Source organism: Tiliqua scincoides, chromosome 2, assembly GCF_035046505.1.
Source record: "Tiliqua scincoides isolate rTilSci1 chromosome 2, rTilSci1.hap2, whole genome shotgun sequence".
Lineage (NCBI taxonomy): Eukaryota > Metazoa > Chordata > Lepidosauria > Squamata > Scincidae > Tiliqua > Tiliqua scincoides.
Window position 1 is genome coordinate 58,659,056 of NC_089822.1, and position 144,179 is coordinate 58,803,234.

Genomic DNA, 144,179 nt, shown 5'->3' on the forward strand with positions numbered 1-144,179 from the left:
AGCCAAAGTACCGGTATGGGCAAAAGGCAGAGGGTAGAAACTAGAAGCATCCAGCTTGATATTAATTTAAAGAGATTACTGCAGCAGTAGTTTTTGCTGGATTCTGATCCATATATAGTAATGACGCCTGTCATTTGACCAAGCAGATGTTTGCTTCTTAGAAAACGTAGTCTTCGGTCCTGTACACTTTCCTGGGAGCAAGGCCCATTTAGCACAGTGGAACTTACTGTAGACATGTGTAGGATTTTGCTGTTATTTTTTCTAGTTCTTGTTACTGCGTCTCGAAAAGGATTTTGTAAAACTCAAAAGAGGTTGAAGAGGGTCACCATAATGGATAGGGAGCTGGAGTACCTTCCTTACATGAAAAGGCTCCAATAAAACATTTGCGGCTTCTTATTTTAGAAAAAAGACAGTCTTATAAAATAATGCACAGGGTGTAGAAAGACATGTTTTTCTCTTTCTTTCACAGCACTAGAATGTTTTTTGGGGGGGGGAGCCATCCAGTGGATCTGATTGGTCTCTGCAGACTGCATAATTAATTTTTGGAATTCATTGCTACAAGATGTGGAGATAGCTACTTGCTTTGTTGACTTTCAGAGGAGGTTAGACAAATAGAGTAGGTCTATTAATGGCTTTTTGTCATGGTGGTTATACACTATTTCCAGGTTCAGAAGCAGTGTGAATATGTGTTGCAGGGAAGCAATGTTGATGGAAGAGTGTTTGCCTTTAAGCATGTGGGCCTCCAGAAACATCTTGTTGGGCTCTTTGAGAAACAAGATGCTAGACTAGATGGACCTTTGGTCTGATCCAGCAGAGCTACTCTTATGTTATCGGTGTAGATGAAAATACAGGCGGGACCTTGTGTCTGCGGGTCCGGCACCTATGGTTTCAGTTATCTCCAGTTCCTGCAGATACTTGATACCCCCTTTAAAAACATTTAGAAAGTGAGAAAAAGCCCCAAATAGCTTTCCTATCATTGAACAGCAAAACCACTGCATTTTGAGGGCTCCAGGAAGTCTTCTGAGCTCCTTGCAGCCTCTTCCAGGTCACGCAAAGGCTCCCCTTCACCCAGGCTCACCCCAGAATGCATTGTGATTTCTAAACATTTTTAAAGTGGATCCCCAGGTATCCGCGGATTTGTGGTATCCACACGTCGGGGAGTCTGTAATGGAATCCCTGTGGATACACTTGTAACGTATCATTGAGAAAATTTCCTAGTATTGACAAAACTGCATGTTAACATTTCAGCTATCCCTGCTCCCTACAAGACTTGCTTCATCTTAAAAAATGAAAACTTCCAAAATCAATATGGTTCACTGCTACTAGACATGCTGCATTCCAGTCTTCCAGCTGATAAGATTTGTTATACACTTGTATACAAGAAACTTTGGCATAAACGTTTTCAATTGTAAGAGCAACTATTTTCACAAATCAGCAAGAAACAGCTTAGAGTGAATTAATTCAAATGGATGAAGTACTGACAGATATGAGGAAGCCACAAAGGGCTAATCTTTTCACCATGGTGACTGGTCATTTGAATGCTTTGACATGTCACAGCTGTATGGCAAGATTTCAGCCAACCACATAGTTGAAAATGTATGTCATCTAGGTTGAGCCAGGAGGTATAGTAATGCCTTCACCATATCAGTCATCACCTCTCTTTTCATTCCAATCCCTTGGTTTTAAAACTTTCCATGCTGACTTATCCATGGAGGAACTCCTAACTGTCTGGAACACGTGTGTGTTACTGTGAATCCTGAGGCACATTGTAGAGTATAGACACAGTTCAGTTCATGCAGGTTGGACACCCTCACTTTGCATGAATGCTTACAACATGTTGTCTTTTGCTGTTGCCGGTTTCAGAGGGAAGCTGTGTTTCAAGCTAGTTTATGAACCATGACTGATTTTCTGAATGATCAACATCAGTTAGTGTAGGGGGTTCCCAAACTTTGCAGCCCTGTGATCCACCTCATCCTTTGTGGTTGGTCGTGATGTTCCTGCTGGTGCTGGAGGCCTCTGTCAGCCCAGCAACCCATTCTGCAGGCCTCTGCAAGCCTAAGAAGCCTCCACTTCCAGTTTTTGGAAACAAATTGGAAGTGGCTTCTGAAAACCAGAAGTGGCTTAGATAGGGTTCTGAGGAACATTCTGAGGCCACAGAGGGATGTAGAGTGGGTTGATGGGCCAGGAGAGGTCTCCTCAGGTTCTGGTAAGTAATGGGGCTTCTCGAATGGCTTCTGTTTGGAGCCAAATCAGTGCAAGAGCAGGTGGAAGAGCCCAGATTGTGACCTATTGTGCTTGGGCTTGCAACCCACACTGTGGGTTGTGCTGAGTTATGGCACCCAGCAGCTGCTGGGAGATACTGCTCCAGGAGATACTGGAACTTTCTTTCCTTCCTGCTGTCTGCCATTATTACCTACTCTTGTGCTGGCCCATCGTTGTCGCGAAAATGCTGTAAGCATTTTTGCGCTAACATAAGGGAGATCGACCAACATGGGCCCTGGGCAGGGTGGGTTTGTGCTGGCTGTGTTTGGCTGGTGTGGGGGACTGAGGGGTGAAGGGAGGGTGAGGAGGAGGTGGGAGGGAGATGTTTTGGGGCAGGGGGGGAGGGCAGGCAGTGGGTGTTCCCAGGGCAGGCAGGGAGTGGGAGGCAGGGCCAGGATCCGGCAGTTATCCGGCAGTCTGGGCTGCTTGGATTTGCATCTATTTTGGTGGTGCAGATCCAAATAGACTCATTGGGTCTGCTGATTCTCTCTGGAGTTAGGGGGAAAGTTTCTCCTTGGCTCGGGTCAGGCCTCAGACAGTCCCAAACTTGCACTAGATACAGCACAAGCCCGCTGGCCTGCCTGTTCCAGTGCAAGATGGAATTGGGCTGCTATAGTATCATTTTTAAAATGGTCAACTGAAGGTTAAAATGTTGACTTAACCAAAGTTGCCAGCAGACTGAGCAGAAATTTATGCTTCTCATTTTTTCTTATGTCAAAAACCAAAGTTAAGGTGTTTGCTAGAGAACAAACAGTATAAGACCAGTGATACATATATTTAGGTATTTGAAGATTAGGAGTATATTAATTATTTAACTTGTGATGAGATGGCATAAATTTCTTAGGTACAGTGAAAAATCATCCTGTTCTGGCTGGAGTGTAATATGAAGTAGAATGTAATAAGCTGAAAGTTTTGTAAGTGAGATTCAATTTTATGGTCCTTTAATAAGGGGACTGGGGCATCACACACAAATCATAGTTTCATGTATATGTTTTGGTTCTTACATGGTACTTAAGCAGTACATGACTATAGAACTCTGATTTTCAACTTTTTTCATTTCACGGGACACTGACAAGGTACCGAAATTGTCAAGGCAAAGCATCGTTTTTTTGAAAATGACAAGGTACACCACGCTGTTGGTGGGGGGCTCACATGCCCCAATGGCCCTACCAATAATGGACCCTCCCCCAAACTCCAGCGGCACACTTGCAGCCCATTTGAGGCACACCAGTGTGCCATGGCACAGTGATTGAAAATGGCTGCCACAGAAGATGGTCCATGTGTGGTGCTTTGGTGTCATTGCTAAAGGACCATATAATACATCTTAGCCATTATGCTTAGAACTCATTGCATAATCACAGTCCAACCGGAGCAGCATTTTCTTTTACTTTTTCAATAAGTACTACTTTCCTATAATTTAAGTACTTTCCAGATGCCATGGATTTTTCCAGAGGAATTCTCTCTGCCACAATCAGTCTGTGACAGTCTGCTGTCTGAACATATGTCACAAGTTATTTCTGTAAGCAGCTTTGTGTTGGAACTACTGATAGGCTACACTGCCTGGAAGTATTCTATTAACTAGCACAGGTTGTCTCACTCTTCTGTTTTGGCTTTCACACACTGTCTCCTCTGAGAAATTCCCCTTACAACCTGGGAATAAAGATGGAAAGTAAAATACGATTATTCACTGCCCATCAGTACACAGGTTGACTCTAAAATGCAAGAAATGGAGTGGTAATTGCTGGCTTTCAGTACCCATTAGTTTCAAATTTAGATGAATTCTTCTTTTGGGATGGTTTCCCATGTAGTTTGGTTCAATGAAACCACTGTAGTTCATGATGGACAGGATGATTAATTTTTCAGCATTTTTGTCAAATGTACATAAATCCAAGGTGCCAAAAACACTTGATGGCATCTTGTGTCTCTCAGCTGTGGGCTGGAAAGTGGCTAGGAAACATGCAGTCATTGCTAAGCCCCCTTTTCTGCTGACTTCGAATCAGTTTGTGGTTTTGTAACAGCAGACTACCGGGAACCAAAAGAGATCTGTGCTCTCCTACCCACCCTTTCCCGAATTACGGACTGACTGGCGTGTGTGTTGTGGAAAGAAGGATCATACAACTACGACCACTGTTCTTTCAACCAGCCAGAGAGGGAAGCAGCACCAGAAGTCAAATTGTCCGATTGCATGAAATTGAAATTAGTTCCGTAGAGCAGTTTTATTGTCTCAAATCCTGATAGCAGCCAAGTGGGTTTGTTTGCAGGGATTGCTGTTTAGAAGTTGCATGTGACTAGATGTGAAAACTAACTAGGTCTGCTTTGGAAAAGGAATGCTGGGATATTTGCAACGACTTAGGCCAAAAGCACCTGTCATCAGCCTGGGCATTTCTTACCTAGTGAAGATTTATTAAAATAAAGTTTTGAGAAAATAGCCATTGCCGTTATTGAAGCAGAATACATTGATGAATGCGAGTCTTAGGTTTTCCTTCCTTCTTGTTTATAGTGCCATTTATTTTTTCAACATCTTTGGCTCAAGTATGCTCTGTGTCATTCTTCGTATCAGGGGTGCCCAAACCCCAGGCAGGGGGACAATTGCGGCCCTCAAGGACTCCCAATCCGACCCGTGATTAGCCCCCAGTTTCCAATGAGAATCTGGCTCTCTGGAGACTTACTGGAGCCGTTGCTGGCTCAATGCAACTGTTCTCAGTGTAAGGGTGACAGTTTGTCCTCTCGCATTAACTGTGAATGAGGGATCCCTCCACTGCTTGCTGTTTCATGACTGTGATGTTGCAACAGCAGTGAAGGAAAGGCTGGTCTTGCTTTGTGTAAGGACTTTTATAGGCATTGAGCTACTGCAAGACCTTCATTCATTCATATAAGTTCCATCTCTAATATATTCATTTATGTAAATTTATGTAAATTTATTCAAATTTGGAATGTAAATTAATTCTTTTTTATTCCTGGCCCCCGACACAGTGTCAGAGAGATGATGTGGCCCTCCTGCCAAAAAGTTTGGACACCCCTGCTTCAGATGAACAGTTAGGGTTCCCCTCCCCTTCCAGCAGATCTCTCCAACAATTTATGCCTTGACTTGTCATGCACTGACTCCTGTGAGGCCCCTTAAAGCTGGGCTATTCAGTGCTACTCAGGAAGCGCTGAGCATCTTTATGGTCCTGGCTTCTATGGTGGATGTGCTGGGAGGTCCACGAGAGGAATCATTCATGAATGACTTTTTCTTTCATACTTGTTCTCTAAGCATCCGGTGAAAATATTTCCTTCTCTTTGCTTCCAAGCCAGATCTCCACCTTCTGCCTGTGCATTTAAGGAGGCTTGACACACTGTACTATATAAGCCAGTTTACAAAGCTGAAATTAATGGCAATGTAAACAGTGAGCATAAAATACAAAAATGTGAACAGGAAGCTTTATTGTTAAGTTTGTGCGACTGACAGGGCGTGATTGCGAGTGATGGGGTAAAGCCACAGTTGCCTGAAACAGCCGCTGGCTCCTGCAGCACAATTGGAAAGCTTGCTTTAAACACAGTGTATTTGTGGTTCCCTTCTTAACCAGTGGCGCCAGGAATCAGTCCGAGGGTTTTAATTTTTTTTTCTTTAAAATGCTTCATATTTTATTATGTTATTAAGGTTTTTTGTAAGTGCTATTGTTCCATATTTGGGTCATTAAAGGCTTTGAGGTATGCCTTCACGCTTATAAGGGGTATGGATGTCATCAGGATCCCAAGCAGTGTATGTTTTCTGTATCTTTATTTTAATGTCGTTCTTGACTCTTTGCCCAGCTTTGGGTTATTAGGTTTTCCTCTCTGCTAGAACAGAAATTAATCTAGTTTTCCCTTTTGAGTGCACAAAGGAGCCTTCTCTCTAGTTATAGGGAATTAAAGTTTTACTGTAGGCAGTATAACTGTATATTATTGTTCATCTATATTTTTTTTTAAAGTAGGAACAGGCCATTTATTTTATGAATGTCTCAATTGTAAAAAGGTGCTGTGTCTAATTATGAATTATTAGGTTATATTCTGAATGGATTCCCCTCTACTCTTTCAGATCTTTCTGATGCATTAAGCTCCCCGCATATGACACTTTTCAAAATATGCAGTTCAGTTTGAAAAGTAAAGTTTAGATCATTTCTCTCTCTCTCTCTTTCTCTCAGAACATATCCCACCTTTCCCTAAGCGGAACATAGTGTAAATTGAGACCCTGACTTTTATGTAGTCAGATGTGTACATGATATTCAGTTCCTACAGAAATAGATAAAAATGAGGACGGCTGAAGCATATGGAAGAGGCAAACGTAGAGGGAAATCTAAGCACACAATGTAAGATTATGTGAAAAGCCTGATAACACCTTTCCAGTGATGGGGGGGGGGGGAAATATTAAGTTGTTCAGTAGTAAGGTTGATGCTGGTGTGATGCAATCTGCAGCTGGAAAAGGGACAGGCACCACAAGAATGCATTCTGATTTTTTTGTGCTTAAACCTTCCCATATTCTAAGAGCAAAACCCAGTACATTATAGGACTGTAATGAATCCTATGTTTGACTAATTGTGTATGTGTTGCTTGCTTTGTTGCATTCGTTTTGTTGCATTTGTTGCATCTGTTTGCTTTATTGCATTTCTCCTCAAAATTCTTCGTGAAGGCAAGTATGTGTAAATACATTCTTCACATACAAAACAAATCTGGAGAGACTCTCCAGTGGTTGGCATCTGGGAAGTCCCTCCCTTCTGAGCAGGCAGGGTCAGATGAACTTAGTCTTCCTAGGGGGGAAGGGCTCCTTGGTGGTCCCCAGACCAACCTGACCTCACAGACAGGCAACAGGGTCTGCTCTTTGCTCTGTGAAGAGCAAGTGTTCCACTTAAAGAAGTTTTGGAACTTAGCCTCTGTTCTTAACTACTAACAGCGGGAACTCAGTTCGGACTGCCAGGCAGCAACCAGCAGGAGCGGGCACAGGCGGAAACCTGCAGAACCACCCGTAGCCAATCCAGTGAATTTCTTTTGTGTGTGAGAAAAATATTTTGGTGTAATCACTGGCGTCGCTAGGGGGGTGCGGGCCGCACCAGGTGACACGCCGCGGGGTGACGAGCCCTGGGGGGAGGACGCACTAACATCGCGGGGTTAGGAGCTACCGCGTCATGCCATACACCGTTGGATGCGGAATGGCCGGAGAAGCACAGTGCAAAAAAAGAGAATTGAAATTGCTTCTTTCATTCAAAAGTTATGGCCAAAAAACCGGAAGGAAAATATGCATGGAGTCCTATGGAAAGTGAAAGTGAGCCGTACTATGCGCTTACTCGCGAATAGGCATACTTACCATAGTCCATCGGAAAGTGCAGGCTGAGTGGAATCCAATGACACCAGAATGCTCCCGATCCAACGAATGCAGCCCCCCAAAACACCCAAGAAGCTCCCCCCTCCCAGCTGCAAGTCTGAGCCCAAAACGAAGCCACGTGGCCATGTTTACTCGCGAGTAGGCGGACATGCCTTAGTTGAGGCAGGCTGAGAGGCTCCAAGGATGTCAGAATGGTCCTCATCCAATGAGTGCAGCCCCCAAAAACACCAGAGAAGGAGGTTCCTCCCTCCCAGTCTATGGAGTCCTATGGAAAGCAAAGCAGCCTCCCAGTTGCGTTTACTCGCAGGTAGGCAGACGTGCCTTGGCTGGTGGTCAGGCCAGGCAAAGGGGAATATGAGGACACCAGAAGGGTCCTGATCCGATAGAACTGGAGTGCAACAGAAGGCAGCCTGCCAACCCACTAAAAAGAACAAAACAGAGGCTTGAATGGTAAGGGGAAAGTTTTCTATTTTGCACTTGCAAAGCCAGGTGGGTCTTTATCTTGCTATGCCTGAAATAGAAGAACTTTAAACTGGACCCTGGGAGGACTGGAAATCTCACTGATTCTTTTTGGGGGGTTGTTATTGCAGGCAGACTAGAGAGTAAGCCCCATTGACCACTATTGGACTTACTTCAGAGTAGACATGCATAGGCTTGGGCTCACAGGCTGCAATCCTACCCACACTTTCCTGAGAGTAAGCCCCACTGACCACTCTTTCAGAGTAGACATGCATAGGCTTGGGCTCACATGCTGTAATCCTATGCATACTTTTCTGAGAGTAAGCCCCATTGACCACAATAGGACTTACTTCAGAGTAGACTCATTTGGTGGAACAGGACTGGCTCCCCCTTATTTAATTATTTATTTTAATTGCTTGATGATGTCACTTCTGGCCATGACATCACTTCCAATGGGTCCTGGACAGATTGTCATTCTAAAAAGTGGGTCCCAGTGCTAAAAGTTTGAGAACTGCTGCAGTAAGGTATTAGTAAGTGGACACGGGTGTGTGTGTGTGTGAGACTACAAGTTTTCAAAATCACTAAAATCAGAATTTGGAGGAATAAGACCATCATGTTATATATCAATCAATGCGTAATTTCATGCAGAATGCAATGAAACAAACCACATTGAAATATCTGTGTTCTAACAAAAGGGACAACCCAAAAACTGGTGGGGGCAGGGTGATGGTACATCACCTCGCCCACCTGGGGCGTTGCCCCGCCCACTACATGGGGTGACGCACAGGCCTCTCGCACCAGGTGACGCGAATCCTAGTGATGCCACTGGGTGTAATAATAATAATAATAATAATAAAACTTTATTTTTATCCCGCCCTTCTCCCTAACGGGACGTAATGCATACGTCTTCCAGACTTTGATCCAAACAGTGGGCATGAGCTTTTTTCTGGGAAATTTTATTAGCAGATACATTCTGTCTGATCAGAAGAAGATATAGGTTGTTCTGTGTGTGGGAAGTATATTTAAGAAGCAACTAGATGGAACTATAGCAGACATCTGTAAAATTCTTCTGATCAGTTTTCTCCCCCTATAATGAAGAGCATGTGCTGGTGAACTGCAAGTTTATTTAACTGATTATTTTTCCTCTCTAGCCATTTTTCTGCCTAATTTACCCTCCTTTGCTGCTTTTCTACCCTTAGAAAGAATATAGACCTATGTCTTTCCTTAGATCTCTACCTTTTTCCCTGTGAGTGAAAAATGGTTGGAAGGGAAAGGGTTAAGAACTCCCCTCATATGCCATGACTCTGCTCCTGTTCACAGCCTCCCATGGGTGCTGCAAGAAAAAAGAACAAGTCTGGAGATTCTTATACATGTCTGCTGTGTAGCATCTAGTTTGGCCCCAAGCTATCATACAGCTGGCCCATTATCCAGTTGAAACGAAATTTCCTGTGTTAGATCGTCCTTAAAGCCAAAAACACAATCCTGGTCTTAAGAGAATATACATATTTAGGAAGGATAAGGGGATGTATGCATCCCCTGCTGCTTATAATGAAGACCTTAATAATTATTCTCTTTCTTTGCCCTATATTTTCTTGACACTAGCAATATAGAAAAATCTTTCATCCCTGTGTTAAGGCCTTGGAGTCTTTCCAACCTGGAATTATATGAGAAAATGTAAATCAGCAATGCTGGGCAGTGAATGCTGTTAGGGCTCTCTTAGAGGAAGATGGATGAGTTCATTTGAAGGCTGGAAAGGCAAGGGAAGGGATTCTGCTTATAGCCAATGTGTATAGCCTTATATAGCCAATCAGGGTGGTAGCTTATAGTCAGTCTCTTAAGATTGAAAAGCATTCTGTCTAATGAAATGATCAGAAATGATATTGAAACTAAGTGATCAGTGCTGAAGGAGGCCCACATTTAGAATATCATATGGATCAGAGAGTTTAACATACAGTTGATAAATGTCAGTATTGTATTTCATATCCAAACACATGTAAAAGTATCCAATATTATCTGGTTTTGAAGGTAACCTTAAAATTATGATTATAAATTTAAACTGGCCAGGAGATAGTGGCTACCAGCAATTGCAAAATAGGGCATTAAATCTTTCTCCAATATCAAAAAGCAACAGAGAGAGCTTCCAGAAAACAGTTGGTGCAACTCTCCTTCTGAAGGAAACTGTTCAGGCACTAGAAGTGATGGTGCTCTTGAAACCTCTAGTAAGTTGAATAGGTTTACCATTTGTGTGTTGATGCTTTGTGGCTTTAGCTATTCATTTCCTGGCCTACAGGGCTACTTGATTTAGTTGTGGTTCCTGTGAGTGAAATCTGACCTTTTAGTACAGCAGGAGATTAAAATAGGAAAGGGGGGGGGGAAACAGTGTTTAGATGGTGTTTCTGGGAACAGATTGATGCATGAGTAGAGGGCAGCATGAAAATAATATTTCCCATGAAACATTAGTTGAGACACAGGTATTCCCACAAACTTGATATGATGGATGATACAAGGTTTATGTTCCATCCTTTCCAGATTGAGTTTGAGATAGTAAGCAAACAATGCCTTGGTGAGAGAAAAGCTGCCTTTGAAAATGCAACAGGCTGTTGAACTATAGGTTTTTGTTTTACAGAGGAAACCCAGATTGTAGGAATTACATTTTTGATTGGTAGCCATTTTAAAAAGTGTACGTATGCAGTAACAAAAAATGACTCTAGTTGCCAGAGATTAGCACATATGACATCAGTGAACGATGTGAAGGGGTGATTATCTTAATGGGGAGAAAGCCAATTTAAAAAGAGGAGAGATGAAAGTCATTGTAAAAATGGGCTGTCACTTACACAAGGACAGTGGTCTTCAACTTTTTTCATGCCACAACCCAAATAAATACATAAATTAAAGTTTTCATGGTGCACAACCTCAAATACATGAGAGAGGTGATTTATGATTTTTAAAAAATAATAATAATGCACAAGCAAAGAACATTGATCATACATTTTGCCCAGAAGTAAAATTACACTCTGCCCCTCATCTTAGGTGCAGTTGACTTGTGAATTCAAATATACGTGCTTGGTGAATCAAATAACACATGCATACAACAGTTAAGGCGATTCCACTTACTAAATATGTGCCCTGGAGTGAGTCTATGATCAAAGAATGAAGCTGCTACTGCCTCAGCAGCATCTCATAACTTTTAAAGAGACAGTACGTATTTTTCCAATGTAAGGGATTTTCAATGTATTTTTAAGTACAGTATACATGATTTTAACTTTCTGCACTGACCTGGGAACATAACCCTCACATAAGATATGGGGCAACTGTACTTTGATGCTTGAAACAATACTGCTGATGGAAGTGTGGTGCTGGAATGGGAAATGGGTACATTATCCAGCTGATTCATGTAATTGATAATATGCTATAACTATGACATAGAATCCAACTGCAGAGAAGCATTTTTTTTCAGTGACAGCTAAACTACGTTGGTGATGCATGAATTGGGCCTAAGTGTAAGATTTTGTGCACAAGAAGTATGTGTTTATTACTCATTAGAAACTTTAGTATAGGAAGCAGTCCTAAACCGAGTCCAATCATTGGTCCAGTATTGTCCAGGCAACCGCAGCAAGTTTCCAACAACAATGGTCTTTCCCAGCCCTACCAGGGATTGAATATGGGACATTCTGCATGCAAAGCATGTGTTCCACCACAGAGTATTATCATAGTATTTTGTTTGAGCATTGTATTTTCTGTCTGAGAAAATGGCAACTCCTCTCCTGCTCTTGCAGTCCAAAGAGTCCTGTCATTGCTGTTGTGTTTGGGCATCTACTGGCTATTGCTTATACTGCTATTTTGTGATGAGCAACAAACTTTATCTCCTACGTTTGACCATGGCCTGCATAATATTTTGAACACCTACTTTTTTGGCTTTGAAGTTGCCAGTTGAACATCTAGCTTGGGAAGGAGTATTATCTCCATCACTTCTCCACTTGTCTTTGTAGAAGACAAGTTCTGTGTTGGAAGCAGTAGCACCAGTGTGAAATTTAACAGTGTACTTCCTGCCCTCCCAACTACAGACATCTGCCTGACCAGGCGCAAGAACAATATTGCCGCTATACCCAAATATACTAACATGACATAATTCTCTAAAGAGTAGTTTTGGAACGCAGTGGCAGTTTATTCCAGGAAGTATTGATGATCACTACTTTTACCAGATGTTACTCCATGCATGCATGATTTAAATGGCATGTGCTATATTTGCTTTGCCATGGTATAAGATTTCTAGAAGATCTGAGGACACTGTTTTGTGAATACACCACCACTACTATTAATAGCTTTGCATTGGTCCAAACTTTTGCCCAATGGGATGGCCCTTTCTGGTGCCATGTGTTTCTTCCCTTCATCTAGACTTTTCCCCCTTCTTCTAAGCTTTGGGGAATGTTTCCCATCCAGGATAAGGTCAGCATTAACAGCTGCCTTGGTCATCACATGATGAGTAGGCCCCAGCACCTCACTGAAGAAAGCAGAATAATCTTTCAAGTGAACTTGAGAACCATGGCATCTAGAGAATTGAACTTTATTGGTGAAAAGGCTTGCAGAGTTGGATGAATGAGAAAAGGATGCAAAAAGTATAAGCTGACTGACTTATTCTTTTAATGCTCAGCCTTTTCTTAAGCAAAAACTTGTGTTTGGAGAGATTTCTTGGTCTCCAGGCTGGAAATATTATGGAAGGTCAGATCTGGGGCAAACTAGAACATGAGACAAGAATTATTGATGGTCCATTGCTAGTTACCCCCCCTTTCCCCCAGTATATCAAGTATATATACCCGGCAGCTCCACGGAGGGCTGCCGCAGGAGGCTCCTCGGGAGAAGGGGACATTTGTAAGGGAAATAAGCCCCGCAAGGAAATAAGGAAATAAGTAAGGGAAGCAGCCCCGCAATGGGGCTACTCACTTTAGCAGCAATCAAAAGGTCGGTGCTAAAGTAAAGGTGCTTGTATAGGGCGAGCAGCCCTGCATGAGCGCCTTGGATCCTGCGGAGCTCAGCTCCGTGGATCCGTCTCCCCCTCCTCGGAACGCTTCCCGCACGCCCCTGGCCACGCCCCCACCTCCCGTTCTGCATCCCAGTGGTCTGGGAGACAGCGGACCTGCAGAACCCGGGCAACTGCCGGGTGCTAGCCCAGCGCCATCTGGCGGGAGCCCGGCGGTGAGCCCCGCAAACGTGCCTTATGGCACGTTTGTGACTGAGGTCTGCAGCATGGAGCTGTGCCGCAGACCTCAGGATTGGGCTCTCAGTCAGGCAAGTTCTTTTAACACCAAATAAGCCATAATATTATTGCCTTAAAAATAGAGGACTTTTGTTTTTAAGGAAATCTTTTAGTGTTAATGAAGGGTCTGTTATCTTGATTTTTGATCTGGATATAACCATGCATTTTGCAACATATGGATGCCATTGCTGTGATAGCGAGATTGGGGAGTTGGCATATATTACTTCATGCGAGATTGGGGATACTGAGGAGTTGGCAGTGGGGAATTGTTAGGCCACTGTTGCATGGTTGGCAACCTTCAGCCTCGAAAGACTATGGTATAGGCCTACAGCACCCAGTATTCCCAGGAGGTCTCCCATCCAAGTACTAACAAGGGAGGAATGGGACTTGGCGTAGGTCTCCCTGAAATGGAGACCCTTAATGGAGACTCCTGAAATGGAGTGAAGCACTTCCTTAACCTAAAGGAAGCAATAACCTTCCTTATCTACTACTACTCAAGGTTCAGAGTTGGGAGAGAGGAAATGAAGAGGAAGATCTTTGTCGGGGAGCTGACAGTCAATGTTCCTCTTCTTTTCCCTTCTTCCAACTCTGGAGCTAGAGTATTAGAAGATAAGGAAGATTAATGAACTGCCAGGTACTGCACTGCAGTGAAGAATGGACTGGGTCCTCCTTTCATCTGGGAGGGGCAACTCCTGCTGAAGGGAAGACCCAGTGAAACTGATGAGAACATAGTGATTCTATATGCATGTTGCTTTGTATTCTTAAGGTCATCCTGGAATACTGAAAGGAAGTCATTTGCATTTTCTGTATTCTCAGTGCAAGATTCCATTTACCTCCCTGCATTGCTTGGCTTTTATAGCTTTTACCTGTCACCAACTCTGAAGGAGTGGTGCTGTAGAGGGGGCACGGAAAGGCTGGCATGTACCCTACTTTGCCTCTCATGTCTTAATCTCTTCATTGGGGTGGCTAGGGGTAGGGACCAAAAATGGACAGATGGTAGCAAACAGACCAGGAGAGAGATTCTCCATTCCTTGACACTCCCTGCTTTTGGTGTTTTGTGCTTGCTGCCTTTGTTGAAGGGAAGAAAGGGCATACCAGTATGTGTCAGTGAGTCAAGGATTCCTTCAGTTACTTTGGCACTCAAATTTTCCAAATCTGACTTACTTCTATAAGAGTAGATTTTTGAAGGACCATGTTGTGTGTTCCCATACATGGCTCAGCAAATAGTAGGGCCATTCATTGAAGCAGTGCTGCTGCACAGTATCTTTTTATTTGAAAGAAGTTTGTGTGGGTGCAGCAATGCCTGCTAATTTGGTCCTTAGAATATGCAGTTCCGGTTGAGGCTGAATAGTTAAAATTCCATTGCAGCTGTAATGCAAAGTTCAGGTGTTGCTCTCTGCTTTCTAAGTCTTGGCAACCTATGTAAACTAGGGAGATTGATGTTTTCTTACTAACAAGATTCTGCTTTTACCAAAGTAACTATCTCTGCATGTGACTGGAATTCAGGATCCTTCAGATTTCCTTAGTGAATGTTTTGTGAAGGTTTTCCTAAACTGTCCTATCCCTACACAACTCCTTTCACACGTTTGGGATTATCCAATCAGTTTTTTTACTGAATACTATGGGACATCATTTAGGATCATCTGTTCATAGGAATGCACATCATCTCTTACATTTGGGACCAGTTAAGTCAGGGGAGAAATATGACTGTTGAATTACTACAAAGGAAAGCTGTTACTTTTGGAGCAAGTGCTTAAGATATTTTTTTCTATAAGAGAAATCATACAACTGGGATCCACCTTTGTTCCATGCATATGGCTTTCTTTGTGTAAGCTTCACTTCTCAAGATGAATTTCTGCCCACTCCATTTGTAATTCATTCCCTAATGAGAAATTAATACAACATTCTTTTACAAACTATTCAAGTAACCTCTGTGCAGGTGCACAATCTGGCTTCTTCTGTCCCAGCTGCTGATTTCAGAGTGCCGTGTGCACCATACACCTATGAATTTGGTCTAAATAGTGCTGTTTTGGAATAATGTGTGCATGATGTTCTACATAGCTGTTTTGTGAGATGCTCAATAAGAAAAGGAGCCTGGTTGTCGGGTCGTTCCTTATTGGCTCTGTGACTCCTGTAGCCCCCATACAGCCCAATCCTATGCATCTCTACTCAGAAGTAAGTTCCATTCGTGTCAGTGGGGCTTACTCCCAGGAAAGTGTGGATAGGATTGGGCTGTCAGTTCTGCTTCATATGAGAAATTCCTGATGCATAATGACCTTTTACTTGAATACCGAAAACTGGACTTCTTGCTGCTGTGGCTCAGTGACTAGGGCAGAGAAATCAAAGAATTCTACTGATGGTGTTCTAAGTACAATCGGAGCCCAATCCTATTCTGGCTACTGCTGGTGGAATGGGCATGCACATGGAGAAAGGATGCAGTGGTAGGCTTTGCTGTCGTCTCTGTCCCCTTTCTGGGCCTGAGCTTCCCCCAGGCCACCCACCCCTACCCAAAACACCCTCTTCCTTTCCCCATTCTGCCCTCGCCTGCCTCCCCACTGCCTGGCGGTTTACTTACCTCAGTCAGTTGGCACTGCTCCAGCACCAGCACAGCCTCACCACCAATTGCACTGGCCTCCATTCACCCGCAATGTGCTTTATGGCACGTTTGCAACTATGTGCATGCCCGTTCCACCATCCTGAGAAGTGAAGCTAACACAGAGAAAGTCATATGTATTTTCTTTTTCTTTTTTTGTATCTCTACACTTCCTTCTTCAGAGTCTGTGGCCTCTTATCATGCTCTTGTGTATGTTTCTCTGGTTTTGACCAAATGCTGCTACCTTTGGTTTAAAAGAAGCATGCCCCCCCTCACGTGTTCACCAAACACAAACATATTTCAAAATTTTCCACAACTCTTGTCTTAAAGCGCAATCCTATGCATGTCTACTCACAAGTAAGTTCCATTTTGTTCAATGTGGCTTACTCCCAGGAAAGTGTTATAGGACTTCAGTCTGTGGTTTTTCCTATGCTGATTTCATCTCTCTCTCTCTCTCATTTTAGAAAAAAAACAAAACTGCAATGTCCTTGGGGTAGGAATTATCTTAATCCAAAATGTTGTAAAGCATCTTCTTACAGCAGTGTATTCATGTTGAAGGCTTAAAATATTCTTGTTTCATCATTCAACTGTAGCAAAAAGACACTTGTGCAATTATCATTTAAAGCACAATTTTATGTCCATGTGTCATTTTGAAGCTTTTATGAAAGGGTAACAAGTAATTAATAATTCAATCACCCATTACTATTCTTTTCAGTGTGCAATTAAACTATTAAGTGATTCTAACTTTTGACGCTCTGGAAGTGTTTGATGGTAACTGAATTGAAATCATTATTTAAACATCCAATTACAGAGAAATCTAAATTGGGACAATAATAATTAATTCCATTATTAAAAGTGTCTCCTGTATGTGACTTGTTTTGCACTTCATATAATTGCCTTTATGGTACTCTCTGAAAGACATTTCTGATACTGAAAAGTTTGGCACAATAGTGTCAAGTATGATTTTTTTTCAGAAACTATGTGGCTATTGGAAATTTTACAGCGAGTGTGGCAAACGTGATTGCTGTGCATTTACTGGTGTTTTCCAGAGCAAAGTGTAGGCAGCATAGATGGTTCTTTAAGCACTGATGTACAGGAACTCTGTTGTATATTGTTGACATCCTTCAGTCTTGGAAGACTATGGTATCGCACTCTGAATGGTGGTTCTGGAACAGAGTGTCCTCTCCAGTGCGCGTAGCCTGGGTAAGGTAGATATGGAGAATAGACTGTTACCCTTGCAGCAAATCCCCCCCTCTCCACGTCGCTGAAATGGTCCAGTGGAAAGGCAGAAACCAATACGGTTGGTTCCAGCGGCTGGTTCCAGCGGCGTCGCAGGAGTTGCCAGAACGTGACTGTGTTCAGCCATGAACTGCCTCAGGGACTCTGGCTCCGGATTTTGCCTCCAGGTTGACTCCTGAAGCCTTTTCCATAACTGGATGTAGCCACAAGGCAGTGGAGGTTTGGGATCAGAGTTTTCCTACTCTCAGATGAGCTGCCTTCCCAGGCTAAGGAATCCCATCCACCCGGTGGCTGTTTAGTCTTCTCTTAGGACAAGTACAGCCAAACTGAGGGCTTATCCCCAGCCCCCAGGGGATGTTTGCTGCATTAAGGTATGGAATGCTTTGAATGATCTGAGACAGATGGCATGAAGGTGCCTCAGTTCTGGCAAGGTAGCTGAAAGGGATGAGGCTGAGCCAGTATTGAAATGAAAGATGTACTGAAACAGGGAATTCACTGAATTGTGAATTGAAACTTCCTCAGTTTGAATCTCATCTCTGCCATGAACGTGCTAGGTGGCCTTAGGCATGTCACTCCCTCTCAGCCTTAGCCCCCTGTTTACAATATGTGGTTGGTAATATTTTTTCCATAAAACAGTGGTTCCCAAACGTTTTTGACTGGCAGCTCCCTTGAACTACTGGGCCATTTGCCGTGGCTGTCCATTTGGGCTACAGTCCTATACATTATATGGCAACAGGCTTTTCATAAGGATTCCACAGCTCCCCTGGCTGGTTTTCGCAGCTCCCCGGGGAACCACAGCTCACAGTTTGGGAATCGCTGCCACAAAGGATAATCCATAAAAGATTATCACAATGTGATTATCATGAAAAGCATTTTGTGCACTCAGAAAGCATTATACAGATGTTAATAACTTTTATTGTTCTTGGTTTTATCACTGCCATATTGCATGTGAATATGTAGTTTGTTCCTGTGTAGAGATAGCCCTTTGTCCCTCACTGTGGCAGTGAGGGACAGTCCCAACAGAATTGCATGAGGGACTAGCCTAGAGTCAAGGGCTTGACTTCGAATTGCTCTGCCAGGTGAGATCAAAACCCATAGGCAGGTCATGACTAAGCGGCATGGAAGGTATTTATGTGCCCTACTTCACTCCAAGGGGATGTTACTTTGGAATACCTACTAGAAAAAGTGTCCTAGATGTTTCTGCTTGCTGGACTGGTGTGAGGTCATGGCAGGTTAAAGAAATCAGAGTACAAAGAAAGTTGCTCTAAGGGTACAAAGCAGTCTTTTACAAGAAACATAAAAGTTTATAGCATCTTAGACAAGAGAGCACACAATGATTTTCAGGATTGTGTTTCAAGTTCCATTAATCATCTGGGCCTGCAGTTTTAGTGCTGCAAACTTTGTTATGATTTGAGCAGCAATATACTATGTGTGGCAGACATTGGGAGAAAGAAAAATAGTATTGGAAAATGGAGTAATATATTAAGTAGTTCTTCTCTCATGTATTAGTTGCCTCTAACAAGAGCAGCATGACATGGGCAGTAAAACTGAGGACCAAATCTTAATCCTGCCCCATTATCTGAGGCCTAGATGTTGCCTCCGAATCCTCCCTTCTTAGCCCACCCATAAACGGAGACATTTTTGCCAGCAGACATAAGGCAGAGCAACATTCTTAAGCTAAACTGGAAAAGCCAACAATTTCCTGGCAGAGAACACCCTTGGTCAAGTTATAAAGTGGTTTCACTTGAACAGAGCCCACGCTATCAACTTTTATTAGGGCACTGTTTATCTTGGGCCTTGTGGGAGTCAAAAGAAGTTGTTCAAATGGAACTTTTAGGTAAACTTTTGTGATACATCTAATGGGCCATGTCTTTATGAAATATAGGACCGAGAAACGTGTTTTATTTAACTCTCAAGTCAGTCTTTGGCTTTGAAAATTACTCTTTGGGGAAGTGTATTTATGTTAAAACAAGACTAAACAAGACCTTCTCTTGTGTGTGTGTGTTTCCAGAGTTTCACTACTTTGCCTGTTGATGGCACTCTGGTAAAATACTGTCTTCCTTTTAATTAAAACATAGGTGCTGACACTGTGATTACTGTTGCATAGGATAAAGGTGCATGAAATTGTTGAACTAATAATGTGTAATCTGTGAATTAGAACAAGTGTTGCTACTATAAAATATAGGCAGATGTTGTAATTCATCACTGAGGGCCCAATCCTATCCAATTTTCCAGTGCTGGTGCTGCCATGCCAGTGGGGCATGGACTGCATCTTGTGATGGGGCAGCATTCACAGAAATCCCCTTAAGGTATGGGAACATTTGTTCCCTTATCTTGGGGCTGCATTGTGGCTGCACCGGTGCTGGAAAATTGGATAGGATCGGGCCCTTAGTCACCTTGCATCACCAGCTCCAGTCATTGATTGAGTAATTGAAAGCTTATTTGACTAATCTCAGACATTTCAGCTGAAATGTCTGCGTGACTTCCTCTTTGCCGACGATGCAGCTGTCACTACCCACTCTGCCAAAGATCTCCAGCAGCTCATGGATCGTTTTAGCAAGGCCTGCCAAGATTTTGGACTGACAATCAGCCTGAAGAAAACACAGGTCATGGTTCAGGATATGGACTCACCTCCCTGCATTACAATCTCTGAGCATGAACTGGAGGTTGTCCATGACTTTGTGTACCTTGGCTCAACGATCTCCGACACTCATTCTCTCGATACCGAGCTAAACAAGCGCATCGGTAAAGCAGCTACCACGTTTTCCAGACTCACAAAGAGAGTCTGGTCCAACAAGAAGCTGACGGAACATACCAAGATCCAGGTCTACAGAGCTTGCGTCCTGAGTACACTTCTGTACTGCAGCGAGTCATGGACTCTTCGCTCACAACAGGAGAGGAAACTGAGCGCTTTCCACATGCGCTGCCTCCGACGCATCCTCGGCATCACCTGGCAGGACAAAGTTCCAAACAACACAGTCCTGGAACGTGCTGGAATCCCTAGCATGTATTCACTGCTGAAACAGAGACGCCTGCGTTGGCTTGGTCATGTCGTGAGAATGGATGATGGCCGGATCCCAAAGGATCTCCTCTATGGAGAACTCGTGCAAGGAAAGCGCCCTACAGGCAGACCACAGCTGCGATACAAGGACATCTGCAAGAGGGATCTGAAGGCCTTAGGGATGGACCTCAACAAGTGGGAAACCCTGGCCCCTGAGCGGCCCGCTTGGAGGCAGGCTGTGCAGCATGGCCTTTCCCAGTTTGAAGAGACACTTTGCCAACAGTCTGAGGCTAAGAGGCAAAGAAGGAAGGCCCATAGCCAGGGAGACAGACCAGGGACAGACTGCACTTGCTCCCGGTGTGGAAGGGATTGTCACTCCCGGATTGGCCTTTTCAGCCACACTAGACGCTGTGCCAGAACCACCTTTCAGAGCGCGATACCATAGTCTTTCGAGACTGAAGGTTGCCAATACAATTTGACTAATGATGAAAAGGAGAGATAGAACTGGATGTCACACACTTATTGGTGACATGCAGTCCCAAGTCCCTGGATGACCTCCTGTTGTGGCTTCAAGATGTTAAAAGAAATGGAACTCTTGTGGGACACCACAGGCCAACAGCAAGGCTGTAGACAAGATATGCCCAATATCATCATCTCAGGTAGGACATCACCATCCCCTTAGGACTGTAGCTATCACAAACTAGTGAACCAAAGTCCAATTCTGGAAAGGTAATCTAGGAAGATACCATGGTTGATGATATCAAAAGCTGCTGAGAGCTCCAAGAATTTACTCTTCCTGTGCATTTCCCAGTAAATCATCCACGAAAGCTGTCTCTATCTCAAAACCTGGCCTGAAAACCAGATTGAAAAGGAGCTAGGTAATTCACATTCTACAGAGATTCCTATAGTTTGGTCGCAACTACATGCTTGAGCACTTTGCCCTGGATTAACAAACTGACCAATAGTTACCAATTTGAGACTGACCAATAATTACCTAAGACAAAATAGTCATTGAAGGGTTTCTTAGCTATTGGCCAGACTACTGTCAGTTTGGGGCAGGTTGGATAGGTCCTCTCAACCAAAAAACAATTGATTACCCTCCCCATCCATCTGGACATTTCCCTCTTTTACAAGCCAGGTTGTGCAAAGATCCAAAATGCATGTGAAAAACTGCACACGTCCAAGGAAACTATCCGTTTCCTCGGAGTGAATAACCTGAAAAGAAACCAACCAACCTGAAAATCATTATAGGACAAACAGTTGTAGTGGGAACATCAGCTGCAACAATCAAATTATAATAAAATACTGTTAATAATAATCCAAATTGTGGTGGTGAGCAATTTATCCACAAATTGATTTGCCAGCTAGTCACAGCAGGCTTGTGAATGGTCCATCTCGTCCTCCTGAAGGCCCTGATATAATAGGTCTTGAACCACTTGAAAGAAGTATGTCAGCAAGTGTCAGCTAATGTGATATAGTTCATGTTCAGTTGGACCTCTCACATGTTTTTCATCACTGTTGTTCTAGTATTGCCCTGGGGGCTGGGGATAAGAATAGGCCCTCAGTTTGGCTGTACTTGTCGTAAGAGGCGACTAAACAGCCACCGGTAGATGGGGCTCGTCAGCCTGGGAAGGCAGCTCATCTGAGAGAAGGAAAACTCTGATCCCAAACCTCCACTGCCTTGTTGCTACATCCAATTATGGAAAAGACTTCAGGAGTCAACCTGGAGGCAAAATCCGGAGCCGGAGTCCCTGCAGCAGTTCATGGCTGAACACAGTCACGTTCTGGCAACTCCTGCGACGCCGCTGGAACCAACCGTATTGGCCTCTGCCTTTCCATTGGACCATTTCAGCGACGTGGAGAGGGGGGATTTGCTGCATGGGTAACAGCCTATCCTCCATACCTGCTTTACCCAGGCTTCGCGCACTGGAGAGGACACTCTGTTCCAGAACCACCATTCAGAGCGTGACACCATAGTCTTCCAAGACTGAAGGATGCCAAGTGTTCTAGTAGTAGGTAGTGGTCTGTCCATGAATGTGATCTTGTGCACTTTTACTTGGGAGAAAACCACACTGAACACAGGACTTACTTGCATAAGCATGCATAGAATTGGCATGTTAATATCCCAAACAGCCTACTTTTTTGTTTCCAACTGATCTGGTAATTAGCATCTTCCTTTAGCCCAGGGGTCTTTAAACTTTTCAGCTGAAGGGCTGCATCAAATATCTGGTACAGTGTCAAGAGCTAGGGAAAAAAATTAAATAATAAAATATAAACAAATACATTAGAGATGGAACTTAGATGAACGGGTTGAAATGTCCAGGATTTCTCCAAGCACCAACACAGCCTAAGAAATAAAGCACATGCTTAAATGGACCCCCATTCCCCCACCCCACAAGCACAACTCTGGTTCTGTTTGGTCAACTGGACCAGAGGCTCTCAGGGGATCAGAGGCTGGCCACGGGCCGGATAGAGGCTGGCTGTGGGCCGCATCTGGCCCCCAGGCCGGGGTTTGGAGACCCCTGCTTTAGCCCATAGTTCTGAAATCTTATCAGTCCCTCCCTACTGAGCAACAGCTTCACATAGCAAGAGACAGGAGTAAGTATATAGTTCTTTAAGAAGTGGAAAGAAGATCTACAGAGGGTGGCAATTTCCCAACTATTGAGATGATGGGAGAAGATTTATTTCTCAAAAGAGAAATAAATGCAGAGAAAGTAACCAAGTTGGGCTTGGGGGATATTTTATTTTTTAAAAATCCTTTTTAAAAACCTAGGAAAGTAATTCACAACTTATCTTCTCATGAGTTTATGTTCGCATAGAGTTTTTTTAAAAATCCAAATTGGATCAGGAAATTTCTGTGGGGAGCGGAAGTACTGAGGATTTCTTTTTAAGCCAGGGGTGTCCAGACTTTTTGGCAAGTGGGCCACATCATCTCTCTGACACTGTGTCGGGGGCCGGGAATAAAAAAGAATTAATTTACAATTTGAATTTGAATAAATTAACAAATTTACATAAATGAATATATTAGAGATGGAACTTATATGAATGAATGAAGGTCTTGCAATAGCTCAGGGACTACAAAAGGCCTTGCACAAAGCAATGCTGGTCTTTGCTGCTGCTGCAGCATCACAGATGTGAAATAGCAAGCAGTGGAGGGAGCCCTCGTCCCACAGCTCAAGAGGTGGAACAGTTGCCTTCATGCTAAGAGCAGTTGTGTTGGGCCAGCGCAGGCTCCAGCAAGTCTCTGGAAGGCTAGAAGCTCATTGGAGACTAGAGGCTCCCTGAGGGCCGGAGTCCCCAAGGGCCACAAGTGACCCCTGAGCTGGGGTTTGGGCACCCCTGTTTTAAGCGGATGCAATTGCTGTTTAGGGAGGGTGGGTTTGGTTTACCAGATTTTTCTTTATACCATCAAACATACCTATTTACTTCCAGTCATTTTGGGGTGTATTCAGTGGAGAAACCATCAATGTTGGGAAAGGACAGTGTTCACTGTTGAAATGGTCTGTTACGATATATACATTCTAATACTTATCAAAGCCCATTAGCATTATCTACAGTTAAATCTATTTGGAAAATGATGGCACATAAATATCAATTTGATCCCTATTCGCATGCGAGACGGACATGAAAAATCCAGAACTTAAAATTGGCAAAGTATCCTTTCTCTGAAAGACATGGACAGATCAATTTATTTTAACCTTGGATCAATTAGTAGATCCCAATAATGAATTTTTCTCTTTTCTAAGTTTAAAAATAAATATGGGTTGCCATTTGGCAATACCTACAGTTAATACATCTACTGACTACTCAGAATGGACCATCTGCCCTTTCTGCTTCAGAATCTCCCCTATTATTCAAAAAACTTACAGAGTCAAATGATAAGAAGAAACCCACCATTTATGTCTATAAATATTTGATGTGATGTAATCAGTATGATACCAATGTAATACATGAAAGATGGAACTGGGAACTTAGGGCTTTCCAGCACTGACATAAGGGCAATGCAGTTCTGAGGTAAAGGAATAAACATTCCCTTACTTTGAGGAGGCCTCCGTGAGTGACACCCAACTGCAGGATGCAGCACATGTCCCATTGGCATCGCTATGCCAGTGCTGGAAAGCACTGACATAAGGGGTAGGATTGTGCCCTTAGTAGACCTTAGTATAATCAGTGGTCTATCTATGACTTAAAAATGTCCTTTTAATATCTATGGATCTTAGGCTGCGATTAATCCAGCAAAAGATCATCTTTTGGATATACTGGGGACCTCAGTGCTTATATAGTAAAGGGCTGAGCGTTGAATTGAGATGCTGGAGATGTACAAATTGAATGCCACACTGACTCATATGTTATGGTCCTGCCTGGTAATAAGTGGCTCTTGGGAAGAAGTTAATTATATTAACATTGTATCTAAACGAGCACTGATATTTATGGATGCATTTGCTATTTTGAATTACTTGCCCATGACATGGATATTAGTCAAAGAAGGTGGATTCTTTGCACTTTAACAAGAGCAAAATGAGTGATCATGAAGAACTGGAAGAACAAATGCCCCCCATCAATTATCCAGCAGATAGAGAGTCTCTTGGCTCATTTTCTTTTGAATGAACAGTGTGTGTGTGTGTGTGTGTGTGTGTGTGTGTGTACATTCACAGGAATTGCTTGATACTGTATGATTGCCATTATACATAGTAGAGATAGCTAAGAAAATGTATAAATTTGGGCAAGACTGGTTGTATTTTTTTCCCCCTTGCTTTCACTGTTATTTTTCTTTCATCTGCACCTGTTTGTTTCTGTATTTTTACTTACTTTGCACTAAATGAAAAATGAAGTCTAAAAAAAAAAATTAAACTCAGATTCTGAGAATTGCAAGGGGTTTTATTGTTGTTTATTTCACACACACTTAAATTCAGTGTTTTCAGTGACTGGAGATCCTTAATAGCACAGCTATTATTGTGACCCTGTGTGTAGTTCTTGCACTCATCCTATCAAAATATCTTATATAGATGTGTCTAGCAGTAAGACAGAGTATGTTCATGCTTTTATATGAGTTTGTAATTGATGGATTGTGTTGTCTCTCATGTTATACTTCTACAGAATTGATCAGCTTTTGAGGAGACAGTTGTTGTAGCCTGACCTCCTAATTGTTGAATTGCTGTTTTTCTTTCTCCCTCTCAAAAGGCAGACTCTCTTTTAATTTACAAAAGAGAGAAGGAATGCCTGGAATGTGGGCTACCTCCTGTTAGCCTGTAATCATGGGGTCAATTTGTGCTAATTGCACCAGGGCAGCTGTTGCCCCCAGGGGGAGGACAGAAGTGCAGTATCTCAATCAGAGGCCAAAAGGAATAAGAGCTCAGTTGTTCTTTCAGAAGCATTATCCAGACACCACCAGGGGAACATGATGCACAATAAGAGAGGGATCAAACTAATCCACTCACTGCATCAAAGACAATAAAGCCTTTAAAGTCTCACGTCATCCTGGCAGCAATTTTTCAATTAGACCTTCATTGACAGATTCAGATGGGCATCTCATAACCCATTCATTGAATCCTGTATGGTTTCTAAGGCCATCTGAATTTTTTTTTTTTGGTATGGTAGTCTGTGTTCAAAGCATTTGATATAAACAATCAGGGAACACTTGCATAGCCTCTCAACAAGTATATGACATACATATACTTGACTTCATAATTAAAACAAACACTGTTAACTGTTTAAACATCAGCATGGTATCCCCAACAATATACATGAAATATAGACATAAAGAATCATTATGTGGGGACACATTAGATACAGATAACAATGTGAGACTTACAGCGCAATCCTATCTTGCACTGGAACAGGCAGGCCAGGAGGCCTGCACTGTATCCAGCGCAAGTTTGGGACCAGAGTTGGCTCAGCTGGAGACAAGGAGAAACTCTTCCCCTTACCCCCGGGTAAGCCACCACAACCCCAATGGGTCTCCTTGGACCTGTGCCACCTCAGGAGGTGACACAAGTCCAAGGAGAACGGAGTGACTTGGAGCTGCTCTGCGCTGCTCGGGGAACAGCTTCTCGCTGCCCTGCCTCCTGCTTCCTGCCTGTCCACCCCCGTAACGTCCTCCCCCCACCCCGGAACACCACCGCCCCACCCTCCCCAGACCCGGCCAGTGTAATCTTCCCTCCTCGTGTTTGCTTTGAGGCTGGAAGTGGCCTCCGTGGGCCAGTGCGCATCCCTGCTAGTTAGGATTGCACCCTTATACCCGTTTCGTCCTTCAACCAATCTTCCCCAAACAAAGTTTCAGGTTTCTGGGGTATCTCAATACAGTTTACCCCTATGCTGTGAGAAACATGATTGTGGGGGACGGCAAGGAAGAATCTTTTAAATGAAACTATAGATCATGAACAGTAAACCTGATATGAAGCCATGTTTTGTGATCTTGCTCTGTTTGCATGTCGTATGTTGGACTGTATCTTTTAACATTTTGTAGATAAACTTCAGATTCCTGGAGAGAGAGGAGAGAGAGAATGACAAAAGTCAGTGCAGGTTTTGGGGAAGTTAAAAGCAGCCATGGAAAACAGTGATATTCTTCTCCTTGACCATTTCACAGGCATCACCTACAGACGGTCTAGAAATGATCTTGACTACATTTCTTGATTCACACTATGATCTTGACTACAAAATATCGTACGTGAAGACAGACTTAAGAATTTGTCTGACTGTTCTGATCCTTCTCTGTTCCTGATCTGTTCTGATCTAGCATTCAAATTGCTAATTTAAAAAAAGACACACCTGGCAGGTCTGAAATCCAGTTTCAGTGTCAGATGTTATATTTTATGTGCTGAATCTCAGAAAGCAAACAGTTTTGTAGATTATACACAGCAACTAATTGGTTGGGTAAAGAGCAACTATTAGTAAGATTAAGTTTGCCAACTAGAGGGGACCCCTAATGGCTTGCAAACCCAGGGGAGTATTTAGAAGACTAGAAATAGGCTGCAAAGGTGACTGATATTGTGATCTGGAATAGGATATATATCTGGCAGCCTTTTTCAGCTCTGTAATTTGTCAGATGAGGTCTGGTTTCTCAACTAGCGAGACAGCACAACTGCTGCATAGATCCCACATAACCAAAATACTGCAGCAAAACAACTCTGCATAAGGGTAACTACAGTTTACAGATGAACTTTTGTCTTGTATGCTAAGTAACCCTTAGTCCTATCATCTGATCATGGCTCCCCCAAATGTAGAACTGTTGAAAAGAGTTTATATTTCTTTTTGGCTTTATTTATCACTTTATTTGCATATATTTCCCTTTTCAAATGCATTTCATAGTTTTGCATATCATAATTACTCTCAACTGTGCTTTGATAGAAAATTTAACTGTGGTCTATGTGATTTCTCCTATTGGTTTCAGTGCTTTTGAACCAGGTGCATTTTTTGAATAAACCAAAATTTTCAGCACAGCATCTTATGAAACACTTGGTGATTCAGATGCCAGCCTGAGAACAAAATACATGTACATTGTCTTAGTAATGGATTTTTCCTCCAGAAATTTGTCCAATCCCCTTTTAAAGGCATCTAAGCCAGATGCCATCACCACATCCTGTGGCAAGGAGTTCCACAGACCAACCACACACGGAATAAAGAAATATTTTCTTTTGTCTGTCCTGATTCTCCCAGTTTTAGTGGATGTCCCCTGGTTCTGGTGTTATCCAGTCTATCCTTCCCATGCATAATTTTGTATGACTCAATCATCTCCCCCCTCAGGTGCCACTTTTCTAGGCTTCCTCATAAGGAAGGTGCCCCAGCCCAGTAATCATCTTAGGGCACAATCCTAACCCCTTATGTCAGTACTTTCCAGCACTGGCATAATGGTGCAAATGGGACATGTGCTGCATCCTGCAGTTGGGTGTCACTCATGGAGGCCTTCTCAAAGTAAGGGAATGTTTATTCCCTTACCTCAGAGAATTTATTTATTCCCTTACCGCATTGCCCTTAAGTCCGTGCTGGAAAGCACTGACATAAGGGGTTAGGATTGCCCAATCAGTCGCTCTCTTTTGCACCTTTTCCATTTCCACTATGCCCTTTTTGGATGTGGCAACCAAAACTGGACACAATACTCCAGGTGTGGCCTTACCATTGATTTGTACAAGGGCATTATAATATTAGCTGTTTTGTTCTCAATACCTTTTCAAATTTACAATCTTAAGAATTTGTCTGATTGTTCTGATCTTTTTTTCTTTTTTTAAACTTTTCCAATCCAGTTGATTTCTGACTGTAATAGATAAGTGGATTGGAATCCATTAGTCATGATAGCTAAATAGAACATCTGTGCTCAGCAGTAACATAATGCTGAGGAAAGGGTTGCTAGTGTTGGAAACAAGATGCTGGACCAGATCCACCATTGATCTGACACAACAGGACTCAGTTCTTAGTATGTGACATTCTGGTCTAAGTGGCTAGTCAATTCATGATTAATATAGAATTGAACTGATGTCTTCCAGGAAAGAACCCAAATGCCTAAATTATGAGTGCCTAAAACTCTCATCAATGTAAAGATGAATGCAGCATGAAGACATGCTTTCTTTCTTAATGACATCTCTGTCATTCTGCTCTATATAAGATATTCTATAATGATGTGTGGGATCAAACAGATAATATTTGATTTTTCAGAACTTTAGAGGACACTGGTAAGAAATTAAGGGTTGATTTACATTTGCACAAAGCTATTCAGCAAGCTGTGAATGCACATATGTGAATGAGCCCTAAATTCCATAGCAAGCTGAACTCCCCTCTTCCCCCACCCCCGTTCATTTAGTGTATACATGGAAATGGGAAGACATGCCAAGTAAGCTTATGGTTGGATCAGTACCCTGACAAATGAATGTCTGTTTTAAAGAGAGAATTAAGGTTATTGACATCTCTAGTTGTGAAAAAGTGTTTCATATTTCTTAAACCTTGTAGCACTGGCAGGTAAAAAAACAAAACAAAGGCTATTTGTTTTAACATGTTAGATGCTAAAATGTGCAAACTACTACCCTTTTTAAGGTAAACCCTTTCCATTGTATCATAACTCCAAGTGCAAACAAGATGAAGAACAGCAATTTTTGGAAGAGAAAGCATATGATTCCATCAGTACTTTTTAACTCATCCTCTGAAGTCTATCCCACGCTCCATTTCCTATGCTGAGTGGTTTGAAATTGGAAATTCAGTTATGTTACCTTATTTCTAAGCATAACCAATGATGTATACAGTGGACTGAAACTTAAACAAAGATGGATTAATAACAGTGTCAGGCAGCCTCTCTCCTTTGGGAGCTCTGCATTTGAGCCAATCTTCAGAATTGAGGTAGCATGAAGCCCCAAAGTTTGCAGCACAAATTTCTTTAAAAACAAAACAAAACAAAACAGAAAGGCTCCTACAAGTATGAAAAAGTAAATTTTAAAGTAGCTATTTTGGAACCCTAAAAGTTCATGTCGAGTCATAGATTTGATTTGATGAAACCATTCAAGAGCATAGCTATTTAGTCCTGCTGTTGACAGGTCTGGCTGAACTAGCGTAGAATCTAAAAGAATATCATTGTTCCCATCTTACAACTTAGTTAATTCAACTTAGCCAGAAGGTTACTTTATCTACTATAACTTTTTTTAACTTTACACAACAGTGGTCACTGACTGTACCTCTTTCATCCCATGGCTCTTTGAACTTTCCATTTAATGTTTGTTTTCTTTCTACATTCCTCTGTGTGTGTGTGTGTGTGTGTGTGTGTGTGTGTGTGTGTGTGTGTGTGTGTCCTATATATAATAAAAACATACACTTGCCAGCCGAGTGTGACTCTTTGTGAATCAGATGAAGAAAACTTATTTTGAAATAAATGTCTTTGTTTGCTGCAAAGCTCTTTGTTGTTTTGCTGTAACAGATGGGCAGCCCAATCCTAAACTGGCTCCCGATGATGGGACTGGCATATGCTCTGTCACAAACATGCTGTAATGCATGTTGCGACTACATGGAGGCCAGTGCTGCCAGTAGAGAGGCCTGTCCTGGCATGCCTCCTCTGGTATCAGAGCAGTACTCACCGACTGAGCTGAGTCCAAAACTGGGCAGCAGGGAGAGAATGGAATGGGGTGGGGGGAGGGTATTACAGGGCGGGGAGGAGAGCAGCATGGATGGTCTAAGAGGCCTCCCTTGCATCCTAACTCCCTTCTCAGACTTGAAAGCCCTACATAGAGCTACTCAGTTCTGCACCATAATTGAGCTAGTGTGGTTCTGAGTAGACCCATAGAGACTGCAGGGGCTTGTCACACTCTTGCTGCCTCTCAGCCTGCATGGGATATAACAGCTGTTTTTTCGGCACCACTGAGTTGCACCGTTGGCAGCCTGGTTAAGATTGGATTGTCAGCCACTACGCCTCTGGCAGATTCTAGCCCCGGACTCCCATGTCAGTAGCCAAACATGTATGCTAGAAGACTGCTGAAGTTCAACAGAGAAGATACTACTCTGTTTACCAGGCAAAGACAAAAAGCCTGCCTCCTAGTTTCCACACCAGTCCAATCCAGAGGCTTCATATTGCCTGCCTACTGAAAGGCTGGTGCTCTACAGCTCCATGCACTTCTGTGACTGAGGAAGTTTGGGGGCCAGAGCATGAACAGTTCAGGTAGATCAACCAACAGAGTAGCAGCCCAAAATCCTGGTATGTGAGTGGTGACTGATGGGACTGTCATTGCCCTACTTTTCTGGAGGAAATTGTTCCTAAAAAGGAGGCAGATCCTTTCGGCCAGGGGCGGGGAGAGAGGAAACTCATTCATCCTTGTTCTTTTTCTCTCTCCTTTTAAAGCCAAAGCCAAAGTGTATTCCTCATGTTCATAGCTCTATCTTCATCTTTGCTTTTGTACCCTGAGATGGCTCTAAGAGGGGCTGTTATTACTTCATGCTATTCTCTAATTATACAGTTGACGTACTTAATAAAAGGATTATAGAAGTTATTGGTGGATTTCAGTAGTTATTAGCCATAATAGGTAGAAATGCAACTTCTGCCTTTAGAAACAATATGCATTCGAGTGGGACAAGCTGGCAATAATCTCTGTGCCATCTGACATCTGACTGAAGTGATCACTGCTAGGGACACCTGCTGGGATGAGTGGTCTTCTGGTCAGACTTGGCATAGCAATTCTTGTCATTTTATGAAGTGAGAAACCTTGTATTTTTCTTTTTGATGTATTCATTGGCCCTCCCCCCTATTTTTAACCACTTACTACTTCACCAAAGTTTCGCAGATCATTCAGTGCATATAATCTTCTTATGACTGACTTTCTCGGGTTTTTTTTTCTGAAGCACTTTAACATTCTTAAGACTAAAGCCTCCTAGATTTTAATTTTGCTCATTGGTTTTATGCATTTCTGTCAAGTCTGTTAAGACTTTAATGTGTTTATGAATTAAACTGCAATCAATTGATTGCGCTGATGAGAATAAGAAATAGTTGCACTTCTTTGCTATCCATTTGCTTTTCTGCAGTCCCTTTTACAAGCAGGAAAATTTCTAGCAAAATGATTGTCTTGCTAGCCAAGTCCTCTGGCAGGTAGGTCAGAGATACGTGCATTAACTGGTGCGCCTGACACAGATAATCATACCTGGCAAAAAATTCTGGTGGCAAGCTGGAATAAGAAATAGCTCATTAGGTGTGGTAGGGACCTATAGAAGAGGTGATTAGAAGTCTTAGTCAGAGGGAATAGTACAGTTAAGACAACTTAAATCACTAAAGATTACAATTCTGTGCTGTATTTTGTACAAAAGTATGAAAGCTTTCTGTTCTTTATAAATGGCAAGATTTCATCCTTCTGCAGAATCTTAAAGCAAGTAGCTTGCAGTTGCTAGATGTTATAGAATGGTCTTCAGAGTTTTGTACTTGGTGGTAGATTATAGTATGGTGAGAGAAAACTGTGTATGTGAGTGTGTTTTCTTAACCTTGATCATGGTTGTAGTGTTCTGCGTTGCTGATTAGTGCTTTGTGCACTTATGTGTTTTACCACATAATTTTTCTTTACTCTGTGTGCTTATACAAAGAGCGGCTGGAAAACACAGGGCTTCAGCTTGCCTAACAATCAAGGCAATATCACATTTTTCCAGCAGAGGAACAAAATCTCTGCTGTATGATTTAGCAGGCAGTTCTACTTCAAGAACAGTGTTCACTTTGTTTATCTGAGGATTAGTGAAAATCCCATAATTCATCACTAGTCTGTCAAGAAGCAAGTTTTAGTTGATTTAGTGCTTCATTCTACATTGGGAATGTATATACTTTTACCTTAAATGTTTAATGTTCTTTCTCAAGTACTATTTTGTGGCATCATGTTCTGTTTCAAATGGCTTCAGTTTACTTTCTGAAATGACAGGTCATATTAATGAATTAAGCAATGTGTTCTAAACCTTTGCTAGGCAGATGAAGTTGTGTGACCTGATAGAACTTCGGCAGAAAGCAATTACAGAACTGACTTTTAAGGAGACTGTAATTCATGTTCATTTATACAGTGGCCTATATAATACTGGCTGATAAAAGTTTCAAGTATTGTTCTGTTTTGGATTTAACCCATGTGTGATTCCCCCCCCCCCCGCACAATATGCCTTGCAGCTTCTGTATGGGACACATAGGCTCACTATAGTGATCAGCCATTCCCACATATAGGGGGCACAGTGACCTTCACTAAGAAGGTAACTTTCTGCAGATGCTCGTCCCGTGAAAGATTCCACATTGTCCTGCCTGTGTACATATATAGCCCAGTGGTTCTCACACATTTAACACTGGGACCCACTTTTTAGAATGAGAATCTGTCAGGACCCACTGGAAGTGATGCATGACCAGAAGTCACATCATCAAGCAGGAACATTTTTAACAATCCTAGGCTGCAATCCTACCCACACTTACCCAGGAGTAAGTCCCATTCATTGTTAAAAGAATATACATAGTAGCTTGTTAAAATTGAAGGTTTGTAACACTTCCCCAAATGCAGTCACATCCCATGGTAGCATCAAATCTAATATATTAAAAATAAAATATTGAATTGAATGGGGACCCACCTGAAATTGGCTCGCGACCCGCCTAGTGCGTGCCGAACCACAGTTTGAGAAACAATGAAATAGCCTATTGGACCTTTCCTTTCTCCAGGGCTTTTCCATTCTGCTCTACTCTAACTGTAGCAAAGTGGAATAACTATATTAGCAGCTACCGTGTGAGAGTTAAGAATGCTCTACTCATGTCTTGGCTCCTGAAAGGAAATCCCATCTCACTAAGGTCATAAACACTCACCTTCATGCTGGGTGCATGGGCCCTACCAAGTGTAATTACGTATGAGTTCTGTGACATCTGTGTTAGGTGGGCTAAGAACTGGGAGGCCAGGTCAATAAAATTTTTGCTTTACAGTATGTTTTTCAAGCATGGAGTGAATTTTGAAGCTTTCCTTTGTACGCAGACAAGCATATTAGCTACTCTGAATGCTCACAATGTTAACTCTTGACCACATAACCTTGGATTAATGCTGTTTGTATGATTCACTTGGTATGGGAAGAAAAACAGAAATCCAAACAAGAAAAAGGCATACTTTGTGTATTTGCATACAGCTACCTCTTCCAACCATCTCTTGCTACTACATAATACTATAGGAATATAGCTAGTTTATCTAAAATCCTAAAAAAAAGTCCCTTTGAATTAATACTGTAATCCCCCAAAAGATGAGTGAATTCATGTGAGCTATAGCTCACCCAACGTATTTACTCTTACCAAGTGAATCCTAAGTTATAGGTCCCTTTGAATTCCTGGCACCTTGACACTAATATTTTGGTTTATGTATTTAGCTGTGTAATGCGAGTAACTGGTGTAGTATCATGGGGTATGATGTTGCATTTGCACAACACTTTGTGTTCTAAGCATTTAGTGGTTAGTACAGCAGGTTCTAGGAATTGGGGATTTAAGAAAGTCTACAAAGTTCATCCACTAAAGAACCAGTGGAGTGTCTTGTGTGAGTATTCAGAGATGTTGAAGATGAGAGCCAGTGGGGTGGAGTGGATAAGAGTCTGAGCAGCAAATTAAGATTTCCCTGCTTGAAACTATAGCATCAACCACTAATCATTAGTAAGTAAATAGGAGACTGCTTAATAGTATACATCTCCATTAATTAGCACTATTGTTTTTGTATTTGGGGAAATATTCATACAAATTATGGCATCTATTAAGATTGAATCTATGCAAATGCGCAGTCCTTAAAACAGCCATGTTACTGTTTAAATAACTAGTATAAATAGTGAACCGCTCCATTACCGAGAATATAAATAAAGCGAGAAAGGTAAGAGTTATACTGAGCTGAACGTTTAGGTTTCTGCAAAAACTTCAACAGCTGTAATTTGTAGGTCCTTGCAGACTGAGAGGTGTGAGTGATGTGAACTGGGAAGTCAACATTTGGAAAATGTATATTTTGTCAGAGTGCCAAAAGTCAGGATTTTGCTAATACTTCTTTGGCTGTGCACAAATCCCAAACCTAGTGAGAAAAAATTCTTTTGAAGTGTATTAAGTAAATACACTTCTGTAAATGTTTGTTTACAGAAATGCAATTCATGATTATATCATATTGGATAAATAATGAGCAAAGCCTTGTAGTATAGGTTGGCAGAATGGCATTAAGAAAACAGGAGGCAGGGCGAATACATGGGAGAGAATATATATGTGTTTTTCTCAAAGGCGACATCAGGACTTCAGTGGAAGCCATTTCATTAGCACTTTTGCGAATAATATGTGTATGTGTGTGTGTGTGTGTGCGCGCGCGCGCGCATCACTTAATGGGATATGTTCTTCTATCCCATTGTTATGCGATTGGGTCATTAAGTGAACATTCAGTCCAATCTGTTGCCTTGTATCAACAGACACTAGCTGGCTGCACAGGCTACTGGAGAGAGATTGCCTCTTCTTTGCATTAAGAAGAGTGTAAACAGACACTCTGCTGCAGGCTATGGGAGACACAATTGCCTCATTAAGAGTGACTTTATTGTGCTTTGACCACCATTATATATGCGGTCCATTGTTAAGCGAATGATTGTTAAGCGGAGCTTAGGTTTCTCAAATTCACCTGAACTTTCTCCAGATACCTACTGACATTTTATCACAAAGTGAAGATTACAATATAAAACTAAAACTTAAAACATAGTATTTTATAGTACTTAAATAGAAATGGTGTTGCAGTCATTGTTCTCCTTTCACTGATTTTTCTGTTAACTTTTTGGGGGGGTGTAAGGGGAGTGTTCCCAAGTAAAATCCCTGATTTTAATTCTTCATATCACCACTGTAAATCAGTGGGATTATAGTCATTGGTCTTCAAAGCTTCATGGAGTTTCCAGGCATACAAAAGGGAATTCTCCAATCTTGGGGAAGGAAGCTTTTGTGGAGCTGTGCATCAAAGTTGTTGGGTTGAGGTTAGTTGTGGATTAAAATCTTTTTTTGAAATAGCAAGGATAGCATTATTACTCCTAATACTACCTGCTTAATGTTAAAAATAAAGGTATTACTCGAGAAAAGGAGTGAGTGGTGATGTGGTTGTGAAAAAGCAAACTTGTTCTTATAGTTTCAAGTACAGTGGGATCTTGGTATCCACAGGATTCTTTTCCAAATTCTGCTTTGGAACCCTCCGGATACCAAAATCTGTGGATACTGGGGCCCACCTTTAAATTGGCTTCAGTGTGTTTGGCTAGAACGCCTTAGGAAAATCATTAGTGTGGCTGATGCTAGTTGTGCAACAGTTTAGAGCAGTGTTTCTCAATGTTTGTCCCCTGCCATATCGCTTCTCATGGTCCACCAATTTTAAGTACCACTGGAGGTAACTGGCTATGATGTCATCACCAGTTACTTCCAGATTGAGAAGCCAGACAATAACATGACAAACACTGGTAAGAGGTTCAGGAGGACTCTTGAGCGTATGAAAAGCACATGCTGCAGCTCTACCTCCTGAGCTAAGCCACTGCTTGTCATGTACCACTGGACACCACCTTAAGTACCACCAGAGATATGAGTACCACTGATTGAGAAACACTGTTTTAGAGCCATCTTCTATTTTGGCACAGCCAATAAAAAACTGCAAGGAAGTATCAAATCTTTGAATGCTTATCAGGTGGACTAACAATGAGGGGCTTTCTTTATCTTTGTGAAGAATGTCCTTGTATAAACTCTGCCAAGAATATTGGAATGAAGAATGTTTCTGATATGACTGTTGTTTCTTTTCTCTTGGTTCTGAAGATTGTTCATCACCTCCCCTTTCTTTCATCTCAAATGTCCGTATATCCCACAGTCATAAGTTTCAAACTGTGTCCAATGCGTATGGAGATTCAAGTCTACAAGTCCCGGATACAAACATTCAAATAAAATTATGAATAACTGGTTGTCACCCATGCTTTATTCACTGAGGTAGAACATGTCAAAATTGGGCATTTTCATTAGTTCCTATCACTGGTGAATTATGGTGGTCCTTGAATTCTTCATGCAGTTAGGTTATGTAGGGCAGTGGTTCTCACACATTTAGCACTGGGACCCACATTTTAGAATGAGAATCTGTTGGGAGCCACCAGAAGTGCTGTCATGACCACAAGTGACATCACCAAGCAGGAAAATTTTTAACAATCCTAGGCTGCAATCCTACCCGCACTTACCCAGGAGTAAGTCCCATTGACTATCATTGTTAAAAGAATATACATAGTTGCTTGTTAAAATGTCTGTAACATTTCCCCAAATGCAGTTACATACCAGTTCAATATAATAAAAATAAAATATTGAAATGAATGGGGACCCACTTGAAATTGGCTCACAACCCACCTAGTGGGTCCCGAACCACAGTTTGAGAAACACGGATGTAGGGTATTTTGTGGAAGCTCATCTGTGGCTGTATTTTTGAAGCAAGCGGAAAGTCATCCACCTGGTCAGAATTTTTTTTCTTTCTCACACTGGAGAGCACACCACTCTCTGAGATTACGTAGCATGACATGCACATTCAGTATTGGGAAAAAAAAGGCTTTTACTTTTTGCTCCAAGACGATTTGTTTTATGCTACTGTTATACAGTACAGTGGGTCCTCGTTATCTGCAGCTTTGGTATCCACGGATTTGACCCACCATGGGTTCCAAACCCACAGTGGACCTCCTGGATGCATCTGTAGGTCTAGTCCGGGAGGTCCTCTGAGTTGCAGGGAGGCCACACGGGAAAACCACAAGTGCCTGCCAAATTTCTCTGGCAGGCATTCTGAGTCACAGGGAGAGGACCACTGTGGGTCAAACTGCAGGTTTGATTATCCATCATTTTCGGTATCCATGGGTTATTCTGGGAGGAGAACCCCCACGGATGCCGAGGATCAACCTGTACATTGATTGTCTACCAACCCAATCCTATCCTTTTCCCTGCCATAGCATGCAGCCACACCAAACAGGGAAGCCAGAGGTAAGGGAAAATATTTTCCTTTACCAATCCATAAGCCCCACAATCTCCAAGGTGTGTCCTCTGATCAGTGCCAGCTCTTTCGTGAGTGCAAATCTGAGTAGCCAAAAGGACATGTTGGGAGGCTCTGGAAAGGATAGCATTCATTGCAAGTCACTCCTCCCACATCTGGCAAGCACTGGCCCTCTACCTATCCATCCTTATCTTTACATCGCCGCCCCATTCTGCCCAAGCCACTGACTTACCAAAGTCTTCTCACTGCTTCCTCCCTGCTGTCTGTGGCAGCCTTGAAGGTTGCGGGTACATGTGCTTGTGAAATGGCAATTGTAATGCCCTAAAATGCACTTCGCCACTGGAACAATAGTTCCAGTAGCAGGTCCACCGCATAACATTGGACCATAAAACTTATATGATGACTCAGCTAATATTTCCTTGATCAAGTAGCAGCCCAATTATACGCAAACGGAATTCCCATACAGCATAAGATAAGCAGTGGATGTCACATTTCCATGCTACTCTCTTCATAAACTGCATTGTTTATATATTGATAAATTTTGATGCCTGCTTCTTCTGCTCAAGAGATGCATGGGTTCTTTCTCCAGAAAGTCAAGTGTAATAGTTGTAGGCATGAAGATAATCACCGTTCACTCAGCTGGGCACCTTTTCAGAACCTAATAAGAAAATTCCAGAGCAGAGATCATACTTTGCATACTCTGGAATTATTGCCCTTTGAAACTTTTTTTAAAAGTGAAAGTAATTTTGGATTCCTCCTGAAACACCAAGTTTGTCACTTTGTGTACACACATGACTCCCATCAGTCATTATTTACTGTTGAGTCTGCATTTTAAGCTGGCACAGGTTTGAGGAAAGAAAGGACGTGCTGGTTGCTATCAAAGGGGATAGCATTTGGTGCAGGTTGCCTGTGCCGAGAGCCACCCCTTCTCCATCCATCATGTTCCTGTCTCCCCTCGTTCTGCTCTGTCCCATTCTGCTCTCCCTCACCAACCTACCTTTGGCAACAGCCACTCTGTGTCTCACCACTCTGCTGGGGATGCCTTAGCCTCCTCACCTGCATTCTGAAAGTGCATGACTCAATGCACTTTCAGAAGGCTGTCCACAATGGTTGTAAAGCACATCCCACCTGTATAAGATTGGGCCATAAGTCTGTGAAGCCAAGGAGTTATTTTAGATAGCAGACTACCCACTCCCAATTTTAAAACGGAGGACGAAACAAACAGAGTGTGATCTGGGGTTGGCTGGTCAAAGGGAAAAAAATTGGTTCTGCTGGAACATCACAATCCCCTTGTATCAGCTTAGGCTGTCCTTTTGATCCAAGCCATTCTTTACTATATCAAACAAGTCGGATGGTGGTGCCAGATTGGTATGCAAGAAAGAGAAGCGGTAGAAGAACAAAGCAAAGTCAGTACGAAATAGATGGATATATTGAGTTTCTAAGGAAGATAGTTCTAAATATTTGTGGAACAATTTCAGAAATTATATCTAGTTCTTTAGTAGATATAAACCTTTGACCTTTGACCATATCTTATCTACTTACATGCCTGCTTCAGACTTGTAAATCAAACTCCTTCATGTCAGTGACTTAGTAGAAAGCTATAAGAAGAAACTCTTGAGTATAAACAGAATGAGACATTAAAATAGTTTCTAAAAACAAAAAAATTAAAACTGCTAGTTTGAAATATGCCGGGCAACGTACATCAATAGTTGTTCTTTCTGCTTCACAGTTTGCTACAGCCAGTGTCCAAAGAATACGTTCCGTCTCACTATACTTAAAGGCCAAATGGGTATTCTAATATTATGAATCTAACATTAGAAACTCCCTGCTTGATCAGGCCAAAGGCCCATCTGGTCACAGCAGCCTGCCTGCTGTCTCTGGAAAACCCACAAGCAGGAGAGAAAGACATACCAGTCTCTAGTCTTTGCTCTTTGGCAACTGGCATTCTGAGACATAGTGTTGCTAAACCTGGAGGTAGTGCAGTGGCCATCATGGCTAGTGGCCATGGATAGTCCTGCGCTCCGTGACTTTGTGCAATCCTTTTTTGAAGCCATCCAAGCCAGTGGCCAACACCGTCAATAGAGCAATGTAAAGATCTCTTGTGCTTTTGACTATTCTGACCCTTACTCCATGCCTATGTAAAAATTGCTAGGTATAAGCCAGTTAAATACTCCATGTGGTTTACTTTGAGGGGAGAATAGCTGCATCTGGCTTTTGTAATGCTAAACATTGTTCTACACAGTAAACTTTTCAAATCTGTTGTAACTTAAAATAACTGAAGACTTTTATACCGTAGATGTTACAGTAGATGTTGCTAGCTATGCTGGCCAGTGTTTCTGGTACTTGTCAGGAGGGTTCTGTTAAGAGAAACCGGTGCTGTTTGTGTGACAAATACTTTTGTCACAGATGAGTTCTAAACAAAAGGCAGCATTGACTTAATGGAAATTAGTCTTCAGCTGCAGATGTCAGATGTTGAACAGCATTGTCAGTCTAGTCTTTATGTCTTTCTCGTGGCGGTTGCTATGTTTCCTTAGAAATCTTTTGGTTTAAATCATTTAGAAACTTGGGGCTTTGTTTGGAGACCGAAGTATTGGCTTGCCCTCCTATAGAGGCTATCTGTCCTTATCTTCATGGACTGCCTTAGTACAAGGAATATAGCATAAGGTAGCTTTCAAAGCTAATATAATGGCTCTTGAAATAAAATAGGAGGGTTCAGCAAATATGTGGCTATTTCTGAAGTATGTTTTTTATAAACCCTATTTTTAAAGAGTCACATAGTTTGTTCATGTAAATGCTTTCTTAAAAACTTTTTCAGAGCAAAGATAGTACTTAGTTGTTTTTGTGGAATTGCATTTTTTCCATTTAGCCTCATTTTTATTCTTGATTCAAGACCAGAAACACTACTGACATTTACTTTTTTCCTTTTCTTTTTAACAGATGAGGGAACCCTGAAAAATCATTTGTTCACCAGATTTATAGAGTGCTAGGCTCGTAAATTATAATTATTTGAAGTCTTTTGAGAGACTGGATTTTTGTTTTTGTTGTTTTCACAGCCAGAAGCAGTAAAATAATCAATCATGCAATAATGTCATGGATAATTATCATGTTACTTGGTGCACTTAGAGCTGCAGGTGTGTTCAGTGCTGCTATTGGGTGCACTTATGAGCCATGTGTTTTACAGCTTGGGCACCAAAATGTTTTGGAATGTCTTCTCATTTTCAGGAAGTATTTTTATATGGTATAATAGTTAACCAACACTTGCCATCTGTTGTGAAGGCAAATATGCATTTCATGCTCAGCATAATTTAATGATGTTCCCCATGCATTTAACTTGCATATTTGTAGTATGCTCTTTCTAAACTGAAGATCAGCAACAGATGTGGTTTCTTCAAGTAGATGCATGTAATTGTTTATTTAAACCATTGTTATCTACATATTGCATTTAATGCATCAAAAGTAAATAAGAACTTGGGGCTGAAAATTTTGTCTTTGTGATCTGATTCAGGGTGACATTTCATACAGATGGAGCCTGTCTATCTGCGGATTTTATTCCCCAGACCCACACTGAGCCAGACCTGGCCCCACCTGAACCCTCTGAAGGCGACTGAGCTGTGCTCTGGTTGCTGCCGGAGGGCTTTCTGAAGACCGCAGAGGCTGTGTGTGTCTACCCACGGCCCCTGCAGGCTTCAGAGTGGGCTAAACTGGCTGCGCTTCCCTGGGCCTCCTAATGCCTTTTAAAGCATTAAAAAGTCACTTCTGGTTTCTCTCTAGAAAGCAGAAATCATGTTTTTTCAGTCTTTTAGGCCACTCTGAAACCTGCAGAGACTGCAGGCAAAAGTGTGTGGCCTCTGCTAGCTTCAAAAAGCCTCTGGAGGCAACAGCTCCAGTTGTTTTTGGAGGCTTTAAAGGGGCCAAAATGGCAGATTTTGTATCCGTGCTTTTCAGCATCCACAGGTCTGAGAATGGATCCCTTGTGGATACTGAGTCCCCACCTCTACTTTCAACTTCTCCAAAAATTGCTGATATAATCTGCCTAGTGAAACAATGCAGGTCTGGCTTGACTGTATAAATCTTCATTTTTAAAAAATCTTAATGGGTAAAGTAGGAACTAAATGTTTTGGGAGGCCTCGCAAGAAGTGAGTAGAGAAGTCAATTTTGCTTGCTAAATCATGACTCCTGCAGTCCCTGTTGGCTGGTTTCAAGAATAGGACTATAGTGTGTGACTGTGTCTGGTGAGTCAGATGACAAATTGAGCAGAACTCATGTGAACATGGAGAGAGACATATATAGCAAAATGAAGGAGCATCAAGTAATGGAGGGCTGGAAAAACAATGGAAGAACTACTGTAGATCTCCCATAGTCATAGCTGTGGTATGATAACTGCCAATATGGTGATCCCCAGTTTTCCTATGCTAATCAATACTAGAAATGTTGCCTAGTATATAATTGACTAAAGCTGTTGATTTGGTGTGCATTTCTGAGATCTGACTGATAACTAGAGGAGCGATTTTCAATCTTTTTCATTTCACTGCACACTGACAAGGCACTAAAATTGTCAGGGCGCACCATCAGGTTTTTGACAATTGACAAGGCACACCATGCTGCAAGTGGGAGGCTCATATCCCCCATTGGCCCTACTAATAAATGACCTTCCCCCAAATTCCTGTGGCGCACTTGTGGACCACTCATGGCTCACCAATGTGCCATGGCGCAGTGGTTGAAAATGGCTGAATTAGAGGGGCAGTTATTTGATTCAGCCTCAGTCTAGGAAAAGGTGATAGAAGTAGTAGAGGAGTTGTCATTTTGAGGATTTTGTCTCCTTATTAAGGATCAGTTGAACTGCTAACCAGAAGCTTTTTTGTTGGGAGTATTGGATGATTCAGTTCAGAAAGAGTGTTGATATCTTATTTTTCATGTGCCAACTGTCTCAGTTTCTCTTGGCACAGTTCATCTTGTCTAAGTCAGCAGTGGAGAGGAGAATTGCAGCTATTTTGTCTCAGCAGTGTGATTGCCACCTGATAACCAAATTTGTAAGGATTCCCAATCTCATAATTAGCATTTTTATATGAAGGGCTTCCCCTATGATTTTGCTGAGTGCAACACTTAATTATTATTACTATTATTTTTGAAAGGTCAAGAAGAGGTATACATCCTGAGCTGCCTGGCGTGCTGGGCTGCAGTGGTGCTGAAAAAGGTCCAGCATCGTCCAGGCAGCCGTCGCCTTCTCCTCCTCAGGAGAAGGGGATTTTTGTACCCTTCCCTGGGTAAAACGAGTAGCGCCGCAATGGTCGGCATAGAATTCACAGCTTCTGTGTTGGACAGCCAGCTTTACTTGTCTCCCTCCTGCCCTGCTCTCATCCTTCCTGCTTCCCCCCACACTCCCACCTACCTCTCTGTTGCTTGTCTACACAACCACCGAGCAGTGAAGCTCTGGCACTCCACCCGCGCTAGCCCGGAGCCAGCCAGTGCTGGGCTAGCACCGGTGGTGATCTGGCACGTGAAGATTAGAATTGGGCCCATAGTTTTCTTAGACTACTTGATAGTCCCCTTTTACAAACAAACAATGCAACTGAACACCTGCATAATCCAACCTGTTGGCAACATTCTTGCATGGTTAAGAATGGTTTTCAATCCTGTTTTCCAGACAATCCTAATATGTCTCCCAGGATGCATAGCAAACTACATTTTGCTGCAAATAAGCAATGGAAATTACTGATCTTGGCACATGCAGAGGAGAGGGAGGCAGCATGGGAGCTTGCACTATTTCATTTTTCATTGCAATGTCAAATCATGCCTTGGCATTATATCCCAGTGAACGTTTCTGTTCTAAGATTGCTGCCAAACTTTTTCTTGTATTTGTCTGGGATTGAATGCCAGGTCCCTTGTCTGAATAGCAGCAAGTATATCTGCCAGGGATCAATTTCCCAAGAGGTTTTACTCTCCCGTTTAAGAATGCTCATTTGCTAGAAAAACCTGCAAAAACAGAACAGATATCTGGAGACGGGGAAGTCTGTCTTTTGAGGAAAGACAAGGTCTCTCTTCCACAGATAATTCCTACCCTGCCATCCCAAGGCTGATCAGAGGTTTTCTGAACAGTTCCTAAATACAGTACAGAGATGTGTGTTCATACCATGTGTTGGTGTCTTCAAATCTCTACAAACAACACTTAGTAGAAGATGAATAAAATGTTAGGACTGATTCTGATGTTATGGGGACAAGACTTTGTCCCAAAATCTTCTTCAAGATTTTCTTCTTTCCTCTAGGAATGCTTATGAATAATCAAGGATAATTTAGCATTAAGCCTAACCTTGTTGCTTAACAAAATGGCTATTTGTCAAAGTTGCGCACTCTGTCACTTTTTAGAGAAGTTGCTTCCCAGAAAAGATGGTGCTGTTGCATTGGTTCAAAATTCCTGCATTTGATCACGTTACCAACTAGCTCTGCCTGATGTAATTTGGCTCCAGCTTTGACTTCCTCCATAAGACAAACTTTCTAGCACTCTAAACTCAGCCTGAGAGGAATGTAAAATATTTTTTCCCCAGTAAAGATTCAAAAATAAATTGATACTGTGAGATTGTTAGCTTTGCTTGTTTAAGGAGCAAAGTGTGTGTGTGTGTGTGTGTGTGTGTGTGTGTGTGTGTGTGTGTGTGTGTGTGTGTTTATCCTACCATTTAAACAGGAAGTCTTCAGACTTGCCCATTTGGCCTTGCTGTTTTTATTTCAAGACAGGAACTGTAAGTAGCAGAGACAGTGGAGGCCCTATCTGTGCATCACTGTGAAAGGGATGTGCTAACTGTAGCAGTAACTGCCTCTTTGTAGGCATTTCAACACCGTTTGCAGTTTTGATGTCTGTTGCCAGGAGCTGCAGATGTTGGGGGGGGGGGAGAATTCTAGTGAAAGGCTATGATTCAGCACCCAAAGCAGCTTGCCTTTCACAGCCAAAGTAATTAGATTGGCAGCTGAATTAAAAAACCTACAGTGGCTCCTTTGTTTGAGAGTTGTAGACGTTGATGGCTGACAGTAGACCAACTAAAGTGTACCCAAGAAAATAATAATGAGTTGGATGATATTACTGTAATTTGAAGGGTGTGTTTTCGTTGTGTCGCGGTTACACCTTTGCAGATGATCCTTTTGAAAAACTGTAATCGCCAGTAGTTACCTGAAACAGCACCTTTTTAGTTTGTCTGTGTGATAAATAGATTTGAATATTGTCACCACATATGTATATATTTTTCTCTGTTCGCATATCTTGAAGACAAGTTGGTTCTCATCACCCCCCCCCCTCGTGAACAATGTTTCTGTTCATTTGTGTGCCAGGACAACTATTTTACAATTTCCAGAAAGCAAGAAAACTTCTGCCAGTCCCCACTGGCCAGAAGCACTTATTCAGATTCTTATTATCTCCTTCTGATAAAGCTAGCGTTTATAACCTAGCAGCAACATATGGGGGTGGTTTGGACAAATCGCACCTCCATCCATGCAATCAGGGAAACTGGTCCGGAAGTTAGGGAAAGGACTGGCGCACACTCGCACATGTACACATGCATGCACTCATGCCTTCAATCCCTTGGGAGCCTTTCCAGTTGAGAAGTCTGATCTTATCTGATCTAACCCAGTGTCTTTTTGTGTCAGAGAAGGATACTTAGGTAGATTTCCGGGGATGGGTGCGTATGATATGTGAGGAAGGTATACATATGATTGGACACAGGATAGCCCACAGTCAAAATGTAGTAGTATTATTTTAAGCCACTAAGCACCTCCTTTGGAAGAGCAGGATATAAATGGATGAAATTGATAAATAGAAAAGTGAAGAGAGATTGTGCAAGTGGGATAGTTTAGTGCAGAGGTTTTCAGACTGGGGTGTCGCAACGCCCCAGCCTGAGGGCCCTGGCCTCTTTCCCCTTAAGGGGCGGGGGCAGTGAGGAGGCAGCAGCGCAATCCCCAGAATCGCACTGCTCAGAGGGCTGCAGGGGCTTGGCTGTGCTTACCACAGCCTCCTGCAGCCTCCCGGGGGTGCGGGGAGCCCTGTGTGACTGTCTGCAGGTTTCCCCAATGCTTCCAAAGTGAAAGGGGGGTGATCATGTCCCGTCTCTGCTAAACCAGAAGTGAAGCGCTATCACTCCACTTTCACTTATAACGGGTTGCGGGGACTGGGGTGCACTCACCAGTCCCTGCAGCAGCTGTCCTGGGGTATGGGGAGCCCTGCGCAAGCCTCTGTAGGGCTCCCCAGGTCAGAGAAATGAAAGTGGAGCAGTCACACTCCACTTCTGGTTTTGCAGAAATGGAGTGCGATCACTCCACTTTCACTTTTGCCGACCTGAGGAGCCCTGCAGATGCTCGCGCAGGAATCCCCGCACCCCAGGACGGCTGCTGCAGGGACTGATGTGTGCATCCCAGTCCCTGCAGCCCTGCTGAGCGGTGTGATCCTGGGGATCGCATTGCTGCCTCCCGCTGTCTCCGCTGCCTCTCCCCCGCCCCTGGAAGGACTTAATGTGGGTTTCAAACTCCGGGAGAGTTTGAAAACTGCAGGCTTAGGGCAATATTGTATTCTGACCACAGTCCTCTGCTTTGCACTAAACTTGCACAGCATGTGCCACCAGTGAACTTATTACTGAGTATTCTTCCTGTAATACTTATGCCATGAAGCCATTAAATGTTCCTCATTCATAAAATAAGTAAAATATATTGCACATTTCTAACTTACCCGGATAGTAATGAAATGTAACTGCTGTGTCAAATTTGGCCATCAATTCACTTTAATTGTTCAGCACTCAGAGGTCAATAGTTCATTTCACATACCTGTCTATGTGTAGATTTTTATGACCAGTGCATAAATCAGCCAGTGAAGAGGGAGAGCAATGTTATCCCAGAATGCTATCTTTCAGATAAAAACCTGAAAAGGAGTTATCGGTATACTGTGTTTGGAATCCTTTGTTGGGTTTATTGTATTGATCATTTAGGACTGAGGAATCCTTTTTGGTGTCAGATATTCAAAGGCAGTCTTTGACATCCTAGTTACCAACTTCCACAGTAGCTGACAAATTCTTGCAAATGAATTATGTTTGGTTTTTTATGCTAGCATGCTACTTGGTTTATATAATTTGGGGAAGAGAGTATCATAGCTGTGCTTTAAAAATTAAGTGTCTGGGAGGCCTTCTGTGACATGGGGAAGTCAGATGTAGCCTCTCTGCACCTCAGAAGGCCTCCTGGACATAACTAGAAGGCACTTTTGGTTACGTTTGGGAGCTCTTTGAGGCCCTGCAGGCATGGGCTTGGGAACTGTGTTGAGTCAAATCTGCAGGTGCCTAACCCAGGGATAAGGAGGGCTCACGTGTTTTCTTCTGTATTACAGACATGAGAATTCATGGCCACAGAATTTTGCAATGGTAGGATGCTGGCACCATTTATTCATTCACTAAATTAGGAAAGCGCATGATGTGTGGTGGTGGTGGTGGTTTGGTATTTTGGTATTTCTTGGCATGTAAGTTGAGCGTGTGGAATGTCATGTTTTGGCAGGACTTTGTGTGGTGTTAGTCCAGTGCAAGGCAGTTTGTGAGTTGTAGGCTGGGTGTGGCTGAGGAACTTTCAAAGCAGCTGGAATCTGTTCCTGACAGACTATAATATATTAAGAGAACAGGATTGTAAAATCTGGCAAAAGTAGGACTAGCAAGAAATGGGGAAGAAGTGGATGTGTGGGTAATTTTCAAGCTTAGAAGCGCTTAAACCATAATGGGTGCAATCCTAACTAACTTTCCAGCACTGACATAGCTGTGCCAATGTGGCATGTACTGCATCCTGCAGTGGGTGGCAGTCAAGGGGGGCCTCCTCAAGGTAAGGGCATGTTTGTTACCTTACCTTGGGCCTTTATTGCGGCTAGGTCAGTGCTGGAATATTGGTTAGGATTGTGCCCCATGTTGTTTAAATGAAAAGAAATATGTTTTTCAAGGGCCAGATGGCTTATTGGCAGGTATTCTTCAGAGACTTGAACAAAGTTAAAGCTGTCATCTGGGTCATGCAGTGCAGAGTCTTGTGGTATTGAAAATATGTGGTGTTGGAAATGTAGCCTAAAATGCAGAGATGATATAATTAAAACTACATAATTATGGGGGGATGACTTGGCCTAATCCAACTTTCCATCACCAATGCAGCCCTGAGATAAGGGAAAAAATGTTGCCTTACCTTAAGGAGGCCTTGGTGACTGCTCCACCACCACCACCACAGGATGTAGCACATGCCTAGTTACACAGCTGCATCAGCGCTGGAAAGTTGGAAAGGATTGCACCCTTACTTTCTGTGGCTCCCCAGGACAGAACTAGAACCAGTGAGTTGAAGCTATAGGGAAGTAGCTTTAGGACTTCTTCCTCATGTCTAGCCTATCTGTAAGAGCTATCTGACATTGGAATGGTCTGCTTCTTGAAGCTGTGGGCCTTCCCTCTTTGAAGAGTTTCAAGCAAAGACTGGATGGCCATCAGTCAGAGATGCTGTAGGAGTTGTCTGTACTGAGCAAGGTGATGGAGTAGATCAGTGGTTCTCGAACTTTTCCGGCTCACGCCTCCCCTGATCCTTGTCGCCACTGGCCATGGCTCCCCATTACAACACCTCACCTCAGTTACCCCCCAAATGGGGATGAAGGTGTTATAATTATACACTGGAAACAAGGCTGCCAGCACTCTGAGGCTGCAATCCTAACCACACTTATCTGAGAGTAAGCCCCACTGAACAAAATAGGACTTACTTCTGAGTAGACCTGGTTAGGATTGTGGCCTGAGTGTGTTAGCAGCACACCTGGAGAGTTTTGGAAAGGGGGAGGAGTGATGAATTTGCTGGGGGAGGGGAAGACTTTGTTTTGTGTGTCTCTGCTAATTGCAAACTGATGCAAACTGAGACCCAGAGGCTGTTTGGTTGCAATCCTAACCCCACTTTCCTGGGAGTAAGTCCCATTGAATACAATAGGACTTACTTCTGAGTAGACCTAGCTAGGATTGTGCCTTTTATCTTACAATAGCAGCCAACAGAGTACCCCCCCCCCCCAAAGGAGGCAGGAGGAAAAAGGGGAATGGCTAAAAATGAATGGGGATTTTAATTTTTAATCAATTTTTGGAGACAAAGCCATCAAGAGTGGCTTTTTTCTTTTTTGAAGGGGGAGCAGAAAGAGAAAGGTGAGGAACCTTGGTTAAGGTGGCACAGACCCCCCAAGCCCATGTAGGTCTACTCGGAAGTAATCCCCATATGAGTCAATGGGGCGTACTCCCAGGAAAGTGTGGAAAGGATTGCAGCCACATACAGCAAGATTACAACTCACCCCAAAGCAGATGGGGCTGCTCACACACACACACCCAGCATGCAGAGGAATGTAGGTTGGGCATTTGGACACCCCCCCCCCCCAAGAGCAGACTGGCTCTTTCCTTCCCAAGCAGAGGGAAGCACTGTGCTGCCTGTACTTATTCTTCCCTCCCAGTTTGAGGCCTGCCAGGAGCATGCCCTGTGCTCATGAGATGCAGCACCTCCCCACTCTTCTCTCCTCCAGCCTTGACCAATCCCAGGATGCTCAGGGCGAGGGGCACACTGGGAAATGTAGTCCTTGGGGCGAGGTTGCACATGGAGAGAGCTCCATGAGATGCAGCACCTCTGCCTGCCTGCCAGCCAGCCTTCTCACCTCCCCCACCATGTTTCACAAGCCCTCCCAGCCTCATGCTGCCCCACCCACCTTGTTCACAGCTGCAGAAAAGCAGCAAGTCAGGAGGCAGCACGTGCAGCAGAGCAGCCCAGCCCCTCTCCCCAGATGCCTGGCAACGCCCCTGGAGGCCAACTGCGCCTCACTAGGGAGGCGGATGCACAGATTGAATACCGCAGGACTAGATGATATTCCAAGATGCCATTCAACATGCTAGGATTTAAGGTGGATTTTGAAACTCAGGCTATTTTTTTAATCATTGCAAAGCTCTGAAATGATATGTCTGTTTTTAATGTATAATTTCCACAATGAAAAGAGGGTTGTTCAGATTCAATTTCGCTTATTCATACAGATGTTGCAGTTTTGTACTTTCTGTGGCTTGTAATTATCCACTGATATGGCACATCTGGAGGTAGATGTTTCTGCCAGGAGTAAATATACTACTCAGAAGGAAGAATTGCACAACACTATTATTAAAGGATTTTTAATAAGCAAATGCTTTTGTCTCTTTCCGTCTTGATTTGAGGGTTTAAAAAATCAGTTTGGAATTCAGGAGGGTAGGAACTGGAAAATGACAGCTCCCTCCCGCCTCATGGCTAGCCATATATTGACTTCTATCTTTTGTCTGTATTCAGGATTCCATTAAATAAGTAAAGAATCTGAAAACACAGGAAAGGAAGTTGAACTTTCTTTAAGCAACAAACAAGTGCCTCTAATTATTTGAATGTGCAAGGGTGGGAGTTTTTTTTTTTATAACTTACTGGGGTATATGTAGTAGTCATGGTAGGGATGATGATGATGATGATTAATAAACAGTAAATGCAATTTTTATGAACAAAATGTTCTCAAAGCGGTTTGTAGAGAAAATCAAATGGCTTCATTTCCCAAAAGGGGTCATAATCTAAAAAGTTGCAGAAGAAATACCAGCAAATAGCCACTATAAAAGACACTGTACTGGGTAAAAGGGGACATTTACTCTCCCCCTCCTAAATATAGAAGGAGCACTACTTGAAAAGTACCTCTTACCCATAAGAACATAAGAACAGCCCCACTGGATCAGGCCATAGGCCCATCTAGTCCAGCTTCCTGTATCTCACAGCGGCCCACCAAATGCCCCAGGGAGCACACCAGATAACAAGAGACCTCATCCTGGTGTCCACCCTTGCATCTGGCATTCTGACATAACCCATTTCTAAAATCAGGAGGTTGCGCATACACATCATGGCTTGTACCCCATAATGGATTTTTCCTCCAGAAACTTGTCCAATCCCCTTTTAAAGGTGTCTAGGCTAGACGCCAGCACCACATCCTGTGGCAAGGAGTTCCACAGACCGACCACATGCTGAGTAAAGAAATATTTTCTTTTGTCTGTCCTAACTCTCCCAATACTCAATTTTAGTGGATGTCCCCTGGTTCTGGTGTTATGTGAGAGTGTAAAGAGCATCTCCCTATCCACTCTGTCCATCCCCTGCATAATTTTGTATGTCTCAATCATGCCCCCCCTCAAGCGTCTCTTTTCTAGGCTGAAGAGGCCCAAACGCCGTAGCCTTTCCTCATAAGGAAGGTGCCCCAGCCCCGTAATCATCTTAGTCGCTCTCTTTTGCACCTTTTCCATTTCCACTATGTCTTTTTTGAGATGCGGCGACCAGAACTGGACACAATACTCCAGGTGTGGCCTTACCATCGATTTGTACAACGGCATTATAATACTAGCCGTTTTGTTCTCAATACCCTTCTTAATGATCCCAAGCATAGAATTGGCCTTCTTCACTGCCGCCGCACATTGGGTCGATACTTTCATCGACCTGTCCACCATCATCCCAAGATCTCTCTCCTGATCTGTCGCAGACAGCTCAGAACCCATCAGCCTATATCTAAAGTTTTGATTTTTTGCCCCAATGTGCTTGACTTTACACTTACTGATATTGAAGCGCATCTGCCATTTTGCTGCCCATTCTGCCAGTCTGGAGAGATCCTTCTGGAGCTCCTCGCAATCACTTCTGGTCTTTACCACTCGGAAAAGTTTGGTGTCGTCTGCAAACTTAGCCACTTTACTGCTCAACCCTGTCTCCAGGTCATTTATGAAGAGGTTGAAAAGCACCGTCTCAGGACAGATCCTTGGGGCACACTGCTTTTCACCTCTCTCCATTGTGAAAATTGCCCATTGACACCCAATCTCTGCTTCCTGGCCTCCAACCAGGTTCTCAATCCATGAGAGGACCTGTCCTCTAATTCCCTGACTGTGGAGTTTTTTCAGTAGCCTTTGGTGAGGGACCATGTCAAACGCCTTCTGAAAGTCCAGATATATAATGTCCACGGGTTCTCCCACATCCACATGCCTGTTGACCTTTTCAAAGAATTCTATAAGGTTTGTGAGGCAAGACTTACCCTTACAGAAGCCATGCTGACTCTCCCTCAGCAAGACCTGTTCGTCTATGTGTTTTGAGATCCTATCTTTGATGAGGCATTCCACCATCTTACCCGGTATGGATGTTAGGCTGACCAGCCTATAGTTTCCCGGGTCCCCCCTCTTTCCCTTTTTAAAAATAGGCGTGACATTTGCTATCCTCCAATCTTCTGGCACCATGGCCATTTTGAGGGACAAGTTGCATACCTTAGTCAAGAGATCTGCAACTTCATTCTTCAATTCCTTAATAACTCTTGGGTGGATGCCATCCGGGCTCGGTGACTTATTGATCTTTAATTTATCAATGAGGTCTGAAACATCTTCTCTTTTAACCTCTATCTGACTTAACTCCTCGGTCAGGAGGGGCCGTTCGGGCAGCGGTATCTGCCCGAGGTCTTCTGCCGTGAAGACAGATGCAAAGAACTCATTTAATTTCTCTGCCATCTCTAAGTCTCCTTTTATCTCCCCTTTCCCTCCCTCACCATCCAGAGGGCCAACCGCTTCTCTGGCGGGTTTCCTGCTTCTAACATATTTGAAGAAGGTTTTATTATTCCCCTTAATGTTGCTGGCCATGCGTTCCTCATAGTCTAGCTTGGCCTTCCGTATCACCTTCTTACATTTCTTTTGCCACAGTTTATGTTCCTTTTTATTCTCCTCATTAGGGCAAGACTTCCATTTACGGAAGGAAGCTTCCTTGCCCTTCACAGCCTCTCTAACTTGGCTGGTTAGCCATGCGGGCACCCTCCTGGATTTAGTGGCACCCTTCTTTCTTTGTGGAACCGAGGGCCTTCTCGGTAGTGGCACCAACATTATGGAACTCCCTTCCCCTTGACTTGAGAATGGCTCCCTCTCTTGAGAGCTTTCGGCGAGGCCTGAAAACACTGTTGTTTAAACAAGCCTTCTGATTTCTGGCCTTCTTAACTTTTTTATACATCTTTTAGTTTTACAGGCTTGATTCCTCGGTGATCTGCTCTTTTACTCTTTTAATCTGACTACTGTTTTTATGGCCCTGTAGTGTGTTTTTAAATGTTTTTATCTGTTTGTATTAATGTTTTTAAAATCTATTGTTTTTTAATATGTTGTTAGCCGCCCTGGGTCCCGTTAGGGAGAAGGGCGGGATAAAAATAAAGTTTTATTATTTATTATTATTCTTTGCGGTATACACCTCTTACTGTTGTTTTAAGCAGCCTCCATGCACTCTGGACAGATTGGACTCTTTTTACCCTCCCTTTCAACCTCCTTCTAACCAGCCTCCTCATTTGGGGGAAGTCTGCCCGTCGGAAGTCAAGGGTTTTTGTTAGAGATTTGCCTGGTATTCTTCCCCCAACGTGCATGTCAAAACGGATCGCAGCATGATCACTGTTCCCCAATGGCTCAGTAATGTTTACATCTCTAACCAGGTCCTGCATACTGCACAATATTAAATCCAGAGTCAACTGTCCTCTGGTGGGCTCCGTGACTAGCTGCTCTAAGCCACAGTCATTTAGCACGTCAAGAAATCTGGTTTCCTTATCGTGACCAGAACACAAATTGACCCAGTCAATATGAGGATAATTGAAGTTAGCAGTTAGCAAGGGACCCACCTTGGAAGAAATTGGCTTCAGTCTAACTGCAGTAAGATGAGATGGGAAGGTTCTGAACTGGTAGAATGGACTTGGTCACTTCAGCCTACAGATGTAAATGCAAAACAACATCAAGGAGATTTACTGATGGTCTGTTTTGTGGGGGGGGGGGGAATGGACTTAAACATTTCTTTAAAAAATAATACAGGCTTCCCCAGTGTTCCCAGGGGATAGGCTCCTACTGTTTCCACAGATACCAGAAACTGCATATAGCAGTGAACCCTACTCGGATCTCCCCATCAAACTCATAACTCATCTCTCTTCCTTTGCAAAACACAATTGTTTTCCTTTGCTATAGAATGCTGTGAAACAAAACCATACACTGAGATCGCTAGACTTGGGGCCCAGTCCTATCGAACTTTCCAGCACCTCTGTAGCTGCTATGCAGCCCCAAGTTAAGGGAACAAATGTTCCCATACCTTAAGGAGGCCTCTGACTGCATCCCCAACACAGGAAGCAGTGCATAGGCACAGCAGCACCAGCACTGGAAAAAGTCTATTTCAGTAAGTTCTCAGTGTCTGGTTTCATTTTCACAGTGTTCTGCAGCAAAAAAGGCTGTGTTTTGCAAAGCCTTGGCAAAAAAAAAAAAAAAAAAGAGTCATGAGCACAGCCGGGAGGGGGGGGGTTGTGAATGGCAATTATGGATTCTGTGGATATGGGGTGGGGGGACACACACTTGTAATGGGATTCTCTGACTATAATCATGCAGTCTACTTGATTCTCTCATTCTGCTGTAAATATAGGCCTAAATTAACAATGTTTCACAAGTGTAATTGAAGAATCACAAAGTTGAAGAAGTTGTCTGATACACTGTCATGAAGCAGGACCAGCCTAATGTTCTATCAGTGCAATCTGAGGGACAGTGTTCCATATCAGACAAGCAGTACTCTTCAGGCAGCTGTCTATAGCTGTCTATAGAACAAACAGCACTCTTGAATGTATTAGTACTAAGTGTGAACTGCAAAGAAAATGATAGTTTAGTCTAAAATGCAAGTGAGATGTCCAAGTTCTTGTTTTCAAGTGTTACTGGTATTATAAAGCCCCAATCCTCAATGTGCAACACTGCCAACGCAGCATCTGTTGCATGTTATGAACTAGGTTGGGACCAGGCCAACTGGGAGAGGTAAGTAAAGAACATTTCATACTTGCCTTCTCTGTTGCTCCTTGGTCCCCAGTGGGCCTTCTCAGATCTATGCCAGCTATTTTGCTGGCATAAATCTGTTTGGCAGAAGGAAGCATGTCAGGCCTGGGATAGGGGCACAAAGTCCTGTAGATGTCACAAAATCCACCGAGTCCCATCCACAACCCAGCCCAATCCACCCCCACTAATACTTTACCTGTCCTGACGGCTGGTCTGTAGCCTGCTGCTACCAACCCAGGGCTTACCAGCTGCTGTGCCATCAGCAGCAAGCTTCAGATCATTCAAATGGCTGCAGCTATAGCAACCCACAAGATCTGCCAATGTTCTGCATGGATACAATTGGGCTGTAAGGATTGGGCTATACACAACAGGACAGAAAATTATTGATGTCTTCTTCACAGTATTGGTGAAGGGGATAGAGTATCCCCTTAGGAATAAGACAATATTGTTTTTAAAGATAATGTAGAAGGTATGTGTTGTGCAGAAATACAGCTTTAAGAAAATTAATATGGTGGAAATGAAAATCCTTTCAAAAACACAGGACCCAATTCTGTCCAAGTTTCCAGCTCCAGTGTAGCCACAATGCAGCCTTGTGGAAGGGGAGCACATGTTCCCATTCCTTAAGAAGGCTCCAGTGACTTCCCGTCCACCACAGGATGCAGTGCCCACCCACTGGCACAACTGAACCAGCACTGGAAAATTGGAAAGGATTGGGCCCATATTTTCCAACAGATATGTCACCCTTTACCTTTTCTGTTTGATTTGAAAGACTGTTCTAATGGTCTTGTTATGTAGGATAAGGTGATTGAAATCAATAAAAGTTAAATTCTGATTTCCCAGGAGGACAGTGGAAGTTTTAGTAGTTGATTAAATTTCAAGTTAAAATAGCAAATTTGTGGATGGGGGGGGGGGGAGGAGGAAAAAGGAGACACTGAACAACCAGACTAGATTGAATGCTAAACGTTTGTATTTTTTCCACTTAAGGTGAAATGGAGATACCAAAGTCTGATGATCCTTCAGGTCAAATGGATGGGCAGGATAGACCAGTTCCAACTCACAAAGGTGATAATAATAATTTCATTTTTATTTCATTGCTAATTTAGTAAAAACGTATTATGTAAAGGTTTTTATGGTCTGCTTTTTATTATTAACACGGACATTGATGTTTTCTGTAAAAATATGATGCATTTCTGAAACAGCAAAAGATTTAATATTGCTATACGAACATTTCCAAGAGTCTCCACTTTTTGTCTTATCTTACTAGTCAGTCATTATATGTGGCTGACACCAAACTCCCTTTTCCACTACATGGGACTGGGGGAGGGGGAGATTCTGTCTGTCTTTGTGCTGGCATTGCAAAAGATAGAAAGTGCCATGTACATTGTGATGTCACTTCTGGGTTCTCCCCAGAGGAGGGGTTCTTGCTGAGGCAGCTTTGCACCCTCTATTCCATCTCCTGTGGAGGCTCCCTTGAAGTGAGAACCTGGAAGTGGTGCGAGGCAGTCACTTCCAGATTTTTCCAGATATGGGGTACTTTGCTTGCTGCGGGGAGTGCAAAGCTGCCAGCGCCTCCTCTGTAACTAGGCTGGAGCCTGAAGAACAGTCACTGTCCCCACCCATGGCTTAGTGCCTGCTGCTGGTGCCTTTCTGTCTCTGTCCTATCCCCCCACAACTAGTTCTCCTAAATAATTTCTCTTAGCTCCTGAACTTTAGGTCAGTTTAAGGCAGACAACCTGATCAAGAAATTAGCTAGGAAAACTTGAATATCTTTTGACTGGGTTGCAGAACTGAAACAGCCTTGGTCATCCTGCATGACAATCCTATTTTGGTTACTGGACTGGGTTGGTTCTGCTGGACCTCTCAATGGCCTTTGATATAATTGACCATGGTATCCTTCTGATCCATCTGGCCCAGATGGGGTTGGGTGGTACTGTTTTACAGTGACTCCACTCCTACCTGTCAGGGTAGTTTCAGAGGGTGGCATTGGGGAATTGCGGCATTTGCCTGTGATTCTATAGGCATCCACTCTCAACCTTTTTTTTTGGCTATGACCCCTTAGGAGCTCTTCTCAGATTCCAGCCCCCCCCCCCCATCAAATAAGGAAACAACACAGTTCTGTGGCCCCCTTCAAATGTGCCGAGGTTTCCGTTGAGAATGGCTGCTATAGAATTCCATCTTGTCCCCCATAGTCTTTAATACCTCTGTGTAGCATCTGGGACAGGTTTTTCAGAAGTTTGAAATGCAGTGCATCAGTATGATGATGACAACCAGCTCTGCTTCTCATCTTCATCTGAGACCAGGGAAGATGTGGATATTCTGAAGTAGAGTCTGGCAAGTGTAAAAGATAGGATAGAGACTCAATCCAGGCAAGACAGAGGTGCTGTTAGTGAATAGGAAAGTGGAGTCTGAATTGGGCTTACAACCTGTTCTGGATGGGATAGTATTCTTCTTGAATGATCTGGTCTGAGGTCTGGGAGTATTCCGGGACCCAGCTTTGCCACTGGAAAGACAACTTGCAGCTAAGGCGAGAAGCGCTTTTGTGCTGCTTTGGCTGGTGTAGTAGCTGCAGCCCTTCCTGAAGAAGTCTTATCTGGCTATACTAATCCTGCTCCACATTCCATCACCAAAAGGGAAGTTCATTTGGTGTGGACACAAAACAGGGGTTTCTCGATGGTGCCAGCCGTAGAATTTCCTCCTCCAAGAGGCCCAATTGAGTATAGCACAATGTGTGAATGTGACATTTCAGACACTACTTTAGGAACCCACGTTCTGGTTGCACTAACATCTCAAAGCAAAACTCGCTTTTTAAAAATGTTTTGGGGACCTCAGGCCCTTTTCTTTACACAGCTGTTTTAGAGCATGCATTGCACTTTGGAATGTTGTCCTGTGGAACATTCTAATAATTATGCTTGGCTGCATGCCGGCCTGTGTGCTTTCTGGCACTGATCCTGTCTGAATTCAACCTCCCAAGTACCTGAGCATTTTAGATAGTGCTGTACAGGGTAACTAAAGTGTGACACATGGATTTTGATGATGGCTTAGCTGAACACGACATGTTAATTCTGATGTATGTTTGAAAGGTAGTGTATTGTATTGGCAGATTCTGTTTGCTTCTGCTGCATACTATGCAGTTCTGTGATGAACTGGGGAGCTATGCAGTTCATCTGTTGAATTTGGGGCAGCAAGTTTAGATACATGTTGGGGCATCTGTTGCATTTTATGATGGGCTGTATATCCTGCTTTCTCTTAGGTCGTTCATTAAATATGCAAGCATCCTGTAAATACAAACATGCTATATTGCATTTTTATTAGTAGACTGGGAAAAAGTGAGATCTAAAGCCAAAGACAATCAGTTGTGAAAGCCAGTTTTATGTGGCTTCAGCTGCCTTAGAAAAATAATTACCTATACCCAGCCTATCTCACAGGGTATTTCAAAAGAAACAGTGGAATGAGAATTGTAATGAGAGAACCATGATACAATCACATGCAATCAGAAATTACCTGTAATAAAAAATGCAAATGAGAAATGGAAATTTGGAAATGACTCCATTTCAAGCCTGCCCATTGGAGTCCACCAGACTGATTGAAGGCTGCCTGCTAGGGACTTTAAGGCTCATACCCCCCCCTCCCATTTCTTGCAGTTTCTGGTAGGCAGCATAATAGAGAGGTTTCATGAATCACTAGTGGGCCCACCATGTATAGTTGGTGAGTTGAATTTGGCTCAAGTTCTGCAGGCCTGCTCCAAGTTCATTGTTGTCTGAGAGCAAGGAAAAAAAGGAGAAAAGGGTGGTGCTTTTAACCAGCCTCTACTTGTTTTGTTTGAAGCCTGAAAATGTTGTGTGTATAAAGCTGTACTTCCCGAAGGCTTTCCTTGTATGATCACAAACCCTAATTACAACCCAATTGTGCGCAAAGGTTTGTTGGGACTTCATACCAAATGCCTTGGGGTTACACTTCTCCTCCATACAATTTGGTAATGTTGGCAAAGGACCTCCAAACCAATGACCTTTCAAACATCATCGTGACTTGTGAAACAGCATGCTATCTTCAGTAACTAATATGAGAAGTAACTCTCAGAACAACATAATAAAAATAGATGAACTGTACAGTGCCATTAAAAAAAAAAACTGCTTAGAATATCTTGGCCCCATGAGAAGCTTTGTATGACCTGAAATTTTGCACTTCGTATGATTTAAGTTGTATCAGCTGAGGTTCCCCCCTTCCTTTTCTTCTTTTTGAGTCTGTAGCAGGACCACTAAGCATTTTGGATAGATATGTAATGTAACTTTTTGCATCCATTGTGAAGAATACTGCTAGGTGCAGTATTCAGGTTGCATTGATAAGGAAAAACAACAACATAAGAACAGCCCCACTGGATCAGGCCATAGGCCCATCTATTCCAGTTTCCTGTATCTCACAGCGGCCCACTAAATGCCCCAGGGAACACACCAGATAACAAGAGACCTGCATCCTGGTGTCCTCCCTAGCATCTGACATAGCCCATTTCTGAACAATCAGGCATGTCTGGAAGAAGAAGCACAATTTTATTTTGGGAATCAAAGATTTTATTACATAAAAGATCAGATATGCTCTCCACTACTACAAAAGATGCATATTATCCTAGGAATCTGTTTGGTCAGAGACTTTGTAAGTGAATCCAAATGTTTGAGCTGAGTTTAATAGCTTGGATCTAAAGAACTGTATGAGTAATTTTGCATGCCCAGGGGAGTTTGGGGCTTCTGTGTCCCAAACGACACAGAACAGTGTCACAAACAACACAGGGCAAGGAAAAACAGCCCACCGTGACACCAAGACAAACCTTTTGAAAATGAAGGAAGTTACAAAGGCAGTTTGTGATATGGGATTGGAAGTAGATGCATCATGATGTTTTTAAAAAATGTTTTGTTTTGTTTTTTTTAAAAAGTCCAAGATTTCACTAGGCACATTCCCAAGCCCTTGGACTCTCCTGAAGTACCTTGCTTGAATCCCAGCCAATGAAAGCAACTATAACATTTCATGGTCAAAATGAGATCTGATGTAATACAATTCTAGTGTAGTTAACATGACTGCATTGGTTGCTACCAGCTTCAGTCTGGCCAAAGTTGAGATTTTCCCCAGACAGTTTTATAACACTGTTCAATAATGATCATATTGCTGATTGAAGGTTACACATTTTGCTTTATTAAAGTACATTATTTATTAAAGCAGACATATGTTATTTTCCTACATCTTAGAGAATCGTTTTTTTATGAATGCAATTTTCTACTAGCCTTTGTCAGTCCTCTGGAAAACATTCATACAAAATGTACCCAGAATATTTTACAGAATGTAAAGTAGCTCTGCGGCAGTGCAGCTAGCCAGGATGGTATCTGGTTGGATAGGATGAGCATCAGACGGGTCCACACCCATCTGAGAGCCCATCTGGCTGGTCTGACCTCTGATCATTCAGTACTGTGGCAGTGATAGCACCCAGTTCACTTTTGGGAGGGGGGTGCTGTGGAGACACTTAATGTGTGACTTTTCCCAGGGTCCTCAGCCATCTCACTCTAGCACCGCAGCCAACTGTTTGCTGCATGGTTTTGTTTTCTTGGAATCCCCTTCCAAATCACTGAAGAATTTTAACAGTTGCATTCCATATTTTACTGCTTTGCAGCACAATCCTGTTCTGCCTCTGCACTGGTGGAGTGAGTGCTCTGCCAGCGTAAACTACCACAAATATGTTGTAAAGTACGTTGTGATAGCACAGAACTTACTAGTGCTGCCAGCACCAGTGTAGGCTCTCACACGTGCCACAGCATAAGAACATAAGAACATGGAGCAGGTAAGCTGCATGTTTGGCAGCAGAATGGCAGGGGCAGGGTGGTGGGTGGATCGAGCCCGGGGAGGGGTAGGTTATGGGTGGATCAGGCCCAGGAGGGGGCTGCAGGATTGGCATTGCTGGCACACACCCTATTGTACCCCCCTTCCCTGGCCAGATTCATCAACATAGATTCTCTTGGACTTGTTTCAGCGATTTAGCAGGTGCAGGTCCAAGCAGACCCATTGTCGCGGCTGTGGCTTTCCCTGGGGCAAGGGAACAAATGTCCCATTAACTTGAGGAGACCTCCAGACTGCAAAATTCCCCTGCAGGAAGCAGTACAAGCTGCACTGGTCCTGCTGCATCGACGCGGGGGGGGGGGATTTCAATAGGATTGGGCTGTTAATGTCTGTAGCATACAGTATACTTCTGTTCCCAGCAAATTCCATTTTTGGTTATATGGCTGGGCTCAGAACAAAGTGGCATGCTTTACATGAAAATTTATATGATGATCTCTCTTGCTTTATATTCTGTGCCTCTGAAAAGAATATGGAATGTAGATCTATTGCTTGCATGCCTTGTTGAACACTATATAATACTTTTTATAACTCGATATAGATTTATTGGTATGTCGTTGGAGAGACAGACATAATAGAAAATTTAAAAAGCTCCATAAATTGGTTTCAGCTTAATAGCGTCATTGGAATGTCATTGGATTTCAACAATTATTTCAGCATTGGTGGTCAAATGCAAACACAAAACATGTTTCTAAAAATTCTTGGTGTATCATACATGAATTTTCTCCATAAAAAACTATGTTTATAGAGTTTGGTATCTTACTCTGTTTTAAAAACAGCCAATATAAGCAGAGACTCTGGTGATGCATAGTGTTACTCTCATCTTATGGTTAGACTTGGCAAAGGCTGCAATCATATGTACCGTCGCCAGAAAGTAAGTTCCATTGAACTCACTGAGACTTTATGCACAGGCACACCCAAAGAAATCTTGGAGAAGTTATGCACTTTGGACGTTCAGAATTTTATGGGCAGCTCACAAAGCCAGGCATCTGAAAGACAGTTTTGCTTTGAACAGTGTATGACCATGTCTTAATTGCATTTTTGAAATGTTGAGAATGATTAGGTATTCAGCATCTTTACCATTGCAAGACTTGACTATATGATCCCTTAAAATATACACATCTCTGATTGTAAGGATTGCCTTTATTTCCCCTTTATCAAATTTACTGATGCTTTCATAAGGGGCAGATTACATTACAAGATCATTACTGAGGAACATGTTTTGAGTATGATCATTTTGTATGGCACCAACCAGCTTTCCTACTATCAAAATGTCAGAAAATATGACAGCAATGCCATTTTCTTGTAGCATTCTGGACACGTCGAGTGAAGTTAAAATATGTCTCAAGAGAATGCTGTAATTAATTTCTAGAATTCTGCATAAAAATTGTTACCAGATCTGGACTTGTAGAACTCTGTATCTGTAAACAAAACATGATTTTGAAAAGTGAAACAATTTCTTGAAGCATTTGTGTGTGTCTCCCAGCTTAGCTTTGATTTCTTCTGATCTTTCACTTTTTTAGGATACTTTTTGACTTTTCTGGAACCAGTAAACAATATCACCATTGTCCAGGGCCAGACAGCAATCCTCCACTGCAAAGTTGCAGGGAATCCATCCCCCAATGTCAGATGGTTAAAAAACGACGCACCAGTGGTTCAAGAACCAAGAAGGATCATTATAAGAAAAACAGATTATGGCTCAAGATTAAGAATCCAAGATCTAGACACCACTGACACTGGTTATTACCAGTGTGTGGCTACAAATGGAATGAAGACAATAACAGCAACAGGAGTTCTGTTTGTAAGGCTGGGTGAGTCACTCTGTTTTAAAATGGGACATTTATAACTGGTGTTGTTGCTTTATAGACTAGCTTCTGGTTTTCACAATAGCAAAATGAGAAATTAGTTCACTGATTTATTTTTTTACCTTTCAGAAAATAAATTGTAACATGAAAGAAAATCAATAAAGTCATTGCCTGAGGCATCCTCCTCAGCACACAATGACAGGGTTGAACCTGAGACCATTTACTAGTAATAAAAGAAAGTAGATACAGATGGAATGGTCTGTAACTCTGAAGTTCAGAAAATAGCACAAATGTGAAATAAAGTTTAGTCCAAGGTACAGAGAGGCAAACTTTTCATTATTTTGGATTTCACAGTACTGCTTGAACGCCATATGTTCTTGCAGCCCAGAAGAGATTAAGTAGCAGTACTCCATCTGGTATTCATAGCTGTGGCCCTGCAGTGTTTGCAAGATCACACATGATGTTGTTGCCTGTGGGAACCAGACTACACACTTGAAATCAAGGCACCAAAAATGCCTGTAGCGTTACTCAAAGGACAAAGGAGCACATCACTGTAGTAGGATCACAAAAACATGTTTGATACTCTTTCATTGAGGCCTCCCAATTCCATTACTTACTTTCTTTAAAAGTGTTTAGACAATTTGGTGGAAGAAATAAATATTCAGAGTAATAACTAAATTATCACCGACGAGGAAGCATGCAAGAAGTCATCTTCAATTAATTATTTTCCATCCCTGAAGCTCTCTTAAATCCGTATATCAAAATATTTCAAGGGTGGCTTAAATTTTGCAAATGTAGAAGTAATGGTGACAGACCATGCATGCATAGAATCAGCCTGGCATTACTGCTGACAGTAGTTTGGTGTCTGCTGTGGTAATCCAGGGATTCTCTTGCTTGTAACACATTCACAAATTGACTTCTGCTTTAATCCAGAGGTCTGTGCATATGGATCTCCTCCATGTGAAAGGGTCCATTTCAATGGAGGGTTGAGATATGCTTAATAATAAAATAATAACTAGGTATTTATACACTGCCTTTCTGGTAATTGGATTACTCCTCTGACTTTATTCAAGGCGGCTCACATAGGCAGGCATTTCTAAATCCCTCAAGGGGATTTTTACAGTCATAGAGCAGCTCTCTTTCAAGAACTAACAACATTTCAGAATGGATCTTCCTGGTTTGGTCTCACTTCTGGCCTCCAGTTCTCCCACGCAGGCTGACAAGCAGCTCCATCTCTCACACGGAGGGCAACCAAGATGTTTCTTGCTCACACCAAGAGCAGGTGGAATCACTTAGCTGGGCTTGTCAGCTGCTTCAAGGTCTTGTCATTCTTAGCTGTTCAGGGAGCTGCCGGTGTCCTCGAACTGGCGACCTTCTGATGTTATCTTCGGGTTAACGGAGGCTCTACCCTCTAGACCAGACCTCCTGCCCTGCAAATTCATTGCAAGTGAATGCTTATCCATATTGACAGCTCAATCCTAACCAACCTTTGAGCAGTGTTGCAGCTATACCAATGGGTTGTGCGCTGCATCCTGCACCGGGGGCAGGGGGGCATTCACAGAGACCTCCTCAAGCTAAGGGAACATTTGTTCCCCTTCCTCATGGCTGCATTGCGGTTGCATCAGCATTAGAAAGTTGGTTAGGACTGGGCTGTGAGTCCCATCACTGGAAAGAAATCCTTGATATAAATATTCAGTGCATACAGAGACTGAAGCACTACAAGTGGTGTCTTGATCAGAGTAATAAACTCACGCTGGACATAGTGGGCAAATGTCTGGTTCTGAAGTCTTTGACATAATGACACAAAAACACAAAAACCAGAAGGGTGTTGTGCATTTTCTGAATATTTGATTTTGTTATCACAACCATGCCCATTGTTTGTTTAGATATGTCTTAAATCACTGACTTCAGTATCTTACCTGTATTTGTGACACACAACAGCACCCATTATCTTTTTTTTAAAAAATAAATAAATAAGTAAATAAACCTCTTCTGGTTTCATTTTCATAGACTGACCAGGAGATTGGTTATGAGGTAAAATAATACTATGCGTTGAAGGATGAGATGTGCTTTCTCATGTGTGGCCACACACAAAAAATTCCATTCAAATTGTTGCCTTAGCAGACAGAAGATTTGATATGTGCTTTGAAAAGTAATCCTGTGTGAAGATGGTGCAAAACTTTTTTTGTCTCAGATTGAGGAAAAGCTGATTGTTAAAAATTGTACCCTTGTTCACTTCTTGTACCCTTGTTTTTAATCACTTTTTTCAGGGGCCAAAGCTTGTTTGTTAATTTTTTGCTTATATATTTATAGGTCCAACACACAGCCCGAATCACAATTTTCAGTAAGTACTATTTTTGAGTCAAGGGGATTCAGTGCAGAACTTTGGGGAACTGCTTAACTAAGCACTTCCCAGCACCAGCGTTTTAGAAATGTTTGAAGACATCTTCTCCACAGAAAAGTTGTGTGGTGTTCTATTTTGGTTGGAGTTTGTCAGAATGCTTTTGCTTTGTTTTCTATTTGCATGTTTAATCTATTAGGGGGGACGGGACACAAAGTGGTGTTTTTGCCTTCCCTTCTGAGCACCAGCTGTTAGTGAACAACCTTATATCACTGTGGTTTTAACTTTTACCCAGTTTATACTACTTCATCTCAGAGAGCCAAGTTAAATTATGATCTAGAAGTAGTTTTGAGTAATTATTGTAATGTAAGTCAGAGGTTTGCATTTCATGATAGTATTCTTTGGGCTACAATCCAGCATCTTTCTGGCCATAATTTTTATCTGAACTTTTATACTGGCTGGGAATGTTTCTGTTTCACTTTCAAGATGTTTTTGAATAGATTTTAAAGACTCCCTTACATAATTTGTTTGTATAAAGTCTTACAGTGTGATATCGTATAAGGAGGATCAGGAGATAAAACATTTGGAAACTACATGCGTAATATTGTCGGGTGTGAGTATGATCTCATTTACTGAAATGGCCTAAAGGACAACCAGAATATTTGAATACCCAGTGGTTCAGATATGAGTTCTTTTTATTAAAAGATTATGTTTGTTTAGAAGAATGTGGAGACAGAAACTCATAACAGTTTTAAATAACTGAAATATAATTGACTAGAGTTGGTTTTTGCAGAGGCAGTAAAATGTCACTAGCGAGTGCTATTTAGTCCACTGAACTTTTTCCATGGCTGAACTGCATAGTGCAAACCCCCTCTAATACAAATATGAGTTGCAAGACAAGGGTTGAATACTGGACAATTTTATCTCTAGACCAAAAATGATTAAGTTATTGTTTCAAGATAGTTTAATTACCTGGTACAAGAAGAAAAAAACTTGAGTATACCTCTATGTGCAGCATATTGGTGGAGAATGACCTGTGAATTGGGGTGTTCTTGGTTTGGATCTCACCTCTGCCATGAACTTACTACATTAATACCTCCCATAATGCTGCTTCCTATAGTGCTGATTTGTTACAGCATTCTTTGTCCTGGCATGATTGTTAGCTTTTCTAACCAGTGAGAGTAGTGTATTCTAGGCCAGTCATCCCCTGTATCCTGCCTATTAGATTAACAATATATTTTCTATAGCACTGTTTTTCACACAACATTCAACTTTCTAGAAAAGATTCTCCATGTTATGAGAGGTATTACTGTGTGTGGTCTTCAGCAAACCACTTCCTTTCAGCTTCAGGTCCCCATTTGCAATATGGAGAGAATATTTACCTAATGGGTAATTCTAAGGATTCAGTTAGATTAGGGGATGCCTGTTGTGCTTTGCAGATTCAAAAAATGTGAAGTGTTCAAGTGTCTGTTTTGCTGCTAACACCTGTGGCTTCATTAGAAGTGTATGATCAGCAAATTAGAAATGAATGTGATCTGCACACATAATGACTCACTGGTGTGTGTGGCATTTCTTTGTATTTTATTTTACTTTCCAGTGTTCAGCTGTATAGGGAAAACACTGCTTATGAAGTAGGACAGATTTGGAAGTAATTCAGAACTTGGAAGTCAAACTGAAATTAAAGGAGGCTCAGAAATCAAAGTACCTTATTTGTTAGTGACAAGTAAATGCTTGAAGACATTATGTCCCCATATGAAGACATCTAGGTAGACTTTGGTACCTTTGCCATAACTTTTGGAAATGTAGTTGGTGAAGACTTGCAACTGGATCTTCTGGGTTAGAGTTCCCTGTGTGTGGAATTCCATTCAAGTTGAGTTTAGGACTATCCTGCTAATATCTTTATGGGGTTCAGGTGTGCCCTGGTATCTGTGGGGGTTCTGTTCTGGATTGCCCCGCAGTTAAATGAAACTGCGGATAACTGGGGATGCCCTTCTGCACTCCAGAGGGTCTTCTGAGACCTCCAGAGGGCATGCGCCTCAGAATGGCCAAAAAGGCAGAAAAAACACTACTTCTGGTTTCCAGAAGCATTAAAAACATCACTTCCAATTTCCAGAGGGAAACCAGAAGTAGATTTTTTTTTTTTTTTGCCTTTTTGGCCATTCTGAGGCCTGCAGCAGCTGGGGGCTATCGCACACCACCTCTGCAGGCCTCAGAAGACCCTCTGAGGTGAGGGGTGCCCAGCTCTCCTCACCTCTGGGGGGGGGAGCATGGAGCCCTTGTGGATCAAATCCGTGGTCAATTGAAGCAGCAGATCTGGGATCCGTAGATATGGCGCCCTCCCACCATATTTACATTTGTTGTTTCACCAAGGCTTCACTTGATTTAGTTTGTTTTCCACTGTGTGTCTGTTTGAGTTGGCTCTTGATTGGTTGGTTGGCTGCCCTGTTTAGCCATTTTTGTTGACTTGGATCACTATAGTTCTATTGGATTTTTGAAAGTTTTATTGATTTGATTTTATCATGTTTTATTGGTTTTGTTTGGTTGTATTGATTTATGGTTATATTAGCAAGCCACCTTGAGCCCACCTGTTGGATTTTCTTGACCCGTTTTTTGAAGATAATTAAATAAAAATGAATACAGTGCAAAAGCTCAGAGCTTTTTTGGCATCTAGTCTTTACAGCACAGTCCTGTACATGTTTACTTACTCTCAGGTAAGTCTGCATAGAACTGCAACCTTGGTATGCTTCACTGAAAACAAGCTTGACTACTACGGTGCTACTGAGACAAAACAGTTTCTTTTTACTCATGAATCAAATAGTTTTGTCTAGTGTTTTTCAGCTATTGGTACTTGAGTTCATGTCTGGTGGTACTTGTGGAACCACTGGACACCTGCTGCCTGGCAGTGAGACCAGGAACAAAACACAACAAACAAGCTGAAGAGGCTCAGCTTGTCAGCCAGAGCTCCAAAGCATGCTTTTCCATACTTAAAAAAGCCCTCCCATCCACCCTGAGCCTCTTACTGGTGTTTGTCACAGTGCATCTGGCCTCCCAACCCAGAAGTAACTGGCAATGATGGAATCACCAGTTACTTCCAATGGCACTTCAAATAGGTGAACCATGTGAAGTGGAGGATAATCGTTGAGAAGCACTGGTTTAGTCTGTTGATATCACAGTACATCATGAGAATAATCTTTTTCTGCTAATAAGCTGTTAGGTTTAGAATCTTAGAAATACATACACAGAGCCAGGATGGTGTAGTAATTCTGGTGCTGGATTTAAACCTAGAAGATCCAGGTTCAAATCCCTACTCGGCCACAAAGCTTCCTGGGTGACCTTGTGCCAGTCATTATCTCTCAGCCTCACCTACCTATTGGAGAAAGGATGGTATAAAATTATGAGAAATAAATAAAATAATCCAAATATAAATAGGTTGCTACAGAGCTGTTCTTATGAGGAGCTGAATTTTTCCCATGCTGATTTTGTAACTCATGGCCAAGCAATTTGCCATTATTTTAACTCTATCCCATCAGATGGTAAAAGTCCTTCCTGTTCTTTTCAATTAAGGACTAATTAGATTGTTTTATTTCTTTTTGTTTTGTCTCATTTACTCCCCTTGTAAACCATTGTCTGTTTATTCATGTGTATGTCACTCAAGATCTTTTTCTCTATGCTATGTTTGTTCTTGTGTCATACAGTTATATCTATAGAAGGGAGAGAGGCACTCCTAATTCCTTCCACCAAGGTATCCATTACAGTTACCAAGAGAAATGACCTTAAAGATGATCCTCGGCATATCCTACTCTGCAGCCATGTCTGCTTTTTATTGCTTTTCTGCCATCCTCATGCATGTCCACAATAGTTTGATTATATACCTCTGGCAAACTGTGACCAAAGGCACCATTTTTTCAGTAACGTAGAACTTTGCCATAATTATTATGTGTCTTGCTTCTTGAAACAATGTGGTTGTTTTCTTATGGTTAAAGAGATATTAAAATTATCTACACCAGTGATTCTCAAAATGGTCAGTCATGACCCACCATTGGAACCTAAAAGGGTCACTTTCCCCTTAAGGGGAGTGACTCATAAATTGGTGCCCTGGCGGCGCCACAGTGATTGTGCTGCTGCAGGCACCCAGGCACATTTACACATACCTGGGGGGGGGGGAGTGTGTAGCGTCCTGGAGTGTCCTGTTGCTCGCAGCCCCCTCCAAGAGCCTCCCCTCCACTCTGCAGTCAGAGCACATTTCCAGTTTCAGAAATTCCGTGCTCCAGAGCTCCGACCACAGACCAGAAGTGGGCTCTGACTGCAGATCAGCCCACTGCACCAGAGGGGAGGCTCACGGAAGGGGCCATGAGCCTCCAGCCCCTCTGGGAGGCTACACATTTCCCGCAGGTATGTGTAAATGCACCTGGGCACCCACAGCGCCGCAATCACTGTGACGCTATCGGGACACCCCCCCACCCATCCAGTCCCCACTCCTATCAGGACTTTCCAATGCTTTTCAGACTCCTGGAGAGTTTGGATTTAGAGCGTTTAGTTTAGAGAGAATCTAGATTATATGCCTTTAAATGAAAGTATTAATGTATTGATGTAATCTAATATGGACACAAGATTTGAAACTTGCTAGGATCATATTGCCATTGACCTTAAGAGCAGTTTGTTCCCAAAAGCTAATCTCTTTTATTAGCCATTTCACTGCATTTTCTATTGTTTTGAAAGAACACTGCAGCATTTATTTGTATCTGTCTGTAAAAGTCTGCATCACTCTGCAGATGGGATGTTGCACCACACAGATGGAGAAGTTTGCAACAAATTAAACACCAAACTAGTTGAGAAGGACAATAGGCTATTGCTATATCTGTTCAAAGAAAAGAAACAATTCCAACATGTTTCAGACAACAGTGGCTTTGCTTCAGAACTGTATGATGTCAGACTGGTTAATGTCAAGCAGTTCATGTGTCTTGATGGTCGCTGATATCTTATCCTAAGTCCAGGGTTGTGCCTGCTTAAAACTGGCAGTACATGGCCAGTGATCATTTCTATGCACCACCCGAGTTTCACAGAAATTTAACTCAGGCTACATCACATCTTGTTTCAATCCCAACCAATTATTTCAGAATTAATCCACAGTTAGAGATCAGAGTTAGGGTATTTTTTTTTTAACTAATGCAAAGAGTATTACATTATGGCATTCCTATGTACAGATTGTGAATGGAACAGGCACAGGAAGGGCTGATCACACCCTGGAATAATTTAGTGTTCTTGGATACCCAATTCATCCCGTAGGTCAGCAGTTCCCAACCTTTTTAGTGTTGTGACCCACCTCATCCTCTGTGGCGGGGTCATGACACAATGCTCCTTGTAGCACCACAATGTCTTATTGGAGCCCCTGGGGGCCACTTGTGGGTTGCGCCAGGCCCATGAACCCGCAAAGGCCAGCAGCTCACTGCAAAGGCCAGAATCTCCTGTAAAGTGACTAGAAGAGACTTCCATTTTTGGAATTAAACCGGAAGTTGCATCTGCAAACCAGAAATCACTTCTAGTAGCTTCCATGGGACATTCTGGAGCCTGCAGAAGCCAATGGACTGGGCTGTGGGCCCACTACAATCTGGAAGTGGCCTCCAGGGGCTCTCAATAAGGCATTGCAGTGCTATAGGGAGCCATTGTGTCATGACCCCGTGCACATGGGGTCACAACCCACCAGTGGTTAGTTTCCCACTACGCATAATTAAATGCTGCAGTAGGCTGTTAATGATTCACCACATGAATAAAGGTTTCTGTACATTGTTGAAGGCCACTAGTACTCATATACTCAAAGATCTACAAAAGCATGTTCTCTTCTCCTATAAGGAAGAGACTCCCCCACCATTTTTCCTTGTTCCTGCCAAACTTAGGATCAAGGAAGTTGTGCTTGCCTGAAGTTGCAGCCTCCATAGAGCTTGTGCAGTTGCAGGCAAGAGCAGTAGTTTGCAGAGAGATTTAAATGATACAGAGTTGGACAGTGATTTCTTTGCTCCCTGAGTCTACCAAGAAATAGCAAGGCTGGTGCAAACACTGGAAAATGGGTAGCAGTTGTAACAGGCTTCTCCTTGCATGAATTATAGAGCAAAAGGGTAGAAAGAGATACTCCACTGATGTTCACCTGTAGGGCTTGTTCAGGTAGTAGCTTCTGACAAGACTGGTGGAGGTAACAACAACAACAGTATTTATATACCGCTTTTCAACAAAAAGTTCACAAAGCGGTTTACAGAGAAAAATCAAATATCTAATGGCTCACTGTCCCAGAAGGGCTCACAATCTAAAAAGCTGCAACACCAGCAGACAGCCACTAGTACAGACAGTGCTGGGGTGAGGTGGGCCAGTTACTCTCCCCCTGCTAAATAAAAGAGGAGCACCCACTTGAAAAAATGCCTCTTACCCAGTTAGCAGGGGTTACTAAGAACACAAGCTACTTTATCTGTCTACAGTGATAAGGAAAATACATAAAAGAAGGAAGGTATTCCTGCAGAAAAATATCAGTTTTTATTTTCCACATATCATGTACATCCATCATCCTTTAATTCTCAGAAAAGAAGCTTTTAAAGCATAACGTATTATCCTTAGGAGAAATTGGGCTGATACAAGCCTACCTATATATACTCTTGCCATTGAAGCATAACATCATTGTTATCAAGGAATTATGTTGGATATGCCTTCTGGCTCCCTCATATGACAGCCTGCATACAATAGATGTGTTAAGCTGTTAACGTGCGTCAGAATCGGTCTGCATTTGTCCTGACAACTAGCTTTTGTGATGTGTAAAAAAGGCCTCTTTGTTCTATAAGTATCTTTGAAAATTTTGACTGGCTGCTGTTTTGTATTTGGTATGCCTAATTTCGGTTACCTATCTAGTAATGCTTGAGAGATATTGCTGAAGAGAGGAATTTGAACCTACAAAATGAGCAAGTACTGCTTGACTGTGAAGCTGGAAAATTTGAATTCTAATGAATGAAGGAAGCAAATTTTCTGCAGCACTCAGAACATTTGCATTGCCTTTTCTCATAGCACATGTGCATGCCTACTAAGAAGTAAGCCCCATTAACTTCAGTGGGATTTACTCCAGGTAAGTGTATAGGATTGCAGCCTCAGACCCCAATTCTCAGTTCTTACTGCCAGTCCACTGCCAGTGTACACTCACAAACGTGCCGTAAGGCATGTCTATAGCCCTCAGCACTGGTCTGATGCTAGTGCTAGCTGGTGCTGGGCTAGCGCTGGTGGACCGCTGCACCTCAGCCACCCCAAGCGCAGGGGGGTGGGGACCACACCGGGTGACATGCCGGGGGGGTGATGTGCCCTGAGGGGAGGACTTGCTAATTTCGTGACATTAGGAGCTACCCCATCATGCCATACACCGTTGGATGCGGAATGTCCATGGGGAGTGCAATGCAAAAAGCAGAATTGAAATAGCTCCTTTCGTTCAAACGTTATGGCCAAAAATCTGGAAAGAAAAAATGAATGGATCCCTATGGAAAGTGAAAGTGAGCCGTATCGCGTTTACTCGTGAGTAGGTGTAATTTCCATAGTCCATTGGAAAGTGCAGGCTGAGAGGAATCCAATGACACCAGAATGGTCCCGATCCAGTGAATGCAGCCCCCTCAAAACACCTGAGGTCCTTCCCTCCCTCCCAGCTGCAGCCTATTGAACTCGATGGAAAGCAAACTCAGCAACTGGTCATGTTTACTAGTGAGTAGGCATATGTGCCTTGCCTTTTGGTCAGGTGAGGCAAAGGGGAATGTGAGGCTACCAGAAGGGTCCTGATCTGATGGAACTGGAGCACAAATGCTCCAGAACGCAGCCCCCTCCCCCCACTAAGAAGGACAAAAAAGAGGCTTCAGCTGGTAAGGGGAAAGTTTTCTATTTTGCACTTGCAAAGCCAGGTGGGTCTTTATCTTGATGTGCTTGAAATAGAAGAACTTTAAACTGGGCACTCGGGAGGGCTGGAAATCTCACTGATTCTTTTTTTTGGGGGGGGGGGGAGTGATTGCAGGCAGACTACAGAGTAAGCCCCATTGACCACAATAGGACTTACTTCAGAGTAGATTCACTTGGTGGAACAGAACTGGCTCCCCCTTATTTAATTATTTCTTTTATTTTAGTTTAATTATTTAAACTTATTTATTTTAATTTGCTTGATGATGTCACTTCTGACCATGACATCACTTCCAATGGGTCCTGGACAGATTGTCATTCTAAAAAGTGGGTCCCAGTGCTAAATGTTTGAGAACTGCTGCAATAAGGTGTTAGTAAGTTGACATGGGGTGTGTGTGTGTGTGTGTGTGTGTGTGAGAGAGAGAGAGAGAGAGAGAGAGAGAGAGAGAGAGAGACTCTACAAGTTTTCAAAATCACTAAAATCAGAGTTTGGAGGAATAATACCATCATGTTATATATCAATCAATGTGTAATTTCATGCAGAATGCAATGAAACAGACCACACTGAAATATCTGTGTTCTGTCAAAAGGTACAGCCAAAAAACCAGTGGGGGCGGGCCGATGGTACATCACGACACCCACCACCTGGGGCATTGCCCCGCCCACTGCATGGGGTGACACGAATCGTAGTGATGCCACTGTTTCCACAGATGGAGAATTTTACCACAGTAAAGCATTTAAACAGCTTCTCCAAAGGAGAAGCTAGATGGGACCAGAAGGGATACTGAAAAGCTGCTGAAGCAGGAGGAGGCAATGGGTAGTGGCTGGTGGCTGCAGTGGGACTTTTAAGGGCCGCCAGAAAGGGCCTTGCAGGGTACATGTTGGGCCACCCTGGTCTAGACCTTAACAAATGCCCTTAGACCAGCCATTTTCAAGCTTTCTCAGCTCACGGCACATTGACATGGCACTAGATTGTCAAGGCACACTACAGTTTTTTACTTACAATAAATTACTATATTACAATTAATCTTAAATTAATAAATTAATACAATTAAATCATTACATGACAAAAAAATTCACAAGAAGCTAGGAAAGGGAAGTATATGTGGTTTCTAAAAAGGAGGAAAAAATGTTTTAAAGTCATTGAAAACAGTGAAAAATGTTGAGAATAGGAGAGAGAAGTGCCAATTGCCTGCTTGTGTATTTGAGAAAAAAGAGTGCAACCAAAAGCCCAAGCCTATGCATGCCTACTCAGAAGTAAGCCTCATTGTAGTCAATGGCGCTTACTCCCAGGAAAGTGTGGATGCGATAGCAGCCCCAGAGCCCAATCCTATGCGTACCTACTCTGAAGTAAGCCCCATTACAGTCAATGGGCTTGCTTCCAGGAAAGTGTGGAGAGGATTGTGGCCCAGCACCCTTCCTCTAAAAGCCCCAAAGTGCAGGAAGGGTCGCTTTGGGGAGTTGCAGGCAAACTGGCAAGGAAAAGGGACTTCCACGGACCCTTTTCAGCCAGCCAGTCCTTAGGTTGGGGACCTCAGCAGACTCACCCACGATGTACGTACTTGCCCGCTTCTGGCTCCCTCTTCTCTTTCACTCAGCAGCTCCCACCTCCTGGCTCCTCCAGTCTTCTCTGGTTGCCCAATCAGCACGCAGGCAGGCAACAACCACCTTCTGTCCAACCCTACTGCATGTCTACTCAGAAGTAAGTCCCATAATAGCCAATGGGGCTTACTCCCAGGAAAGTGAGGGTAAGGTTGCAGCTTGAGTCGTGCTCAGTAACAGGAGCAAGCTCCAATTGGACTCCTCAGCTGCTGTGTGGGATGCAAAGCAGCCACGACCAGCCCCTTTGCTGGCTGCTCCCTTCCTTGTGCTGCTCAAAGCAGCACAAAGAGGCTCAAAGCAGCTGCTTCTCCTGCAGGCGGGTGTGCTGCTGCTGGTGCTGCTGCCGCCGCCTCCCTCCTCTGATCCCGTGGCACACCTGAGGCAGCCTCGAGGCACACCACTGTGCCGTGGCACAGCGGTTGAAAACTGCTGCCTTAGACGAATTTCTTAGTTTGCCTCTTGCTGAGCCTGATGTTTCTTCTTTGCTAATATTCTTTGAAAAAAGCTTCAGAGCCTTGAAACCTCTATTGATTATGTTCTGATTGCCTTTATCATAGTAGCGGTGAAAAGGCAGTGGTGTGTTTGTGTGTGTGTGAGAGAGAGGGGGGCGTATAGCCTTGCCATGTCAAATCATGTTTAGGTTCTAAATGGCTTGAGCTGAATGAAGTTCCAAGCTCAATCTTGACATCTCTTAAGTATGTCTGGGAGAGCTGTACAAAGCTGCATCAGTCAGTGTCAATAATGCTGAGCAAGATGAACCAGAAGTCTGACTCACTATCAGGCAGCTGTCTGTTACTATATCCATTTCAAGTTGAGCCTGAGTCAAGTTTAAACTAATGCAGCTATCTTGCTGATCAAAATAGTTTTGCATAGAGCCAGGACTGGGAAGCTTCAAAATTCAGTGACTGCTCCATGAATTTCAACTCTAGTCTGTAGCTGAGTCACTTTCATCTGCTTTGCAAAAAGTATATTGGTTTTATGTGATTCTAGGAACCTTTTGTGAATTGAGATGAAGACTTATTTTCTTCCCTTGGTTCCTCCTTTTACTTTGCTGACTGAATTTGCTTCATGTTGAGTTTAGTTACTGTAAAATGTATTGAATGCCATTCAGTGATGGGAAGGGCTGCTGCTAAATGATGCCACCAGTGTTAGAAAAATGGCATTCCATATGTAGTGAAAATGACTTCATTTTTTAAAAAAATGATTCTATATTAGCTCACTTTTATTAAATTAAATCAGGCTCTGCTAAACATTTCCTACATTCTATTGTTCCTTGATCATTTTCTAGTGAACATTGAGTGTAACAATCCCCTATTAGTACAGCATCTGAAATTCCCTCATTGTGCTTCATGATTATAAAGTCCAGTGTTGGCCTCATCCGCAAGCCAAAGGAGGTACATTTATTTTAAGGAATGGGTAGCTCAGTCCTAACATTTGCTGGTGTAGTGCAGCTGCATGGCCCACATTCTTTCCAGTGCTGGGAAGGAGAAGGCTGGAGGTCTTCTCAGGGCAAGGGGTTATCCCATGCAGAGCTCCAGCCTGCATAATGGAGCTATTTGTATCTGCACCAGCTAAATTGCTGTCATAAGTTTGAGAAGTGCTTTGTTGGGTTTTCGGGCCTGGAATAGGATTCGGCTTAGGCCAGTACTGTCAATCCTGCCTCTCGCCGACTGGATCCACCCCCCTGTTGTGCCCCTGTTCTGTCCTCCCCTCATCCCTGAATTGCCCAGTGTACTTGTTCCGTCCCATGTAGTGTCTTGATGCAGCACTGGCAGGATGACACAGACCTTCCCACCAGCACAGCCTACTCACTAGGTGCCACAAAGGACCTTTACAACACGTTTGTGACACCCTAGTCTGGCACAGCAGCTTCTGCACCAGTGCTAGGAAAGATTAGGATTGGGCCATAAAACAGGAAGGAAATCCAAGTCAGTAAAAAACTCTAAGCTGTATAGTCTCTCCTTTACCTGCTCCACCTCTTTGTTATCACAAATCTGTAACAAGGATTTGGGAGAAGGGCAAATACGATCCTTTGCTTTAAGTCTAGGAGTTTTTCCTTATGGCTTCTGCCAGCAATTGCTAGTTAAACTAAGGACGCAATCCTAACCAACTTTCCAGCACTGGCATAGCTGTGCCAGTTGGGCATGTGCTGCATCCTGCAGTTGGGGGGCAGTCACAGAGGTCTCCTCAAGGTAACGGAATGTTTGTTCCCTTACCTCAGAGCTGCATTGTCCTTACCTTGGTGCCGGAAGGTTGGTTAGGATTGTACCCTAAAGGGCATAATGCAATGGCGATGAGTTCAACTATCATTGCAAACGAGTTATAACATCTTGACAGGCATGCCGCCCCTCCCCAAAATGGCTTGCATTGAGGAACCTGTTATGAATCTGTAAGAAAACGTTAGCTTAACAGAAAATTTCACCTTTTCTGGTGTCCAGTCTCTGAGGTTTTTGAATGGCGCACCTTCTAGGTCCACAGTGATTTGTCGTATAGGCTAGTCTGACCTGTGCAGCACTGCTTGCCATACTTGCGGTGTGACTAATGCAAGGTCAAAAGAAAGCACCACTTTTTAGCTAACCTGGGCTGTGCATGAACCGGCAGCACATGTCAGAGACCTTTGAAGTAGTCTCAGTCAGTTTACAGACTCACCTTCCCTCATTGTGAACCACAGGAGCTACTTCACTGGTCCCACAGTGTGGAGACTTACCACCCCCCGGGTCTTAGTAACTGGTCACCCCTGCTATAAGAGATACCTGTGTTTCTCAGATGCATAGAGTTGTGTCATACTGGTTTTAAAAAGTAGGACAGAGTTTCACCCAAACATTAATTCAAAATGTGCGCTAGGCTGTATGTTGGAAAAAGAATTTGGCATTAAGCATAAGGGGAAGGGGGGATGCTTTTCATTCTGTTTATGTCATAGTTCAGGATTGTGCCATATTTTAATTAAATCTTGGCAAAGCCTGTTTTGCTGTCCATGGCAGGAAATGAAGACTCATAGAAGGGAGGGGGGAGAGAAACAACAACTTGCCTAATTGCTCCACAGGCCGTTAGATGCCAGTAACGCATCACAAGGTGTAACATGACGCCTGTACTATCTCCACTGAACAATTTTTTAATGGCATTACCTATCACATCCCATCATCATTAGCCTAGGATTGCTAGACATTGTTGTTTTCACTTGGTGGAGTACCCCCCACCGCTTCCCCCTGAATTAAAATGTTGCCCCTGTAAGATCCAAAACAGTGTCAAGTGGAACAGAGGTGAGAGAGCCATTCCTGGAGGAACGAAGAATGTCAGACAGCCATCTCTCTTTCCCCCTCTCCCTTCAAGAATATAATTCTTTAAAATTCATCAGGGAACAGGCAGACATCTGCAGATGTACTTAAAGGCTCCTAATTTATCGCTTGCAGAGAAGATTACCATGAAGATGGGTTTTGCCAGCCTTACAGAGGAATTGCCTGTGCTCGAATCATAGGAAACCGGACCATTTATGTGGACTCCCTCCAGATGCAAGGAGAAATCGAAAACCGAATCACTGGTAAGCCTGCATGTCTCTCTCCTCTTCAGAAAGTGTATTTCATGCAGAATCTTGCAATCTGTTTTAACAATCCAATAAACAGGCATGAAACCAGGTAGACCCTTTCAAAACTTCAGGTAAATTCACACAATCTGGGTTTGTTTTTTTCCTTCTATTGCCATGACTTTTATAGTAGTCCCATGGGAGAATCCCTGTAGAATTAGTCTGCCTGGAAGAATTCCATACATGCTGGATCGCTTGTGACTTAAGTTCTGGTTATTTCGTTTTTTGCTACATAATCTGAGATGTGATAGGAAAGGATCTGACAGGATCTGAAAGATGTGATAGGAAAGAGGATAGCTTGTTCGTTTGAATAAATTCAGATGCCAACACTTGCTTACTGCAGATAAGTAATGACCGGGAAGAATGGTCACTGCAAGGGACAGCTCTAGGAGGGAGCAGCCAAGTAGCTGTTAACCTCAGGGGAGGCAGAATGCATCGCCTCTTCCCCTGCTGCAGCCAAGCGAAATGGCTAAAGACAGAGGCGATTCAGGGGGACTGGGAAGGAGACAAATAGCATCCTGATCCTTCCTTGCATTAGCTCGTAGGTAGACCTTATACCTGCTGTCTCCAAACCATGGACCACTGCATTCAGAAAACTCTGCCCCCATGTGGCACTTTTCATTCTGCACCGCAGCCTCTATTCGGAAACTCACTTCAGGCAGCCTGTTCATTTTTCTGCCCCAGCAGTCTGTGCCCCGATTTCTGGGCAGAAGCATCTGCCCAGCATGAGTTTCTGAGCAGATCAGCTAGAAAGATAAGAGACTGTGGCACAGAATGGAAAGCACCACACCACACAGGAATGACTATCTGGATCCAACCCACTGACTACGGTTTGGCACCTGCTGCCTTATACCATTAGAACTTTGGTTTATCTGGCTCAGTATTGCTCATATTGACTGGCAGAGTTTCTGATGGAAATTTAGCTCTACCTAGAGATGCCACGGATTGAACCTGTGGTCTTCTGTGTTCAAGGCATGCGTTCTGCCACTGAGCTATGGCCATTTCAGGGAATCAGGAATTCAGCCACAGCCGAAGTGCTGAGTAGTGCATTCTCACCCACACAAAAAAGTCTCTTTTGGAGTAACTACAGCCTCCCCCCTCTAATTGGCAGCCACTTTAGACTTCAGGGATTCTAGGACAGAATCGGCAGTGGTCAAGACTTGGGTTGGCATCTTTGCTTACTTGGGAGGGGGTAGGGAAGAAGAATGTAGTCAGGATTCTGCTTTGTACGTAAGAAGGTGATTGTCAGGTTACTCAGTCTTCGTGTAACTTTTATGCTGTGTGTATTAGGTGACTCTCATGGCAAAATAGGCTGAGCATATCACGGTGAACTCATTTTTTCTTCAGAATTAATTTACACTCACTCTAAAATTTGTTAAGTGTAAGTGCTTTTTGCATGGGGAACAGATTCAAATCACCAAACTACAGTGGGAGAACTGAAACAAGACCATTTTTGTTTTAACAAAAAAGAGTTTTGTAACTTGAAATAAATTTGGACCTGATCAGGGCCAGCTTTAAGCCAGTTGGACCAATTACTCCCTGTTGTGCCCCATGCCTAAAGGGCCCCCATGCTAGCATAATCTATAGTCCTTTAACTCACATGTCCTTTTTGAGGGCACATTTGATTGCTTTCTATTCTACCATAGAGATATAAAGTCTATAAGAAATACTATTTATATCTCTAAGATTTTGAAGACTTGGCTGTGACTTGGGCCCTGCAAAAATGTTTCCATTTGGGCCCTGCAGTTGTAAGGCTGGCCCTAGTCCTGATCCCTGAACTTCTTGTTTTAGTAAAGCAAATGTGACACTCCAAAAACTGCTGATTTGCATCTCTAGTCAATGAAACTGGTTGCTGTGAAATGGAAAGTAGTGACACCTGCTGTCCAAATTGGAAATTTCAATTAATGAGGACAACTTTTAGCATTAGTTGCTAAAATAATTTTTGCAGTGTAAAATGTGAAGGAGCCCTAATGTGGTGTTTGCAAAACAAAGGTGTTCAAAACAGGCATAAATGCTTCCCCTCCTTTCTTGTCATCCTGTTACTTCTTAAATTCTCTGGAAGCAGCTCACCCCAAATATTGGGGGGGTAAGCGTCACTACTTTTTGGTCCCCCCCCCCGTTTCTTTTGTGGTAGGCCCTGTGCCTTCACTTCTCTTGGCCTTGTTCTTATCTGCATTCTTTGAAAGCCCAGCTTGCTCAAGTATGCTTTGCTATTGATTACAGCCAGTGGGTAATTCATTATAATTTTTAGTGCAGATTAGCGAAGTCATCAGCAAACACTGGATTCCTTATGGGGCTCTCACACTTTTTGTTTAACACAGCCAGGAATGTTACAGACAGAAAAGTGCCAATCTCTGATACAACCCAACCTTAACTGCAGATTCTTTGTAACATTTTACTTGGCATTCTTGGCTACTGCCCAGTTAATCTGTTGTTTGAAATCTCCCCACCTCTGGCTCTCTCCTCCTCCTAGTCTGCCCAAGTGAAGTAGTCAACACATTTAAATTGGTAGGTGATTGAATAAGTTGAAACCCTACACTTGTCAAATTGGTTGAGTTGCATTGTGTTAATCATGTAGTCTTATGAACATACTAAGGCTTTTGTGGCTGGATTATTTTAAAACATAATTTAACATGTTGCTTGAATCTTTAAGCCGTGGATTAAAACATTATAGGATTGAGTCCCAGTGTTTCACTTTCCACTGTGAAGATGCTTTCACAGTGGAAAGTGAAATGCTGGGACTAGATCCTATAATATGTTTTAATCCATGGCTTAAATATTCAAGCAACGTGTTAAATTATGTTTTAAAATCATGTAGTCTCTTCACAATCACTTCCCACCAGCAGGTTCTGAGCATAAACCCTTCTCTCTTCCATAAAAAAAGTCAGTTGATTGAATAGGACTTTGTTGGCTTGCATGTTGGGGGGAAAAAAGAAAGTGTTATACTGTTGTATAAACCAGTGAAGGTCATACTTACCCCTCAGCCAAGACATTTTGGCCGCCATAACTCAGAGTGAGTAGCTAGTTCTGACTTTCTATCAGTGATGTTCTTGTTACTACCATCCTTCCTACTTCTTGTCAGTTTGCTGTTTCTCTTTGTTCCACTTTTATCTATCTTTCTCTTCTTCCATTGTCATTCCTATATAGCAATATTAAAAGCCCCTGGGTAGCCTAACCTGAGGACTGAGCTAGATGCAACAGTGGCAGTTCATACATTTAAACCCTGGCAAGAAAGTGAGGGAGGTATTGTAAGATCCAATTTAAGGACTAAAAGGGGGTGTACAAGTGAACATAGTGAAGCCTTCCATGACTTACTCTCTGCAGCCTTTCTTCACAGATGTTTTTCTGTTATATGGGTTCACTTTCAGTTGGAAAAATGGGACCTATGGAGAGAGACTGTGTTGGAGGTCCACCACATGGGTTGAAGAGTTTTCACTCCTCATCTGTGCACCTACATCTTCACTAACCAAATGCTTCTTGCTTCCTTAAATGACCCTGTCTTTTCTCCTTAGCTGATTCGTTTGCTCATACTTGCCTCCTAGAACACCAGCAGCATGCCTCTTCCCTAGCTCCATTCTCAGGAGCTGTGCCTTAGTCAAGGGGTGTCAAGCTCATTTCATATTGCAGGCTAAATAATATTCATGTTGCCTGCTGAGGGTTGGAAATGATGTCATTAAGCAATGCGCCCATTCTTCTTCCCTCCCTTTGTTTCCTCCTTTGAGTCAGTCTCCAGATAGTAAGCCCTTTGGGACAGTGTATTTTCACTCTCTGTCAAGTGCCATGTACATTGATCATGATATATAAATATAAATCTATGTTACCAGAAGGTATTGGATGATCAAGGTGAACATGTACTGAACGGTGAGAACAGAAAATGAAAAAAGAGAGCAATGAGGTCATAAAGGAAGCTGCTGATTATAATGAAGTTGGGATATTGAGTGATTTTCATTATTTCATAATTTCTTTGCCTGTTACCTATTTGTGTGGATTAGAAATGCAGATTTGTAACTAGCATAAAGCTTTAAATGTTTGGAAATGTGGAAATATGCCTATATTTTGGGCATAGTTCATGCATTAGATACATGACAAGTATTTCACTCTTTTATTCTTCTAAGTTTTAATCGTGCAAATGTAAGAGAGAAATGTCAGTATGTGGGCAGTGAGTGCCAAACAAGAGGTCCAACTTTGTAACTATGACACACATCTTAAATGGGAACAGAGCAATTATTCCATCCCTATAAAAGTTGTATCAATAGCATTTGTATTTTCTCAAGAATTGTGCGCTTGGTGTTTGTGTTTTCCCAGAAGTTGAACAAAATGGACATGGTACATTTTATCCAGCGTACTAATACAAAATAATTTAATTTGAGCCAGACCTCACAAGGTCTTAGTCTTGGGACTTGCTTTCAGTGCCAGGGCTCAGCTGTGGAACATGTGAAGAAATGCTATGGAACAGCTTGTCTTTGATCATGTGCATTGTGCCTTTATGTTATGACTTTGTATGTACAACTCATCCCAGCATATCTGGGATCAAGTGGAATGATTTCCAGGATATAGGGTGTGACTTCCAGGCACCTCTTCTTTTAAAAATGAAGCACTCTTTAGTCTTCAAGATATAACCTAACCATGCCAGTTGGGACTGGAAAAGGAATTCTCTCCATTAAGAATCTGAATGAATTGAACTACACAGCAGAGATCCAGAGATGAATGGGGAGGGTTAATGCTGCCAAAGCAGCTCTGTAAGGAGACTTTTTGAATAGGCTGGGCAAATACATTCTAAACATAGAGAAAATATTAATTGGTCAGTGCCCCACCCCTAAAAAATGTTTGGGATCCATGCTGACTGGGGGACATTTGTTGAAGTTCCTACCATTGCAAAAACTGGGGGGGGGGACTGCATACACATTGCTCTTCTGTGTAATCACATCATGCAAGGCATGAGCGACAGGTGGGTCTGCAGCTCAGTGGTACAGCATGTGTGTTGTATACTGAAGATTCCAGGTTGAATTCTCAGCACCTTCAGTTAGGGTAGAGAAAAATTCTTCCTTGGAACACTTTAAGCTGCTGCCAGCCGGTGTCAACAGTGCTCGGTGAGATGGACCAATTGTCTGATGCAGCAACAGGCATCTTCCTATGTTCCTAAGGCATTGGGTTTGCCTTATATAAGAACCAGCTCCCCATTAGAAATACTGTATCTGCCAATTTCGTATCATCTGGGCTTATATGAAAAAAAAATTGACATTCTGGTTTTTCTGACGGTGCTGAGAATTTTTCATTCTTAAACCTCACAATTCTGCAAGTTCCTGGATTTATCTGGAGGAAGCCTTGAGAGACAGTTCAATTTGGGTGTGTAGTGCAGGTGTGCCCTTTCGTACTTGTAGCATGCTGTGGTCAAATTATCTTCTGTAAAATGCATGGAAAGCTTCACTGTCAGCATAGAGCACATGGTCTTCTAAGGCCTCCCACCTGACACTTGGAGACCCCAGATCGTGAGATACGAATTCATCCCCACAACAATGGATACCTTCCTTTCAGTGGAAGAGCCTATTTTTGCCATGTAAACCGCTTGTGAACTTTTTTTTTGTTGGAAAGCAATATATAAATGTTGGTACTACTACTAATAAACTCTATGATGTTCTTTGTTGTTTCAAGTTCCTTCCCTTCTCTTACCTGCTTAAGGACCCAATCCTATCAGGCCAGCGCCAGCCCTCCACTGGCACTGAGTGTCTCAAACGTGCTGTAAGCCACAGCCAGCGACACTCACTGCCAGGCCGCGCAGGCTCAGCTTGAACCTGGAGCTCCAGGCGGAGGCCAGTCATACACTGCCCAGAGCTCCAGGCAAATGCCTGGTGACAAAGCATTAACTTGGGGCAGGGGGGAGGTGTTCTGGGACGGGACGGAAGGGGGTGGAGTTGGCAGTAGGCTTGGCCGCCATATCCTAACCCCCCTCCTGGGAAACCAGACACAGGTCTCCTCAATTCTGTGACCACTCAATAGCAGGCACACATCTGAGGAGACCTATTGGGGCCGCCCTTGGAAGCATACATAGCATCTGCTTGGTGTTTCCAAAATGGCTTTCTTTTATAAATGTCTTTTATTGGTTGCTTGCTTTGAGTATCTTTCAGGGTTAAAGCAGGGCCAATGTATCTTTAGGCCAACTAGACAGCTCACTAGGGTGCAGACCTCAGAGGGGTGCAGGACTGACCTTTGAGGAGCACAGTTTTACACAGTTAGTTTTTTTAAACCCTGTAGAAAATGCAACTGACAATTTATATTTTTATTTTGAAAACAATTTTTGGAAGGATGCAAGTACTAAGAACTTGGCTAAGGCACAAAATAGCCTGGCATCGGCCCTCAGTTAAAGATTATTATATCTAATAAATGATATTGGATTTTGTTTCATTCGTTATAAACCAAATCTTAATGATTGGCTTTTCTGTCTTCCTTTCTAGCTGCATTTACTATGATTGGCACATCCACCCATTTATCTGACCAGTGCTCCCAGTTTGCTATCCCATCTTTCTGTCACTTTGTGTTTCCCCTGTGTGATGAACGCTCTCGGACACCTAAACCGAGAGAGCTCTGTCGGGATGAGTGTGAAGTTCTGGAGAACGATCTGTGTAGCCAGGAATACAACATTGCTCGGTCTAATCCACTCATTCTGATGCAGCTCCAACCCCCTAAGTGTGAAGAACTGCCTCTGCCAGACACCTTAGAGGCTGCCAACTGTATAAGAATTGGAATACCTGTTGAGCGACTCAACAGATGTAAGTGACCATTCTTGCTTTTTCCCTTAGCTTTCTTCTTTTTGTAAGTTTTCTGATAAAATATTTGATTTATTACTGCTACTCAATTGAGCTACTGACCAGTTAATGGTGGGGTTTTTTTTTTTTGGCTATTTTTCATAATTTGTTTTTTAATTGGTTAGTAAGTTAATTAACTCTTGCTGAGGCCTGATAGGTTAATGAAGACATTCAAATAAAATCTTATGCATCCTTACTTGGGACTGAACCCCACTGAGTTCAGTAGAATACTTCTGAATGCTTAGGACAAGATTGCAAGTGTAATTATTAAAAAAAATCTTGGATCCATTCCAGGGACCTCCCCCCAACGGATATGGAAACAGCGAATATGGAGGGCCTGTATTAATAGTGACCCCTGTGCATCCCCTGCACACCCCCACACACCCATTAGCGTTGTTTAAATGCTTACTGGGGAAACGTTTCTTGCTTTAACAGGTCGCTTATAAGCATTCAAGCTTATAGCATGATGCAAACAGGCTGTTAGCAGAGTGAATGCTTGAAAAAAAGAAACTAGATTGACACTAACTGGAAGCAGGAAGTTAAGTTCAAGCATGTTGTTCTGCTTGACTTTTTCCTTCTTACAGCAGTCTTTAGCCACGTCAGACATAACTTATTTAGTCAGTCTTAATGAGATTATCTATAAGCACAGCTGCCTTTGATTTCAACTGAACATTTTTCATTTCTGTAGCTCTCATATTAGGAGGAAAGCTATAATAATTTTGCTCTGATCGGCAGATTGTGATCTTTTGATAGGTTTCATTTATCTTTGCAATTGGCCATCTTTTGAGAAAAAGTTATCTTTGTGTTTGTTGATTTCTTTTCCCATTGAAGTGAGCCAAGGAAGGAAAGAACATCCATCCTGTTTAAGCAGGGATGTGCGCTTAAAGTTTAGTATCAGCTATTTATTTGGAATGTAGATTGGATCAGTTATAATCCATGTTAACATCACTATTAATTTATGTACCAATTAAACAAAACATTTACGTTCTACCTATGATAAAATCTATGCCCCGCATTAGGTTGATTTTAAACAATCATTAGATTGTCTTTAAACTTAGAGCTGACCCTGGATCTCTTGAACTTTTTAATTTAAGATTTAGATTTCTAAACTTGTACATTGTGTTTCCAACCTTTGTCTCCAAATGACTGACAAAACGAGCTTATGCCTTATGCATTGTTGGGCTGTAATCCTGTACGTGCTTAACTAGGAGCATCTATGAGACTTACTTCTGAGTAGATATGCATAGGATTGTGTTGCAAGATGTCACAAAATTTTTCATTGTTTTGACAAAGCATTAGACTTTTCTAGACTGTATATTTATTTTATATTTATAGTTTCCATAGTTTATATATAGTTTTTAATTTATTTATGGTTTCTATATCAGTGGTCCCCAAAGTCCTCCTTAAGAGAAGGGAAACACGTAAGTATTTGCTGGGGTGAGAAGATTGCAGCTACCTATGTCCCTTTAAGGAACGGAGAGGGGGAAGACAGCAGCATGATTCCCAGGATCGCGCTGCTGCTGGGAAAGGGTTTTTTACCTCCAGCCGGTGCTGGAGTCCTGGGAGGTCCAGGGGGTCTGGGGAGCTCTCCTCAGGACTCCCCAAGCCTATGTAAATCTTAAAAATAAAAAAAATGGGCACTTCCAGTTTTTGCGTCAAAACCAGAAGTATCCATTTTTTTTCTTTTTTACAGACTTAACAGAGGCTTGGGGAGCTCTGTGGAGGGCTTCCCAGACCCCCCTGGACCTTGTAGGACTATACCGCTGGTTGGAGTTAAGTGAAAAGCTAGCTCCCCTCCCTAGCAGTAGTGCAATCCTAGGAATCGTGTTGCAGCCTTCCCCTTCCCCACTCCTTAAAGGGACATAGGCAATGCTTCCCTGGTTGGTGGGTCACGACCCACCAGTTTCAGAACCACTGTTCTATATCATCAGGATATAGGAGTTGGGAGACTCAACTTGTTCTTTTTGCATCAGAATTATTTGTATATATTCATCATCTAATGAGGATGAGTCTCCATTTTCATGTTTCACTTGGTCTTCACCATCATGATATCGGTGGCAGCAGGAGCTGCAATGCACAACCACCACAATGCTGCATACCATGTGGGTATTCTAAGCAGCTGCACACTGCCAACACACAGAACAGCAAAAACATGCCCAAGTAAGATTTTGACAAAGCAAGTATATGAAAATGAGTGGGTATCTAAAACTAAGAGGTTCATAACATGAAATAGGTTCCCGTTTGTACCCGTTCATTGCACATCATTTTAACTTGGATTGCAAGAAATTGAACTGAATGGGCCTCATAGCATGGCCAATACTCTGTGATGCAAAACACTGTATTACCTTTGACTTGGCTATCACTCCCTGCTAGTTGGGGCTTCCTTGGAAAGGGGCATATCATCTTGGTAGGAAAAGAGGAACAGCAGATGTCAAATTTGCTCTGTCTGTATGATGTAGAGCAGCGGTTTCCAAGCCGCAACCAGCAGTGTAACAAAAAAGCCACTCAGCCACAAAGATGGCTGTAGTGCAGAACGGAAAGTACCGTGCCCAGGTGGCTTTTTCATTATACTGGACTGGGCCTGTGGGCCACAGTTTGGAGGCCCCTGATGTAGAGCAATGCTTGGCAACATTTTTGGGCAAAGGGGCTGAACATTTGGCAATGACATCATCGCTGAACTTGTGGGCTACCAAGCTCTTGGAAGTGGCTGTGCGGAGCTTGGCTTGGGAGGCAAAGCCGCCCTCCCAATTTGCCACACGCTGGACAGGGCATGGCAGCAGCTCATGGAGTCCCTGTGGGTGGGAGGTTTTGCCTTCCAAGTCAAGCTTCTTGTGGGCTGGATGACTTTTGAGCCTGGTCTGCTGGCCTTAGGTTGCTGACCCCTGATGTAGAGGTTTATTGCCAGAAGTCTGCAAATTCTGCCTTAGGCACCTGAGCAACTGCCAGACCTCCCTGATAGTTGGTCTGCCCTTGCACATAACAGAATGATTTGTTTTTGGTAACATGCAATATATATACAGTGCTGGGCAAAACCTTTATGTTGCTGTAAAGTGCTTGTGGTGTTTAGAATTCACAATGGAATAAGCCTGGTGGAAGTGGGAACCCCTGACATCTCTGGAAAGAGCATTTCTCTGCTCATAGCATGACAGATCGGCGGCAACAAGCCAGTGCAGATCACCTTGTGCATGTGGAGCGAGTTTTAATGAGATACATAAATATTATGAAACCAGGACAGTTGTGTTTAGGAAAGTAAAGCAAAACCAGATACAGAATAAAAAATAAAGACCAGAAATTGGTAGGTAGAAAGTTTAAGGGGAGAAAGAGATTGAGTGAAAGAGGGACTTAGAAATTAGACAAAAGGACAGAAACAAAATTAGCAGATTAAAAGCAATGAAATAAGAATTTGGGAGAAACAGTTAGTGACTCAGCCGTAGATTACTGCATAAATGTCAACAGCCCTGTTGACTCTCAGAGTGTTCCCTTTTTCAAATTGCTGATGGAAAAGTTATGTGTCCTGACTTATTCCAGTGTGATGTTGCTAACTCAGGCCTTGTCTGCATCTGTCACTTTGGAATCAGTTGGTTAATCTTACATGAAAGAGAAAGATGTTTGATGAAAGAGAGGCTTAAATCATGCTGAAGCTGATGAATGCGCTAAGCCAGCCATTTTCAACCACTGTGCCATGGCACACTGGTGTGCCGTGAGTGGTTCACAGGTGTGCCACAGAAATTTGGGAGAAGGTCATTTATTAATAGGGCCAATGGGAGATGTGAGTCCCCACTGGCAGCATGGTGTGCCTTGTCAATTGTCAAAAACCTGGTGGTGTGCCTTGACCATTTTAATGCCTTGTCAGTGTGCCATGAGATGGAAAAGGTTGAAAATCACTGCGCTAAGCAGTGTTGAGATGTATTGCCCCATACTGTACTTTATCATTCTGGAGACTTGCTTACCTTAAGTCTTACCTTGCTTCTATTCTGTGGTCAGCCAATAGTTTTTTGAGCTTGGGAAACTGTTCTTTTTTCAGGGGAGCAAGGCAGTTTCCTTACTTTTAATCACTTTTTTAAAAACACTTCTTGCAGATCATCAGTGTTACAATGGCTCTGGAGTAGATTATCGAGGGACCGTCAGCGTCACAAAGTCAGGCCACAACTGCCAGTATTGGGACTCTCATCATCCTCATTCCCACGACTTGACAAGCTCAGAGTTCCCAGAGCTTGGCGGGGGGCATGCATACTGTCGCAATCCTGGAAGCCAGATGGAAGGTCCCTGGTGTTTTACTCAAAACAAAAACGTACGCATGGAACTGTGTGAAGTACCCTCTTGTAGTATGTATTATTTTTTTCCCTGATTCTAGAGTGTTTGTAGTAAGAATAGCTGTAGCATAAATACCTTTTTAAGAACTTTGTTTGCTCTCTCTCTCCCATGGGACTTAAGGCTGTGAGGTTTAAGTGCATGCTAAACATGGCTTGGATTATATCTGTGATGGGAGAGAAAGTAAGTTCTGCGCTGAATACTACAGAAATGATACACATTTTCAGTGAGCACCAACACTCACATCTGTTATCTTCCCTGAGTGACAAAAGCCATTCAGATGTAATTCTTTTGCTCAGAAACTTTTCAGAGGTTTCCCCCACCCCCAGTTGTCCTTTCAACTGAGTACTCAGAATGAGTCTTCAGTTCAGGGACAGACAACAAGGTAAAAAGTGGGGCTGGGATTCAGGATGGATTCCCTGGTATTGTTGGAAAAATATAAATGAGGCTCAATTTACACATTAGTGGGCACATAGAAAGTTGCATTATCTGGAATCCATCCATTGCTCTAGTCCAGTATTTCCCAAACTGTGTATTGGGACCCACTAGTGAATTAGGAGCCAATTTTTGGTGGGTGGTGGAAAGTTTCTGAAATATTTAAAAAAAAAAAAAAAAGAAGAAGAAGAAGACAAAAAAAGACACCTTTCCAAATACCGTTGCCCAGTTTGCTGAAGAAAATTGAAACTGTGAGCAATCTGGATGGAGAGGCTGTTCTTTTGTCTAGAATACTAACCTGTGATATGAGATAATCTTCACACCACCAAATTAAAATAACACATTTTCTGATTATGCTGTATATCAAGCGTGAGCCAGGTGTCACCCTTTTCTCTGGCCTAGAAGTCCCTAACTACACATCTTGCTTTCCAGTTCAGTCTTCTGGGTACCCTGGAATGACTGTAAAGGTTTCGGGGAACAGTCCTTGAACTCCATTTCTAGGGAGAGTCTAGCAAATGTTCACACACGCATACTATATGTAAGGTCTCTAGCAGCTTCAGGAGCATAGGACCTGATTATTATTAATTAATAATTTATTAATTATTATTAATAAATAAAGCATTTCTTTCTAAACCATTTCTTTTACTAATAAAACTATGTTGTCATTTTGAAAAGTGGGTTCCAATGCTAACAAGTTTGGGAAGCACTGCCTTAGAGGAAGAGCAGGAGCAGAACATAGTTATTGTTCTGAACACCACAAGGCTTATAGAGCATTTTCAGTACAGGGACTACTAGATGCCAAGAGCTGCTAAACTACATCACTATCTTTGAATACAAAGTTAAAGAGTGAGCTTCACGCCATTGACAAGCTGAACGTACGAGACTTTTTTCAGCTGGATTGGAGTGGTAATGCCCTGCTTTACGTTTAATCAACCTGAGAGAGTGGTTCCCAAACAGTGGGACCCACCAGCGTGTCATGACACAATTTTTGGTGGGTTGCAAAAACTGAGAAGCTAATAGCTGACAAGGAAAAATGTATTAAGCCCTATGGAAACCAAAACACAGCAGCACTTACTCACAAGCAGGCAGCTGTGCCTTGGTCTACTTTGAAGGGTGGGCCAAGGGAAACACAACAACACCAGAATGGTTACGGTCCGATGAACATGGGCCCCAACAAATTCTTGAAAAGGAAGCCTCTGCCCTCCAAGCTGACAAGGAAAACGTATTGAGCCCTATGAAAGCAAAACTGAGCCACAGATGCGCATTTACTTGTAAGTAGATGAGTGGCGCCTTGGCTCTTATCAAAAGCCAGCCAAAGGCAAATGCAAGGCCACTAGAATTCTCCCAATCCAATGAACGTGGACCTCAGCAAACGCGCCAGAAGGCATTCCTCCCCCCACCTTCATAAAAGGAATAAAACAGAGGCTTGAGCAGCTTGTAAAGTGAAACCTTTTTCTTAATCTCATAAAGCCAAGTGGGTCCCAATAGAGTGTCATTATAAAAAGTGGATCTCAGTGCTAAAAAGTTTGGAAACCACTGCTGTAGTCTGTCCCACATGGCACAGTATTGCTGATGCCAGCAGCAGTGGTTTTCCATTGGGTTTTGTGTGGTGGTCTTTTTTCAGCCCTAGTTGGAGATACTGGTGATTGAATCTGGGGCAGTTTGCTTGTGGGGCAGGTGCTCTCCCACCAATTGAGGACCCTCTCCCAGTCTTGAAATCAATAAATGGAGCACAGAACGCAGCTTCTAATTTTGCTGTGGTTCTGTATACATAATGCAGAAGAACGTCTTTTGGCAGTCTGCCCTCTAGCACAATAACCAAGTGTGCTATATGCTTTAGACAGGATTTTAATTGCTTTTAGCTGCCCAAAGGCCCTGTTGGAGCATCTGGTGAGATATAAATTGAATGAAAATGAATAAATAAATAAGACTTGCAGGTTAAGGGGTTAGGGAGACTTGTATCTCTTCACACAGCTGCCCGTAGTTTTTTGAAAGGAGGAGTCTGCATTGCTTGGGTTCAGCTAGGCATACACTGACTAATCACTGTCAGTTTGCACTCTAACTGACCTCTTTTAAAGAGTGTTCCCAGTGTCATGTACACAATCTTATTTTTGAGAGTTTGGGAGTGTATTTTAGAATTTCATCCATACAAAAGTGAATGTTGAGTGCCCACCCCAAACAAGTGCCAGCAAATACCTTCTTGTGCCACACGAATGGCCCAGTCCTATCAAAGACTAGCGCTGGCAGAACGCGGAGTGCCACAAAGACTGCACCAGTGCTAGCACAGCGACATAGCCATGGGGGGGGGGGGTTTGTATTACTGTGCTGTTTGTGTCATAAAGTATTGAACTTCACATTCAGCAAAATCATATACTATCTTTTCTGGATATTACTGCTTCACTGTGTTGGCAGCAGAGGGAGACTAGATCATGTTTTTAAATGCTGATCCCTGAATTGCTAGTTTTCTACATGAAAGGAAGGTTTATTTTCCTTTTTGTTGTCGGTTTTCTTTTTATGGGGGGGAGTAGTCAAAAATGTAATCCTTCATCTGTAGACTGATACAGTGCAGTCCAGGAAGGACTATCCTGCGTGCTGTATTGTTGTTCTGTGTGTGTGAGATTCAAATGTCCAAATCAGTGGTTCCCAAACTTTTTCGCACTGGTGCCCACTTTTTTAAATGATACTCTATCAGGACCCATCTAGGCTTACCAGGCGTTAAAAGAAGGAAATCTAGAAATAAATAAATAAATAAATAAATATTTATTTATTTATTTATTTATAAGTAATAATAACCAGAAAAAGACTTTCAAATACTTACTTCCCTGTATTTACACATGCAAACTGCAGGAGCTGAGCGCTTTGCAGGGTGATTAGCAGCTACAGGGTTTGATTTTTGAATAGCCCCAGGGCTCGAGGCAATTGGTTGTCTGATCTTTCCATCATTCTTTGGCAACGCACCCAAAAAATCAGGTCGTGACCCACTAGTGGGTCCTGACCCACAGTTCATAGTACCATAAGTGCTGTGTAGAAAAATTAGTACTAGCAAATGAATACTATGTTGAAAACCTTAAATTACATCTGTCACAATTTAGGACAGCAGCAAGCACTGGTAAGTTATATAAGATGGCTCAAAGGCATATAAAAATTAAGCCGCAAACACATGCAATTGTTGGTTACATTATTTGCATTTAATTTTGAGTGAGAGAGAGAGAAAATGCAAGGTGCCCCTCATGCAGATTCTCTCATTCATGTTAAATGGGTGAACTAGCTCTGGACGTGTGTCTTTTCTCCTTCTCTACAGCCTTTGTGGGCATGGGAGTTTTGTGTTTATCTGTATTTCCTGGCAGCAAATTGCTGAGTGATTTAACAGTATATCATATTAAAAGCAGCTCATATAAATGTCTCTTGAATCATTTGCTTATTTAGCAAAAGCAAAAGCATTGGTCTTTAATTCTCTATTTGGAAATTTCAGTAAACAGCATTTATGTGGCACAAACTGAGTAGATCCATGGAATTTATGTTCCTTTAGCAACTATTTTTGACGTGTTGTGTAGGAAGTCTGGTGCTGATTAAAGCAGTCTTCATTTTACCATTGTGTTTCTCCTGTGTTATGGGTGCACCTTGTGAAGTCAGTTGTGTTTTTAGTTTGCATTGCTTTTTGAGTGTTTAAAAACCCTTCTGAAAACATGACATGCTTTGAATGTAAACAGGTTCACGTGACAGCAGCAAAATGGGGATCCTCTACATCCTGGTTCCCAGTATAGCCATTCCTTTGGTGATTGCCTGCCTTTTCTTCTTGGTGTGCATGTGCAGAAACAAGCAGAAAGCGTCTGCTACGACTCCGCAGCGTCGCCAACTGATGGCCTCTCCAAGCCAGGACATGGAAATGCCTCTTATTAATCAGCACAAACAGGTACCATTTTTTAAAACACCATGTTTGCCATGATTTTAAACTCTTCAGCGATGGGGTTGTTTGAATGCAAATGATTGTATGCATTAGGTTGGTGCCTGTGACTTTTGGGATAAGTGTAAATAGCATTCTGGTTTTTTTAGAAAAAACAATCAAATTATGAGAAAAATCATGTGCTCTTAAGCCATTTCTGCCAATGTTGCATTTACGCAACAGGGACCAAATTTGTACACCTGTGGGTCAGGCAAGAATGGGTGAAGCTGATGATCCTGCTTATAAAAACCATGGTCACTTTTTTCTTCTGCTTGCACACTTTTCACACAATTTAACAATTTAGCTGAAATATCGTTTGATAAAAGATTTCTTTTTGCAAGTCGCTTGTAAGAATTTGTAATTTGTTCTTTTAATTTAAAATTCAGTATTATAAACAATAAATACACATATTCTGTATCTGTTACTTTCAGACTAAATTGAAGGAGATCAGTCTCTCCACTGTAAGATTTATGGAAGAGCTTGGTGAAGAGAAATTTGGAAAAGTTTATAAGGGTCATCTGTTTGGTACCACTCCAGGGGAACAGACACAAACAGTTGCCATCAAAACACTCAAGGATAAAGCAGACTTAACTCTCCGTGAAGAATTTAAACACGAAGCAATGATGAGGTCAAGATTACAGCACCCAAATATAGTTTGCTTGCTTGGAATAGTGACCAAGGAACAGCCCATCAGTATGATTTTTAGCTATTGTTCCCATAGTGATCTCCATGAGTTCCTGGTGATGAGGTCTCCTCACTCTGATGTTGGCAGCACCGATGATGACAAAACAGTGAAGTCTACTTTGGAGCCAGCTGATTTCTTTCACATGGCGACTCAGATAGCAGCAGGAATGGAATATCTCTCAAGCCACCATGTAGTCCACAAAGATTTGGCCACTAGGAACGTCCTGGTGTTTGACAAGCTCAATGTGAAAATATCTGATTTGGGTCTTTTCAGGGAAGTTTATTTTGCAGACTATTATAAACTAATGGGAAATACACCACTTCCTATACGGTGGATGTCCCCCGAGGCTATCATGTATGGCAAGTTTTCCATTGATTCAGACATCTGGTCCTATGGCGTCGTGTTGTGGGAGATCTTCAGCTACGGCTTGCAGCCTTATTGTGGCTATTCCAACCAGGACGTCATCGAAATGATACGAAACAGACAGGTTTTGCCGTGTCCTGATGACTGCCCCGGTTGGATCTACTCGTTTATGTTAGAGTGTTGGAATGAATTTCCCAACAGAAGACCAAGATTTAAAGACCTCCACAACAGACTGAGAACATGGGGTAACCTCTCTAATTACAACAGCTCTGCACAAACCTCTGGGGCAAGCAACACCACGCAAACAAGTTCCCTCAGCACAAGCCCGGTTAGTAATGTCAGCAACACTAGGTATGTGGGACCAAAGCAGAAAACACAGGCATTCCCTCAGCCGCAGTTCATACCAATGAAAGGACAGATAAGACCTATGGTCCCGCCTCCTCAACTCTACATTCCTGTCAATGGTTACCAGCCAATGCCAGCCTATGGGGCATACCTGCCCAATTTTTATCCTGTCCAAATCCCAATGCAGATGGCTCCACAGCAGATGGCTCCCCAGCTGATTCCAAAACCAGGGTCCCATCATAGCGGGAGCGGTTCCACAAGCACAGGATACGTAACAACAGCCCCTTCCAATGCCTCTGTGGCTGACAGGGCTGCTCTGTTGTCAGAAGGTGCAGATGACATACACAATGCGACAGAAGATGTGGCTCAGAGTCTGGTCCAGGAAGAAGAAGAGGAGGAAGGCTCAGTGCCTGAAACAGAACTACTGGGTGATAATGACACTCTTCATATGGATGAAACAGAGTTTCAGTCAGAAGCCTAAGGATGTTGCTTCATTTCCTACACAAAATTACATGCCCCCTTTAGCATGCTGAAGACTGCAGTCTTTTTTGACTTGTATAAGCAATGCGTTTTACTTTGAACAACTAATCCAAAACTACATGAAATGCAATAATAATGCGATACCATGTTTACGGACGTTTCTTCCCAGCAGATATTAGCAAACGTGCGGATATAGAATTGCTGTTTTTTAAAACTAGGGTGGATTACACTTCTTCCAGGGAGGCTGCTTTTATAATATACTGTTGCTGTGCAACATATAGTGGAAATGCCTTGCACATCATGTATATCTTGAACTCCAATTGTAATTTTTTTTAAAAATGGATTCTTGTTAAACCAGTAACCAGAAAAGAGCTGATACTACAGAGCATCTTTGTTCTCCCTATGAAGATGTAATGGACGTCTGACTAAGAGAACATTTATCTCACTGATATAATAGATTGCAAGGGGCTTTTAAAGGTATAAGATACAGGTAAGAATGTTGTTCTGAAGTTGAAATGCAGAGTGCAGCTAAAGTGCAGATTGCAGCTTCTGGTGAGAAAACAGAATGACTGGTGTGCATTTCTCTTAGACTCTGAGCACTGCAAATTTTTCCTGCAGAAATCAGTTGATATCCTGCAGTTGATTTCCTTTACAAGCAATTGGGAGCCCTACATATGTTTTAGCAGCAAATACGTTTTGCTACTCAGAAGAAGTGATATGCACTAACCCAAGAAGCCGCTTTTCTTTTGGTGGTCAGTTCCTGACAAAAGGGCTCCTTGTATTGCCCACTTTGATCAACTGGGATTTAAAACTCATTCTGGTTTTAGTTAAGATGGTACTAGAAAAATACACACGCAACCTTGTTTTTTAAAATCTTTTTAGTGATTGTAGATCTTTGAAGACCAAAATACTAAGCGATATTGTATAGAATGTGTTTTCTCAATGCCTTTTTGTTTGTGAGATAAAACCATGTACAGACTTGAAATGTAATTTATGTTTTGTTACATTTTGTATGCTTTTTTCATGGAAGCATTTGGAACTTTGAAAAGAATGCCTCTATAATTTAATCGTTCACATTACAATTTGTAATATTTTATTGGAGTTTGTATGCTTTGCTATGGTGACAAAAATTGGTCCATACATTTCATAGCCATGTCCGCAATATAAATACTCTCTGAGTCATATTCTAGTGTAGCTGCACTTACAACATAATTCCACGCTATAAATCTAACACATGGACTAAGTACACTGTAAAAGTGGAAACTGCTGGATTCCCCTTTTGTTACGTTTTACCATGTAAACTGTGCCTTTGCTAAGTCCATTTGGATTCACTTGAGGTTTACCATTGAAATCTGCAGCCCATACTAGTGGCAGGAGCTGCATTACTGGTTTCCAGTTTCTCTCTTGAAATTGGCTATGCACTGGTAAGTAAACAATGAAAAGCTCTCTTGCTTGTTAATATAAATGCGAGTTGGAGACTAATAATAAATCATACAAATAAATTTAAATTTATTTACTGTAAAGTGTTTTGTTGAGTCTTGATATCACAACATTGATAACTTAAGATCTTATTTTTGTTACATTCCTCACTTACTTGCATTCATATAAATGGCAACACAAAGCTGTGAATCCAAAGACTGAGAGAATACTAGAGTGGGAAGATTTCACAAATGTATTCTTAGGGCATTTTCTCATTTTTACACACACAAAATCCCACTGATTCTCCTTCCTGCTAAATCCTAAAGTTATAACACAAGACAAAGAACAAATAAAAGTAAGGGAGGAAGGAGATAAATGACTGACAGCACAGTCTTAGGCATGTCTACTCAGAAGTAAATCCCATTTGTTCTGTGGGGCTTACTTCCAGGAAAGTGTCTATAGGATTGCAGCCTGAATTATACGTGCTAATAAATCCATCATCATAGAATTATAGAATATTAGAGTTGGAAGGGACCTTAAGAGTCAACTAGTCCCACCCCCTACCTAGTTATAGACAACTACTCCAGAATCCTAGACAGGTGGCCATCTAGCCTCTGCTTGAAATCTCCAATAAGCTTGCTACTGCACAAGGCTGCTCATACAGTTAGGAAATTCTTCCTTAGTTGGCAACCTTCAGTCTCAAAAGACTATGGTATCGTGCTCTGAATGGTGGTTCTGGAACAGTGTCTAGTGTGGCTGAAAAGGCCGATTCGGGAGTGACAATCCCACACTGAAAGCAAGTGCAGTCTGTCCCTGGTCTGTCTCCCTGGCTATGGGCCTTCCCTCTTTGCCTCAGTCTGTTGGCCAAGTGTCTCTTCAAACTGGGAGAGGCCATGCTGCACAGCCTACCTCCAAGTGAGACACTCAGAGGCCAAGGTTTCCCATCTGTTGAGGTCCATTCCTAAGGCCTTCAGATCCCTCTTGCAGATATCCTTGTATTGCAGCTATGGTCTACCTGTAGGGTGCTTTCCCTGCATGAGTTCTCCATAGAGGAGATCCTTTGGGATTCGGCCATCATCCATTCTCACGACATGACCGAGCCAACGCAGGCATCTCTGTTTCAGCAGTGCATACGTGCTAGGGATTCCAGCTCATTCCAGGACTGTGTTGTTTGGAACTTTGTCCTGCCAGGTGATGCCGAGGATGCGTCGGAGGCAGCGCATGTGGAAAGCGTTCAGTTTCCTCTCCTGTTGTGAGTGAAGAGTCCATGACTTGCTGCAATACAGAAGTGTACTCAAGACACAAGCTCTGTAGACATGGATCTTGCTATGTTCTGTCAGCTTCTTGTTGGACCAGACTCTCTTCGTGAGTCTGGACAACATGGTAGCTGCTTTACCAATGCATTTGTTTAGCTCATTATCGAGAGAAAGAGTTTCGGAGATCGTTGAGCCAAGGTACACAAAGTCATGGACAACCTCCAGTTCATGCCCAGAGATTGTAATACAGGGAGGTGAGTCCACATCCTGAACCATGACCTGTGTTTTCTTCAGGCTGATTGTCAGTCCAAAGTCTTGGCAGGCCTTGCTAAAACAATTCATGAGCTGTTGGATATCTTTGGCAGAGTGGGCAGTGACAGCTGCATCATAGGCAAAGAGGAAGTCATGCAGACATTTCAGCTGGACTTTGGACTTTGCTCTCAGTCTGGAGAGGTTGAAGAGCTTTCCGTCTGATCTGGTCCGGAGATAGATGCCTTCTGTTGCAGTTCTGCTTCAGCAGGACAGTGAAGAAAATCCCAAACAAGGTTGGCGCAAGAACACAGCCCTGCTTCACTCCGCTTCGGATGTGAAAGGGGTCTGATGTGGAGCCATCAAAGACTACAGTGACCTTCATGTCCTTGTGGAAAGACCTGATGATGCAGAGGAGCCTGGGTGGACATCTGATCTTGGGGAGAATCTTGAAGAGGCCTTCCCTGCTGACCAGGTCGAAAGCCTTCGTGAGATCTATGACGGCTATAAAGAGTGGCTGTCTTTGTTCCCTGCATTTCTCCTGCAGTTGTCTAAGGGAGGATACCATATCAGTGGTGGACCTGTTGACTCGGAATCCACACTGTGATTCTGGATAGACGCTCTCTGCAAGTTCCTGGAGCCTCTTTAGTGCAAACAGCTTTCCTACAATGCTAAGGAGAGAGATGCCGCGGTAGTTATTGCAGTCGCTCCTGTCTCCTTTGTTCTTGTACAGTGTGATGATGTTTGCATCCCTCATGTCTTGAGGTACTCCACCTTCTCTACAGCAGAGACAGAGGATTTCATGCAGCTCAGTGGCGATGATATCTTTGCAGCATTTTAGGACCTCAGCAGGGATGCTGTCTTTTCCAGGTGCCTTGCCAGAGGCAAGGGAGTCCAGGGCCACGTTAAATTCTTCTAGGGTTGGTTCACTGTCAAGCTCCTCCAACACAGGCAGGCACTTGATGTTGTTCAGCGCTTCTTCAGTAACTACATTTTCTCTGGAATACAGCTCAGAGTAGTGCTGCACCCAGCGTTCCGTCTGCTACGCCCTGTCCTGGATGACCTCGCCTGTGGCAGACTTCAGAGGGGCAATTTTCTTCTGTGTTGGACCTAGGGCCTGCTTGATACCATCATACATCCCCTTGATGTTGCCCGTGTCAGCTGCTATCTGTATCTCGGAACAGAGCTGGAGCCAGTAGTCGTTAGCACATCTCCTGGCAGTCTGCTGGACTTTGCTGCCAGCAGCATGGAGGACCTGCAGGTTGCACTTACTGGGACAGGCCTTGTATGCTGCTTGAGCTCTCCTCTTTTCCTCAATGACTGGTGTCAACTCCTCAGAGTGGGCTTCAAACCAGTCTGCCGTCTTGTTGGTCTTCTTGCTGAAAATGGACAAGGCAGTGTTGTAAACAGCATTCCTCCCTCTGAAATTCTTCCTTAATCTAACATAAATGTATTTTATGTTTGTCTCTCTTGAATGTCATCTTGTTGGAGTGAAGCAAAAGTCTGAGACTCTCATAATTGTCTGAATCCTTCCTAAAGTCCCCCAGGGTTGTAGCTGTCCTCCCCACAGCTTCATGCAATCTGCAGATTTGATAAGCATTACTTTACCCTAACATCCAAGTCATGAATAAAAATGTCCAAAAGTCTTAGTATTATATATCTGTATATCCCTGAAAATCATTCACTATTTTTGAAGAGGTCTGGGTTATGGCCCCCATAACCCTCTCTTGTGGCACTAAGTCAAGCATGTATTTCTGGAAATATGTTATGTTGTACAAATCTATGGTAAGGCCACACCTGGAGTATTGTGTCCAGTTCTGGTCGCCGCATCTCAAAAAAGATATAGTGGAAATGGAAAAGGTGCAAAAGAGAGCGACTAAGATGATTACGGGGCTGGGGCACCTTATGAGGAAAGGCTACGGCGTTTGGGCCTCTTCAGCCTAGAAAAGAGACGCCTGAGGGGGGACATGATTGAGACATACAAAATTATGCAGGGGATGGACAGAGTGGATAGGGAGATGCTCTTTGCACTCTTACATAACTCCAGAACCAGGGGACATCCACTAAAATTTAGTGTTGGGAGAGTTAGAACAGACAAAAGGAAATATTTCTTTACTCAGCGGGTGGTCGGTCTGTGGAATTCCTTGCCAGAGGATGTGGTGATGGTGTCTAGCCTGGACACCTTTAAAAGGGGATTGGACAAGTTTCTGGAGGAAAAATCCATTACAGGGTACAAGCCATGATGTGTATGTGCAACCTCCTGATTTTAGAAATGGGTTATGTCAGAATGCCAGATGCAAGGGAGGGCACCAGGATGAGGTCTCTTGTCAAATGGTGTGCTCCCTGGGGCATTTGGTGGACCGCTGTGAGATACAGGAAGCTGGACTAGATGGGCCTATGGCCTGATCCAGTGGGGCTGTTCTTATGTTCTTATGTAACTTACTCATGTCCTCTAGAATTCTTGATCTCAAGGCCATCAATACCAACAATGAGATGTTCACAACATTCATAAGAAAATGGAAGCCACTTTGGATGCTTATGTATCATCCAGTTGATTGGTAAATACCCTACAATAGCTGTAGCAACATTTTCAGGAATGAACATGAAAAGTGAACAAGAAGTCAACTCTAACACTAGGAACTGATAAATTTGCTAGACATGAAATCCAGGACAATCAAGCTTGCTGTCTTGGAGCCACTACCACCTATGAATATTCTGGTCAGAGGATCTGCAGTGTTCTTACATACCCACCTAAATAAGATTCTCAGTCAGATAAGGAGTTCTGCATTGTCATACTGAGTTTACGCAAATATCCTTCCCAAACAATGGAAATCAACTCTTTCACCAATTTATTTTTTCTCCTTAGATTTATGTCTGAGATTAGTACAACAGACCATTCCAAGAGCCCAATGCACTCTTGAAAGTGTTCCTCCCCGCGCCAAAGAGATGCTGCTGATCGTGATCATAACACACTTCCAGGTTTCAGATGAAAACTGGAAGTGGGTCATGATCAGCAGTAGTTCTGAGGCACGGGGAGGCCTGTAGAGGGGGCAGCAGGCTCCCCTCACCCTACAGGGAGGCAGAATTGACCTGCAGTAAGTAAGTGTGGCGGTCCTGTCGCCATTGTCCCGCCCCATAAGGGAGCAGCAACAGGGCTTCCCTGGCTGGAGCATCATGACACCCAAGTTTGGGAACATATGGGGTATTGGACTGTGCTGTTAAGTTACAATTTAGCATGCAGCACTTCTTTCCTTGTTGGTATCCTTCATTTTCGGAAGCCTATAGTATCGCGCTCTGAATAGTGGTTCTGGAACAGTGTCCTCTCCAGTGCGCGAAGCCTGGGTAAAGTAGATATGGAGGATAGACTGTTTCCCATGCAGCAAATCCCCCCTCTCCACGTTGCTGAAATGGTCCAGTGGAAAGGCAGAAGCCACTACAGTTGGTTCCAGCGGCGTTGCAGGAGTTGCCAGGACGTGACTGTGTTCAGCCATGAACTGCCTCAGGGACTTCGGCTCCGGATTTTGCCTCGAGGTTGACTCCTGAAGCCTTTTCCATAACTGGATGTAGCCACAAGGCAGTGGAGGTTTGGGATCAGAGTGTTCTCTCAGATGAGCTGCCTTCCCAGGCTGACGAGTCCCATCTACCCGGTGGTTGTTTAGTTGCCTCTTACAACAAGTACAGCCAAACTGAAGGCCTATTCTTATCCCCCAGCCCCCAGGGGTTATGCAGCACTTAGACATATAATAATAGCAGTCCACAGCACATCATTCCATTAATGTAAATAGGCTTTTCTCCTGTCCCACTTGCAATAACCTCCAGGTGCACTGTCTTAAATTAGTTGTTCTGGCAAGGAGTGCCATATTTATGTGCCCTGGTCACAGTGTTCATTCACTTCCAGTAAATACATTCTATGGAAAATAAATGCTTTAATGAGGAAAAATTGTCTGAAGTCAACAGATGTGTTCAGTCATTAAAAACAATCTCGTACTAAGTGCCTTACTTATCCTCTTGAGAAAAACACTTGCTGAGTTGTGATCAGATTGCTGAAACCATCTTAACAGGCTGGTTTCGAGGAAGAGCTTCCAACATGTGTGCTCCTGATATAACTGCTTAAATTTTCTCTCTGTAAAAAGTAATGTGTATGTTTGATGTGCCAATATATGCTCCTGATGTGTCCTATTATATAAAATCATGACATGTATTGTTCCCCCTCCCATAATAGTTTTCAGTAACATGATTATGCCCAAGGGTTTAATTTTGCAGAAGTAATTGGGCATTGAGACGGTCTATATTGGCAAGCGCGTGCTTTTATATAGCAGCATTTATTTTGAGAATGAGCCTAAGTTCTTAAATTACATTTTGACATTCAGGTTTTTCTTAACATGTGCAGTTTACAAGTCAGAAAATCTAGTTAAATGAAATGCCTCCATAGTTTAAATCCTGTATTTCATTTAACTGAATTTTCTGATGAGTAAACTGTGCATTTTAAGAAAAAACTGCATGTCAAAATGTAATTTAAGAACTTACTAGCTCTGCTAGAGTGCATGCAGACTTTGATTCACACATGCCTCCAACCAATACTATACAATCTTCCTCAACATCCTTACACAGAAGAGATATGGATGCAATATTCCCACCAAGATCCCATGTGTCTTAATGCAACACAGGACTGTGCCTGCACAATATTTTGTTATGAAGCTATCTCTAAATTAGGTTCAAAGAGTAAACAGGAGCGAAGAAATTTCAATACAGAATCAAAATGAGATCCGGGGATGGATCCAGTGCTTGTGTTTGGGGAGAGGGCGCTATGAGCTCCAAGGACCAGCATTAGAATACGCACAAGTTCAATTTCCAGTACAAACTCTTCAGGGGTTTGACATACCCAGAGTTTTTTTTGCCCTAAGACCTTGGAGAACGGGTCCACAACCCCTACCCTGACACTAAATGCAGTGACGTTACTGAAGAGCCTCCTCCCAGCCTTCTTGCGTCAATTCCCTTCTTCCTGCTCTTTTACTCATGCCTCATTCTTTAATTGCCCCTTCTTTCAGGTTCCTCCTTCTCAGCCCACTACCTACTAAGCAGTCTTCTGTCAGCCTCATAGTTTCCGGCTTTTCTGTTCCTTAACTTTCCTGTGTCATAAGACCTCTGCCCTCACCCATCTGTCTCCAAATGTGAAGGTTTTAGTACCAGCTTCAGTGACAACTTTCCCTTTGCTCACAGAAATCACACTGCAAACTATCTAGCACAGTAGTTTAGCCAATTAAAGTCAGAGGCTTCTTCACCACCACAATATAATTAGTCATCATCTTCATCAACATATTTTTATTATTTTGGGGTCCACAATTGTCCGCTAGTCCTCTGGGCAGGGGTTGAGGCTGCTTCAGGCCAAGCCAAGGAAGGGCAGCAGGCAGCCCCCCCCCCCGGTCACCTCCTTGGAGCTCCCAAAGAAGCAATGTCCTGCCTTGATGGCCTGGCTGCTTATGAGCCTGGCCACCGGGTCAGGGAGCCTTGCCTCTTCCAGCCACATGGCCACCCAAGATCTCACGAACCTTGGGTCAGCCAGAACATCAGCCAGGTGTGATCTTGCCACCGACACTCCACCCAGTGGGCATTCCTCTGGTGCCTGCCTTCACTCCCCTTCTCGGTGGGTTCCCTTCCCCACTAGTGTGACAGTTTTGGGGCCACACATCTATGGTCCTCCCTTGGATCCTCCCTGATGAGGTCCCAATTCTCCTCAAACAGCTGTGCTTGCTTGTTGGTGAGGAAGATTCATGTTATTGCATATCTAAATAGTTCAGACATTTAAATATCGAAACATAAGACTTATAAGTACAGATGCCCCCCGCCGTATCCACAGGGGTTCCATTCTGGGCCCTCCAGATATGGAGGAACCCTATATACTCGTAAATAGTAGGCCCCCGTATCCATAATCTTTGTTTTTCTTTAGCAGTGATGGAAGCACTGGTGTTTCTTGTTAAGAAAGGCACATTCTTGCTTAACATGAAGAATCAGACATGCAAGCAACGAGCCTGCATGCTACAGAGAGGAGACCAACATGTAGCAAAAACTGTCCTACTTCCTGTTTAGTCTCCTCTACCATGCAGGCTGCTTGCCTGCACATCCGGTTCTTTACTTAAGCAAGAATGTGCCTTTCTTAGCAAGAAACACTGGTGTTGCCATCACTGCTGAAGAAAAACAAAGATAAAGGGAGAGAGGTGCAGAGAGTCTCCCTGGATCTGAGGATAAGTGAAATCATGAATACCACATCCACAGAAACGGGGATGCCTGTATATGTAACGTTTTTATGCAGCAAATAATTTGACCTGGACATTTAATAATAATAATAATAATAATAATAATAATAATAATAATAATAATAATAATAATAAAACTTTATTTTTATCCCACCCTTCTCCCAAAAAGGGATCCAGGGCGGCTAACAACATATAAAACAAATTAAAACATAATTTCACAGATAAAAACATATTAAAAAACACATTAGCAGAACCCATAAAAACAGTAGTCAGAAGAGTCAGAATAAAAGAGCATAAAACAGCAGTTCTTAGAGGAATCAGGCCTGTAAAAAAGCAACTAAAAGATATATAAAAGATGTTAAAAAGGCCAGAACGTCAGAAGGCTTGGTTAAACAACAAGGTCTTCAGGCCTCGCCGAAAGGACTCAAGAGAGGGAGCCATTCTCAAGTCAAGGGGAAGGGAGTTCCACAACGTTGGTGCCACTACTGAGAAGGCCCTATTTCTTGCCGCCGCCCCACGTACCTCCTTAGGCGGCGGCACTTGTAAAAAGGCCTTCTCTGATGACCTGAGAGGACGAGCCGGATTTACCTGGTTAACGTTAGTACATGGTTCATCCATTGCAGAGTTTAAATAACTTTCCTTTATGTTCCTGTTTATCACCTTTCATAGTTCCATTGGGTCCATCTCTACCTGCTGTTGTCTCTGTTAGACCAGGAATTGATGTACATGTTGTATTTGTTTTTGTTCATTCATTCTTGGGATTTCTATCCTACCTTTGGGTCCCAAAGAGGCTCCATTTAAATCTATGACTCCTGTTAAAAACTGTTTTGCTTATAAAATAGGAAAATGTTGTGACTTCTATTAATTGAAGACATGAATATAATAATAATAATAATAATAATAATAATAATAATAATAATAATAATAATGTTGTTGTTGTTGTTGTTGTTGTTATTAACAACAACAACAACAACAGGTATTTATATACCGCCTTTCTTGGTCTTTATTCAAGACTTTATTCAAGGCGGTTTACATAGGCAGGCTTTTTATTAAATCCCTATTAAATAGGGATTTTTACAATTTCAAAGAAGGTTCTTCTTTCAAGAACCACTACATTCAAGGTGTTTCATTCCGATCTGGCTTCACATTCTGGCCTCCATCCTCCCACGCTCAGAGCAGATGGAATTGCTCGGCTTCAGCTTGTCAGCTGCTCCAAGGTCGCACGGTGCCGGTGGCCTCGAACTGGCGACCTTGTGGATGTTATCTTCAGGCAGACGGAGGCTCTACCCTCTAGACTAGACCTCCTGCCTCCTTCCTGAATATGGAAGTCTGAACTACTTAGATAAAGCCTCTAGTTAAACCTACGGGTTGCAATACAGCAATCATATGCCTCAAACAGCGGCAATTTTATTGAAGGTTGGAATGGCATATATTTTGCAGTTTTTGTTTTCCTGTCTGATGATGAGACTCGAATGTTGAGCGATTACAGTGATTGGCCATGCTATAAGCGGAAAGATGGGTGTTTTGTGGACATGTTTGTTTTTGTTCTGCTATTCCGTAAGGCTTTTTAACACCCCCTTGCACAATGTTCCTTTCTCTGAATCTGGTCTGCTGGAGTTGACTAGCTAGAGCAAATGCTGGGGCAAACGCAGTTGTTCAGAGGCATGACTCCTTGCAAGTAACTCCATGCATGCAGGTAGCTCCTAGAGGTGTACCCAGATGCAAATATTTATCCACTGCATTAAAGGGGGATGCATATCCCCATGCTCATTGGGGTCTAAGACACCAATCATGAGCTCTATGCACCTTGCACAAACGTGCCATAAGGCACATTTGAGGGGCTTAACACCAGCCCAGCATCAGAACTAGCCCACTGCTAGTGCCGGTGGAAAGCTGGTACTCCACTGGTCTGCGGTTTCCTGAACTGCAGGGCAGTGGAGAGATAGGTGGGGGTGTGGGGAGAGGTGAAGAGGAGGCGTTCCAGGGAGAGGGGAGGTGGGGAGAGGGCGGGAAGGAGGCATGCCGGGGGGGGTAGGACCAGTGGAGCTCAGCTCCATCAGATTCTGAGCTCCATGTTGGGCTACGCATCCCAACATAGAACTCTTTGATTCTGTGGCAGCTCCAGAGCTGCTGCAGAATTGTGTAGCCCCATTGCAAGGCTACTTTCCTTACCTGGGGGAAGGGGATGAATGTCCCCTTTCCCCAAGGAGCCATTGACAGCTGCCTAGTTGCATTTAGGCTGCTGCGGCAGCCATTTTCGGTGCTGCAACAGCCCTGCATTTCAGGCAGTTCAGGAGTGGGCTGTAAGTCTTCATGTGTTTGTCTAGAGCGGAAATGGGGCAAAAGGCTTGAAGCACAATGATCACAGTCAAGGAAACCAGCAACATACGGCACGCCATCCGGGAGTATCGACTGATTGTCTGGATATTCTTAAAAAATGAGATTAATTTCTCCCCAACCATTCAGAACTATGATATTATTTTTAGACATTTTTATATTACTTCACTACAGCCTATGCTTGGCTGGTTATAATCTGCAATTCAGGATCTAGCCAAGATCCTGGGAATTACAGAGATACCGTCATAAGATTCTTGCTGTTCTGAACAATGTTGCTTTCTGGAGCTGAACTGGTGTAATTTGTTCAAGGGCAGATGTCGAGGTGTTTCTCCAAACTTCTAGGCACTGTTCCAAGGTTTCAATGGCAATTACACAATATCCCAGAGTCGCCCAAGTTCTACTCTCAGGTCCTGATATCTTGTGAACATCTTTTGTTCTTTAATTCTACTCTTGCCTGGGATTGCAGTATCAATGACCCAACTTGATTTTTTTTTTTTGGTCAACTACTGTTATATCTGGTGTATTGTGTTCTAGATGTTTATCTGTCTGTAATCTGAAGTCCCAAAGGATCTTTGCTTGGTTGTTCTCATTGATTTTATCAGGTATTTATTATTATTATTATTACGTATTTCATTTTTGCAGTCATGTCGTTTTTGACTGGATTTTGTTTATATCCACTTATTGAGTCCTTCCACAGGACCTAGGATATGTAGGTATTTTTTGTTTTCATGTTGTTGCGTTACAAATATTGCACGAGTGTATTTGCTGTTCCTAATAAGGCGGCCTTTTGTAATCGGCTGATGGAATTTGTGCTCATCCCCAAGGTGTTCAAGTGCTTTTCAAGCTGTTCAAGCTGTTTTGGGATAGCATCCAAGGCACCTATGACTATTGGGATTACTCTTGCTTTCTTGTGCCACAGTCTTTCAATTTCTATTTGTAGGTGTTTATATTTGGTGATTTTCTCCAGCTCTTTATTTCCTACTCTGTTGTCACCAGGTACTACAATGTCTACTATCCAGACTTTCTTATCCTTCTTATCAATGATGGTTATGTCTGGTGTACTATGTGGCAGATGTTCGTTGGTTTGTATTCTAAAATCCCAGAGCATTTTGACTTCTTCATTATCTACCACTTCTTCAATTTTGTGACTCCACCAGTTGTTACTTGAAGATAGTTTATACTTTCAGCACATGTTCCAATGAATTATTGTCACAACTCTGTTGTACCTCTCTTTGTAGTCAGTCTGCACAATCTTCTTGCAGCAGCTGACCGGGTGGTCCACCGTTTCACCAGCATTTTTACACAGGAGACATTTGCTGTCTGTAGATGTTTTCTCAGTTTTGGCTCTATATGTATTTGTTCTTAGTGCCTGCTCTTGGGCAGCCAAAATGAATCCCTCTGTCTCCTTCTTCAATGTACCTGTTCTTAGCCAATGTCAGGTTTTGTTGTTGTGAGCATTTCTTTCAATGTCTTTTATGCACTGGCCATGGAGTGCTTTGTTTGCCATTTTCCTTTCCTGATCTTCATTTGATCTTTTTTATAAGCCAGCTTTGTTGTTATTGTATCATCATCCCCAGTATTCAGCGTGTTTTCTTGATAAACCAGCTTCAATGCATCTTCTTCACTATCCTTTACATATTCTTGCAATGCCCTTTTCTCTTGTACAATTTAGTGCACTTGTAACATTCCACGCCCACCTATACTTCTGGGTAATAGACTCTATCAACGTCACTGTGTGGATGTAGGGCATGATTCATTGTCATTACCTTCCTGCCCTTCCTGTCTAGCACTTCTAACTCAGCCTGGGTCCAGTCTACTATGCCAGCTGTGTAACTTATGACTGGAATTGCCCATGTGTTTATTGTTTGTATGATGTTTCCTGCAGTGAGTTTGGATTTCAAGGTCTTCTTCACCCTCCTAATATATTCATTACTAATCTTCCTTTTAACTTCTGCATGTTTTAATGGTTTCCACCTGAAGAATGCCTAAATATTTGTTGTGGTCTTCTTCTTCTAAACACTTGCAGTGCTTTTCTTCTTCCAAACATCATCATCATCATCATTATAAATAATAAATATTCCCCTGTTCCAAAAGGGCTCACAATCTAAAAAGATGTAGAAGAACACCAGCAAACAGCCACTAAAAAGACACTGTGCTGAGGTGAAGTGGGACAGGTACGAAATTATGTTCATTACATCATTCCTGATTCGGTTGGAATCTAATAGTAAAGGAGAAATAAGCTATAACAGTAGCACCAAAAGTAGGAGCACATCAGGTCTGCTAACAGCCACATAAATACAATGCCTCTAAGGTAGGGTGTTTTTCAAGGGGCTTCTCAACCCTTTGAAAGCCCTCTTTTTTCATCTTGAAATTCAGCTCTCATGAAAATTTGACACAGGTTAGGAAGCCTGGAGGAATAAAGTGTTGGACATACAAACTGAATCACTGGTTTTCAGCCAAATGCTATAATGCAGAGGTTCCCAAACTTTTTAGTATTGGGACCAAATTAAAAAATGTTTCACTTTACCAGCCTCTGTGGCTCTAATGGTGAGTGGGCAACAGTGTTCCCTCCCCCACCAAGTAACAGGCTGTTTAACCCTTGATGCACATAGCCTAATCTACCCTGTCAGTTTCGTGAACCACCAAAAATTGGGTCGTGATGGTGGACCATAGACACACAGTTTGGGGATAATGCATATTTTTAAAATATACGTAGATTATGATGAGGGGAAGCAGCTTATGGAATAGACTAGGGGTCTCCAAACTTTTTGGCCAGAGGTCAAATATCTGGCGTGGTGTGGAGGGCCAGAAAAAAATTTAAATATAAAATTTAAATAAATAAATTAGAGATGGAACATAGATGAGTGAATAAATGAATGAGTGGGCTCATTTATTTAACCTCTCTGGCCCTCAGAAGACCCTCCAGACACAATCAGAGCACAGTTCTGGTCATGTTCAGTTGAGTGGGCCAGAGGCTTTCAGGGGACAAGAGATTGGCCGCGGGCCGAAAAGAGGCTTGCTGCGGGCCACATCTGGGCCCCGGGCCAGGGTTTGGAGACCCCTGGTGTAGACTATGTGGTGAATAATTTTCAAAAGAAGAAATATTTAAATATATGATACATGCTTTCTGTGGAATTACGGAAATACACACGCTAAGTTCATAAGTATGCAAAAGGAGTGATTGGAAATGTTATATTCAACAGTGATAATAAGTATGGATCCTTCCGATGCAGTAATAGAGATGGAATTGAAAATTTGTTCAGCCAATGTTTTCTTAATTTTAATTACTTCTGAAATGAATGTTCTGTTGAAGCGAAACACTGAAAATTGTGTTTGATGCATTAATTTTTGCTCTCCACTTTTTAACCACCACCCACATCTGAACAGTGAATAAAAATGTATTATAATTATGTTCATTTAAAGTGATTGAATTCTCAGTAGGCTTAGAGCACTTAGTACTGTTGAATTCTACTTCAAATTACTTTGAAATTAAACAGACTTAATATGACAATCTGCTACACAACTGTACTCAACTGCTACTCAACTCATTGGGTTACACAATCATTATGATCTGGGAAGGAGTTGATGAAACAGTTCATTAGTAACACAAAATGGCCTACTGGTGGACCAAATTGGATAAACCTAATTATTATAGGGAGGTTCGTAAATTAACCTTCTCTCACACACCCTATGTGGTGGGATGAGCCACAGTAAGCAAAGGTGATATTCTGAAGATTTAAGACTGATTTTTGTAAGCATCTAGCTCAGCAGTTCCTAAAGTCCTACTTGGACATTGGGAACATACGAAGTCTGGGCAGGGCCTGGGGATGGGGGTTGTCCCAGTGATCACGTTGCCATGCAGCGATAATGGCACCATGGGGACCCAGGGGCTTTCCCCCTTAGCTGGAGGGTCGTGCCGGCATTAGGGAGTGTCCAGGAGGCCCCAGCCCCCTCTGTGACCCTCCACAATGCTTGAAATCGCTCTAATTGGCAATGGCACACTTCCTACTCCTGTGGTGGGTCATGACCCACCATGTTGAGAACCACTGATCTAGCTGAAGGACCTACTGTACGTGTCAGAGCCTCTGCATGTTTAGAAACTTTTGGGTGCCTGGAACAGTCATCAGTTCTAACTTGCCACAGGTTCCCTTCCAATGCTTTCTGTCACTTTTGCTCACTCTCCAGTAGTGTCTAGTCTTTTCTGACAGAGAAGCAAGGAAGTCACTGCAACTTCCTTTCCCTGTTTGCCTCTCGGAGTACTTGTCCTTCAGCAGGTAGGAGGGCATCCACCTTAACCCATTTCTGCCCAGCCCACAGGTGCACACATTCAATCCCTGTTGCGTATATGCAACTTTGGGCAGAAATGGCTTAAGATACTGTCAGTAGCAAAGGGAGAGACAGGTTCAGAGGCTTCCACCCTTAATCCCTCCTACTGACACTTATGTGGGGTCAAGGCACTGAAGAAGTATGGGGATGCCATCAGCATAGTCTAGCACAGTGATCTTCAACCTTTTTCACACCATGACCCAAATAAATAAAGTATGGGACAAGGGACCCACCATAGATCCCGGGAGCCTATCCATCCACTCCCAGCCCCCATTGCTGCCCATTCCCTGCCCCCGTTACACCTCCAAACATTGTTCACTGTAACCAAATATTAGAGAGAAAAGAAAAAAGTTACCACAAAGCCTGGTGTTAGTGAAAGCTATTTTAGCACAATTGCTAAGAACCTGAGTAGGACTAGGACACTAATGCCTGGTACCGAATGCCTCCCTGTTTACCTGGTAGTACTGTAGTCCAGTGGTCTTCAACCTGTTTCATTCCCATAAGTTGTCGCAGCCCCACAACTGAGGTCTTGCAACTCCAAGGTTGAAGAACACTGGTCTAGTAGGATGCAAAGCTACTTCAGGTGCAGTCCTAACCCCTTATGTCTGTGCTTTCCAGCACTGGTGTAGAGGTGCCAATGGGACATGTGCTACATCCTATAGTTGGGTGTCACTCACGGAGGCCTCCTCAAAGTAAAGGAATGTTTGTTCCCTTCCCTCAGAGCTGCATTTCCTTTAGTGCTGGAAATCACTGGCATAAGGGGTTAGGATTGCGCCCTTCTACAGTTATCTGTGGCTGGAAGAGTTGGGCACAGCCAAATCAAGCTGGCCTACTTGGAGTAGCTTAACGAAAATTTCTCTCTCTATTCCAAAAATGGCGTATTCCAGTGTAGATTTCTCAAGGAGAAGCAAGCTAGCTTGACTTCAGATATTCTTTTCCCAGTTGGACTGCATGTCGCTTCCCTTCAGAATGCAGGTTTAGACAAAATTACTATTAGCATTTTACAGTATCTCCACAGGAAGCTCAGTACAGTACTGCAGTTTTATTTGTGTTATTGAGTGCCGCCTATTTGCTTTTATGCTCTTATGGCAAGTTATCCTCATAATTCAAGGGCAACCTCCTTTGCCGGTAAATAAATTGATGAGGTTTTTTTTTTAAAAGTGTAATATATTTGCAATTTAATAAGAGTAATTAAACATAACTCTTTGGAAAAGTGAGTCTATAGAGTCACTTGCTGGAAAATATGACTGGAATCCAGCTACAATAGTCTCATTTACAAAGAACATTTTGTGTTGCACAGGGTGGAAAATTTTCAATAATCATGCTGGGGACTTATTCTTCTAAACAAACACAAATTAAGGTGGATCTCAAAATAGTTTATAGCAAGGTCAGTGGCTGAAATTGGAGCCAAGTGGTTGAGTCACAGAACCATTCAGAAAGCCACTCAAGGTGTTGCATGAGTCACACTCTTCTCGCCCTGCTCTTAAGTCACAGTTTCCTCATCTCTCACAGGAGTTGACCTGTGTGTGCTCCCTGGGGCATTTGGTGGGCTGCTGTGAGATACAGGAAGCTGGACTAGATGGGCCTATGGCCTGATCCAGCGGGGCTGTTCTTATGTTCTTATGTTTATGTTCTTATGATTTACAAACACAGTAATACCCAAGCTGTAATATTGCCTTTTTCTTCCCTGAGAGATGTATCTGGGGCAAAGTCCCCATAGACTAGAATAGCAATTGATGCCACTCAATTAACTTATGGTAGCTATTTTATTTTCTCTATAAACCACTTTGTAAGCTTGTTGTTGTCGCTGAAGAGTAGTATATAAATATTCTTAATAACAATAGGGTGCACAGTATACTTACCTCGTGTCAGCATGTGTTGGTTTGACAGTTCACTTCTGGGTCTCAATACTATTTGGCCTTAAAGCCCACAGCAGTCTGGGACCAGGTGATTTCAAGGAGTGTCTCTCTGGCCATATGAACCTGCCAGAGTTCTCAGCAGTAATGTAGCCGGAGGGAGGGTGCAGTATGTACAGCAGGTGTCGGAACGTGCCATGTGAATGGCCCCTCCCACTTGCTGTCAGAACAGTGACGGCAACATGCAGGTGAGGGCCTGCACTGCCCCAAATGGCTCTGACGGCAGATAGGAGAGGCTGCTTACACTGCACCTTGCAGAACCTGCTGTACTAATTGTGCCACCCCCTCTGGCTATGCTACTGGTCTTTCAGAGACTGCGCTCAAATGTATGCCTTCAACTGATATTTGCTGGGTGCCCTTATGTCAAGCCATGGCAGTGGCATCTTTGGAATGCTCTCTCCCAAAAAAATCCAGTGGGGCACCTCCATGTCTGCTTTTAGGCAAGCGGTAATGACAATTTTGGTCCATAAATATTTTACAGCATTCCTGCCTGAACCAGATGGAGGTGGACTTGGTTTCATCATTGTTTTAAAAAAATATTTTGTGTGTCGGTTTTATTGTTTTCTGTTGTTATTGCTGAAGTGTTGCAAGCCGCTGGAACTATTTTAGGAAAGGTGAGATAAGAAGTTCCAAAATAAACGGGTAGCCCAATCCTAAGCAGCCTGTTGCACCGGGACAACTTAGGCTTCCCTGACACCTAAAAGGCCTTCTAAAGCCTTCAGAGGGCACAAAAAATTATCTACAATTTTTCAGGAAAACCAGGAAGTGATTTTTTTAGGCTCTCAGACAGGCTCTCACCCTCTGGACCTGACTGGAATACAGCTCTGGTTGTGTTTGGTCAGGTAGGCCAGAGGCTTGCAGGGGACCAGCTGGCCGCAGGCCGGATAGAGGCTGGCCAGGGTTTGAAGACCCCTGCTCTTGAATGTAAAAAGAAGCCTTCAGTTTGAATGACCTGAGACAGAGTAAAACAGTACTTAAAGAGCCAATTGCATGGAGTTCTTTACAGTTAACAGATTATCTTCCTGTATTCATATGAGTGAAGCTTTGAAGGTAATGTCATTCAAGGGCTGATACTACTCACTGCCTGTGTATGTGCTGTGTGGGGGTGGTGGGGAGAGCTCAATCTTTCCTGCCCCCATTGCCACTCCACTTCCAACTTTGGAAATAATCACCCTCTGCTACTGATTCACCTGCAGTATGCTGTCAGCCTTTCTTCTGCATTAGCTCATAGAGTAGGCAAGGAGAGAACAGCTCATGGGACCCACCTTGTTCTCAAAAATGTCAGTTATTGAACCATGGCTTTTCCTTTTTTTAAAAAAGGGGGGATATAGAAGGCCATCCTTTCCTATTTGCTGCTTCTGTGTACTGTAATACGAGTAATATATATTTCAGAACCATGCACATAACCTTTACAATCCGCATGTTATACATGTAGTACAGCTTGAACATCCATACCAGAGTTGAAAACACATTGTGTGAAGGGATCTAGAAAATCAGAAGCTGCTTTTTAGTCTATATCAGCCTCATCCAAACCCCAGCCCGGGGGCCAGATCCGGGGTTCGGTCGAATCCTTCCATCCTGTGACTGGCACTTACAGTTCCGCCACACTGTGGGACTTCATGTCCCCCCAATCAGGACAACGTGACACTCCAGACAGTCACATCTGCTTGGAAATCTGGGTGCAATGCCCACTGGAGCATTGCACCATAGATGTGACTGGCCAAAGCATCACCATTGTCTCTGGGGACATGAAGTCCTGTGGCATGGCAGAACTGTAAGTGCTCGTCATGCTGCGGAAGGCACAGCGGTCTTCAGTTTGGTGATCACTGGTGTATATGAAGAATATATCTCTGCTGAATAGCTTATAAGCCTTTGCATATTTTACCCTTTCTTGAACAGGATACCATAAAAAAGGTTGACTTTCAAGACATTCCAGTGGATTAAAGTAGGATCCCAAACAGTAATTGCTGTGGAAAGGGCCACAGGCAGCCTGTCCTTTAGGCAAGGACATACAGGTTGTATCAGCAGTGAGTTGTGGGGGAGGCAGGGCAAGACAGTGGTGGATTTAGGGTACCCTTCACCCCAAGTCTGCTGCCACCACTGCCTCCCTTCAGCTCACCACTGGCGCAAGCTGCAATTATTTGCTTTTTGCCTTCTGAAAGCAAGCAGAAAGCAGGGACAGCCATCTCCTGACCTTGCTCCTGGCACAGCTTCCTCAACGCAGGTTGCAGGGCTTCTGGTTTGGTTTACAAGGACTGTGCAAATAAGGGAGCCTCTTCGTTTGTGTGGTGTCTTTAAATCAAACTGGAACTCCAGCACTTCCACAGTGGAAGAGACTGCAGGAAGAGCATGGTAAGGAGTTACATTTGTTTCAGTTGTAAAGAGAGGTGGCAGACCTGGAGGCACCATCAGGCAGTGTTCCAGATTGTGCTGCCCCTGGAAAGGACCCTGCTCACAAAAAGGGAGATGAGGAGTAGAAACGTACTCTTCATGACAGAGAGCATGGACTCATCCCGTGGCCATTTCTTTCATGAAAGCAGAACTGATGCTTGTTGAGAGACCAGTATATGGAAGGAGAAAAAAAAAATCTCAAACAGGACCATGTAAAAGAGGGCCAGCACCTTCCTTTTAAGTCCTGGTTCCCAGCACGAGAGCCTTTGTTATCCAACCAGGAACTTGGCAAGGCTGTGTCGCTGCAGTGAGTGTGTTTGGCCACTAGATGGTGCACACTATCAATCAATCACTGACTGCAAGGGAAAAGTTATTTTCTGCATTTTGATTCTGATGGACAGGTATGCCCTCCTAGCAAGCTAAGCAATTACAAAGCAATAACAAAATAATGTTCCTGCCGACAATACGGCATTTGTTGTTCTACATTATTAAATGATAAAACATTTGGCAAGGATGGGTGGAATCATGCCCCCCCCCCCCCGTCTGTTGACTAGGGCTATATAACTGTTTGTTTTGCTGAACGATTTTCAAGTAACATACATGAATATTCATGGAATGCACATGAGTTAAATTACAAAGGCATCTGTTACACCATGAGGGACTTACTGCTACACTGGTCACTTGCTGTTCATTTGGAAAAGGCTAGGATGCAAGATGCTTCCTCTTCCAGATGAAATGCTAAACTTTATAATCAGTTTCTGCTTGAGTCCGTGGAGGTATGGAGCATAGCAAGCCTTTTATGCAAACACAGATGTATATTTAAAAACAACAACAACAAGCAGGGGTGAGGTCACTTTAACCTATTAGGCTACTGGGTAGAGCTAAGAAATAGCAGCTAATAGACACAGCTAATAGACACTGTCAGCACCAACCTAGGCATGTTTACTCATCAGTAAGTTCCATTTGGTTCAATAGATCTTACTCCCAGGATTACAGCCAGTGGCTAACAAGGACTGTCTCCTCCAACATCAAGGTACTGCTTTGTAAGGTTTCTATCTTCTAATGGGGAATTGAAATCCCTTAAAGAAATGGAATGTTTGCATCAAAATGCTCCCTGTGTTCAGGCTTTCATCCTGTCCCACCCAGCTGAGACAAAAGGCCCAATCCTATTCAGTTTTCTTGTGCTGGGGCAGCCATAGTCCAGCCCCAAGGTAATGGAACAAACATTTCCTTATCTTGAGGAGACGCATTCCCACACTGCAAGATGCAGCACGTGTGCTCCATTGGAATGGCTACATTAGTGCAAGAAAGTTGGATGGAGTTGAGCCCCAAGTCGGTGATGACCTGTGCAAGGTCCGTTGTGATGGCGGCTTGCCTTTGTAGCCTAGATTACCTAGTGCTACCCTGTCAGTCTCAGGTAAAGACACTGGGAAGGAAGGAAGAGCTGTAGCTTCATGACTGGCACACAACAGGTTCCAGGTTCAATCATCAGCATACCTGTATAGAGTTGGGAAAGACCCACCTCTGCAACCCTGGACAGTCACTGCTAACCAACACAGAGCAAGATGGACAAAGGATCCAACTCTGTATTATGTGCCTTTTATTAGGCAACTTAATTTTAAGGCAGCTTTTTGGAAAGCAATATTTTTTTGTTGAAAAAAACCTCTGCTGCTTTGGTCTTCAGGGCTGGCCCATCCATGAGCTAACTGAGGTGACTGCCTCAGGCAGCAGATTGGCAGGGGATCCCCAACCTTCACCCATCCATCCATCCACTGAATTGGAAAAGGAAGAAAGGGAATGGAATGGGAGATTGGTCAGCTAGGATCAGTGGTGGTCCTGGCAGTTTTCCCGCCAGGGGCTACTTACCTACCTGCCACTCCCCCAACTAACTGTGGTGATGTCATCGCAATTACCTCTGGTGCACTGTCTTCTTCGAAAAAAGGGGAGAGGGAGGAGGCATCTAGGCACCAAAGGAGGCTCCAATGGAGTTTTTTGAACCGCTGGAAGGTGCCCAGGAGGCAAGTGCCATCCACTTCCTGGGTGCCTTCCAGCAGCATGAGAAAGCTCCAAAGGAGCTCTCCACGCTGCTAGGAGTGGCATAAACAGCTCCTTCAGAGCTTGAAGCATCATGCACCTCTTCCAAAATCAGAGGGGACACACACCACTTCTGGCCCTTTCTTTAAAGGGGAGGAGAGGAAGGAGGCCCTTAGATTGGTGTGGAACTGCGCTGACAGTGGCTGCGAGAGTGCAGCCACTGTTGTCGTGGTTCCAAACGGCAAAACAACCAGTGGCAGGGGAGTGGCAGTATCGCCCTCCTAAATGCCTAAATTCGTGGTGCCTGGGGCATTTGCAACCCTGCCCTCCTGGGTATGCCACTGGCTAGGATATATGACGCAACAGTGAGCCAATCAATGCAGTATCTCCTGTAGTTTATTTTTAAGTTTGTACTGAGGAAGCTGACAAGAGTGCACTAGGGCAGGGGTCTCCAGACTTTTTGGCATGAGGGCAGAATCGTATATCTGACACAGTGTCAAGCACCAGAAAATAAATAAATAAATAAATAAATAAATAAATAAATAAATAAATAACATTAGAGATGGAAGGGGGAGAATGGATTTTGAAAAAGGACTGGTGGAGCAGAGGGCAAAATTGATTTGCACAGGAAGAGGGGAGAATGGATTTTGAAAAGGAAAATTAATTTTTGGAGAATGAATTTTTGAAAGAAGTATGGTAAAAAAAAACAATGTTTTTGGACATCCATTTTGAAGGGGAAATTATTTGGAGGGATTGGGAAGAGAATTAATGTGTTGGAGGTATAAAGAGCTGGGTACCGAGTAATAAGTTGGGAGAAATCTGAGAAATAAATTAATTTGTAAAAAGAAAACATGCTTTCAGTAAGTGTTGGATAGATGGAACTATCTAGCAGCAGTCTGAGCAGTCTGAGATGGAACTATTGGCCAGCAGTCTGAGCAGGGTATTGACTGTATCTGGAATTCCTTCTCTCAGGTTTCCAAAGAGTGTGTTATAATTTTGGGGGTTGAGAATCAGGCAGAAATTACTCTGGCTGTTTGCCCCCTCCTCTCATCATGCAGACACACACACACCCCACAGAAGAGCTCACTTTCTAAGGGAATCCTGTAGGCACAGAGCCTTCTGGGGTGATCTTCAGGGAACGTTTGTTCCCTTACCTGCATTGCCCTTATATCAGTGCTGGAAGCCACTTCGGTGGAAGAATCATGCAAGGATCTGTGTATACGGCCCATCAGCAGGTTGCTGGGGCCGGAACAGCCAAGCTTCCCACCATGTGCTGTGGGCCACATAAAATCCTCTGGAGGGCCACATGTTGCCCCCAGGCTGGAGTTTGGAGACCCCTACTCTAGGCAGTAGTATCACCTGGATATTGAGAAAAGGTAAACATGAGACTTTTCTCATGAGCAGTGTAGACCTATGAACTTCTAATTAATACACTATGACTTTCAAAGAATGTGTGTCCCTATTTGGAACGAATTCCTTGGAATGAAGCCAAAACAATGCTAATCGCAAGTACCTGCACTGCCATTTAGTGATCTGAAAGGTATGCACATCTGTTCTCTCTTTGATGAGAGCCATGCTAATTTTTCTTAAACTCAGTGGTGGGGTGGGTTTCTAATATGTTTTACAATAGTTTCATTTGAAATGGAAGATGTTCCAGCAGGGTTTGGGTTTTCATTAAATTCTGCATTTTGGTTTTAGGTTATCTGTTTTTAAGTACAGTATAATTTGTAACTTGAAAATTAAGTATCTGTGGGCTCTCTAATGAGCATGGGCCTTTAGCCACTGCCTCGTTTGACCAACACCACTCCTATATATTGCATTTGATCATTTCAAACACAATAGTTTACATTACAAGAATTATTCTGAGTTCACCTATTAGTTTAAACCAAATGGAAGAGCCCATAGGTTCATAACAATGGACATTGTGTCAATACTGCTCTGAGCACAGTGCATTGTCTAATTTCTGATCAAGGCAGAGGTTTTGGTATAGTATGTAGAGCTTCTATGTCAGCAACACAAGTTAATCTCTATTAGAGATCCCTCACCTCTTTTCAGAACTGCAAATCCCAAGTAGAGTGAAGATTTATCAAATAGGCAGCAACCTTTAATGAATTCCCCAATTAGTTGAATTGTGGTTCATTAGTAAGGAGCCCGATTGATTGGTGAGCAGATTTTTGTTAATTAAACCTTGTTTTTCACACAAATAATTCTAAATACTGTATGTGATAAGCACCCATCTTGAAAGAGGCACCTTCTCCTGTCTGTGAGACAGGCATCTACACAGCCAAAAATCAACTAAAAAAGTTATACTTTTTTTCTTTAGAATGATTGCTTTTTCCTTATATGCAATGTATGCAGATTGACTAAAACTCATGCAATTAATCAGAAATGTCTTTAATTCAGTGACAGCCCTACTGCTAAACCCCTTAGAGCTATGATGTGGGTATTTATTTACAGCTTTGTGCCCCACTTTTCAGCCAAGGAATTTATGAAAATTCCACCTAGCTGCAAATGGACTGGGGTTCAGAAATCTTAAAAATGCAAACCCACAGAACAGCCTGTACTGTCCCCATCCCCTGCTCCCTCCTCCCAAGGGGGCATATCTACATCACAGAGGTTAAGAAGTGACATCTCACATCCTAGTTAACTCTCACAGAGACCAGAAACTATTTACATGGGCCACTGATGGGAGTATGTACAGGTATAGGCTCTTTCCAACCCCAGTGGGGCGGTGTCCAAATGTCCATGGGCTGAGACAGTTCAGCCTGACATCCATCATCCAGCACAGAAGGACAGTGGCTGCATCTGCTTCAAATGGGATACTTGTGTCTGGAGGGTTGGAATCAATAAAAGGACAGAAGGACATCCCACTGCTAGGAGCCTGTGGATTCTCACCCCTCTCAGAGTAATTAGTCAAGCAGGCAAGCCTAAACTTGCCTGGGGTTGTCTCCCCTCACCATCCTGCTGACTTCTATTTGCCCCTTCAGTCTCTCCTCCAGCCCCTCTTCCTCCTTTATCCTCTTCTGCTGTACACTCCTTCTCTCCTCTCTGTTTTGTGGGTCCCTTTTCCCCAGCCTTTTCCCCCACCTGCCACCGCCTTACTCACTTGATCCTTATATCTCCATCCACCTCCTTGAACTCAGTCTCTTCTCTTTTCACATTGCCCATGCATCTCCTCTTCCTCCCTTCCTGACCTGCTCTCTGTTTAAACCCTCCTGCCACCCTCAGCCCCCACTCTCCCCAGAGACTGCTGCTGGTGACTTGCAGAATTCAGTTGCTAGATGATGACATGAGTGCAGGACGGGGCAGTTGTGGCTCTGTATGGTTCACACAGTCCCTCTATTGCTCCACAGTCTCTTGGTTCCTGGCAGATAGTAACATAGTCTAAGGTTCTAGGATCTTTCCTTCAGAAAGAGAGGGTGGAAGAAGCTGCAGTTGGACTAAAACCTGGTCAGCAATTGCTCCAGGTGTCAGGGAGTCCTGGGCTGAGCCCTGACAAAGTAGCTTTACTACACATAGACCGTGAAAGCTAGAGTCACAGTGGTGGTTTCAGAGATGGGCAGTGGGTTCTTCCAAGGACCCAAGACTCTCAGCAGCTGCTCAGTTATGCTAACCCTGGGTGCCTGTTGTGAGAAATGGTGGCCAACAAAATTGCCTGCAAAGTCTTCTTTTACAATCTGCAGGATATGCCTGTAGCCTGTATCTAAAATACTTAAAGCTCAGCTAGGAACTGAGTGAGGGACACTTTTCACTGATGCTGAAGCACAAACGTCACATCTTTCGGTCTGCTTTCAAATGAAAGCATGGCTGTGTTCCCCTTAATCAAAGAATGCCTACCCAGAATACATAGAGGCAAACTGAAAAGCAGAACCACATGCTGGCTTATGAAATACTACTATGAGGGTGAATAAATAATACAAAGATAAATAATTGAAACATGTTTTTGGAAGTAGTGGTATGTTGTGGGACACTGTTGTAAACCAAGATTGGAGAGAAGACATTGGGGAGATCTTTTTTCTCATCTTGCATTCCAGGTTCATTCCACTAAAACTTGATTTGATTCAGTAGTGACTGCATGAATAAGCTTATGTTTGTTGCATTAATTGTGTCTCTTTTCACAGTCATAGATCATCAGAGCAGTGTGTTACTTTGGCAAGTACAGTATATTCTCTGCTCAAGGAGGCTCTAACCAAAAACAGCTGTCATCCAATCTTTCTGCTCCCATCATGCCCCCCCCCCCTTATTAATTCTGTTCTGACAGATAAATCCTTGAAATCAATCTGGGTTATTTTCCACAGTGTGGAACTATATGTTACATTCAAATATATGCAATGAACCCCTCAATGGTTTAAGCTCTTCTTACAAGCAGCTTCAAAGGGGAGGTGAAGCAGTCTCAAAGGAGGGAAGAAGATTACCCCTGGTATAGTCCAGAGTGACAGCTAAAGGAAACTCTCTCTCCAGGTCTTGTGGTTGTTCTTGAAGCAAACACCAATCATGAGGACAGATGTGTGGTTTCATTATGACATCACTGGGGAGAGCGTGGGTTTAATGGAACACTCTCCTGCCCACTCCAGGTATAGGAATATATGGAGGAAATAAACTGAAGACAGCTGCTGTTTTTCTCTCTGATGAATGAATTGTTGAAAGTGACAGTCCAGTACTATGTGGAGTTAGATGCCCCAAACCAACACATTTCAGCAGGTTTAGGTGCATAGGATCACTCTGTTGGGCACATTTCACATTCAGATGCTTAATACTGCAATTGTTGTCTCTGTGATTGAGCCGTTTCTTCCTCCAGGCTGGTATTTGGAGTGGCCTGGGTAGCTCATAGCAGTCCATTCTAGGACTTATACTGGATTGAAAGGGCAGGGAGGCATCTAAAAAAAACAATGGACAGCAGTCTGTAGCCATCTGCAGAGAAAGACCCCCAGCAATGAACGCTATATCTTCTGAAGACCATTCTGTGCACCTAGTCTCATTTTCAAGACTTCATGGCACTCTCCTGCTATACTTTAGACTAAATGTCTGTTTGTCCGTAGGCTTTAGAATAGTCATTTCATAATAAATGCACACAACCCATCCATCTAGGGATTATTCAGTAATGACAAAGAAACCAATCAAAGATGATTGTAAAAATAAATCAGTCAAGAGTGTATGAAAATAATCAGCCAAAAATAATCCACTCTTGCACATCATTCCCTGATTAAACTTCATCGTTATGATGAAAATATGTTTAGACTTATTGTAAGTTCTCTCTTCCCCATGGGACGTCTTATGAAAAGATGTCTAATCAAGCAAAGTGTCAGTCAGGCAGGGGAACAAAAGTTCGGAAGAAAGATAATATTTCTAATAGCTAAATCCATCTCCTTCAAAGGGTTGCCTGCTGACGAATCACATATTATTTTGCTGATATTGATCTGATAATTGTATACACCTAACACAGGAGATGGAGCAGAGCAATTAGACAACACAAGCAGACGTTCTGTAATGGAACAGTCACTTTCTCAACAGGAGTTCATGATAAGACCAGTCGCTTCAGAACTATTGTGGATGGCTGATTCTCAGGCAGCTCTTTTTTAACATGGAAAAACCATATTGCTGAATAGCAAAAAGTGCAAAATATGCAACCTATGATTGCCAGCATAAAGGTGCATCACAGTTGTACTATACAAGCTGGGAACTGGGTGGAGTGATTGATGTTCTGGCACATATCACAAAAGCCCATCACAGTTCTATTAATGAAAGAAAATCAATGCTTTCAGGTGAAATTGAATTAAGGCACATGATTATTTCAGACCATGTTGAAAAAAGTTCTTATGGTAGTCCTGGAAACTAATAAAATTTGGTATCCAGGCACAGGACTGATGACACATATAACTTCAGTCCAATTTGATCATTATTGGTGACTTAGGGCCCAAGCCTAGCCAACTTTCCAGCACCGGTACAGCCTCAATGCAGCCCTGAGATAAGGAAATAAATGTTCCCATCCTGAGGATGACTCTGTGACTTTCTTCCCACCACAGGATGCAGCACATGCCCCATTGGCACGGCTGCACCAGCTCTGGAAAATTGGATAGGATTGGGCCCTTATTCATTTCTGGACTCTGTTTAAGGTAATGCTTTTTATCTGTAAAGTCTTAAACAGCTTTGAATTTCAGTAGCTTAAGTACCACCTTTTCTAATACAAGCCCCTTTGTACAATCTGTGGATCTGAGGTCCTCTTTTACAGCTTCCCACCACAAACTGATGTTTGATGAGTGCTGTGACAAGCAGGGACTTTTTGGTTATGCTGCCAATGCTCTTGGGAGACCCTTAAGACCTCATCATTATATGCCTTTCTGGACAAGATGAAGGCCTCGATCTTTACAAAGCCCTTTGGAAAGTGATTGATTTGTTTTACTGATCCATTATTTTGCCTGAATATAGTTCATTCTTTGAGTTCCCTAAGAAGTGGGGAAAAAGTGGGATTTTTTTTTAACAAATAGACTCCTGAGCCTTTTAGATCTCAACAGAAAGCTAACATTTCTCTCAAAAACTTTCACCAACTTTATTCCTGTTAAATTACTTCCAAATGTTCTGCACACAGCTAACAACAATGCATGGTATTTGCAAGAGAATTCTGAATGCTGTTCAGAAGTAGATTTGGATATCTAGCAGCAGAATGAGTTTCAGAAGTCCGGCTATCTGACAACTGACAAAGAGGCTTTGAAACGGATACTTCTTAATGTTATGTTTTAGGTGTGTTGCACTCCTTTAACCGTTCCCCCCACCTCCCAGAAAGAGGAGGCGCCAAAGCCAAAGAGGAGGTGCTGCTGATCAGCTGTAATGGAGACAATGGCCAGTGGTGATGGTGCATGGTGACTGGAGTCAGCTGACAATTGGAGCTTGGAAGGTTGGGGCTGGCACCATCCCCTAATAGCAGCCCCCAACACAGAGATGGGAAAAGGAAGGATGGGGGAGGAAGAAAGAAGTAAGAGAGAGAAGAAAGAGGAAGGAGAAAGGATAGCTTGTCAGTAGAATTCAGCATCAAGAGTAGTGGCGACCCTACCCTCAGTTCTAGGAAAAGGAAGGCCACTTGTGCTGGGTATGTTGCTGTGCAGAAAAAACATTTAATCTGAAGTTGAAACTCAGCTCCATAGTCCATGCTCAGCCCAGTAGGACAAACAGCACACATGTGTCAATAATTCCATAGGTATAGTGGGTCTGTTCAAAAGGCTAGTTTGTTTGCTGCTGTTTGTACTAACAGAAGTCTTGAAAGTAAGTAATTAATCCAGCTGAGCAAAGCTGCTCAACTATCCTTGTAACAGAAGCAGAAGATCATCCCACTCTTGCGTATTTGTATTTTCCTCATATAGATATGCCCTTTTTCCTTGGATATGTCATATGTGGGTTGAAGGCAATGCCAAAATCATAACATTTGGTTCTTGGCAGAAACATGGTACATTTCCAAGACTGACCTTTCTGTTTTGTTTCCCCTTACAACAATATTCAGTCTAAGCTTAGCCATTGTGGAATATGATGGGAAGGGGGTGTTGGTGACACGCGTGTGTATGTGTGTGTGTGTGAGTGAAGATACTGGGAATTTTGAGAGGAGCTTCTCTTATAACCAGGTGCATCAAGCCATTACAATATTATGGGACTTAATTTTTGCAATACCAAACTGAGAAATGAAGAGATAAATGAAATGCAGTGCAATTGTGTCAGAAGTTATACTATCCACCATGCTTCCTGCCTTCCAAAACGCTCACACATTCCCTTGCTTTTGTCTCCACTCAGATAACTCCATGCATGCGGGCACCAGCTGTAACTCCGTCCATCCAGCTGCAATTTTTTATACTGAGAATTAGGTTTTACTCTCTGTCTCAGTTTCATTCATGCGATAAATTGCAATCTGCAGACTGAAACTAATCCATAAACACTTATTTCAAAAAATGAAATTGACATAACTGAACCGGGCAGGTGGGGAGGGGAAGGACAAATTAAACATTCCACATATTTATATATTCAGGAAAAGCACAAAGTCACATAAAACAATGAAAATGATTTTCTATGACTTTTGCAGAATGAATTGGGACACATGGGATGGCTATGAAATATAAAGAATTCACTCTATGTATATGATGCATTAGTGTCTAAGATGCTGCTGTCCACTGAACCTCAATACCTAACTGGCTAGATGCAGAAGTATTTAACTTGGATGATGTGACCCTCCATTAAGAGCTATGCAAGCAGAATAGGATTACCTGTCAGAACTCAATGCGCACTCCCTGCTTGACTGGGCGGGGTGAGGCTCATGGGGCAGAAGGCCGGATGTTGTGTTGCCATCCGGTGGTGATGCCATCACCAAGCATTGGACAACCTGGGAAAGGGCTTGCAAACTGGACACGCTCCAGCTGCCAGAAATTAGAAGGCAGAAGGGCTGAGCTACTGGTACCAATGTGTAAAAGATAGTGGGCCAGTGAGTGGAGGCAGAGACACAGAATGGAAGGAGAAATGGAAGCAGGGATGCTGAAGCCAGTGAGGAAAAGTGAAAAGTGAAAGCCAAGAGGTGAAAGAGCAAAGAGAGGAGGCAAGTAGCTGGGAGAAGGAAGGCAAAGAGAAAATGGAGGCAGACAGGAGATGAGTGGTGGAGGCAAGAATGAAGATGCTGACAATCCAAGGGGGATTGTGCAGAGCATAAGGAAGGGAACAGATAGAATGGGAGTGTCAGAAGAGAAAAGGACAACCCTGGCAGGTCAGGGATGAGCAGGTCAGGGGAGAAACGGAAGAATCTGGGGCAGCCAGCTCAGGCAGCGATGAGAAGGAACTCTGTCACTGGATATATTTCTCGGGGTGGAGCCCTTCTTGGGGACATGGCTGGGATGCCAGATAAAAAGCTTCCAGGGGCCATATCCGGCCCATGGGACTTATGTTTGACACCCGTTATACTCATTTCAATGGGGTTTGCTCAGCCACCTTAGGTGAATTCTGCCCTTTGCATTGACTTGCACAGTAGAGTCTTTTATGGGAATCGGAAATGCCTTTGCTGGTGCTGACCTTTCACTGAACTCACCCTACTGCTTATTTTTCTGCATAAGAGGGGAATGTTCCAGTAGTTTTTTTTTTCCACCCAGACTTAAGAACACTCTAAAAACTGCAATTCATGTGAGTCAAACTCATGCCAGCCATGTGGTAAGTTCTGTTCCTTTGATTTCAAAGGTGCAGCAAAAAATAAAAGAAAGTTATATTTATACCTCTAAACAGCGAAGAAACTTTCATCACCTGTTTCATGGCGGCTGTCTTTCACTTTAGAGTTTTCAGCGGCAAATGTCACCAGTGGCTGATCTTACTCAGCTCCTCCCTTCATATATTCTCTCCCCAGCTCTGAACGTCTCTGAAGAGGGTCTTCTGACAAGTCCCCCCTTTCTGAAAATGGTGAGTTTCCCTATATGTCTATGTGAGAGCATAGCACAGGGCATGCTGTCAGCCAAGCTACCTTTCCTATTGGTTTTTGAAATCTTAAAAACACACACACACTGCTTTTAATTGACTTTTAATTGACTATTAAAATTGACTATTAACATTTTTAATTGTCTATTTAAAAAAATAAATTTGGAGAATTATCTTCGAACCCTTTCTGCTACTGATTAATCCTCAAACAGCAGTTTAAAAATTGTAGTTACTGTTAGAAGTTGTTATAGTTTTCTCCTACTTTGGTTATTGTTTGATGTGTTTGTAAGTAAGAAATGTGGCTGCCACTCCGGACTAGGCCAAAAGGGCTAAAGCTGTCCCTCCTGGTTTCCTTCTCTTCTTCCCCAGGCTTGGGGCCCAATCCTATCCAACTTTCCAGCCCTGGTGCAACCGCAGTGTAGTCCTGAGGTCAGGGAAAAAATGTTCCCATACCTTGAAGAGGCCTCTGTGACTGCATCCCCAACACAGGAAGCAGTGCATAGCCCATAGATACAGCAGCACCGGTATTGGAAAGTTGGGTTGGATTGAGCCCTTGGTCTCTTGTTCTTAGGCCTTCCATGGCAGAATCCCTTTTGGCTGCCTGACCTTTATAGGCAGCCTCTAAAACCATGCATCTGCAGGGCATTCTACCAACACCTTTGCCCAAGTGGCACTTGTGGAGGAATATTCAGGCACGTGTACCTTCCTTGTCTGCTCACACAGTCCACCTGCAGGAAAACTTTACTGCTTCATTCTGCTGCTGTAAGTGGAAACCAGCCTTTGCTCCTGTAAGTAGGCTGTAATCTGAGGTTTATGTTTTGTTTTGTTTAAAGTTTAGACTTTAGAATCATAGAATGTTACAGTTGGGAGGGATCTTGGAATCCAACCATCAAATCCAACCCCTTGCTCTGTGCAAGGTGACTACAGCATTCCTGACAGATGGCCACCTGGCCTCTGCTTGCAAACCTCCAAAGAGGAAGAGCTCAACATTGTAGGAGGCAGACTTTTATTCTGAACAGTAGCTGTCCACCACATTGCAAACTGCTTTTGAAGCTACTTCATGAACAGGGGCATCTGTCCACCCTTCCAAGCCAAACTATATATTATGTTGATAGCATAACTGGCCCTGATGTATTTGGATTGTTTTGCTTAAACGGGAGTGGTGGGGCCCCTGATCCAGATCAGGACCGCAGCACCAGACTTTATCCCTTTGTTTTCAATGTGGACCTGGTTCACATTTGACCCTTTCTCCTGCAGCTGCTGTGACCTGAAAGAAAATCTCTCATGGGCACCAATAGAGCTTCCGTTTCAGGAAAATGACAGTTCCATGCAAGAGGGAGGGCTCAATCCAGAATGGGACTATGATGAGGACAAAGGGTTAAAAAAAACCCCTTTCTCCACACTATGGCCCCAGTTTAGTTTTGGTATAGTTTGTGGTTCTTGTTTAAGGAAGTATAGACAAGCTCATTAAGACCAGGCAGTAATAATGTGTCATTTTGTTTTGTTCTTGATTGCTAAGTTATAGGACTATGCTGTTATACGTCTATAGTCTGAATTTTTCCTCACCCCCAACAAATGTGGTTCAAAAAGGAGCCCTCTGCCTTTTATATTCAGATTTGCTAGATCAGTGGTTCTCAAACTTTTAGCACTGGGACCCACTTTTTAGAATCTCATCTGTCAGGACCCACCAGAAGTGATGTCTTGAACAAAAGTGACATAATCAAGCAGGAAGAGTTTTAACAATCCTAGCCTGCAATCCTACCCACACTTACTCAGGAGTAAGTCCCATTGACTATCATTGTTTAAAGCATATACATAGTAACTTGTTCAAAGTACAGATCCCAAATGCATTTCCCCAAATGCAGTCACATACCATGGGAGCATCAAGTCTAATATATTAAAAATAAAATATTGAAACAAATGGGGACCCACCTAAAATTGACTTGCCACCCACCTAGTGGGTCTCAACCCACTGTATGAGAAACACTGTGCTAGGTGATACATTTTCACCTAGCCAGGACATAACATAATATTGCTCACAATACTTTCAGCAAGTCCTAGGTTCAAATCCCAGCAATGTCATGGAGATAAGATTCTTTAATTTAAAACAATTCTGTTTTATTTATTTTTATGACAAATGGTGTTTAATGAATAACTGCCCATCAATCACTTTGAACATGAAAGAAACTATTTAAATTCTAGACAAGCATTGCAGTGTTTTACACAGCGTAAACAATCTAAGAAAGTTAGAGATTTCTGTGCTCACATACTTACTGAAAGTTTCTATTGTTCTCTTTGTGTTCAGTTGCCCTAACTTGTAAAATTAAATGCTTTTAATAAAGGTTATTCACTTTACAACCATTGGTAAAGTCTTCGTAACCTCTTATCTAGGATTTTAATCTTTATTATTGTCTGAAACCACCCTTTTCCCAGTAGCCTGGTAGTACAAAGTAAGAAAAAACATCTGAGAAAACAGAAATGATTTTAATGGTGGTTGTCAGAAGCTGATGGACATTTCAGAATAGTTGCTTCTTGACAAGCAGTACTTTAAGCTATAATGAGTGTGGTGCTTTCTATATTTAATGTTTTACAAGTCCATGTTTTGGGTACATATATAAACAGTGAACAGCATTTTCTCATATATATTGAATTTTGATGTACATTCACATGAAGAATGCTATAAAATGAAGGTAAAATTAAACATGTATCTTGATAATTCAAGGACTGATATTTATCAAATAATAAATCGAATATTGGAAGTTAACTGAAAGAAAACCAATCATGGTATGCTCTAGTGGCGTAGCTAATGAACATGTAGCCTGGTGCGGAGCTCAAAATGATGCCCTGGAAGTGGTCACAACCGGAAGTGACATCATGCCTGGGCTTTTTAAAAAGTGCAAATTGGTGAGAAACCTGCCTCCTCCCCCCAGCAGTTCACCACCCACTTGATCTGCCACCTTCCCCCAGCTGGTGGCATAGCTAAGGCATCTATCTGTTACCTGGGATCACAGAAGATTTTGGAGCCCTCCCCAAGACAAAATCAAATTTAATTAAGTAAATAAAAAGTGTGCCCCTGATAGGCTTGAGGCACTGTGATGGGGTGAAGAGGGACGGTTATTATCTCCCTGCTAAATATAAGAGGAGCAACACTTGAAAAAGTGCCTCTTTACCAGTTAGCAGAACTAGTTGTATTACATGGAAATGAGAGCTGACTCATATTAACACCTTATTGGTTCCATGCTGTATCATAACAACATCTCATTGGCTCTCAGAACAATCAGCCTCATAGGTCAGTTCTGAGTTAAAGAAATCCACTTTTTGTTCCTTGTGTTTTCATTTTCTAGTTAATGGGCCATAACTTTTGATAGAATACAGATATTCTAATGAGGTTTATTTCATTACATTCTGCATTAAATTACCTTTCCAGTGATATATAACATGATGGTATTATTCGTACATACCAAGATTGTCACAATTTTGGCCACTAGTGTCAAGCTCAACTTGTTGCCCCCCTAAAGCTTGTTGCCTGGTGCAACTGCTACCCCCTGCACCCCCTTAGCTATGCCTCTGGTATGCTCTGAGAGCAAGATATAAGCATATGCACATAGTCATAAGGACTAACAGGGCAAATGCGGCCTGAAAGATATGGTCACCTATTGCAAATCAGTGCACTGCTCTCCTCCATACCAAAATTTATGGCATGTGCCCTCAACCAATACCAAATCTGGCCAACCTTGGCCAATCTAATGCCTCCTTGGCTAAGAGATGTGCTTCCTTCCCTCTCTGACAATCTGTTTGTTAATTTATTTAAATAAATTTATTTATTTATTTAAAAAAGATTTACATCCTGCCTTTCAGAGAATAGATTTTTCTGAGGCAACCAATAATACATTAAGCCATTTCTACCCAAAGTTGCATATAGGGCAAAAAATGGTTTAAAAAAAAAGTAAAAAATACCACAATTAAATGGAACAAGTTGTTTTAAAAAAAGTTTTAATGGTGGCAATAACAAGGCTTTATCGCTTTATTAACAACAAACTTTGAACAGATCAGTTAAAAGTCTTGGGGAGTAGAAAAGAAGATGCCTAGCAGATCTTTCTATGGAGAGAGTTCCAGAACTGTGGTGCTACCATAAAAAAAGCCCTATCACAGATCATCTACAGCCAATATGAGACAGCCCAGAGATCAGAGCTTTTGAGGCAGATCTTAAAAGCATCTAGTAGGCTCCATATGGGTGAAAGAGATCCTAAAGGTACCCTTATCCCAGGCCATTGTGGGCTTTAATGTCACAGCCAGCCTTTCAGAGCAGGGAGGCCCAAGGGCAGTGGCATAGGTAGCGGGGGGCAAGGGCGGTCTGCCCCGGGTACCACCCTAGGAGGGGTGACACCACAAATGACCCAACATCACTAACATCACGAAGGTTCAGAGTACCCCATCATGCCATATACTTTTGGATGCGGAATTTCCAGCGGAATGCAGTGCAAAAAACCAGAGTGAAATATCTCCTTTTCATCAAAAGTTATGGCCAAAAAAAAACGGAAGCCAAAAAATGCATGGAGCCCTATGGAAAGTGAAACTGAGACATTTCGCGTGTTTACTCGTGAGTAGGCGGACTTGCCTTAGTCCATCGGAAAGGGCAGGCTGAGGGGATTCCAACAACACCAGAATGGTTCCTGTCCAATGAAAACAGCCCCCAAAAAACACCCAAGAAGGAAGTCCCTCCCTTCAAGCTGAGGAATGTATTGAGCCCTATGGAAAGCGAAACTAAGCCACACGGTCGCATTTACTCGTGAGTAGGCAAACGTGCCTTGTGGTTCCTGGTCAAGCTGGGCACAGGAGAGTGCAAGGCTAGCTGCATGATCCTGATCTGATGAAAGTGGAGCTCAACAAATGCCCCCAAGAATACACCAGAGGCTTCAGCTGTAATTTGAATTTTCACTTGTTTTTAGACTTGCAGAGCTGGGTCAGTCCTGATAGTGATATGCTTACTCTCACCCCCTCGAGCCTGGATCCCCCCACAATCTCCCTTTCTCCCCCCCTCCAAGCCTGGATCCCCCATAATCTTCCTAGTGACTCAAATTCTGGAAATTGTGGCTTTTAGGAATAATACCATCATGTTATATACCATTTTATGCATAATTTCATCCATTGCTTGTGGGGAAATATTCACTGCATTTATTTTCTGGCCATTGTTATTATTAATTTCATGTCATGATTATTATTATCTCTGTCTCACCTACCTCACAGGATTGTTGAGGACAAAATAAGAGGAGGAACCATATACACTGTTGGAGAAAATTAAAAATAGTTTCCTCTTTGGGAGGAAGCAGAGTAGCTTAAGCAGCACACCCTCCTTTGGGTATCACCCCAGGGAAATTCCCTCACCCGGCTGACTACTAATCAATAAAAAAGGCAAAGAGGCAATGGCTTGTTAAAGTTGCAAAAAATAAGTTATTTACTTACAGTTCAGTTGAGTGTATATTTACAGCATCTGATTAGGATCAGAAGTTCAGCTATTACTTAGAGATAGCAAGGCCCTGGAGCTGCCTCGCCCTGCATGCCTTGTGCTCACCTGGGCATCAGAGCCCTGGTGTGCGCCGTCTTAACAGGTCAGTGGTCAGAGGACAAGGGGAAGTGCTCAGAGGAGAAGGGAAGGATAAAGGGTTAGGGCCACACCCCACAAGGATCACAGAGAGAACAGGTAGAAAGGTCAGATTCACTGGGCCATAGCTTGACACCTTCTGGACAGCATCCTGCCCCCTCTGGACAGCAGATGAAGTTACACCAACATACACCACCCTGAGCTGCTTAGAGGAGGGTGGTATAAAAATGTGATATTAATATTAATATTAATAAATGATATATTAATAATATAATATAATTAACTAATTACATTGTATGGGGTGACAAAATTTTATGGGCCCTGGGTGTCAAATGACCTAGCTATACCTCTGCCCAAGGGTTCTTTTCAAGACATTGCATTTTGGAGCTGCTAATTTTCTTGACCTCACAAGTTCAGTACCTCCTGGTAGTAAGAACAGTTTTACAAAAACAGATGAGAAAGCTCCAATTGAGAACAAATGCCTAGCTATGCAGCTGGTGGGTGAAATTCAGTTAGTGGCCGGCAGCCGTTGTGGCCTCGTCTTTGTTTCTTGCTCAGAAACCAGACCTTGTTGGCTCATGTCTCATCAGGCTGTTCCTGAAGCTTCCGTACTACTGAAGAACTCAGCCTGTCATCCAAAGACAGGGACAGGGCATGGCTATCTTGGGTTTTGGCCTTGTGCACTAAGCTCAGGCTTTCTCCTAAATGAATCAGCCTTTCATAGAGCCAGAATTCACCACCCTCCTCAGTCAGTTTGACTCACTAGGTCATGGAAACTTTCTGCTTGAAGAGGCCTGTTCTGTTTGGCAAATATTGACATTTCATCTACTGTTTCATTTTTAGTCCCAAGCAGTACAGCTGTGGGTTATTTAGGGGCTTGTTCATAAAAGGAATCGTGGAAGTGCTGGTTTTGCCAATAAAGATCTACGAAAGGAGGGGACTGGTCTGGCAAGAAATAGGCATGCCTGAATCTCTGTATGGAGTGTGGAATCTCAGTATGAATCTCAGTCAGGAATGAGGCAATTCCTAGCATAAGTTAGGTCCAGTTACTCCTAATAATAGTTGTCCTGGGGGCCCTGAGGCAGAGCCCTGCACTGGATCCTATGGTGCCCACATCTGCCCCATAGCAGTGCATTGGCTTCTTCCACTGCCCACCAGTACTGAGAGTTCAGAGGTTGACCTGGTCTGCTCGAATGTGGGTCTTTGACCCCTGTCACCTCTCCTGTCAAAGGGCCACTTGGCCATCCGTCATCTCTCACTCTACTGGTTCCAATGCAACAGAACATACTTGTGTAGCCTTCTCCCCCCCGCCCCCAATATGTAACAAAGCTTTAAAAGCAGCTTGTGGAAGATTGACAGGGGCTCTGAATCCATCTTCTGCTCCTAATTTGAAACAGCTGAACAAAAGGATTTGGGCTTTTTTAAAATAAGGCTTCCTCTATTCAGCTTTGCCCAATGGATCAGGCTACTAGAGAATTGTATGGACTGTGAGTTTTTGGGCACAATTCTATCCTGCTCTGGAACAGGCAAGCCAAGAGGCTTGTGCTGTATCCAGCACAGGATATGGGCCATAAGTAAGAAACATTTCCCCTTACCTCAGAAGAAACATTACCTCAGAAGAAACATACGTAAGAAACATTTCCCCTTACCTCAGGGTAAGGGCCGCTGGCCCCTATGGATCTCCTTGGACTTACACCACCTCTTGAGGTGCCACAAGTCCAAGGAAAGCGGAGCAGCTTCAAGCCACTCCATTCTCCCTGGAAACGGGGGTTGGGATCCGGCATAACAGCCGGATCCCAGCCCCGCCTCCTGCTCTCTACCGGCCCCCCTCCCACCCTCCCCCTACCCAGGAACGCCTTCCTCCCGCCTCCTCCCCACCCCCCCGCCTACCTCAGAGCCTTGCGTCAGTGCAGCTATGCTGACACAAGGTGCTTGGAGGAAGCCTGTGTGGAAGCTTCCATCAGCCTCTGCAGGCTGGTGCTTCTCTGTGCACTGACCTGGCTTCCTCTGGAGGAGGCGCAAACATACCTTACATGCCTCATCAAGTCAAGGGCTGGACTGCACCCTTAGTGTGTGAGAGACATCCAGCTTCCAGGGTGATAATACTTTATCCCCCGTTCAAGGATGCTGATGTGTTACAAATATGCAAGTATCCAATTATAGTAATTGGATTTCTTGGAATTTTGAGGAAAAAATGTAAAAATCTATATCTTGCTTAGTGCTTCAGTCTTTGAGTTCAGTTTTTTATATATAGCATTGGAATGAAAACACTCCAACGTTTCTGGCATAGTTATAAAACTGGGATATTGTGGCATATTAGTGAAAATTCATATTATACTTTCACAATGTGCATTATATGTCTGTGACAGAATGAATCAGGAGTGCAACCTATATTGCTAGTATGCTGTATTTTATTCATTGATGCTTTCTGTGATGAGCTTGCCCTGATTCTGGGCTTCCTAAAAGGCGAGCCACTTTGGGGCTAACAAGGTGGTACCCTGGTCTGACCTAGCTTTAAATTAAAATAGTAATTAAACCACATTAGCAGCAGTTTGGATGTTCCACCCCCATATGAGTACTGGAGGTGGGTACAGTACACAAAAGTAGAAATGTGCATGCCCTTTGTTTTTTCATTGTATAGTGCAGGGGTGGGCAAACATTTTGACAGGAGGGCCACATCATCTCTCTGACACTGTCGGGGGCCAGGGGAAAAAAATAATTGACACTTCAAATTTGAAGAAATTTACATAAATGAATACATGAGAGATGGAACTTATATGAATGAATGAATTTCACTGAGCTTATTAATAATACACGAGAACTATAATACAGGTATGTAGAACCACATGAGAACTATGAACTTCTTGCACAGTAAAAACATTCAGAGCAAGCCAGAAACACATGGAGACATAAGTTGTTCAGAGGCAAGGGGGGGGGGTTAAAATAATGCCCAGGGAAAAGCAGAAAACACATGACGACTATAAAAGGCCTTGCCCTAACTCAGTCTGCAGCTTGCATCTGGCAGTCACGACCAGCAGTCATAGGCTCCAATGGCCAGGGGTTCATTAGAGACTAGGGGCTCCCTGTGGACCGGATCGGGGGTCCCTGAGGGTCTGTGGGCTAGGGTTTGCCCACTCCTGGTATTGTGGATTGGGTTGGCAGACGATATTGTCTGAACCAGTCCATAATAAAATCTAAGCAAAATATAAAACCTTGTGGAACTTAACTGTCTACCCCAGTCAATGAAAACCAACCAGAAAAGCCTTGTATTGTTTCCAAATTATTTCTGAGCTTCTGGCCCTTGCTATTTGTGTTCAGTGCCATGAGAGCACAATCCAGAAGGGTTCTCCTCTCATTGCAGAGGCTACAGTGAGACTCAGGGAGGAGACATATGCTATTGGGAACTCCAATCCAAAGACTGGCATGTACCTGGAGTAGCTAGGTGGGTGGAAGGCCAGCATGTAGCAGTTATGAGGTAAGCAGGTAAAAGTCTGACATCGATAAATCCAGGTAGGCAGATAGCCTGGGACAGCACAGCAGGGTGGCTAGGTGGCTTCCCTCTATAGCAACTTGTCTTGATGGAGGGAGAATAGCAAATTTGGAAACTTTATAGTAGACAATGGCACAGGATTGGCTGTCTGGTGTCACCTGATTTCCAGGAGACCAGGATGATTGTAACCTGAAGCAATCAACCACCTGCTTTTTCCTTCTCTGTCTGGGATGCCTGACACTGGCTTAACCTACTCAGAGAATATTATAGATCAAAATCAGCATCTTGAATTCTTTTTTGAAGGTAGTATAAAACCAGTGCAGCTCTTACAGCATTGGTTTATTATACTTCCAGGTGATCAAGTGTGGCAAATTACCATTTTCCATAGTCTCTGAACAGTCATGCAAACAATATCAGCAAGTGAACAGAATCCAAAGCCCAAAGTCACTTGTGTGGGAAACATAATGCTTTGCCTGAGAGCAGCAAAATCAATGTACGTTTCAGGCTGAAATATGACAATGAGCATATCTTTGAAAGAAAGCTGCTCCTTCCCAATGCTGCACTATTTCAACAGAAAGCCAAAAGGACATTAGAGACTGAACTTCGGAGTTAGTAATTCTGTGGTTGAGGCGGAGTGGGAGACACAGTGGGGGTAATTTTATTCAGGCAGCTTTTGTTCCCCAAATGCTCTTTCATCAAAAGAGCTTTATTACATTATGCCATGTTTTGTACTGGTGTTTCGAATATCACACGGACTTATCTGGAATGGCTTTGAAAATGAGCACTGCCTCCTTCTGAGTCAAATTCAGGCATCATTAAAATTCATCCAGTCAGACAAAAGCTTTGAGCACATCACTGATGTGGAGAAGTGAAGGGACCCTTCCCTCCTTCTGAGAGCATTACTCTTTCAAAAGCTGGTCACCTGCAGAGACATCTTGGTTTTTTGGCTGGGGATTCCTACCAGGAAAACAGATCTTTCATGAGCACACTGGTGAGACACAAACTAGCTGACAGTACCACTTCAGTACATAATTGTATTACTCCACACCAGAGGGGGTAAATATTGAGGCTCATTAATTTCAAACCTCCTGTGATATAAAGCATTGCAGATGGAGATCCTAAGCAGTAAGTGCGTGCCTGGGCTGCACATTGGCATGTGAGATTCAGGCATGGTGGGGGAAAGTTGCTCTCCATCCCATGTTCTCATCTGTTCCAGCAGCATATGTTTCCAGCTCCATCTTTCATACCTGCTGCTACTATACAGAGAGCAGGCAGAGAAAAGCTATAATGACAAAATTGCTTAAGGACAGGGTTCGGAGAATGTATCCCTATCGTTAAGCGACACATACATGTTGTTGCTTGGCTGCTTTTCATTTCATTAAATTTTAAGAAATTGTATTTTAATGAAGTGATTCATTTGAATGGGAAGCACCCAAAATTTCCCGTACTCTAAGGACTCTTTCTTCATGAAAAGGAGTTACAGGTCCAGCCTTTTCATACACTGATGTTTTATACATGGATTTGACTCAACGCGAATGGCCACTGGAAATGAGAAAGAATGTGCTGATCCCTGGAGAAGGGGAAAATGCATCCCTTTAAAATCAGTTTTAAAAACTGAACAGTCCTTTAACAATAGCCTCCTTAATGAGAGAGAGAGAGGGCAGCTGGCTGACAATCCATCAATCAGAAGTGGGCCCCTCCCTTCTCCCTGAGCAAGTGAAAGAAAGGTGATCACTTTGCACTGGTGAAGGGAGGGACTGAGTGAAGCTCCTTTCTAAGGCTTGGAGGAGGACTGATTGATGGATTGTCTTCTTAATGACTCTTATCTTACATCACAAAGGTCAGCAAGGCTGTTTTTAAATCACCGGAGCAAAGAAACTTTGCTTTTAAAATTGATTTGCTATAGTGCCATCCATTTGCTATAGTTTTTTGCCATCCAAGTGAGTGCTTGAAACAGAACCCACGCGAATAATGAGGCTTAACCTATATTGCTCAGAGTAAAGGAAACTGTAGTTGCAGCCCAATGTGTTTTATGATGATGATGAAATTTTAATTAATTAATTTAATAAATGTATAACCTGCATTTGCCCCACTTACATGGGTGCTCAGTCATTTTAATTATTGAGTATCTTTTTAGCAAAATGGCATATAAATGTAAATACAGTGTAATGCAGTCAGGCTGCCTTTCCTGTGCTACATCACCAATTTCAACCAGAACAAACAACCTTCCCCTCACTATGTATACAGCATGTGCAAAACCCCAAACTGACAAACAGTTCTGTGCATGCTCCAAACAAAACCTGAAAACTTGTCTGGATCACTTTAACAAAGTATGCACAGTTAAGGGTCATTCGACAATCAACTGCCAATTTTGTGATTTACAAAACTGTCAGTGACCCCCAACCCAACCAGGGCCTTGACTTACATCAAGGGGGGGGTCCCTGGAAGGGCAAGCCGGCCAGCTGGTCCGAAGGAGAGGCCCGAAGCCTCTGCAGGGAGGGTTGCGACTGTCAAACGCAGCTCTGCAAGATCCCAACAGGGACGAAAGGGGGCAACCCCAGGTAGAGGGGAAGAGCAGAGCAACCGGGACAGGGGCTTGGATGGAGGCACAAGAGGTGCCCCTCGCCTGAGGGGCAAACTGAGAGGTAGGAGGAAAGAGGCTGCTGGCCATAGAGCTGGACAGGGCCAGGGGATTTCCCTTCAAGCCTCACCAGGAAGGAAGAGGCGGAGACAGGGAGCTGGCCCTATAAAGAGTGAGAAGGCCAGTGATGAGTTGGCTGAATGGAGAGAGGCAGGAGGTGGTGGTTCTCTCCACTCTTGCCCAAGACCAGAGCTACAGGCACAACAGGGAGGAGGCCCAGGGTGATGCAGCCCCCCTCCCCCTGCTACTATCTGAGGCCTCGCCCCAGAGCCCCTCTGGGTTCCACCCCGCTGAACCCAAACACCCCCCTCCACAATGTCTAAGCCATATGTGTGTATGATTCATAGTGGAAGAGTTTTTTTGTGGTTAGACAAATGAGTTGAAATGAATCCCAGTGAACTATGATGTCTGTGTGGTAGTTTTTAAATGATCACCTTGCCATTGTTTTTTTTTCCCCCCCTGTTTGCTTGTTTCTTTATTCACGGGGTTTCTAGTGATGTGCATTCTACACCTGGTTAAACACAATAAATTCCTGCTTTTGTTCTTTAAAGTTTCAAATAAACTGGACTTACCCCGCCAAAGCTAAATTGTGTTGTGTTTATGGCCATTGATCACTATTATTTTAATGGTAGTGAATAGCCCAGGTGACTTTGTTTCATCTACGAAATGCCCGGGTGTTTTGGTCACCTACTGGAAACCAGCCATATCATCTGGTGTCCAGTTCACTGACAGTGTTTGTGAAAACTGTCTTATTTCTTGGCAGTGCACGTTCAGAGTGAGCTTAAACCACCTTTCCATACCTCTCCATTTCCTAGTCATGAGGTGTTAAACTCAGCAACACATTGGAGTGAAACTTACCTGTTATCCACACACACTGAAGTAGCCACTCTATTTTATGCTTGGCAGGCCACTGGCAGTTCCACCATTCTCATCCATAACCTAGAAACATGGCAGATAATAGTCTTAATCTACTTCACTTCTCTCCTTTCCACCCATGACTACATCTTGAAAATGAAAAACATGTCAGGGGAATTGGCGGACTCCCACATTCTGTCTAGTTTGGTCCTCTGTCTCCTATTTATACCGTGGAAGAAACTCCAGTTTGACTGCTTTATGGTCATGTGATCCTCTCTAAGGAAGTAGAAGGCGGTTCATTCATAGGAAGGGGAAAGTTTCTCTCAGCCACTTCATGCTCAGTATATTTTAATTTTATTTGCATGTTGGGTGAAAGTCAAGGTTGATGTTTTTACTGCATTTCATTGGCAGCCTTATGTGTCTCTTGACTGCTTGGTCAGAAGGCATACGGAATGCTTGACTGGAGCAATGTCTCATTCAGGAACTGACTGTACCTTGTACAAAGCCACGTACAAAGTAGGTGAGTAGCCACTTAATATCTGTCTTTCCATGCTGCATGCCTTCTGATACAGCTCATGAAAGGAACTCTACTTGCAGCTCATTTAGGAATGACTAATTCTTCCTGTATGATACTGACTCATTATTTGTTCTGAGAAATAGTCTTTCTTAAGTCATGGTGCCCACTCGGATATATATATATTCCACCTTTCAGATGTACTGCTTATCAACCCAAGCACAGACAAAGCTCTCTGAGATTGTCTTGGAAATTTGTCTTTTTCTGTGTTCTGGTGACAAAACCTATTCTTTCTTTCACAGTAATAGAAAAGTGGGCCTGGTTGTTTTCGACATGGATTTTCATGGATAATTTTGCATTGAATTTGGCATCCAGTACTGAATTTGAATTCCTGAGTGTTTCAAACACAGCAAAGGGTCTTGTAGCAATTTATTTCAGCATAAACTTTTGTGGACTGCAGTTGACTTCATTAGATGCATAAACTGAAATTAGCATTTCAATTCTACATACACCTATAATAAAAAGCAGGTCTCTTGTTCTGAAGGATTTTGAAAGTGTGCAGTCTCTATGTGTGAGTTTATTTCCATGCCATAGTTTTAACATTACAGAGAATAAGAGCTCAATTCAAAGGATGCACTGGGCTGGCACAAGTCCTTTGTGCTGGCCCAGGACTGTTGTAAACATGCCATAAGTCATGTTTGCTTCGTCTTTGGAGTTGGGGAGGCCGGCGCAAGGCTGTGTGCTGGCCTCCCCATGCCAACACAGGTCCCAGGCTGGGTAAGTTTGCACCAGCCGTTCCAGGTTGTTGCAGGGTTCTGGAGAAGTGTGGGGAGGGCAGGAGGGAGGCTTTTTGGGAAAAGAGAAGGAGGGTGGGCAGGCGGTCCCATGGGTGGGTGGCGGGGGCGAGGCCAGGATCTGGCACTTTTGCAGCTCCAGGCTGCTGGGATCTGTGCCACCTCTTTAGGTGGCACAGATCTGAATAGACCTGTTGGGGCTGCAGCAGCTCTCCCCTGCTGGCCTCCCTGTTCCAGTGCAAGTGAGGATTGTGCTGTAAAAGACATTGAAAACCTGTAGTTTATGTGTTTCAGCTAAATTGCATGAAGTGCACAATTGCCTTGTGTGCTCCCAGAAACACTCTCCAAGGGCCTGCAACCGGATGAGTGCTTCTTTCTTTCATATCAGGTTAAATAAAGACATGCATGGACTTGAAACACAGCATGCCGGGTCATGGATATTTGCCCTCCGTCTTACAAGTAACCATGCTCCCAGCCTCTCTTTCTTTTCTGGTCCTCCTATCTCTTGGTAGACAATCTGAGCATATGAAAAGGCTACAGAAGAATTGTACTTTAGCATGGCACACTGCTAAAGGAGCCAGCTTGATGATTCTGATCTATTAACAAGCTAAGCGAGAACCAAATGTGTGAATCATAGGAACATTTACCAGCCATTTGCTAGCTTCTTAAGTTCCCCATGTTAAGTTAATGAAGTCTGCCATGTTCATTTGACAGAATGACTGTGGCATCAGAATTACTTCTGAAGTGTGCTGCTTTTTCATGTTTGAATATCTTAAAGAGGGGTACATGCAGACATCTTGCTTTTGACTGGGGAATAGACCCTGGATAGATTTCTTTCAGCTTCTAAAGGATCCTCTTTCTAGTCTCTAGTAATGAAGATTTTACTAGATGAAGCTACCAGAGGTATTTGAATGCAACATGAAATTGGCAGGGGGCATGAAACCATGATGCCTTAAAACAGGAAATAATTTGATAGATAAAAGAAAATGCCAAGCCTTTTGGGGAAGAGATTAATCAAAGAGCACTGTAAAGAAAATTATTCTTAGGCTGGAAGCAAGCATAGGATGTTGATAAATATGCCAATCACCATTTCTTTTTTCTTTCAGAACAAATGAAAGAAAAGACAAAGTATTCAACTCCCTTCTAAACCAAATATACATAACATTGCTTAATTGTAGAGCTCTGCTCTTTGTTTTTGCTATTGTCACACATGAGGGTGTATATTTTACAGAAGATAAGAACAGCCTTGCTGTTCAGCAAGAACAGCCAAGGGCCCATCTAGTCCAGATTCCTGTCTCTCACAGGGGTCCAGCAGATGCCTTTGGGAACACAATATGCAATGATACCTGTAGCCTGTGGCCACTCCCTTGCATCTGGAGTTCAGAGATAGGCTACCTCTAAAATCCAGAAGTTGCATGCAGTCATCGTGACTTCTATAATTGTCTTTTCCTCCACAAAGCCGTAATTCCCTTTTAAAGGCATCTAAGCCAGGTGCCAACACAATGTCCTGAGGCAAGGAGTTCCACAGATTAATTATGTGCTGGGTCAAGAAATAGTCCTTTGTCTGTTCTCACTCTTCCATCAGTCAAATTTAGTGGATGTCTGACTTTTTTTTTCTCCAGCACAAAATGTTACTCTGCAGTGGCAGACCTGCCATTCACTTGATGGGGCAAATACCCCCAGGTCCAGAGCCTTGCGCACCTTTAGGATCCCACGGAAGCATCTCTGAGGCGCCTGATGGGGTCGGAAACTGTGCTTCCAGTTTGCCAGAAGCACAATTTAAAGCATTGGGGAAACTTCAGGAGGCTTCCCCGAAGTGTCCTGGAGGCATGTGAGGCACTGTGGCTCCAGATAAGTGGGGGGGGGGGGGAATGGATTTGTGTGCGGGGGACAGTGACATCCTGGGGGGGGGTGCCATCATGGACTTTGGCCCAGGGGCTGGGGAGGTCCGCTACTATTTCTCTGTGTAGGAAATGGTTGTGTGTGAAGGTGCTCTTAAATGTTCCAAATGGAGACATGTTCTCACTGAATAAATATGCCCATGCCTGCAAGCCAGAGACTGGGGCAGTACTCTTACAACAAATCTGTAAGGTAGGACAGTCTTATCAACCCTATATTTCACATGGGACCTGAAGCTGGAACATAATGGCTTGTTTAAGGCCACCTATTGACTAACAGCCCAATCCTATGCATATCTGCTCAAAAGTCAGTCCCATTTGAGTCAATGGGGCTTACTCCCAGGAAAGTGTGGATAGGGTTGGGCTATAAGCCCAACTTTGAGCCAGAGACTCTGTGGCTTGCCCTCTTTGATGCCCTGCAAGTTCTTAATGCTAAATATTTATGTGAATTAAAGTTGGCTTCCACATTGTATGCACCACCCTCTTTGAACTTTCAGAATTCATTATTGTCTTTTCCCATCTGCATGTGGTCTCTAGAAGGCCACCTTCTCTCCAAGGGATGACACATGACATTTTCCATTATGTTTAAATTATACATTAAGTTTTTATCTGCATCAAATGCCCTTTGAAAAATCTTTCGGGGCATCCATTTTTCCCTTTTAATTGGTGGATTTAGTGTTTGAAGATTTGCTTTAGCTCATGTTTAAAGATAGGGTCATCATCTCAGCTGGATTTGTATCTCTGCACTACAGGAAATGAGGTCAGGCTTGATTTGATCCTCATTCTTGACTGCAAGACCATCACATTGTCAGACCTAAGAGAAGGATCCAAGGTGTGAGGGTGTCAGATGACCCTTTCATCCACTCCCCACTACTCTCTGTGTTAGTGAGTGAAACAAAGGCAGAATGAACTGAGATAGACTGAAATGGAAGCTAATGGAGAACACTAGCCGAGAACCAGGATACCTTTTGGGCCCCAAAGCTACCAGCTGGGATAGTAACCTGTAGTTGCCTGCAGGAAAGTGCTGGGCTTGATCTCTGAATAAAGCAAACATCACCAATTTTACATTTTACAAAATTTACTTAAAGTACATGACACTGCAAGCCTCCACAGCTCTCTGCTCCAAAGGAAGCCAGGGAGCGCTGCAGTCTCAGGAGCTTCCTACCACTTGTGAAAGTGAAGGTACAAGCCATGATGTGTATGCGCAACCTCCTGATTTTAGAAATGGGTTATGTCAGAAGGCCAGATGCAAGGGAGGGCACCAGGATGCAGGTCTCTTGTTATCAGGTGTGGTCCCTGGGGCATTTGGTGGGCCGCTGTGAGATACAGGAAGCTGGACTAGATGGGCCTATGGCCTGATCCAGTGGGGCTGTTCTTATGTTCTTATGAAGTACAGTACATGCACATGACAGGCTGAGCTGTACCTGTGGAGGACTTAACCACATAGTTTGGATAATGGTTGATGCAATATGGCTCTTTCACGCAAACAGTGAACGTGCAGCTGCCTAGCTTGTGTTGGAGGAAATTAAAAATAGTTTCCTCTTTGGGGGGAAGCAGAGTAGCTTAAGCAGCAGACCCCCCCTTTGGGTATCACCCAAGGGAACCTCCCTCACCCGGCTAACTACTAATCAATAAAAAAGACAAAGAGGCAATGGCTTGTTAAAGTTGCAAAAAATACAGTAAGTTATTTACTTACAGTCCCATTGAGTGTATATTTACAGCATCTGATTAGGATCAGAGGTTCAGCTATTACTTAGAGATAGCAAGGCCCTGGAGCTGCCTTGCCCTGCATGCCTTGTGCTCAAGATGGCCTGGGCATCATAGCCCTGGTGTGCACCATCTTAACATGTCAGTGGTCAGAGGAC

General features: G+C 43.0%; 1 protein-coding gene across 1 annotated transcript; it reads left to right on the top strand.

Annotated features, from left to right (window-relative positions):
- The first annotated feature begins 55,423 nt into the window (after positions 1-55,423).
- ROR2 (receptor tyrosine kinase like orphan receptor 2) lies at positions 55,424-92,857 on the top strand. Its single transcript, XM_066615831.1, has 7 exons — positions 55,424-55,496; positions 61,832-62,119; positions 64,427-64,457; positions 77,375-77,502; positions 83,997-84,311; positions 88,427-88,638; positions 92,804-92,857. The coding sequence occupies exons 1-7, from the start codon at positions 55,424-55,426 to the stop codon at positions 92,855-92,857; spliced, it is 1,101 nt and encodes a 366-aa protein (XP_066471928.1).
- The last annotated feature ends 51,322 nt before the right edge of the window (positions 92,858-144,179 follow it).

Excerpts from the sequence above, each read along its gene's own strand:
- ROR2 (XM_066615831.1), top strand. The coding sequence starts at position 55,424 with ATGGAGATACCAAAGTCTGATGATCCTTCAGGTCAAATGGATGGGCAG. Across the intron at positions 55,497-61,831 it reads ACCAGTTCCAACTCACAAAG|GATACTTTTTGACTTTTCTG; the intron begins GTGATAATAATA and ends TCACTTTTTTAG. Across the intron at positions 64,458-77,374 it reads AGCCCGAATCACAATTTTCA|AGAAGATTACCATGAAGATG; the intron begins GTAAGTACTATT and ends TATCGCTTGCAG.